The 144,179-nt window shown below is 44.8% G+C and overlaps 1 protein-coding gene across 5 annotated transcripts; it reads left to right on the plus strand.

Moving 5' to 3' along the window:
* Positions 1 to 698: 698 nt before the first annotated feature.
* Positions 699 to 67,559, plus strand: RFC2 (replication factor C subunit 2). Of its 5 annotated transcripts, none has more exons than XM_073574856.1 (11): positions 699 to 855; positions 5,335 to 5,404; positions 21,128 to 21,169; positions 21,254 to 21,360; positions 28,306 to 28,407; positions 47,851 to 47,951; positions 48,056 to 48,213; positions 63,647 to 63,712; positions 64,866 to 64,946; positions 65,118 to 65,231; positions 66,318 to 67,559. In XM_073574856.1, exons 1-11 carry the CDS (start codon positions 770 to 772, stop codon positions 66,426 to 66,428), a joined length of 1,038 nt encoding a protein of 345 aa, XP_073430957.1. In that variant the 5' UTR covers positions 699 to 769; the 3' UTR covers positions 66,429 to 67,559. The 5 variants fall into 4 exon arrangements, 3 of the variants coding, with proteins under 3 accessions (XP_073430957.1, XP_073430959.1, XP_073430964.1); XM_073574858.1 differs by lacking the exons at positions 699 to 855; positions 5,335 to 5,404 and adding exons at positions 13,154 to 13,171; positions 13,274 to 13,333; XM_073574863.1 differs by lacking the exons at positions 699 to 855; positions 5,335 to 5,404; positions 21,128 to 21,169; positions 21,254 to 21,360 and adding an exon at positions 27,918 to 27,942.
* Positions 67,560 to 144,179: the final 76,620 nt, after the last annotated feature.

Below are 144,179 nucleotides of genomic sequence, written 5' to 3' on the forward strand. Positions count from 1 at the left end.
GAGGCCCCGGATCATGTGACTCCTTCCCTCCTGTAACCTCATCACAGGTCCTGTGCGCACAGTACAGCCATTTATGAGCAACCCAAGCAGATGCAGGAGAGGAGAATCTGCTGCCCCCTCTCTTCAGGGATGCACCGCTGCCTGAACGAGGCAAAGCGCTAAACTTGCCTCATGGTAGGTGCACCCGTTTCTAGTACACGACATGGCAAAATCAATGGTGTCATTCAAAAGTACAACTCGTCCCGCAAAACACAAGCCCTCACATGGCCATACTGATCGAAAAATAAAAAAGTTATGGCTCTGGGAAGAAGGGGAGCGAAAAACGAAAACACAAAACCGAAAAAAGAGCTCCGGGGGTTAACGTGTTAAAGCATGACACACCAACAAAATACAAAAATACGCAGGGTCAAAAATGCAATAAAAACGCACACAAAACGCAATAAAAAAATGCATGTGACTTAATTTACATAAGAGGTGCAGAAATTCTGTAACATTAAAAATGCAAGAAAAGCTCCTGGTGGGAATGTAGCCTGAATGTGTAACGTTTTGTCTGGGAGGGGGTTTCCTAACCCTGATAGGGCCTTGTGCACGCCAGAGGAGCCTGCAATGTGTGAGGTAAACTGTGAGGGGCTCGCATCACGTCATGTGGAAGAACGGCGGCTAGAGGGCGCGCTAGAGCTACAGCATAATACCGAGTGTCATATACATCGCTGCACACGGAGACACACACCGCAGTGCGCAGGCGCTATACAGCCGGCGGGAAATAAACATGGAGGTGGCAATGGAGGAGAAAGAGCCGCTAAACACTGCACCTGGGAGCAAGGGGCCGCCGCCTGCAGCGTACGAGCTGCCCTGGTGAGTGCTGGCAGCAGCCCTGCAAATGGCGGCTCCGTGCACACTGCGGGAGCTAGTAGAAGTAGATTCCCCGTCAGACTGCGCTCCCCCGCCTGCAGCGCTAATGTCCTGCTCATGCCAGAGAGGTAGTGGCTCCTAGCTGTGCTCTGGGGGCCAGCGATACAGCACATGTATTAGAAGAGTGGTCTCTATAGTAGTTAGAGGGTCTCCTAGAGGCCGCCACTTCCCTCTTCTAATCTGCTGATGACTATGATTTGGGCATAAAGCCTGCTGAGTAGAGATGAGCCAATATGTTATTCGGCACGCTATAGCGCTTACAGAATAAGCTGCAGCGGGAACCTGGATTGCGCCGGCTGATCGGTGTCGTAGCTGTGTCCTAGCACATGTATGGAGACCACCACAAACCGGATCTCCATGCATGTACTGTGACACACCCGCAACACATGCAGCTGCGGCACCGGCGCGATCCAGGTTCCCGCTGCAGCTTATTCTGTAAGCGCTATAGCGTGCCGAATAAGGACATATTCGCTCATCTCTATTGCGGAGCACATGTAGGCACGCTGGAGCATCTGTCCTGGTGGGAGGACGGCAAGAAACCTACAATGAGCCTTGTAACCTGGCTGGGTTCCTGGATTCAAATCCCACCAAGGACATCATCTGCAAGGAGTTTGTTCTCCCCGTGTTTGCGTGGGTTTCCTCTGGGTTCTCCGGTTTCCTCCCACACTCCAAAGACATACTGATAGGGAATTTAGCTTGTAATCCCCAATGGGGACAGCGGTGATAATGTCTGTAAAGCGCTGTGGAGTATGGTGCTACAGAAGTAGACTAAATAAAATAAAAAGGTGATGAACATGGGCTTTGAAATGATAAAAATATACTTGTTTTACTTTTAACTAACTCGCACGACTGCATAGCAGACAGCCGCAGGTCCCAACCTGACTGATTACTTGACCCAGATTATTAGCCTTCCCTATGTTTGTGGCTCATGGACTTGCAAACACCTCTGGCCTTCAGTTAATAATATAGATGCAAAAATTGGATCATAGAATCATAGAATCGTAGAGTTGGAAGGGACCTCCTGGGCCATCTGGTCCAACCCCCTGCTCAAAGCAGGATTCGCTAAATCATCCCAGTCAGATGTCTGTCCAGCCTCTGTTTGAAGACTTCCATTGAAGGAGAACTCACCACTTCTCGTGGCAGCCTGTTCCACTCATTGATCACTCTAACTGTCAAAAAGTTTTTTCTAATATCTAATCTGTGTCTCTTCCCATTCAGTTTCATCCCATTGCTTCTAGTCTTTCCTTGTGCAAATGAGAATAAAGTTGATCCTTCTACAATGTGACAGCCCTTTAGATATTTGTAGACAGCTATTAAGTCTCCTCTCAGTCTTCTCTTTTGCAAACTAAACATTCCCAAATCCTGCAACCTTTCCTCATAAGACAGGGTTTGCAGACCGGTCACCATTCTGGTCGCTCTTTTCTGAACTTGCTCCAGTTTGTTGATGTCTTTTTTAAAATGTGGTGCCCAAAACTGGACACAATATTCCAGATGAGGTCTGACCAAAGAGGAGTAGAGGGAAATAATGACTTCACGTGATCTAGACTGTATGCTTCTGTTAATACATCCTAGAATTGCATTTGCCTTTTTTGCTGCTGCATCACACTGTTGACTCATATTCAGTCTGTGATCTATTAGTATACCCAAGTCTTTTTCACATGTGCTGTCTCTTAGCCCTATTCCTCCCATTCTATATATGCTTTTTTCATTTTTATTGCCCAGATGTAGTACTTTGCATTTCTCCCTGTTAAAAACCATTCTGTTAGTTGCTGCCCACTTCTCCAGTTTATTTAAATCTTTTTGAATCCTCTCTCTCTCTTCTCTAGTATTAGCTATCCCTCCTAGCTTTGTGTCATCAGCAAATTTAATCAGTTTACCCTCAATTCCTTCATCTAAATCATTGATAAAGATGTTGAACAATACAGGGCCCAGGACAGAGCCCTGTGGTACCCCACTTGAGACATTCTTCCAACTGGATGTGCAGCCATTTACGACCACTCTTTGGGTCCGATCACTAAGCCAGTTATGAATCCACCTAACAGTTGCCTTGTCCATTCCATACTTAGTCATTTTTTCAATAAGGATTGTATGAGAGACTTTGTCAAATGCTTTGCTGAAGTCAAGATATACTATATCTACAGCATTTCCTTGATCCACCCAATCAGTGATACCGTCATAGAAGGAAATTAAGTTAGTCTGACATGATTTATTAGTTAGAAACCCATGCTGACTCTGTTTAATCACTTCATTCTTATCCAGGTATTGACATACATGTTGTTTAATAATTTGTTCAAAGATCTTTCCTGGTATAGAAGTCAGACTCACCTGCCTATAGTTGCCTGGGTCCACCTTCTTCCCCTTTTTGAAGATAGGAACAACATTTGCTCTTCTCCAGTCTTCTGGCACTTCTCCTGTTCTCCAAGAATTTTCAAAGATTATGGAGAGGGGTTCAAAAATTTCTTCTGCTATCTCCTTCAGTACTCTGGGGTGTAATTCATCTGGACCTGGAGACTTGAATTCATTTAGGTTAGCTAAGTGTTTCCTCACTATCTTTCTGTTTATAGATATCCTGGATTCTTCTATTCCCTTAATAGGACAGTGAATAACAGTTGATGTTGCATTTCCTTTCTGAGAGAAAACAGATGCAAAATAGGAATTTAAAAGTTCAGCCTTCTCAACATCCTGTCTTACCCATTTCATCATTTTCATCCTGTAAAAATCCTATAGCATCTTTGACTTTTCTTTTACTTTTGACATATCCCCAAAATCCTTTATTATTGCTTTTGACATCTCTTGCAAGCCTCAGTTCATTTTCAGCTTTAGATAATCTGATTTGTGCCCTGCAGGTTCTGCAGACAGCATTATATTCTTCTTTAGATATGCCTCCCTCTTTCCATTTTATAAACATTTTTTTCTTCCTTTTTAGCATGTGCTTAAGTTCTGTGTTCGTCCATCCTGGTTTCCTTAAATGCTTCCTATTCTTCCCTCTTTTCGGAATTGTTAACAACTGTGCTTTGAGAATTTCATTTTTCAAGATTTCCCATCCTTCCTGGACATTTTTGTCTTTAAGGATATCCAGCCATTGGATCCCTCCAATTCTCTTTCTGAATCCCTTAAAATTTGCCTTTCTGAAATCTAACCTTGACGTCTGAGTCTTCACAGGTCTTCCGCCTCTAGTTATCCAAAATTCTAAAATAGCATGGTCGCTACCTCCTAGGGTCCCAGCCACTTTTACCTCCTCAACCATTTCCTCCCTGTTTATAAGGATTAGATCCAAGGTAGCAGTTCCCCTTGTTTTCTCCCTTACCTTTTGGAAGATAAAGTTGTCAGCAAGAGAGGATAAGAATTTCCTTGACCTGTTAGTTTTGCCTGAGAGAGATTCCCAACAAATGTCTGGATAGTTGAAATCTCCCATGACAACTATGTCATATTTTTTGGAGAACTTGGCCATCTGATGCATAAAGAGTTCATCTATATCTTCGGCTTGCACAGGCGGCCTGTAGTAAATACCTACAATGGTGTCCTTTCCATTGTTCTGTCCTTGTATTCTTACCCAAACAGTTTCCACAGAACTCCCAGTCTCTGAAGCTTCAATCTCTGTGCAGATATACGCGTTTCGAACATACAATGCGACACCCCCTCCTCGTTTATCAAGTCTGTTTCTTGCAGATCATGTGAATTAGTCCTAATACGTGATTGGATTTGGGTCACGTGGGCAATTTCTGACGTCCAGCACTTTGAAAAGGCACAAAGTTGTGCATCGTGTAGATGTGTGAAAGGTTTGAGACTTTCGGCCAGTCAGTGCTGCCACCAAAGTGGGAGGAGCGTGGCGGTGCTCAGCTGCTGAGTTCGCGAAAAGTTGCGCCATTACTTGCTCCAGCAATGTTATTTCGGTCCCTTTCTGGAGTAGCATTTCTGATGAAGCATTGACAAGAGGCGGCGCACCCCTTCATAAAGACTGGCGTGTACAACACTTCATGAATCATTCACGTAGTCATTGGGTCACTTCCCATACTACTTAATACTTGGCCGGTATCACTGAACATATTTGGCAGAAAGATCGTTCACTGGATGAGGGACCATTCAACAGTTCATTAAGGATCAAGCTACTTGCTTGTCATGTGTATAATAATCTTAATTTGACCCCTTAGGGAATACTTTAGTGTCTCAATTCCAGCTCCTATTACATGTCTCAAGCGGGAATGCGGAGAAGTGCCTATGTAATAGAATAGGCCCCCCTTTAGATTGGGGTGCACCTCTTTAGATTGGCGTGCACGTCTTGGACATGTTTAGGATATGCGCTCCTGTGCTCTCGCCACTGCTGTATTGCTAATAATACCATGAGCAGGTTGGACAGATTTATATAGTGAATATATGAGAATTGCTCCAAAGTAACATTTAATGTTTGCTTCCTTTAATTAGGGTGGAGAAGTACAGACCCTTAAAACTGAATGAAATAGTTGGCAATGAAGAGACTGTTAGCCGGCTGGAGGTAAATAATTTATTTTAGATTAGAACCTAAGGGCAGAGACACTGGCGTATTTCTCCTGCGATAATTGCATTGCATTGCATGGACTGGCCGGCACCTCTCCTGACCTGAGCATGACAGCATGATGGATTACTGTGCAGTTGTCAAGCTCAGGAGAACAGGCAGCCAGTGCGAGTTTTACAATGCGATTATCGGACGAAAAATACGGCAGTGTGTCTCTGCCCTAATGCAGATACTGGTTTAGGGACTGCCATTAAACTGTGTTCCAAATTATTATGCAAAAAGAGTTTAGGAGTGATAAGGTTAGAATTTTTTTGTTTGTCATTTAAACTCATTGATGGTGATGTGTGTCAGGGCTCTTTATATCACTGAAAGCAATTGCAGATACCTGTGAAAATTAGTTTGGCAGGTGTGTCCAAATAAAGGCAAGACTACTTAAGGTACTGTCACACTTAGCAATGCACCAGCGATATGACGCGGTCAGGATCGCTGGTGCATCGCTAAGTGGTCGCTAGTGAGCTGCCACACAGGCAGATCTCACTAGCGACATCGCTGGGGACGGGGGTCACTACTTACCTGTCACACTAGGCGATCCTGCGTCCTCCCACCCGGCTCCACGCTCGTCTCTCCACAGGAAGCTGACGACGAGAAACAGTCCAGCCTGTTCTCGCGCGATCAGCGATGAGGAGCGGGTTGTAGGTAAGTATCACACACAGCGATATCGCTAGCAATATCGCTATAACGTCACAAGTTATAGCAATATTGCTAGCGATATCGCTTAGTGTGACAAGCCCTTTAAGAAGGCTGTTCCACATTATTAAGCAGCCTACATTTTTTGCCAAAATAGGAAAGAAAAAGGATGTGTCGGCTGCTGATAAGCAACAAATTGTGGAGTATTTAGGTCAAGGCATGACTACAATCAACATTGCCAAGACACTTCATCGTGATCATCGCACAATCAAGAAGTATGTAGCTGATTCCCAGCACACACATGTGCGTGCTTATAAGGAAAAATTGAGGACTCTTTCCAACAGGCAATTGCGTCAGGTTAAAAGAGCAGCTGCAAAAATGCCTTGTCATAGCAGCAGACAAGTTTTTGAAGCTGCTGGTGCCTCCAGCGTCCCCCGAACAACAAGATGCAGGGTCCTTCAGAGGTTTGCAGCTGTGCGTAAGCCATCCTGTCGACCATCTCTATCCACTGCACACAAGCAGAAACGGCTCCAGTGGGCCAAACGATACTGACTTCCAAACTGTTTTGTTCACCGATGAGTGCTGTGCAACGCTCGATGGTCCGGATGGAGTGGAGGATGGCTGGTTGATGGACACCCCATGAAAACACGGCTAAGGCGCCAACAAGGAGGAGGTGGAGTAATGTTTTGGGCTGGAATCATGGGGAGAGAGATTGTCGGCCCCTTTAGGATCCCTGAATGGGTAAAGATGAACTCCATAATCTATGTGGAGTTTCTAAAATAGCACTTCCTGCCATGGTTCAAGAGGAATAACCGTGCTTTCCGCAGCAAGATCATTTTCATGCATGATAATGCACCGTCTCATGCTGCAAATAACACATCTGCATCTCTGGCTGCTATGGGCATAAAAGAGGACAAACTTATGGTGTGGCCACCATCTTCCCCTGACCTCAACCCCATTGAGAACCTCTGGAGCATCATCAAAAGGAGTGTCTATGATGGCGGGAGGCAGTTCACATCTAAGCAACAGCTCTGGGAGGGTATTCTGTCCACATGCAAAACAATTGAAGCACAAACCATCCAAAAACTGACAAATTCAATGGACGAGAGAGTTCAGAAGCTTCTTTCGAACAAGGGGTCCTATGTGCAAATGTAACATCACCTAGAATAAAGTTTTGACTTGAAAACTGTATGATTTCATTTTGTAATAAGTTGATAATGCTTATAATTTCACAATTGACCATTTTTTTGTTCAAAATAAAAATAAAAAGGTTGAAAACTCTGCTATGCATAATAATTTGCATTTTGAGTGTTTCTTTTTAAAAATATACTGTCTTCATAGGCAGTTTGTTCAAAAACATTGCAGTTATACTAGAATATTAGATGACTGGAAAATAACAATGACTGCAATTCATATAGGTAATTTAGAGAAAATATGAGGAAATATTTTTTGCATAATAATTTGGAGCACAGTGTATGTGTGGTGTGCAGGTATTGATACATTCCCATTGTGGATATTCCCACTTTGAATATTTAATGTATCACTGGTGTTTTATTTGTTTATCTTTTTAAAGCCCAGTCCTTTACTGATGAGTAGTATGTGCATGTATTTATATAACTACCCATCACTGTCACTGCTTTCTTCTGTTTCCATCGCTGTCCTGGGTGACTTCTGCATCATCTGACTGCATCTAAGATTTGACGGCTCACACAATGTGCAGTTTGTTGCTTTCATAATATAAGGCTACATTCACACATCTTTTGTTCACGTCTGTGTGCTTTTTATTTTACTCTTATTTGACTCGTAAAGATTCATTTATCCATACACACATCCATTTTAAAACAGGTCTGTTGGGCTTGGAACGTGTCTGATCCTCTTTTGCAGATGAGACTTGGCCACTGATGTATATGGAGATCTATTAACCCCTTTACAACCTTGGATGTATAAGTACGCCCAAGGTTGTCTCCCTGCATCTATCCTTGCACATGAAAGCTGATCTGATCTGTGATCCACAAAGCCTGCTAACATATTAAATACCGCTGTCAGCTCTGACAGCGCATTTAACTTTTGCGATCCGGAAGCACGGTGCCAATGATCGCGGGTGCCAATGGGTTGTCATGACACCCAGGGGTCTGCAGAAGACCCCCCGTACTGTGACCCGCCTTGCTGTGTCTCAGCTTCAAGTTTTCTAAGGGAAAAGTTGAAGCAATTCAAAAAAACTTAAAAAACCATAAGTTCAAATCACCACCTTTTCCCCCAATCAAAATATAGAACATCTAACAAAGTCTGTTTTTTTTTTTTTTTTTTCCATTTCGTCCCTCTGGACAGCACCATGGAGGAAGTCCTCCCTTGACCTATAGCGGGACAGGATCACAGAGAGGTTAAAAGGTTCCTGTCCCAAAGGGGACGGTCGTAGGAGAGGTTGCTCCAGGAGGAGTGAAGATAGATGGTGAACGTTTGACGGGGCCCAAGGGGATCGGGCGGCTGGGCCAAACCTTCCCCCTGTCAAGCAGCCCGGGGCTGAAACCCTCCTAGGGGGGTCCCTCAGCCACAGAGACCAGGGTGCGGACGAGGCTCCTGGGGAGCCGCTTCCTCCCACAGTGGAGGCTCTCGGCTCTGACGCCGGCCTGCAAGCTACTGCAACTTACGGAAATCGGGTGGAGAAGAAGGTGTCGCTCCTCCGGTGATGCCAGAGCAGGTCGGCGTGCATTCCACTGTATAACGCGGTTGTGCAGAACGAGACAGGCGAGTTTCCTGGATCTCGTGGGGCACAGGAGAGGAAATCATTGGCAGTAATGCAGCATGCCTGACGGGACGCCGCTTCCCTCCATGGTGGGCTCTCGGCGTTACCAGCTCCCCCTGTTTTCTAGCAGGTATGGAGCCAGCACAGGTAAGTGCACGGTGGAATGTTGTTGATGGCCTAGGCCTCTGGACGGATGCTAGTCTCATGCCTTTGTGCCGAAAGCTGCTCAGGTGATGAGGTATTTGTTCACATATATGCAGCTAAGCCTTGGACCTCTAGGCTATAATAAGGCCATATGTCCAGGTTACATCTCATGGTTCAACTTAACTACTCCATCCGTAGGGAGGACACGGGGTTAATGCAGCACAGTGTCTCCATGAAGGCCCTCCAGCTGCAGCTCAGTAATTAGCTCCTTTGGGTGGGGTCAGTCTGACAAATGAGATGTTCCGTTCAGAGTGGCAGCTCATGGCCCTAGCCGTAGAGACGCAGAGGGAAAAGAAAGAAAATCACACCACTCAACAGGATTGAGAGCAACGGCTGGGTCTACGGATTATATTGAGCCCCTATGCTTCAGATTGCATTATAGCGCTTCTATGCTTTATATTGTGGGCCTCTGTGCATCATATTGCATCAGACTGCCTTTATGCATTACATTGAGTGTTTCTCTGCACTATATGGCTTCTATGCAATATATTGGGTGCCTCTATGATTCATATCGCATTAGTGCTTCTATGTTTTATATTGAGGGCCTCTGTGCGGCATATTGCATCATAGTGCCTCTATGCATGGCACTGAGTATCTCTATGCATCATGTTGCTTCTATGCATTGAGTGCCTCTATGCTTCATATTGCATTATAGTGCTTTTATGCTTTATATGGAGTGCCTCTGTGCATAATAGCATCATATTGGTATCTCTATGCATCATATTGCCTCTATGTGCTATATTGAGTGCCTCTATGCTCCATATTGCATTATAGTGCATCTATGCTTTATTTTGAGTGCCTCTGGACATCATATTGCATCATACTGCCTCTATGCATTACATTGAGTGTCTCTGTGCACCATATTGCTTCTATGCATTATATTGGGTGCTTCTATGTTTTATATTGAGGGCCTCTGTGCATCATATTGCATCAGGTTGCCTCTATGCATGGCACTGAGTATCTCTATGCATCAGGTTGCTTCTATGCATTGACTACCTCTATGCTTCATATTGCATTATAGTGCTTTTATGCTTTATATGGAAGTGTCTCTGTGCATATCATTTCATCATAGCATCACATTGAGTATGTCTATGCATCATATTGCCTCTATGCGCTATATTGAGTGCCTCTACGCTTCATATTGCATTATAATGCTTCTATGCTTTATATTGAGTGCCTCTATGGATCATATTGCTTCCGGATGCCTCTGCATCGTATTACATCATAGTGCATCATATTGCATCCATAGTGCCCGGGGCATCAGATGGCATCATAATGCCTCTGTGCATAATATTACATCATAGTGCCTCTATGCATTATATGGAGTGCATCACATTGCACCAGATTGCATCATAGTACCTCTGTCATAGTGCCTTTGTGCATCATAATACCTATGCACGTCATATTGCATCATAGTGCCTCTAGGCATTATATTGAGTACATCAGGTTGCACCATATGGCATAGTGCTTCATAGTGCCTCTGCATATTGAACCATAGTACTTCTCAGTAACTCGACATCTTATTGCATCAGAGTGTTTCACAGCAACGCTGCATCATATCGCATTATAGTGCATCATATTGCCTTTAGGCATCATATTGCTTCATAGTGCTTCATTGGCCTCTGTGCATATTGCATCACACTGCTTCACAGTGCCCCTCATCATATTGCTTCATATTGCAACATATTACCTTTATGCATCATATTGCATCAGTGTTTCAGAGTGCCTTTGTGCATCATATTGCATCATAGCGCTTCATAAGTGCCTTTTTGCTTCATATGGCATCATAGTGCTTCATAGCGTCTCTATACATCATGTTGCGTCATAATGCTTTGGTGCATCATAGTGCTTTGGTGCCCCTGTGCCTCAGGGTGTATCACTAGTGTTTCATAGTGCTTCATGGTACATCATGGTGCCTCATAGTACTTTGGGTGTTGTGGCTTTGTGCCGCTGGCTGTGGGCCTCTGGCTTAGACCATCTGACTTGGGCCTTGTTGTGTGGCCGCACCCTGTATTGTTGGCATACCACTTCACGTTTTGTCTCAGGCCCAGAGTCCTTCAGTTTGGACCCAGATCCAACTTTTGTTGCTTCATTCTTGGCATCCGAGCTTAGCCCAAAAAAAAAAAAACCACCTTGAATTGGTCTAGTAAAATAGCATTTCTTCCATTTGGAACAGAACTCTCAAGGAGCTACTGCCTTGAGTGCTAAGGGCAAGTCTTTCATAATTAGCTTTAAAGGGAGATATACATCTTTGGGTTCATCCTACAAAGGACATACTACTGTCCTGGGGGCAGTAAATCCCATGAGGTGGAAGGAAAGAATCTTTCCCAGCTCCACATACGGCAATCAGACTATTTGCCTTGATCAACATCCAGTAGACAGATTTTTGTCACATAAGTCTGTTGTATTATGTTTACCAGGGACTGCATCATTGCCTTTGTAAAAACAAAAGAGAACATTCAGCTCACCCCCGAGATATAATTCCAAGCACAAGAAGGAGCACGGCTTCCTCACTGCTGCACAGCGTCCAAGGCAATAGGGAAAATAGAAGTGGATCCAGCTCACTCACAAGGCTTATTTAAAAATTAAAAAAATTTTATTGGATGATCCTTAAAAAATTCAAAATGACAAAACAGACATCTCAGATGGCACAGCAATGACAGGGGGGTGGTGTGTAATGAGACCATATGCATTTCGAGCAACACGGCTCTTGAACACTGTTTTTTTTTTTTTCCATTACCTTGTGGCAAAACAGCAGCACTGCATCAGGTGGCAGAGGATACAACACACTCCTTACAGCAGTCAGGGCTCCTGAGATAAAGAATTTGTAACCTGGACAGAGTTGAGAAGACATAGTCCCATTGCCTCACAGTAGGTAATCCCCCTCTGTGATGGGGAGAAAACTACTGTCTCTAGCTATAGGGTATGGTTACTCCCACCATGGCAGTCTGGGTGTATAAATATCACTGAGAAAATTGCCTTTTAGGCTACGCGTATATATATATATGTGTGTATATATAGCTAGATAGATAAGTTGACTTATATATAATGTCCGGACTAATGACTCGTATAGAGGCAGTTCAAAATAATCTCTCGTATCACAGGTTTTTTACCAGCAACCCCCTCACCAACACCACTTTCATCGATTCCAGACTCCCTGTATCTAACATACTGTAGGTAAAACAGGCGTGATCCACGTTTCCCTTTCAGTGCTTCTAATAAGAAGCCCTATGTTGGTAATGGCAGGAGATATTACCTGCCAGATAGCATATTTCCTTAGCTTCAATAATAACCCTTACTTGGGGGTTTTGACATCAAAGGGTTTGGAATAGGCGTGATCTTCTGGATGAGTAGTGTATGTGCATCCCAATGCTCTGCCCATTTTCCATGTACTAACTGTTATTGGTTTGATCTTCCCGCAGTCCAGGGTCTGTGTCTTGCAGGTTTCCTTGTACTTTGGTAAGCTGATCTCTAACCAGGGTTTAACCTGAGCCCAGGAGGACCAACGAAGGAACAGCCTTTTGTCGTTAACCACATGCAGCGGATTACTGGTCTGTACAGTCCTCATGGTGTTGTGGCTGCGGCTATCACCATACTTTGCTGGGCAATAAGGTTTTTAAACCTATTCTGTGGCTGCGGTGTTTTATAAGTATCACAACAACTATAATTCACGGCTGTTCGTTATTGGTATTGGGGGTACGGCGGGTGTGTTTCACTTTGTTTCTGCTGCATTCCTTGTTTGCCACATTCATACTGAAATTGGCCATTATAGACATAGATCAGACACTCACTATGGTGTTTATCTTTGCGCTTTTCTTTAGACATCTATATTTCTTTGATCTTGCAGATCATTTCTATATCTGGCCTGGTTGTTGCCTGGGACTTTGGTCCATGGGTTTCTGTACCCACCCTGGGATCTTTCCTTTTGGTATTCTCCATGGTGCTGTCCGGAGGGACGAAATGGAAAAAGGGAATTAGACCTATCGGTAATTCTGTTTCCAGTAGTCCCTCAGGACAGCACCCTTAATTCCCTCCCTTATATTTGTCTTTAGGCTTACACGGGATCAATCTTCCGGCAGATCGTTCGTCCGTCAGGTCGCCATGGCTCCAGACTAAGATGAAGCTGTTAAATGGTCTCTTATAGATGCGTTTCCATCCATCCTCGGTGGTACTTTGAAAAAACACTGGAGGGGGGAGGGACCTTTTAACCTCTCTGTGATCCTGTCCCGCTATAGGTCAAGGGAGGACTTCCTCCATGGTGCTGTCCTGAGGGACTACTGGAAACAGAATTACCGGTAGGTCTAATTCCCTTTTTCTCACCACTTAAATAAAAAAGCTATACATGTTTGGTATCTGTTAACTCATAATGACCTGGAGAATCATAATTGTAGGTCAGTTTTAGCATTTAGTGAACATGGTAAATAAAAAATCCCCAAAACTATTGGGTAATTGCATTTTTTTTTTTTTTTTGCAATTTCACTGCATTTGAATTTTTTTCTCCCGGTTTTTGTTACACTGTATGGTAAAATCAATGGTGTCATTAAAAAGTACAAGTTGTCCATCAAAAAACTAGCCCTCATACGGCCATATTGATGGAAAAATAAAGTAATGGCTTTGGGAAGAAGGGGAGCAAAAAATGGAAAATCGCAAGGTAGTGAAGGGGTTAAAAATGAATAAAAACCCAGGCGTCTAACGTCAGTATATCAGCAGTGTTTCTCTTTCCCCCATGACGGCACCACGGAGAGAGTGATCCGCCCCACGGGGACAGGAAACCTACCGATAAAAAGGCGGTACCTCTCTCCCGCATCAGTTGGTTTCCTGTCCCCATAGGGAACCTACAGACTTACTAGATGCCGGGGCCAACCAGTCTGGATGATGGCAGCGGGAGCCCCCTGTCCCAGCTGGGGCGGTTGCCCGTGGCGCCACCGCTGGGGTCAGCGGGCCTCCAGGGTGTGCGGAGGGAGAGGCGGCAGCATGAAGATCCGTCCTCCCTCAGAATGGCGGCCAGAGCAGCCCTGAGTCGGAGCAGGTATCGGGGTGGGAGAAGCGCCAGCGGGCGCAGGTATCCCTCACGCGCGCCGGCAGCCGGGGGAGATGCTGCCGCCCGCGCAATGCACCACTGGGAGCCGGCGGTGGTGCGCGGGGCGGAGCGCGACGTCACACGCGCCAGCAGGCCGGGGGAGACGCCGCCGCCCGCGCAATGCACCACTCGGTGCGGCGGTGGTGCGCATGAGCGGGGCGGAGCGCGCGACATCACACGTCGCAAAGTAGCTGGGGGCCGGTGCGCACAGAAGAAAGGAAAAAAACAAACTTTGTTCTGAAACTGGCCCCTCACTTGGTAAAAGCGCACAGGGGGCATAGCGCAGCCGGTCACCTGGCACCGTGACCGAGCCAGAAGAGCAGCAGCTGTTGGACGCGTCCTCAGACAAAGGACACCAGCAGCAGCCACGAAAGTCACCGCAGCCGCACCGTAAGAAGGAGACCAAGGAGCAATCACAGCGACACGTCCCGACGCAGCAATGAGTTCGGGGGGGCAGGGGTCCCAAAGGACAAGCCGCGTGCAGATCCGGGGCCCACGTCTGATTCGGTATCCTTCTTCGGTTTGGCGGGTAAGTGGACTATGTGAACGTATATGCTGTAATTAGGGCCTGTCCTCCTTCTCTTATAGGGGAAGAAGTGCACACAGAAGGCCAACCACAACATTTGCCCACTTTGTAAGGAGGAGCTCCCCACGGCATGGGAAAAAAGGCTCTGCCAGCCCTGCATTGAACATACAATATGCAAGGAATCCCCAGGGTTTGCTTCTGACCTTAGAACCCTAATTGCTCACCAGGTGGAGCACACCTTCAAAACCCTTCAGGGAAAAAGCAAAAAGCATAAGAAACCCAAAAGAAAGGAACCAGAGTCAGATCCTAGTGCTAGGGAGAGCGAATCGTCATCATCGGACACAGCCCGTCATCCGGCTCCTTGTCCTCTGTGGATGAAGGTCGCAGCTGCTTCCCTATAGAAGAGACGGATAGCTTAATAAAGGCTATCAGAACCAGTATGGGGCTAGTAGACACCAGGCCTAAAAGAACCATTCAGGATGCCATGTTTAGTGGGTTGGAGCAGAAGAAGAGGAGGTCTTTTCCCATGAACGATAAAATCCAGGCGCTCATACAGAGGGAGTGGAAAAGGCCAGAGAAAAAGGGCCTCCTAGCACCAAAAAGGAAATGCCCCTTTGAGGAGCCAAGCTGCTCATTTTGGGACAAAGCACCGAAAGTGGATGCCGCCATAGCAAAAGCCTCGAAAAAATTTTCTCTGCCGTTCGAGGACATAGGGACACTGAAAGACCCTATGGACAAAAAAGTGGATACATTCCTAAAAGGAGCCTGGGAAGCAGCCGGAGGAGGACTAAAACCCGTTATAGCTGCCACTTGCACAGCCAGAGCCCTGATGGTGTGGCTGGACCAGCTGGACGACCAACTAAGGAAGAAAACGCCAAGGGGAGCAATCCTGGACTCCGTCCAGTTAATGAAAGGAGCAGCGGCATTTCTAGAGGACGCATCTGCGGATTCAGCCAGGTTGACAGCCAGGGCAGCCTCCTTCTCGAATGCAGCTAGAAGGGCTCTATGGCTCAAGTGCTGGACGGGAGACCTGCAAACAAAAACAAAGTTGTGCTCCATCCCCTGTGAAGGCGAATTCCTTTTCGGGCCTACACTGGACGATATACTTGAGAAAGCAGGGGATAAAAAGAAGTCTTTCCCTAACCCATCCAATTTCCCCTTCAAACGTTTTCGGAGCAGGAAATTTATCTAAAGGAAGCCACCTAAAAACTCTCAGGATAAGTGGGAAGATAGAAGAGGCAAAGGGAAGGGGTTCATGTTGGGGAAACCGGCAGACAAGAAGCAACCCCAATGAAGGTGTCTCCCAGGTAGGGGGAAGATTGAGCCTCTTCTTCCCGACCTGGGAAAAGATATCAAGCAGTTCCTGGATCCTAAGCATTGTAGAAACAGGTCTCAAATTAAAATTCCACAGCTCACCCAAACCCTCTTTCGTAGTGACCCCACAGAGGCAGTCGATAGAAGAGCAAGTTGCAGTACAACAGGAGATTCAGACCCTAGTGGAGAAATCGGTGTTGCAGGGAGGTTCCCCACCAAGAAAAAGGAGAAGGCTTCTATTCCCCGATCTTCTTGCGGAAGAAACCAGATGGGACGTTCAGGACGATAATGAACTAAAAAAGGTTAAACAAATGCCTAGTGATTCCTCCATTCAAGATGGAAACAATAAAATCTGCAGTAAAGATGTTGTTTCCAGCTTGCTACATGATGGTACTCGACTTGAAAGACGCGTACTATCACGTCCCCATACACACGGACTACCGCCGGTTTCTCAGAATAGCAGTCACGATAGGGGGGGAAATAAAGCATTACCAATTCAAAGCCCTCCCATTCTGGCTGGCCATCGCCCCGAGAATATTCACGAAAATCATGGCAGAGGTCATGGCACACTTGAGAGAACAGGACGTCCTAATAGTCCCATACTTGGACGACTTCCTAGTAGTAGGCAACTCCCTTGGTCATTGCAGAGACCAGTTGAACCAGACTATGGAATCTTTGTCCAACCTAGGTTGGCTGCTGAACCTACCAAAATCTCGGTTAATTCCGAGCCAAGTGCAAGAATATTTGGGCATAACCATAGATTCCATCAGCAAGGAGTGCCGGCTCCACGAAGGTAAAAGGCTACACATAGAGCAGCTAGCAACAGGAGCAATAACACGGACACTAATGACACTCAGGAAGGCCATGTCCTTGCTCGGCTCAATGACAGCCTGCCTACCAGCTGTCCAGTGGGCCCAAGCTCATACAAGAGATCTCCAGTGGGAGATACTAGAGGCAGAGATTTCTCTTCACGGGAATTTAGAAGGGCAGTTAAACATCTCACCCGTAACAGCTCGCTCTCTACAGTGGTGGACGAAACCATCCAACCTATCCAGGGGGGTTCCTTGGGTGATACCGGTCTCTCAGATCTTTACTACAGATGCAAGCCCCAGGGGGTGGGGGGCTCACTGGGACAACCAGGTAGCACAAGGAGCCTGGACAGGGAACGAAAAGACAGCCTCCTCGAATAAGAAGGCGCTATTAGCGGCGAAGCGCGCCCGCCTATATTTTCTAAACTCCCTCAGAGGCCGCCACGTAAGAGTGTTCTCGGACAACAGCACTGTAGTGGCTTAAATCATCAGGGGGCACGAGATCCCGTACTCTTATGGAGGTGACAAAGTCAATTTTCCACTTTGCAGAGGGGAACCTAGGCTCACTGGCGGCATTACACATAAAAGGGTCAGACAATGTGATGGCAGACTTTCTAAGTCGCACACAGCTAAGACCGGGCGAATGGGAGTTGAACCAGGAAGTTTTCAATCAGATCACAAAGCTATTGCGAAAACCCAACGTAGACCTATTCGCCAACAAGACGAATCGGAAAGTGAAAACATTCTGTTCCATAGATCCATCCGGGAGCCCGATAGCCCTGGACTCCCTTATGATCCCCTGGCACTTTCCCCTTGCATATGCGTTCCCACCAATAGCCTTAATTCACATCAGTTCTGAGGAAGATTCAGGAGGACAAAGCAAGGGTAATATTAATAGCCCTCTTCTGGCCGAGAAGGACGTGGTTCTCTTGGTTGAGGAGAATGTCCATCTCCGATCCTTGGGTCCTCCTGGATATCCTGAACTTACTCTCCCAGGGCCCAGTACTGCACCCCCAGGTGGAGAACCTGGATATGACGGCCTGGAATTTGAAAGGGCTCTATTAACCAACAGAGGCTTCTCCCAAAATTTAGTATCCACTCTACTACGAAGCAGGAAGCCGATAACCACTAAACAGTACAGGAGGGTCTGGAGGAAGTTCCTTTCAGTATCAAGGGCTAGTCCAAAGGGGAAGGTACCCATATCAAAGATTTTAGAGTTCCTACAAAGGGGCTTAGAGCAAGGCCTAGCTACCAGCACATTAAAGGTTCAAGTGGCAGCCCTGGGGGTCCTATACAACTGTGACTTGGCAGGGAATCGGTGGGTGTCCAGGTTCATTAAGGCAGTCAGTAGATCCAGGCCCGTATCTTCCCTAAACGCCTCTCCCTGGGATCTAAACTTGGTACTCTCAGCCCTGACCAAGCTGCCCTTTGAGCCTATGCAGGAAGCACTGCTAAAATTAATATCTCTCAAGACCTCCCTTTTGGTAGCCCTCACATCAGGCCGTAGAATTAGCGACATCCAGGCTCTGTCAGCCTTCCCTCCATTTACATAGATTCTGGAGGACAGGGTGGTACTTGGGACAGACCCAGCCTATCTGCTGAAGGTAGCGTCCCGATTCCACAGACCTCAGGAAATCTCCCTCCCCTCCTTTTGCCCCAATCCCAAAAACAAGGGAGAAGAGACCTTGCACACATTAGATGTCAGGAGATGCCTAATGGAATACTTTGCGGCAACCAGGGAGTGTAGGAAGGATAGGTCTCTTTTTGTCTGCTTCCAGGGGCCAAAGGAAGGGCGAAAGGCATCAAAGAGCACGCTTGCGAGGTGGATAAGGGACGTCATCACCTTGTCATACTCGTCAGAAGGCGCGGACATCCCAGGCAGAATAACGGCCCATTCCACAAGAGTGGTGTCAACTTCCTGGGCAGAAAGAGCAGGCGTCTCCATTGAGCAGATATATAGAGCCGCTACTTAGTCCTCTCCTTCAACTTTCTTCAACCACTATCAGCTGGACCTAGCCACCTCCTCAGATTTAACCTTTGGTAGAAGGGTGCTGGAGGCATTGGTCCCCCCCAATAGATGGTCTCTGCAATTCTCTCGATGGTGCCGTCATGGGGGAAAGAGAAAATCGTAGTTACTTACCGTTAACGGTATTTCTCCGATCCCGTGACGGCACCTGTATATTCCCTCCCTACACGCGTGGGGTGCGCACTTAATGTAAATACAGTTTAGTCAAAAAGTCACGTGGTGTCTCCTCTACGCAGTTTAATGATTATAGAAATTCCTTTTTCTTAGAGTGTTGTGTTAGTATTAGGCTGAAGTTCCGTTAATGCTCTGTAAAACAACAGATGCGGGAGAGAGGTACCGCCTTTTTATCAGTAGGTTTCCTGTCCCCGTGGGCCGGATCCCCTCTCTCCGTGGTGCCGTCATGGGATCAGAGAAATGCCATTAACGGTAAGTAACTACGATTTTTCACTCATTTTTAATTGATGCCTTGTTAAATTAGTGTGAGTGCAGTAATATACTCGTCTACCGCTGCTCTCTCTGGTGTCCCGAGCCAGTTCTTCTTTTTCTCAGTGACCTCACCGCAATTATCACTATCCGGCTCACTATGCATGAGTCGGAAGTCTTTTACAATAAAATCCTATGCATTCTCTTTCTCGTGCTCCATAGGGTTTCATTGTAAAAGCCACTTCCGGGTCAAGGTAGAGCGCAGCGTGATCTTCACAGTATGCAGAAGGGCAACGTCACTGAGACATGGAGCTGAACGGCTCTGGTTCCTGGAGAGAGCAGCGGTAGGTTAGTATATTGAAATGACATATGATGTACATTTGTCACATGTCTTGTCCCTGATCTTGATGCGGGCTCAGCGTTGGAGCCTGCATCTTGCCCCACACATGACAGCTGATTTAATGTGCCTTTAACAGCTACGTTTGGATCGGTGCGCTGCTTGTGGCTGTTAACCTGTTAAATTCCGCTATCTGACGTTACGATGGGGCGCCATTGAGTTGTCATGACAGCTAAGGGTCTGCTGAAGAAACCATTGCCTGTCATTATGATACTCCTGTGAATGGTGGCTCATGGCCGGCATTTATAGATCGTCATTTCTGCTGTACATAACTGTGCTGAAGCACTGCTATGTGTTACACATTCTATCAGATGATCGTAAGTTCTTTACCTTCATCTGTTGTTTTTTAAACTGTTAGAACGTCTGAATAGTTCAAATCATCCTCCTTTTGCCCTTTTGAAAATAAATCCTGCAAAAAACAAGCCCTCATATGGCTATATTAACAGAAGTATAAAAAAGTTTCTGGCTCTTGGAAGAAGGAGAGGAAAAAACAAAAACTGAAAAATGGCCCGAGGGTGAAGGGGGTTATTAGTTGATGGATAAATAAAAGTTCAGTTGTTCTTTTTGTATTTTTAAAAAACGGATGAGGGTAAAGAACTGACTCTCACCCGTGTGAGAAGAATAGTCTGTTCACAGATGTAAAAATATGCTACTTTCACATATCTAAGCATAATGCTGGGGTCACACGAGCGTCTCAAAAAAAAAAAATCGGTCCCTTTCTTATCCAGAAGAGAGGGACAATTGTTTTTTCTCTCACTTGTCATCCGTGCACAGTCCATATACAAGCTGTTTTTTGTCTCAGCAGCTGTTAATCTTTTATAGGACCAATTACCGTTTCCCATCTTACAGAATTGCATTGTATTCATAAAAATCAGATGCTGTGCTGATGGTCCGTTTGGTATCTGTTACTTTTTTCTAGCACTCAGCCTAATACAGAGTGAAATCTCAGTAGTTTTTTTTCACAGGCAGATTCTGTCAGTGAAAAAAATTGGCCATCTGCTCGGCTTCATTGAATAACATGGGTCAGTGTGCTATTCGATTAAAAATCGTATGTCACTCCTGAGTTATATGCTCGTGTGAGCAAGCCGTTGGTCTATGAGATCCTTGATGTGAGTCTTATAGGATATAATTGACAAAGTGTCTTCTGGTCCACATAAGACCGGCTAGTAAGGATGGCGGTCACATGATGCAGAAGAGAACCATAGCAGCACTGGAAACAGGAGAAGGCAGCAATGGGTATGTATTTTAATGCATGCACTGTAGTGTACACATATTATTCGTTAGTAACGAATGAGATCATTAAAAAAAAGTCTGTTTTCTTCCAGAAACAATATTGCACCTTGTCTGTAAGTTGTTATGAATGGCGCTGATATGGAGTATCCCTGACTGCACACTTATTATATTGTCTTTTTGGATCTGACCTTCCATCATTTTTCATTACTGTTTCTACTTTGTCTATGACCTAGATTTAGAGAAATATTGCAGAACCACTCACTTGATGTCTTGCTTTGTAGGTATTTGCAAGAGAGGGAAACGTTCCGAATATCATCATCGCTGTAAGTAGATGCATTTTCATTCCTGGTTTAGAGTTTTAGAAATGTCTTTTCTGGTGACGTAATAGTCTTCTGTTCCATGTTCAGGGTCCTCCAGGAACTGGTAAAACAACAAGTATTTTATGTTTAGCTCGAGCACTTTTGGGTCCTGCACTTAAAGACGCTGTTCTGGAACTCAATGCCTCAAACGATCGGTGAGTGAAATATCTAAGTCTCTCCATAGACATAGGAGTATGAACATAATTCAGATAAGTGATTAAAGATTGTTGTTTGGTCTAACAGTACAAGCCTACCATCTTAATGTCTTGTTATAATGCAACATGTCTAGTCACATTGAAGTGACATTAACCCCTTGCCTCCACAGACAGTTTTAGTTTTTGCACTTTAAGGTTACCGCTGTTTAATTCAAGGGTCATAACCTTATAAACTTATTTTTTTTTGCATACCCATATCAAGGCTTGCTTTTTGTGAGAGCTTATAGTTTTGAATGAAACACACCATTTTACTATATGATGTACTGAAAAACAGGGGAAGAATTCCAAATGGGATGTAAAAAAATGGAACCCTGCCATTGCTTTTTGATCTTGTTTTTAAGGCATTCATTGTGTGGTGTAAATTACCTAGCAGTATGCTTCTCCAGGTCCATACAATTATAGCGATAACAAACTTTCATAAATCTTTCTTTTTTCATCTAAATGAGCAAAGTTTTGTTGAAGAAAAAAAAAAAAAATTTGTCGCCATTTTTCCTGGTCCTAACATTTTGAGCTGCGTGAAGAGTTTTTGCGTGGCAAGTTGCTGGTTTTATTGACACTAATTAGGGGTACATATTACGGTTTGTTTGCTTAGTATTGCATTTTCTTTTAGGGATATCTGGTGACCAAAAAACCCCTATTTCTGGCATTTTTGTTTTATCGCTTCATTGGGGGACACAGGTAACCATGGGTGTATGCTGCTGTCGCTAGGAGGCTGACACTATGCAAAAAAAGGTAATGGCTCCTTCTCAGCAGTATACACCCACTGACAGGCACGAAGCACCTCTGTTTAAGCTTGGTCCCAGATCCGCAGTTTTTCCTTTTCAGGTCACCTGTTGTGTTTTTATTAATCTTTTTCCTTTGTTTTGCAGATTCTTCATCTTCAGGGTAACGGGGTGTAATTTATCACCCTGTTTTCGCACACTTTGCGACTCAGATGGCAGTGTGGTGTGACCCACATCGCTTACTCTCAGACCCGCAGGTAGGATCTAAACCCATGTCACATTTAGGTGTGTTTCAGGATGATCCCCGGTGGCCGGTCCTTTTACTTTTTCCCTCCTCACCCCTCTCCTTGGAGAGAGCTGAGAGGAAGACTGTGGTCATGAGCGGTGGCCTCCCCCTTATTGTAAGGGATTGATGCCGTCTGGAGACGGTGCGGGAAGGAGGATCCCTGTTCCCAGCTACCCTCATTCACCCAAGGGCTCCTGATGCAATCCTCGTCGGTGAAGAGGACCGTGGACACCTTGCAGGTATGTATGGTCCCCTTCAGCCCCCCTCCCTCGCCGCCGCCCGCTCCCAACCCCGCCGCAGCGGTGCATGGAGACACGTCCCACGGGTTTCCCTGCCACTCACCACCATGCGTTTAAATCTCTTGCCCTTTTCGGGTCGCGCGCGTCTTTTCTTTTTTTCCTTCTTTTCCTTTTAATTCCTTTTTTCCTCTAGTGGAGCTCCCCCCCCCCCACTGGTACATGCCTCCCTGGCGATTCACCAATCTGAGGGGCACCCCTTTCCCTTCTTGATAGCTGGCTTTTCCTCCTGGCTGGACACGCCCCCTGACATGTCAGCCAGTCAGATTCTTGCTTTCCTTTTCACCAGCCGGCGTTCTTAGCTATGCACCCCGCTCTGCGCGTGTCTTTTCGGCGCCCTCCCTTCCTCCTATCGGAGCCCTCTCTCCCGACCGGGACACGCCTCCCGGCGATTAACCTATCAGGGGAACTTTCTGTTTGCGGCCGGCAATTAGATCCTCCTGGCTGCCCACGCCAATCACAGACAGACTTTTTGTTTTACCGGCCGGCAGCTTAGCCATGCCACAGACTTTTTGTTTTACCGGCCGGCAGCTTAGCCATGCCCACCGATCCACATCATGCCTGATGATTTCAGCGTTGCCATATGCCATCTTGGACCTTTTGCTTCTGCAGCTCCTGCGCCCGGTCTGAGACACTGCCTTTGCCTTCAGACTTCGCCTCATCTACCTGCGGGCATCTGACAAGGGGGACACAACTAACCTAACAGTCTTCGGCTGTCCATCACTGGCATCGGGTAGGCTCCGCCCTCTCCCCTTCCTGGCCCCTTTCCCCCTATATAGCCACTTTTCAGCGGTATCTCCAAGGCTCGACTTTGCCCAACTCTGCAGGGGCTTCTTGTCCTCCCTCTAAGCCCACTGTGATTCATTACCCTTGCACCTGCTGCAAAGGAAAGTGGACTTCAGGTTAGCCATCCCCTTTCTGCCCGTCCTGCAGTCCTTCCACCTTGTCTGCCCCGTAGGAGCACTCTAATGCCCGGGATGAGAGCACACCCATCCCTCCGGAGTGGGCTGTTGCCATGTCTCAGTCAGTCTCTGACCTGACTAAAGTATCGCAGTCCCTGGTCCAGGTCCTGGAACGTCTTCCACTTCTATCTGCGGCCACCAGTGCTCCGAACGCCCCTCAGGGTGATTCGCACGCACCTGACCTCGACTTTCTCAGGGACAGATTGGGTACAAGACCTAGGAAGTGGGCTCTCTCTAGCTCTTCATCCAGTTCCCCGGGTCAATGTGCATCATCTAGGATGCCTTCCTCTCCCCATGCCCCCTCCTCTGAGGCGGCTTTTGGGTCAGATGTGGAGTCCCAGTCTGATTCTGACCAGACCTCAAAAATGCAGGACATGGTAGATAGCCTTATTTTGGCCATTATCCAAACTATTAAACTAAAAGAGGAGGAGGTTCCCGTTCAGCAGCACTCCGTTTCCATCAAACGGGTAAAACGTCCTTCCTGGACCTTTCCCAATCACAGAGTTTGAAGCGACTATGGCCAAACATTGGGAACATCCTGAAAAGTGCTTCCCGGGAGGGAAGCAGCTAGACATCCTTTACCCCTTTAGCCCAGACCTTGTCGGTAAATGGGCAGAGTCCCCTAAGGTGGACCCGCCGGTTTCTCGCCTGTCTTCCAAGACAGTTCTGTCTCTCCCGGATGGTGCGTCTCTTAAGGACGCTACAGACTGGCAGATCAAGTCTTTGGCTAAATCGGCCTTTGAAGCGGCTGGTGCATCTCTCTGCCCCAGCTTCACTTCCACCTGGGTGGAAAAGTCCATCTCTGCCTGGGCCAAAATTCTCCGCCAGGGCATCCTGGTGGCAGCTCCTCCTGATGAGATGGCAGATTTGGCAGACCTGATTGCCCACGCTGGCAAATATCTTCTTGCTGCCTCTTTGGATGCAACCGGTTGTTCCGCCAGAGCAAACAGCAACATCATTGCTATATGCCGCATCCTCTGGTTGAAGGCGTGGAACGCAGACCCACCCTCAAAAAAGTCTCTCACTAGCCTGGCCTTTCAGGGTGCTAGGCTTTTCGGGTCCATACTGGATCAGATAATTTCAGACGCTACCAGGGGGGAAAAGTACCTCTCTTCCTCAGTCCAGGCCTAAACGTCCTTTTAATAGGAAAGGGCCTCTGCCTTTTTCGTTCCTTTCGACTCTTCTCTTCTTCAGGGACTTCCCAGCAGGACCGTTCTTGCGCCCCAAGGGAAAGGAAGAAGCCATCCTTCAAGCCTGCACCTCACTGGAGGTCAAAGAGTCGCTCCTTCAAGCCTTCCAGGTCCCAATCTCACAGGTTCTCTTCTAAGTGATGGGTCACCCCCACCAGGGAATCAGATCACGGCCCTTTCCTTCGGCCTGGCTTCTGCCCCGAGGATATTCACGAAGGTTATGGCAGCCGTCATGGCCATCCTTCGCTCCAAGGGGATTTTTATAATCCCTTACTTGGATGATCTTCTGATCAAGGGGTTGTCCTACCGAGACTGCGACCAGAGTCTTCAGATCACTCTGGACACTCTTGTCCATCTCGGCTGGATAATCAACAGAGAGACGTCCTCCCTGACCCCAGCTCAGCACCTGATGTTTGAGTATGAGGTTCGACACGGCCCGAACCCGTGTCTTCCTTCCTAAAGAGAAGTTTTCATCTCTATGCCAGATAATCCGCTCTCTTATGTCCTCTCCTCTTGCAGTCTTGCATGAGAGTTCTGGGGAAGATGCTTGCCTCTATGGAAGACGTGCCTTTTGCCCAGTTCCACATCCGTACCCTCTCAAGGAGAGGCAGTCCCTTACCTGGTGGACTCTATCCGCCTCAGTCCTGCGCGTGAGGTCCTTCCTCCCTCTCCAGTGGCAGGTCATCGCCACCGACGCCAGTCTCCCTGGTTGGGGAGTGGTCATCCTTTATCACACAGCGCAGGGCTGCTGGAACAATCAGGATGCCTCTCTCCCCAACAATCTTCTGGAGATCAGGCCTATCCTTCTCGCCCTTTTTCAATGGCAGTCCCTCCATGGAGGCAAGCCGGTCCGCATTCAATTGGACAGTGCCACGGCCGTGGCTTGCATAACTCGCCAAGGTGGACTCGCAGCAAGAAGGTTATGAAAGAGGTGACAAGGAACCTGCGTTGGGCGGCACGTCACGTCCCTGCCATATCAGCCGTTCACATTGGGGGGGGGTGGAAAACTGGGCCGCCGATTTTCTGAACAGTTGGGGTCTCGCATCGGGCGAGTGGTCTCTCAGTCCTGCCGTCTTCAACCAGATTTGCCAGCGATGGGGCTCCCCGGACGCTGATCTGATGGCGTCTCGCATGAATCACAAGGTCCCTCAGTTCGTAGCCAGGTCTCGGGATGCTCTGGTAATTCCATGGTCTCAATTCAGACTGCCTTATCTTTTTCCGCCTTTCCCCTTGATTCCGAGGGTCGTGAAAAAGATAAAGTCAGAAGGAATTCCCGTAATCCTGATAATTCTGGACTGGCCAAGACTGGCCTGGTACGTGGAGCTGGTGAACATTGTAATGGGCTAATGGACGCCCCCCTGGAGGCTTCCAGACAATCCAGATCTTCTCTCGCAAGGTGCCTCCTCTTCCATCAGAGTTCTCAGCCTGAGTTTAACAGCATGGCCATTGAGGCTGCAGTTCTGGGGGAGGCTGTTTTTTCTCACCAGGTCATCCAAACTATGATCAGGGCGAGAGAACCAGCATCCTCACGCATCTGCCACAGATATTGGAAGGCCTTCTTCCGGAGGTGTGAGGAGGAAAATTTGTTTCTGATGTCCTTTTTCCCTTCCTCCCATCCTTGGGGTTCTTCAAGCGGGTCTTGACTCGGGTCTATCGCTCAGTACTCGTAAAGGACAGGTTTCCGCTGTCATTTCTCTTGCAGAGAGATCTGGCTTCCTGCTCCCAGGTAAAGACCTTTCTTCAAGGTGTTGCCCACCTGGCACCACCTTATCGTCCTCCGATAGACCCATGGGAGCTTAACCTCGTTCTTGGCGCCCTCCAGCGCTCTCCCTTTGAGCCCATTCAAGATATTTTGTTTTCTCTCCTGTCATGAAAGGTTGTCTTCTTGGTCGCCATTACATCCATCAGGAGGGTTTCCAAATTAGGCCATGTGCACACATTGAGTATTTGGTGAGTTTCTTTACCTCAGTATTTATAAGCCAAAACCAGGAGTGGAAGAATCAGAGGAAAAGCATAATAGAAATATTTGCACCACTTCTGCATTTTTCACCCACTCCTGGTTTTGGCTTACAAATGCTGGGGTAAAAAAAACTCACCAAATACTGGATTTGTGCATGTTGCCTTAGGGGCATTATCCTGTCGTCCTCCGTTCCTAATCCTGCATCAAGACAAGGTAGTTCTCAGACCTGTTCCTTCCTTCCCAAAGTGGTTTCTTCTTTTCACATCAATGAAGACATTGTCCTTCCTTCTCTATGTCCCTCTCCTGTTCATCCCCTGGTGAAGTCCCTCCACAAGCTGGATTTGGTCAGAGGTATTTGAGTCTACCTCTCAAAGACTGCTTCCTTTTGTCAATCTGATGCCCTATTTGTCATCTCTGAAGGTCATCGTAAGGGGTTGCCAGCTTCTAAGTCCACTATTGCCTGTTGGATTCGTATTATTGGAGGCATACCCCGTTCAGGACAAACAGCCTCCTCCAGGGGTGAGGGCTCACTCAACCCAGGCTGTTGGCGTCTCCTGGGCTGTTCGTCACCAGACTTTGCAAGGCCACAACCTGATCGTCCTTACATACCTTTGTGAGGTTTTACAGGGTTCATACCCATGCTTCGTCTGATGCAGGCCTGGGTAGGAAGGTGCTGCAGGCAGCAATTAAGCACCGACCGACCCAAGTCCATTTTCTTTAAATGTTTTTGTTTTTTTCTATTTCCCACCCTTAGGACTGCTTTTGGATGTTGTCCCATGGTTACCGGTGTCCCCCAATGAAGTGATAAATAGGGATTTGTAGTACGCGCCGTAAAATCTTTCTTGGAGCCTTTATTGGGGGACACAGCACACTCCCTAACTGTTTGGGCATACGTGCCTTTGTTGCGTTGGTGCATAATTTGAATTTTGGTTGCTTCTCCTACTGCTTTAACACGGAGGTGCTTCGTGCCTGTCAGTGGGTATATACTGCTGAAGAGGAGCTATTTTCCTTTTTTTTGCATAGTGTCAGCCTCCTAGTGACAGCAGCGCATAACACCCATTGTTACCTGTGTCCCCCAATGAAGGCTTCAAGAAAGAGATTTTACGGTGAGTACCAAAAATCTTTTTTTTAAACTGTTACACAGTGTACCCTAAGTGTGAATTAATTTAGATAAAAGTATTAATTTGGATACAATGGACATTTCCGGACGCAGCAATACCAAATGCTATTTTTATTTTTTTTAATGGGGCAAAGATGAGGAATGATTTTTTTTCTAGTCCCTTTAGAGTACTTGAACCTATAATTGATCGCTTATGCTATGTACTGAAAAACACGGTTTTGCGTTATATTGTGAAAATCACGGTTTCCTTTTATGCATTTGGAGTTCTGATTCCACTTTTAATAGCTAACAACTTTTAATGCTGTTAGACTGTTTAGAAAATGCCTTAATTTGTTTTTTTTTTCTTTAGAGGCATTGATGTGGTGAGAAACAAAATTAAAATGTTTGCACAGCAAAAGGTTACGCTTCCAAAAGGTCGGCATAAAATTATCATACTGGATGAGGCTGACAGGTGCTTTTCTTACATTTTTTCCAATAAATCTGTATTTAGTTTGCAAAGCATGTTTGGTCGCTTGGGTCTCATGGACACACAAGGCTCACAGTCTGTATATAATGCTGCATAGGCTTCATCAAACTCTTCAAGTATGGATATATTAATATTCTTTTGGAGAATACCTTTCTGCAAACCTTTGCATACCAGTATCCGATGGGGTATTGTAGAGGTATAATGGCTCTCTATTGTAGTACTATTCAGTTAGGTTCTAACAATGAGTTTCTGATGAGTGTTTGTTGTTTATTTTAACCCCTTAATCCCCGGAACGTTTGTTTTTTTTTTTTGTTTTTTGCTCCCCTCCTTCCCTGAGCCATAAATTTATTTTTTATTTTTCCGTCAATATGGCCATGTGGGGGCTTATTTTTTGCGGGACGAGTTGTACTTTTGAACGAGACCATTGGTTTTACCATGTCATGTACTAGAAAACGTGAAAAAAAATTCCAAGTGCGGTGAAGTTGAAAAAAAAGTGCAATCACACACTTGTTTTTTGTTTGGCTTTTTGGCTAATTTCACTAAATGCTTAAACTGACCTGCCATTATGGTTCTCCAGGTCATTACGATTTCTAGGTTCTTTTTTTTTATCTAAGTGGTGAAATTTTTTTACAAACTTTGCGAAAAAAAAAAAAAATTGTGCCATTTTCCAAGATCCGTAGACTCGATTTATCCTTGATCGTGATCTCTGGTTGTGTGAGGGCTTATTTTTTGCATGCCGTGCTGTCATTTTAACACCATTTTGATGCAGATTGGATTTTTTTGATCACCTGTTATTGCATTTTAATGCAATGTGGCGACGGCCAAAAAAATGTAACTCTGGCATTTTGACGTTGTCACCATGCCATTTATTTTTATTTTTTTAACTTTTGGCGTGCTTCAGTAGTCTCCATGGGAGACTAGAAGCTGCCAAAACTTGATCGACTCTGCTACAGAGTCGATGGTCAGATTGTCTCTATGTAGTAGAATTGCTGACTTGCTATGAGCGCCGACCACTGGGTGGTGCTCACAGCAGTCCGACATTGACAACCATAGAGGTCTCCAGGAGACCTTGGGATGTTATGCCGACACACGAGTGACCCGGTGTGCATATTTCCAGCGCGATTGCCAGAAGCGCAATTTAAATGCCACTGTCAGCGTTTAGCAGTGGCATTTAACTAGTTAAGAGCCGTGGGTGGATCGCGATTCCACCCGCGGTAATTGCAGGCACATGTCAGCTGTTCAAAACAGCTGACATGTCCCGGGAAAGATGTGTGGCTCACCGCCGGAGCCCACATCAAAGGGAAGGGAGTCTGACGTAGTCGTAAATATTCGCCCAATATCGGAAAGGGGTTAACTCCCCAGAAAATACAAAAAGGGTGGGGGAACAAGAGGCGCAATAGTGCCCTATCACTAGTGACACTACGATGTGAGTGGTGTAATGCAGTTCCACTCACCTATTCCAGTTGTGTAACCCACAACTGGCTTGAAGACATAACACAGTATCAGCTGCTGCAGGACCTCCACCGACCACTCCAACGTGGAAAAACTGCCAGAAAATATGGGAAGCAAGGTGTGCCACAGTCCGCGCTGCTGAGTCCACAAAATCACCTGGGATGCAAGATGTTGTAACAAAGTACTTCTTTATTCCTTCCTACGCGTTTCGGCGCCCTTCCTGGCACCGAAACGCGTAGGGAGGAATAAAGAAGTACTTTGTTACAACATCTTGCATCCCAGGTGATTTTGTGGACTCAGCAGCGCGGACTGTGGCACACCTTGCTTCCCATATTTTCTGGCAACTCCCCAGAAAAGGCAGTGTCTAACAGTTCTAGGAAAGTGAATGGGATTTATGTAAATCTCATGTTCATTTATTTTTTTTTTTTTTGTAGCCTGACCTGCTGTGCGTTCTTGAAAACTGCATCTCTCTTGTGGGTGTGCTGAGTTTTATGTAAGGATTGCATTAGATGTGGAAAATCTGCAGGTTAAAAAAAGGAATATAATCCACATATGACTGTATCAATAAAGTTTTGTTCTTGCCAAATACTATGATGTATTAAAAAAGCCGTTTTATTTAAAACATGAAATGCTAAAAAAAGAACCTGCAGCGTCAAAAATGCGATAAAAATTCAAGTAAAAAGATTCAATGAAAATACAAAAAGTAATCTAATTTAGCTAATGGGTGCAGAAAATCTGCAAAATCAAAAACGCACCAAATACTCATCTTGAACTTAGTTTTATGGTTCTATACAAAATGTAAACCGAAGGCTATGTGCAGTAAAGCCTTATTTAAATGAGGTTTTCCACTTTCACAACACGTGGCGCACAGTCTGATTGCAGATATGGAAAACAAACACCAATAGTACTTGCCCTTTCTGGGTCAAGTGACGACTTAGGCCGGGGTCACACTGCGTTTAGGAAGTCCATTAAACGGACTGCATTACACCTCAGTATAACGCGGTGTAACGCAGTTCATTAACGCTGCCATTCAGCCCCATTGTCGGTCGCATCGCGACGCGTGCCGTAAAGCGGCACGCGTTCGCAATGTGCCGTCATTCAGTGACGGAGCCTCGGACGCGGGCTGCAGCGTCTGAGGCTCCGTCACTGCTAGCGCAGATAAATCATCTGTGCTAGCACAGATGATTCATCTGCGCTAGCGAGTATAGCATAATGCGATCGCGTTATGCTATACCGTTAACGCAGCCTGTCAATGCTATGCATTGAACGGGCTGCTTAACGTAATGTGAACCTAGCCTTACAGCTGCTGCTCTTTTCTTTGTATTGGTTGCAGAAGTGACTTCACCTCACCGCTGCAACTACTCACTGAGCTCAGCAACTTGTCCAGTCATTACAGAGCTGGGAGAGGAGGGCTTTAGTAGGTCCAGAATATTTTATGTGACAAATGCTGCTTCAATGATGATGTCCACTACTCGCACACCGCAGTACTCCTCTGCTGACGCTGTAATGGAAGTGAGGAGTTGTCATTGTGTTAACCCCTTTCCTACAATGGACGTAATATTCCGTCCATGTGACCTGGGACCTAAGTCCCATGGACGGAATATTACGTCATAGCGATCAGCGGCGCCCACATGGTGAGCGCCGCTGATCGCGGCCGGGTGTCAGCTGATTATCACAGCTGACACCCGGCACAATGTGTCAGGGGTGGTCATGGACCGCCCCCGACATGTTAATCCCTTCCACACCGCAATCAAACACGATTGCGGTGTACCATGGGTTAAAGGGAAGCATCGGCAGGGTGGGGGCTCTCTCCGTGCTTCCCTGAGCCCCCCACAGCAGCGCAATGTGCAGCGCTGCTGCGGGGGGCTCCATCCCTGCAGGTCCCCGAATCCAAGATGGCGACGGGGACCTTCGGGGGCCTGCAGGGAGCTGACTTCCTCAGTGCCTGCAGAGCGCAGGCATGAGGAAGTCTGCGTCTATGCCTGTGACAGATCGCTGGCTAAATGATCATGTTGGTGGAAAAAATACGATTTTTTTATTTTCACGCTCGGGCATTATAAACTTCTGTGAAGCACTGGGGGGTTCAAAGTGCTCACCACACATCTAGATAAGTTCCTTGGGGGGTCTAGTTTCCAAAATGGTGTCGTTTGTGGGGGGTTTCCGCTGTTTTGGTACATCAGGGGCTTTCCAAACTCAACATGGTGTCCAATCTCAATTCCAGCCAAAAACGTCAAATGGCGCTGCTTCCCTTACGAGCTCTGCCATGCGCCCAAATAGTCATTTACACCCACATATGGGGTAACAGCGTACTCAGGACAAATTGCACAATAGCTTTTAGGGTCCTGTTACCCTTGGAAAAATAAGAATTGATTGTGAAAAGATCATTTTACTCTTCGCCACGACAGCACCCACTGGAGGTATCGGATCCGCCCATTTGGAACAGGAAACCCTACAGGAAAGATAAAAGGGGCGGTCCGCCTTTCCTCCTCAGTTTTGGTTTCCTGTTCCAAATGGAGCAGGATCCTGCAGGATCTTACCTGGGCCATGCATCCGCCTGTGCGGTCTCCTCGGGAACGGCAGGGGCTGCGGTCCGGAGGCAGCGTCGGGGGAGACTCCGTTTGACGGCTCCCCCCTCGTCTGGTGGCATACTGGTAATGGCCGGGTCCGGGGAGGGCCGCCCGGTCTTACCAGGGAGCGCGCCGGTCTGGCATCCGGGAGATTTTCCCCCCCCCCCATTCCCATCGGTGGGGGTATAGCGTGGATGGTGAGGCCATGTGCGCGCGAGCCGCATGTGTGGTCAGCGGTGGCGCGGGAGCAGGCCGGCGCCCGACGCTCCCATACCCCGGAAGTAATGGTTGAACTTCCGGGGTAAGATGGCGATGACGCGGCGCATGCGCCCTGTGACAGGGCGACTTCCGGGGCAACGATACAGGTAAAACAGCGCTGCAGCGCTGCAACATTGGAATATGTCGTCCCCCGCAGAGTCGCAAACCCCAGCAGGGGATTCAGCTGGGGGCAACTCCACCAGGGACCGCAGCGCCAGGACGGAGACTGCCCGCAGGAGCGAGGCAGCAGAGACCCGATCCAAACCGTCTCAGCCATCTGAACCGGTATTAAGCTTCACTGGGTGAGTGTGCAAAGCATATGCTCTACCTATTAAGCTAACCTCCTCTCCTCCCCCCCCCCCCTCCCCCCTCTCTTTACCTTTGACCTCCCGTTTTAGTCAAAGAAAAAAGGAAAAACAAAACATAAAGAATGTGCATTATGTTCAGAGCCTCTCCCTGACTCCTACCCCAAAAAACTCTGCAAACAATGCATGAAAGAGACCAGGCAGGAGCCGACGATATCTTCTCAGGATATCCGAGCAATAATTAGGGAGGAAATACAAGCCATCAACCGCGCCAGCACTCCCGCAGAGTCCAGGCATAGAAAACAGGTTATTGTCAGTTCAGAGTCAGAGGAAGAACAGGAGTTAAACTCAGGCTCCGCATCCACGTCCTCATCATCATCCTCGGAGGCGGAAGGACGCGCATGTTTTCCTCTGGACAGCGTAGATAACCTGGTAAAAGCGGTTAGGAATACTATGGGGTGTGTAGAGGAAAGGGGAGCCCAGACCGCGCAGGACATTATGTTTGCGGGATTGGCGGAAAAAAAGAGGAGATCATTTCCAGTAATACCGGCAATTAAAGATCTCATCAAAAGGGAATGGGAAAAACACGACCAGAGGGGTTTTCTCCCATCCGCTTCAAAACGGAAGTACCCGTTCACTGATGAAGATCTATTAAAATGGTCTAAAGTACCAAAGGTGGACGCTGTCATATCCTCCACTTCCAAACAAACCTCGATCCCGGTTGAGGACGCAGGTTTGTTAGCAGACCCGTTGGACCGAAAGGCTGAATCCTCGCTCAAAAGGTCCTGGGAGTCCACCACCGGGGTATTCAAACCCGCAATAGCCAGCACATGTACTGCTAGGTCAATGCTGGTATGGCTAGATCAATTAGACCAGCAGATTGAGCAAAGAGTGTCAAGGGAGAAACTGCGTGCAGCCATCCCGTTGATAAGAGGTGCAGCTGCCTTTATGGCAGACGCTTCAGCGGACACCCTAAGACTTGCAGCAAGGTCGGCAGCCCTGGTGAATAACGCCAGACGCGCGCTTTGGATAAAAAGCTGGAAAGGGGATGCACAATCAAAATCCAAAATTAGTGCAACCCCATGCGAGGGTGAGTTCCTCTTCGGAAAAGCCTTAGACGAAATTCTCGCCAAGGCAAAAGAAAGGAAAAAGGCCTTCAGTGATTCTCCCATTCCGTTTTATAGGAAAACCTTTAAGAGACGGCCATTCGGGAGAAGAAGGCAATCGGACAGAACGAGATGGGCCACGAAAGACGAAAAGCAGAAGGGTACCATCTTCAGAGGGCCAACATATAGGAGAGAAAAAAATTAAAAGTTTAGACCCACCGGTTGGGGGTAGATTAAAATTTTTTTTTACCAAATGGGAACGAATTACGTTAAACCCATGGATTTTGAATATAATCAAGGAAGGAATAAAGATTGAATTCCTCCGAATCCCCTATGAGTTCTTTGTTATAACTCGCCTTAATTCCTCACTTCAGCAAAAGGCTCTCGAAGACGAGATTCGAGTCCTGCTAGCTAAAAAAGTTTTAGTTGACGTCCCTGAGGAACAACAGGGTAGAGGTTTTTACTCTCCCCTGTTTTTGGTGTCTAAACCAGACGGTACATTTAGAACCATTATTAATTTAAAGAAACTAAATTCATTTATAAAAAATTATAAGTTCAAAATGGAATCGATTAGATCCACTATAAAGCTTCTTTTCCCAAATTGCGTAATGGCAGGGATTGATTTAAAAGATGCTTATTATCATCTCCCTATACACAACAGATTCCAGAAATACCTAAGAGTCGCAGTGGAAGTCGAGGGCAGGATTCGTCATTTCCAATACGCGGCCATGCCCTTCGGGCTTTCCACGGCACCAAGAATATTTACCAAGGTGATGGCAGATGTGATGGCCTACCTTCGCCAAAAAGACACACTAATTGTACCATATCTAGACGACTTCCTAGTAATTGGGAATTCAGTCAAACAATGTACTGAACGCGTGACTGACGCAGTCTCCTCTTTTCAGAGCCTTGGCTGGATCATCAATATCCAAAAGTCCAGACTCGATCCGCAATCTCTCCAGACATTTCTAGGATTTCAACTAGATTCCTTGACCCAGAGATGTCTACTACCCCAGGTAAAAATCATCCTCACAAAACAAAAAATACAAGCAGCTATAGATAAACCACGTGTATCCTTGAGACAAGCAATGTCACTATTAGGATCACTAAATTCTTGCACCCCAGCAGTCCGGTGGGCCCAGTACCATGTCCGTATACTACAACACCAGATCCTCCAGGAGGATAAGCGGCATAGTGGTCGTTTACAGAGCAAAATAACCCTGTCACAAGAAGTTTTGACTTCCCTAGAGTGGTGGTTAGACGATGACCATTTAGGTTCAGGAGTTCCATGGGTTATAGTTCCATCCTGTATTGTAACCACCGATGCCAGTCCCCAGGGCTGGGGAGCCCACATGGAGAATGGGTTTTATCAGGGAAAGTGGAGTAAAGAGGAATGTGATTACTCATCTAATCTAAAAGAACTGACTGCAGTGTTCTATGCTCTATACAACTTCCTTCCGCAGCTCCAACAGAAGCATGTAAGGATCCTGTCGGACAATACTACCACAGTGGCATATATAAACAGACAAGGAGGAACTCGATCAGAGACTCTGATGTCTTCAGCGGCAAAAATTTTAAACTTAGCAGAAAACTATTTGTTGTCCCTCTCGGCCCTTCATATAAGAGGCGAGATCAATCAAAAGGCAGACTTCCTAAGCCGTCACACTCTACGACAAGGAGAGTGGTGCCTCAATCGGAAGGTCTTCAGGGACATAGTAGCCGCATGGGGACAACCCGAGGTGGATCTTTTTGCCACAAGGGAGAACAGGCAGATAAAAACCTTTGCCTCCCTATCTCCGTCAGATCACCCAAACATACTGGACGCCTTTCTAGTTCCATGGAATTTCAGCCTAGCGTATGCGTTCCCTCCATTGAACCTCCTACCTCAAGTAATTCGGAAGATCAGAGACGACAAAGCAAGAATAATCTTAATAGCACCGTTCTGGCCAAAAAGACCGTGGTTTTCGTGGCTGCAGATTATGTCGATAACAGATCCTTGGGTCCTTCCGACTGCCAATCTACTCTCCCAAGGCCCCTTTTTCCACCCTCAAGTGCTCAGCTTGCACTTGACGGCGTGGAATTTGAGAGGCAGTTATTGAGGACAAGAGGATTCTCGGAGTCCTTAATTGCTACACTACTACAAAGTAGAAAACAGTCCACGACCCAGATTTACATTAGAATATGGAAAAAATTTCTTCAATTCCATACAGTACCTCATACAACAGAAGTTCCGATAATCCCAATCTTGGAATTTCTGCAGAAGGGGAAAGACTTAGGCTTAGCAGTAAATACACTGAAAGTACAAATATCGGCATTAGGAGCACTATATGGCCATAATATAGCAGGCAACAAATGGATAACTCGTTTTATTACAGCATGTGAACGAATAACTCCAATCCACATACCCTCCGTCCCTACATGGGATTTAAATCTGGTCTTAGACGCCCTAACGGTAGACCCCTTTGAGCCGATCGACACAATACCCTTCAAATACTTAGCACTTAAAATGGCCCTCTTAGTATCACTAACCTCAGCTAGAAGAGTGGGTGATATTCAGGCCTTGTCAATAGATCCACCCTTTTTTCAAGAATACCAAGACAGATTGGTATTAAAACCAGACCCTGCCTACCTGCCAAAAGTGGCAACAAAATACCATAGGTCTCAGGAGATACTCCTCCCAACCTTCTATAAAAATCCCTCTACTCCGGAAGAGCAGAGGTTCCATACTCTGGACGTCAAAAGAACTGTCCTAAAATATATTGAGAGGTCCAACAGTTGGAGGCAGAGTAGGGCCCTATTTGTTTCATTTCAGGGCTGTAAGAAGGGGTATGGAGTCACGAAGAGCACCATCTCCCGGTGGATCAGAGAGGCCATTCGTTTAGCCTACTCCGCAAAAAACGAAGCTCCTCCAGGGAACATCAGGGCGCATTCCACCAGGGCAATGGCAACCTCTTGGGCGGAAAAGGGAGATGTTCCGATTGAAACCATATGTAAGGCGGCAGTTTGGTCATCCCCTTCTACCTTCTATAACCACTACAGACTTGATCTCTCATCAACCTCTGACTTAAGCTTTGGCAGGACTATCCTTGGCACGGTGGTCCCACCCAGGTGATGGTCTCTGGAATCTCTCCAGTGGGTGCTGTCGTGGCGAAGAGTAAAAAGCCGGATTACTTACCGGTAATGCTCTTTTAATGAGTCCACGACAGCACCCGTTCACTTCCCCCCCCTAAAGATATCAATAGTTAAAGTATTACCAAATAATGGATAAGAAAAATGTTAAAATAAGAGAACATTGCCTAATCCTTGGCGGTCCTTCTGGTACTCTGAAACGTAAAACTGAGGAGGAAAGGCGGACCGCCCCTTTTATCTTTCCTGTAGGGTTTCCTGTTCCAAATGGGCGGATCCGATACCTCCAGTGGGTGCTGTCGTGGACTCATTAAAAGAGCATTACCGGTAAGTAATCCGGCTTTTTTGTGGAAAAAACATGATTTTTTAATTGTACGGCTGTACGTTATAAACTTCTGTGAAGCCCTTGGGGGTTCAAAGTTCTCACCACACATCTAGATAAGTTCCTTAGAGGGGGTCTAGTTTCCAAAATGGGGTCACTTGGGGGGGGGGGGGGGGGCGGGGGTTTCCACTGTTTAGGTACATCAGGGGCTCTCCAAACGTGACATGGCGTCCGATCTGAATTCCAGCCAGTTTTGCATTGAAAAAGTCAAACGGCGCTCCTTCCCTTCTGAGCTCTGCCATGCGCCGAAACAGTGGTCCCCCCCCACATATCAGGTATCGGCGTACTCAGGACAAATTGCACAATAACTTTTATGGTCCAATTTCTCCTGTTACCCTTGGTAAAATAAAAAAAATCAGCTACTCCGGTGTAGCGCTGCTCCCGGACGCGGGTCGCTTCCTCCTGACGGGGGCTCTCGACCCTGGACGCCACCACCGCCTGACCACCTCTGGGGATTCCACGGGGCTCACAAGCGGTCCACCAACAGAAGATTACTGCCCGGAGGAGCTGCTATGCCCGGCAACAGCAGGCGTGCGTCATAGACCAGGGCCGGCCTCCCCACCAGAGATGATCGCGCAGGACGCGCGTCACTTCCGGCGGGAGCCGGGCGCGTGTCACGGGGCGCGTCGCTTCCAGTCGGAGGCGTTACTTCCGGCCGCGTTGCCACTAAGGCACCTCTGGCGGCGACCGCCCGGTACCACAGACCGCAGCGGTATAGGCCCACCAGGGAAGAGGGCAGGCGTCCTGAAGCCGGATCGGTAGCGCAACAGAGACGGTATGCAGACTCTGCTCCGGAGGGGCCAGGCAGGAGGGGCCCGTCACCGCTTACGGGTCTGTGTCTCTGCAGTGGTCAGCAGACAGCGGCGGTTTTCATCGCTACCAGGAAGATGGAGGACCAGGCTAAGATGGAGGCAGGAGCAGAGAACCAGGGTCACGTGAGTATCCTCTGAAGAGGTCACTGCAGAGCCCTGTAAAGATAGACCCCACAGAACCCATATTTTATATGTTCTAGGGGGAGCCTCTACCTCTGAGAAAAAGGAGCCTAAACGGAAAGATAAGAAGTGTCCGGTTTGTTCTAAGAAGCTAAAAGGACACGTGTCAAAAGACCCTCTGTGACGCATGTGCAAAGCGTATAGTGGGAGAGGAGCAGGCTACTTTCATGTCTTAACATGAGAGCGATAATCAGGGCCTCGGTATCCGGCCTAGCCACTTCCCAGGCCCCGCAGGCGAACCCCCTGTTGTCCAGGAAAAGACAGAGGGAGTCAGATACGTCATCTGAAGACATTCTGTCCGAGTCAGACGCAGAGGAGGAGGAGATCGGAGAGCACCCAAAAGGGGAAGAAAATACCTGTTTTCGTCTGGGGATACAGACGATCTATTAGGGGTGGTACGGCAGACTATGCAGATCGAGGAACCCCCTCCTTCCCTCTCAATACAGGACGAAATGTTCGGAGGATTACGCTCCCAGACTTCGATGGTCTTCCCAGTAAACACCCACATACGGGCAATGATACTGGAGGAGTGGGATGAGGCAGAGAAAAGGTTAATTATTCCCAGAGACTTTGGGTCGCATCTGCCGTTTGACCCTGAGGAGATCAAGGTCTGGGAAGAGATCCTCAAAATATACATCCCCATAGCAAAGGTATCAAAGAAGACGGCAATTCCGTTCGAGGATTCCTCAAGCTTGAAGGAACCCTTAGATCGGAAAGCAGACGGCCTCATAAAAAGGGCCTGGAAAAGCTCAGCAGCGGTTATAAAAACAAATATAGCCACGACATCGGTAGCAAGCTCCATGCATCTATGGATAGATGACCTTTAGGAGCATCTGTTAGAACCCTGAGGGAAACCATCCTGAAGTCCCTCCCCTTACACAAGTTGGCTTCTGGGTTTTTGGCCGACGCCTCGGCAGAATCGGTTAGATTCACGGTCAGAAGCCAGCCCTTGTCCAACACAGCCAGAAGGGCTATCTGGCTTAAGAGTTGGACAGGTGACATGCAGTCAAAAAATAAACTTTGCTCAATTCCCTTCTCTGGGGGCAGGGTCTTCAGGCCTGTGCTCGACGACATTTTGGAGAAAGCATCAGATAAAAAAAAAGGGGTTCCCTGAAGAGAAACGTAAAAAATACCAGCCCTTTCGTAGACCCCGTTACAACCAGAGAATGGACTATAGGGGGAAAGGGAAATCGGGTCGATGGAGCTACCCCAAAGGACGTGAGGGTAGAAGTAGGAACAGACATAACATCTTTTCCGGCCCAGGGTCCAGCTCCCGAAAGAAATTACGCCACCAGAGTAGGGGGCGATTGCTCAAATTCTCGGGAGAATGGCAGAAAGTCATCTCCAGCTACTGAGTATTACAGGTCATCTCAAAAGTGGCCTTTCTCCGTCACCAAGGAGGACCAAGACATCCAACACTTCAGGCCTTAGCAGATCAGATTTTCAGATGGGCAGAGAAGGAGGTCCTCTCAATCTTGGCCGTGCATCTGGAGGGCTCCTGGAACCAGGTCGCGGACTTCCTCAGCAGAAGGAGGATAACTGCAACGGACTGGGGGCTCAACGACAAAGTGTTCAGCAGCCTGTGCGACCGTTGGGGGCAGCCAACAGTAGACCTGTTTGCGGACAAAGGGAACGCAAAACTCAGGACCTTCTACTCCCTGAACCCCCTGGGAAATCCGGCAGGAATAGATGCTCTATCACAATCCTGGAGCAGGGGCCTGTTGTACGCCTTCCCGCCCCTAGCCCTCATTCCACGAGTCCTCAGGAAAATCTGCGAGGACAGAGCCAGCGTCATATTGGTAATCCCCAACTGGCCAAGAAGTTGGTTTCCCCTTCTCGGGAAGCTAGCGGACGAGGAACCCATTTTGCCAAGAAGGAAAGACCGCCTCCATCAGGTTCCGGTCCTACATCAAAAACCGGAGGCTTTCCAGTTGTCAGCCTGGATCCTGAGCGGCAGGTCCTAGCAAGGGGTCTATCGGAAGAAGTCATTTCTACCCTACAAGCAAGTAGGAAACCCGTGACTGCAGCAATATATAACAACATCTGGAAAAAGTTCTGCAGCTTTTGTGGAGAGGTGACAGTCGAAACTGACCAGCCCAACATCCCGAAAATACTTGACTTCTTGCAGGAAGGGTTCAGAAAGGGCCTTAGACCCAGTACTCTGAGAGTGCAGATAGCAGCCTTGAGCGTGTTCTATGACATAGCCCTATCATCACACCCTCAGCCAAGAGGTTAGGAGAACTGCAGGCCTTATCGACCCAGGATCCCTACTTACAGGTGTTTAGTGACCGCTTAGTCTTAAGACTCGACCCGGCCTTCCTACCCAAAGTTATCTCAAACTCCAACATGAATCAGGAAGTAGTACTCCCTTCTTTTTTACAGTCTCACAAGAATAGCAGGGAAAAAGCCTACCATAACTTGGACGTAAGGGAAACTGTACTCAGCTACCTGGACGCAACCAGACCCTGGAGGCAGGACAGCAATCTTTGTCCAATATAGAGGCCCTAATAAGGGGAAGAAGGCGTCAAAATCAACAATAGCAAGGTGGAATAGATCCACTATTAGCCTAGCCTATAAAGCACAGGGTCAGATTCCCCCGGGGAACCTTAGAGCCCACTCAACCAGGGCCATGGCCGCATCATGGGCAGAAAGGGGGGGAGCCTCGGCAGAGCAGATCTGCAGGGCGGCATCTTGGATCAGTCTTAGTACTTTCTCCAAACACTATAAACTAGACATAGCATCCAAACAGCTTGCATTTGGGAGAAAGGTGCTCCACGCAGTAGTCCCGCCCTAAGACCAATATACTTTGGTACTACTCCAGTGTGCTGTCAGGTGGTGACCTGGAAAACGGTAATTAGACCTACCGGTAATTGTGTTTCCAGGAATCCATCCTGACAGCACTGTTAGATCCCTCCCGATAATACTTTCCATACAACTGTGATGTAACATGTGTATGAAGAATGTTGGTTTAAATAAACTCTGTTTGTTTGCATCCATCCAGAGGTGTTACTTTGTGAAATCACTGAGGGATGGGAAGGGGAGGATCCTTTTAAACTCTCATGGTTTCCTGTCCCACTACGGATGACAAGGACGTCCTCCAGTGTGCTGTCAGGATGGATTCCTGGAAACACAATTACCGGTAGGTCTAATTACCGTTTTCTCCACCTCTCCCCAGTCTCATGATATTCCTGATTATTTGGCTGATTTTTCTGATGTATTTAGTGAGAGTAAGTCTGCGTCTTTGCCTCCTCATAGGAGTTATGACTGCAATTGAGTTAATGCCCGGGTGTAAATTTCCCAAGGGTCCGGTTTTCAACTTATCGGTACCCGAACATGATGCTATGCGATCTTATATCAAGGAGTCGTGGGAGAAGGGTCATAATAGACCATCCTCTTCACCTTTTAGGTGCTGTTTTTTTTTTTTTTGTTTTTTTTGTTTTTTTTTTGTGGCCAAGAAAGATGATTCATTAAGGCCATGTATTGACTATCGTTCCCTTAATAAAATCACTGTTAAATATCAGTACCCGTTACCCCTGATTTCTGATTTATTTCCCAGAATTAAAAGTGCCTGTTGGTTTACCAAGCTTGACCTCAGGGGGGCGTATAATCTTATTCGCATCAAGCACGGGGATGAATGGAAGACGGCGTTTAATACTACAGAGGGATATTTTGAGTACCTGGTGATGCCTTTTGGGCTCACTAATTCGCCTTTTGGGCTCACTAATTCCCCTTCTGTCTTCCAATCTTTTATGAACGATATTTTCCGGGACTTTGTGGATAAGTATTTGATCATATATCTGGATGATATTTTGATCTTTTCCAGTGATTGGGATTCTCAAGTGGAACATGTCCGGACTGTATTCCGGATTTTGAGGGAAAATTCTCTGTATGTTAAGGGATCGAAGTGCCTCTTTGGTGTACAGAGGATTTCATTTTTGGGATTCATTTTGTCCCCGTCGGCTATTGAAATGGACCCGGCCAATGTACAGGCCATTTATGATTGGGTTCAGCCCACTTCTTTGAAGGCTCTCCAGAAGTTTTTGGGTTTTGCTAATTTCTACCGTAAATTTAGAAGTAATTTTTCTGGTAATGTCAAACCACTGACTAATCTGACCAAAAAGGGCACTGATGTGGTGAATTGGTCTCCAGAGGCAGTCTCGGCATTTCAGGAGCTTAAGCGGAGATTCACTTCTGCTCCGGTTCTACGGCAACCTGATGTCTCACTCCCATTTCGGGTGGAGGTAGATGCTTCTGAGATTGGTGCAGGAGCCATTTTGTCCCAAAAAGATCCGGTGACTTCTAAAATGAATGAATCCCTGTGCCTTCTTTTCTCGAAAATTCTCCCCATCTGAACGTAACTATGACGTGGGGAATCGGGAATTGTTGGCCATGAAATGGGCATTTGAAGAGTGGAGACATTGGTTGGATGGAGCTAGACATCAAGTTGTGGTCCTCACCGACCACAAGAATTTGATTTATCTTGAATCAGCCAAACGCTTGAATCCTAGACAGGCTAGGTGGATCTTGTTTTTCACGCGTTTTAATTTTGTGGTCTCTTCTTCTGGGCACTAAGAATGTTAAGGCGGATGCCCTTTCTAGGAGTTTCTTTGCGGATTCTCTTATTGTGACCGAGCCTACTACCATTCTAAATGAGGGTGTAGTTCTTTCCGCCATCTCGCCCGATTTGAGACGTGCCTTGGAGGAATTTCGGGAGGACAAACCTGAACGTTGCCCTATGGAAAAATTGTATGTCCCTGACCAGTGGAAGAAGGGAGTAATGTCTGAAATTCATTGCGCCGTGTTGGTTGGTCATCCAGGTATTTTTGGTACCAGAGATTTGGTGAGCCGGTCTTTTTGGTGGTCTGCCTTATCTCGTGATGTCAGGAATTTTGTGCAGTCCTGTGGGACTGGTTCTTGGTCCAAACCCTGTTCTTGTTCTAGTGGGTTGTTGATGCCCCGCCGGTGCCCAGGAGGCCATGGACCCATATCTCAATGGATTTTATTTCTGCTCTTCCTGTCTCTCAGAGAATGACTGTTATTTGGGTGATTTGTGATAGATTTTCTAAGATGATCCATCTTGTACTCCCAAAGTTGCCATCTTCTTTAGAGTTGGTGCCCTTATTTTTACAACAGGTGGTTCGGTTGCATGGGATTACTGAGAACATTATGTCAGCCAGAGGAGTCCACTTTGTTTCCAGATTTTGGAGAGCTTTTTGTTCCAAACTGGGAATTCTGTTATCTTTCTCCTCTGCATTTCATCCTCAGACCAATGGGCAGACTGACAGAACAAACCAGACTTTGGAGTCCTATTTGAGATGTTTTATACCTGCTGATCAGGATGACTGGGTCTCATTTTTGCCCTTGGCTGAATTCACGCTAAACAATAGAGCTAGTTCTGCCACTTTGATGTCGCCCTTTTTCTGTAACTTTGGGTTTCGTCCTCGATTTTCTTCAGGGCAGGTGGAATCTTCTACCTGCCCAGGTGTGGACACTGTGGTAGAGAGAATGCAGCAGATTTGGGACCAAGTGGTGGATAAGTTGTCCCTCTCTCAGGAAAAAGCCCAACTGTTTTCCAACCGGCATAGGACCATTGGTCCCCGGTTTAAAGTGGGTGATGTGGTTTGGTTGTCGTCAAAGAGTATTCCTATGAAGGTTGCGTCTCCAAAGTTCAAGCCAAGATTCATTGGACCTTATAAGATTTTGGAGATCCTTAATCATGTTTCTTTTCGATTGGCTCTTCCAGTTTCGTTTAAGATCCATAACGTGTTTCATAAATCTCTGTTGAAGAGGTTTGTGGAGCCAGTAGTTCCTATGGCGGCGCCTCCTGACCCTGTATTGATTAAAGGCAATGTGGAATATGAGGTAGAGAAAATATTGGATTCTTGTTTGGCTAGACGGAGACTCCAGTACTTCGTCAAATGGAAGGGTTATGGCCAGGAGGATAATTCTTAGGTCTCTGCTTCTGACATTAATGCCGATAGATTGGTTCGTGCTTTTCACCAGGCCCATCCTGATCGGCCTGGTGGCGTGGATGAGGGTTCGGTGACCCCTCCTCAAGGGGGGGTACTGTTGTGAATTCGCTTTCTGGCCTACCTCTGGTTACTACTGAAGGTAGTGGAGCTGGTCAAATTGACAGAGGGGTTGCAAGTTCTCTTTCTGGGCTCCCTCTGGTGGTTACTGGAGGTAATGGAGCTGATCTGATTAACAGAGGTTTGCCACTTGATGATGAGGACGACGATTGGAGATCTGGGGTTTCAGACTGGGATTTAAGACAGCCAACTCCCTCTATCCCTGTTGGTGATTTTTCTTCCTGCCTCCTGACGTCTTAGTTTCCAGCTCAGTCCCTGCATGTTCAGCTAAGTGTTCATTTGCTATTCTGTTTACATTTGATCTGGTTTTGTCTATTTCAGTTTTGTGTGGGTCAGCCAGCTCCGGCTGGGGCTGTACTGAATCACCATCCATATGTTACTGCTTATGCCAGTTTGTTTTTGTCCCTTATTAGATTGGCCTCTTTTTGCTCTGCTTTCAGAATATAACAGAGTGCTGATATAGTGGGCAAAGTCGTACGACTACAGTATTTTTTGCATCAGACGTGTTGGACTTTTTTGCAGGGTTTTTTCCGTGATTGCAGACAGTGTCTTTCCTTTCCTGTCTAGTCAGTGTGGACCCCATCGTTTGCTCAGTCTATTTTCCTACCTGCGTTGGTGTTTTCATCTTGTCTCACCAACAATATATGTTTGGGGGCTATCTATTCCTTTGGGGTCTGCTCTGGGGCAGTTTAGATTTCCCCTTTCTTGCTTTAGGCTTAGTTATCTCTCTGGCTGTGCCGTGGTGTCTAGGATCATCGTAGGCACGCTCCACGGCTACTGCTAGTTGTGTGGATAGGATCAGGGGTCTGCAATACGCTTAGTTACCAGCCTCTCTGGTTTTCTGTGGCTTAGCTTGGGCTTGCTCTCCTCCTTGGTGACCCAATGATAACAGGCCCCATAAGATGATCCATACAAAATACACCCCATATAATGCTGCACAAAGGTTAATAATGCCCCCATAAGATGCTCCATAGAATAATATGCCCCAAATGCTTCCGCATAAAGGTTATGGACCCATAAAATGCTCCATAGATTATGCCCCATATGCTGCCCCATAAAATGCTCCATAGATTATGCTGCTCCATAGATTATGCCCCCATATGCTGCTCCATAGATTATGCCCCCATATGCTGCTACATAGTTTATGCCCCCATATGCTGCTTCATAAGATGCTCCATAGATTATACCCCCATATGCTGCTGCTGCCACTGCAAATAAAAAAAAAAAAGGCATACTCCCCTCACGTCGCTGGAGACCCGGTGCTGGTGTCCTGAGCAACCAGGGACAGGTGCCGGAGTCACCGCTGGCTCAGGACCCCGGCACTGGCGATATTTACCGATCCCCGCTCCATGGCTGCGCGTCGCTCTGTCTGCCGGATTCCTCTCTGTGAAGTTCAGACAGAGGGCGTGGCGCGCACTAACTACGTCACCGCGCCCTCTGACCTGAACATCACAGACAGAGGACGCGGAGGAGAGGACAGGCGAATATAGATTATGCTTATCCCCTCCTGGCGCGGTCTCTGCAGCCCCCCTGCTTCTCCCGGTCTCGGGCTCCTTCCTTCAGCGGTCACGTGGTACCGCTGATTAAAGTCATAAATATGCGCATATTCATGACTTTAATGAGTGTTACCATGTGACCACTGAAGGAAGAGGAGATTGAGACTGGGAGAAGCAGGGGGGCTGCAGAGACCGCACTAGAGGGGGTAAGTATGACCTGCCATCCCCTGCTCCCCCTCCCCCGCTGACCCCCTGGTATATGACTCTCGTATAAGCCCAGAGGGGGACTTTCAGCCCCAAAAAATGAGCTGAAAATCTCGGCGTATATGCGAGTGTATACGGTGTGTGTGTGTGTGTGTGTGTGTGTGTGTGTGTGTGTATATGTGTATATATATATATATATATATATATATATATATATATATATATATTCTTTAAGAATATTTCCTTGGAATAATATATGTAAATTACAGTACATAGGGAATTGTTCCAAGTAAAAGCTCATGTTAAAATCGGATAGCATTTGCATGGAAATCGAATGTTAGGTGTTAAAAATCATATTGTACTCGCATGACACCCATCCCAGTTTTCTGGACTAAAGTCAGACCGTTTTTTTTACTGTGATGGGTATGAGCCCAAAAGACAATCTTGGTAAGGTCAAGTCCCTGCACCCATCCCCAACTTTTCCCCTGCCCTTGCAAACCACATTCATGTGCTTCTTACAAAATTAGAATATCAAAAAGTTAATTTATTTCAGTTATTCAATACAAAAAGTGAAACTCGTATATAGTCATTATCAATAGTGATCAATTTCAAGTGTTTATTTCTGTTGATGATTATGTCTTACAGCCAAAGAAAACTCAAGTCATTATCTCAGTAAATTAGAATACATTATAACACCAGCTTGAAAAATGATTATAAAATCCGAAGTATTGGTCTACTGAAATGTATGTTCAGAAAATGCACTCAATACTTGGTCGGGGCTCCTTTTGCATCAATTGCTGCATCAATGCGGCATGGCATGGAGGCGATCAGCCTGTGGCACTGCTGAGGTGTTATGGAAGCCCAGGTTGCTTTGATGGCAGCATTCAGCTCATCTGCATTGTTGGGTCTTGTGTCTCTCATCTTCCTCTTGACAATACCCCATGGGGTTAAGGTCAGGAGAGTTTGCTGGCCAATCAAGCACAAAACCAGGTATTGTTACTTTTGGCAGTGTGGACAGGTACCAAATCTTGCTAGAAAATTAAAATTTCCATCTCCAAAAAGCTTGTCGGCAGAGGGACGCATGAAGTGCTCTAAAATTACCTGGTAGACTGCTGTGCTGACTTTGGTGTTGATAAAACGCAGTGGTCCTATAGTAGTAGATCTGATTTTGTGAGAACAGAATTTAAAAAAAAAAAAAAATGCAATGTATGTACAGTGCACAGAAAGGCTTCTAGGGCCAGCAGGGCTGCTTTCCAGCATGCAATTTAACATCTTCACCCAAAAGGCAGGGTGTTAAACATAATTTATGCTGGAAACAAAAGTGTTATGGAAAATCCTTCTCTATCTCTCTCTACATTTTTTTTTCAGATGACTGTAATTGCTGTTGTAGTCTCTACTAATAATCAAATATTTCTCTTTGCTGAAATGTTTTTTTTTTCTTGATTATATAGCATGACAGATGGAGCCCAGCAAGCTTTAAGGAGAACGATGGAAATTTACTCGAAAACAACACGTTTTGCCTTGGCCTGCAATGCGTCTGATAAAATTATAGGTAGTTTCAAAATAGATTTGCATACTTTGGGGAGTGCATCTAGTTTCCTGTTAAATTTTGTTACTTGAGCTGTTCTTCTGCTTGTTTTTTTCTTATCTCGTCAGAGCCTATCCAGTCTCGCTGTGCTGTTCTCCGATACACAAAATTAACTGATGCACAGGTTCTTGCCAGGTTGATGACCGTGGTGGAAAAAGAGAATGTTGAGTGTACAGATGATGGTCTTGAGGCCATTGTATTTACTGCACAAGGGGACATGAGACAGGTACTATATTGGGGTGTGAGTAAGTGTGGTCCCTCTCAGTAATAGATGCTCAATGTGCCGTCTGAGTCAAGGATGTTGCTGCTTTTACTAACTTGCATGTATCAGCTCAGCTTTATTCCTGTACTGATTTATCCCACAGTTTGAGGAATGATCTCGCCATTGTGCTGAAAGATGTTTTGTTTTTTTTAATGTAATTTTTATTGAAATAGTTTTCAATTTTTACAGGAAAATAATGTTTTTTTCTCACTATCCTTTTTATGTTGTCAACCAATCTTATTCTATAATCATATTTTAGAGTTCGGTTAAACTTTTTCAAGTATAGGAGTATATAAAGAGTGAAAGCTCACAAACACACACACACACACAGACAAAAAAGAATAGGGGGATTTGACAGAATGCTATGATTATGACCTAATAATATCCATCTCATATAGGTCATATATTTAACATGGCCCAGAGAAATCCCAGGGAGAATAAATAAGGTTAAATCTGTCTACAGTATTGTCATTAAGGGCTACCTGGTACTCAAAATTCCTGAGTTCCTTGATGTAAGAATATAGGTCTAGTTGTGAAGGTGGAGAGGTTTGCTTCCAGCCGTAAGCAATCAGTGTGCTGCTAGCAACATATGTAACAGCAATCAATGGATCTTTTAGATATGGAGTCAGGGAAAATATTTAATAGACCTGAGGATCTATAGGGATATCTACTCCGAAAACTTGCTTAATGAGGAGTTAGACGTTCACCCGAAACGGTTTAATCAGAGGGCAGTTCCAAAAAATGTGAAAAGATAGAACTTCTAGATAGGGTGCAGCACCAGCAAAGAGAAGGAATAGATGGACTGATCTATATGTAAAAATTCAGGTGTGTGGTACCACAGAGATAAAGGATTTTGTATTGATTTTCTTTGTATGAAGTACAAGATGCCATCTTAGCTGTTCTGGTACAAACATTTCTCCACTCTACCACGGTTTGGTGTTTTAGTGTCTAGTTAGGGAATCTGTGTCTGGAGTCTGGAAAGACAATGTTTAATACCTGGCATGACTTGACTTCAGGTTTGTTGTGTGCATGCTTCTGCAATCTAGCCTGACATCTTAGATGCTCTCCCAGTTGCCACTTCTTCGGATTCTCTCTTATGTCAGTTTTTCACATACATATGCTGTCCAGTGTTTTTCTTGTGTACTGACTGATTCGTTCACATAAGGACATGTTGTATGCTGGTCCGACTTGTGGATCCTACGCTTCCATCCATGTGAATTGGTTGGTTAGAAAAAACGGACAGTACAAGGATACCACCAAGATATATCAGTGTGCTGTGTGATTTTTCACTTACTGATTTGGTTAGTGAAGCTTAAAAACCTTCAGAAGTTGCAGTCTACAGCAGCCTAAAACAGTGTGCTTGCTGGCTCTGTATCAAAAACTGCAGCATAGTTGTAGAGGAGTTGCACAAGCTCGACAAAATAAAGTTTAATTGATATTTTTATATTGATAAAAAGGCTTTTTCTCTCTCACCCATGACAGCACCACAGAGAGAGGGGGTCCGCCCATCAAGGACAGGAACCTACAGATAAAAAGGCAGCACCTCTCCTCTGCCCCCAGTTGGGTTCCTGTCCTTGACGGGTGACCCGTGAAACCAGCAGCAGCGGCAGCAACTTACCATTGAAGAGGAGTCCAGGGCCGTCCCGTCCGTAGTACTGGCAGCGGGGAGGCCCCTGCCGCGGTGGGGTCGGTTCCTGAAGCCGCCACCGCTGTTGCCGATGGGCTTCACAGGGTGAGCGGGGGTGAGAGGACAGAGCCGCCGCTCCGGAAAGGAGGCCGGGGCTGGAGGACGCCTGTACACGCGGGGGCAGCGCCGCGGTACAGATGTGTACCAATATGGCGCTGCCCCGGAAATGGAGAGAACGACTTCCGGGTCCCTGCGGTCGGCGCACTCCGCGCTCTGCGGGTACACAGTGGGGCAGGCTGGGAGAGGAGATGACGTCACGGCCGGGAAATTCAAAAGGAGAACACTGGAGCTACTCCTTGCTGGAAGCGTCCTGTAAGTATGGAGGACAGTGACCAGCACGAGGAGCAGCCAATACTGCAGCCTAAGCAGCAGCAGCACAGGCAACACCACCACCACCACCACCGGCAAAAAGAGAAGGACAGGCGCGAGGGCCGGTCCAGTAGCCACTCCACGCAGCGGAGCAAGTCGACTGCGAGGAGCAAGTCACCTTCCGTGGATCTACCCGTGAGGGATCTGCAACCGCGCATAATGGGGTAAGTGATCTACGTGAATGTTACCCATTGTAATAGAATTCTTTCCCTTATTAGGGAAAGAAGAAAGAGAAAACAAAGAACAAGGAATTACCCACCTGTAGCAGACTACTACCAGCTTCTTGGGATAAAAAGCTCTGCGACTCCTGCATACAGGAAGTTCTTTGTGATGAAACCCTGGATTACGTCTCGGATCTAAGAGCATTAATCCGTTCGGAGTTTAAGTGCCTTTTTATCCCTAAAACACAAGGGCAAGCCAAAAAAAAGGGATGTAGTAGTAGGCTCCCAGTCAGAAGTCTCGACGTCAGGGGAAGTTACCTCACAGACTTCGGACACCGACTCATCATCCTCAGATGAAGAAACAGGGGGCCGTCACTGTTTTCCCCTAGATGAGGTAGACCTGTTATTAAGGGCAGTAAGGTCTACCATGGGGGTTGCAGACCCTCGGCCTGATAGATCAGTCCAGGACATAATGTTCGGGGGACTAGGCCAAAAGAAACGTAGAGTGTTTCCGCTAAACGAGAATGTACAGGGCCTGATAAAAAAAGAATGGGAAAGACCGGATAGGAAGAACTCCACGGTCCCTTCCCTTAAGAGAAAATATCCATTTGACGAGGAGGCATCCACATCTTGGGACAAAGCCCCGAAACTAGACGTGGTCGCCAAGGCCTCAAAAAAATTTGCACTCCCCTTTGAGGATATGGGTACTCTAAAAGACCCCTTAGATAAAAAAGCCGATACTCTCCTCAAGGGCACTTGGAAATCAGCTGGGGTAAATCTTAGGCCAGCGATAGCGGCAACATGTACCTCCAGAGCCCTCATGGTGTGGGTGGATCAACTAGAGAAGCAGTTAAGGGAAGGTACACCCAGGGAGAAGATCCTGGAATCCATTCCAGTAATAGGGAGCGGCGGCCTTCTTAGCTGACTCATCAGCTGATTCAGTAAGGTTGTCATTTAAAGCAGCAGCCCTGTCAAACGCAGCCCGGAGAACGCTGTGGCTCAAATGTTGGCCAGGGGACTTACAGACTAAGATGAAGCTATGCTTCATCCCCTGTGAAGGAAAATTCCTATTCGGAGAGACACTGGATAACATCCTCCAAAAGGCAGGGGATAAAAAGAAGGGATTCCCAAACCTGGGTCCTGCAGGCTGTAAAAGGTCCTTTCGGAATAAAAAGTTTTTCCAAAGGAGACCCCCCGAGAGAACAGAAATGGGACGACAGAAGGAGGGACAGGGGGTTCTTCTTCGGTAACTCGTCCCGAGACAAAAAAACCTCCAAGTGACTGTTTGCCCAGGGTGGGAGGGAGGCTAAGCTTTTTTTCTCCCAGCCTGGAGGAAAATATCAAACAACCCCTGGTTATTAAATCTGATAGAATCAGGGCTAAGGATAGACTTTCTCTCCTTCCTCAAAAATATGTGGTGACTCCACTAAGATCGTCAATAAAAGAACAAAAAGCTCTTGAAAAAGAGGTCCTAAGCTTGTTAAGCAAAAGAGTCCTCCAGGAAGTTCCCCTGCAGGAGAGAGGCAGAGGGTTCTACTCCCCTCTTTTTCTAGTGACCAAACCGGACGGTACCTTCCTGACAATTATAAATCTAAAGAGGCTTAACGATTATGTCAAAAACCAAAAATTCAAAATGGAGTCAATCAAGTCAACCACCAAAATTCTCTTCCCACATTGCTTCATGACAGTATTAGACCTCAGCAATGCGTACTATCACGTCCCCATCCACAAAGACTCCCGAAAATACCTCAGACTGGTGGTCTCCATAGGAGGCGAAATAAGGGAGTTTCAGTACAGGGCCCTACCATTTGGGATTTCTGTAGCCCCACGAATTTTCACGAAACTAGTAGCAGAAATGATGGCTCACCTAAGAGAACAAGATATTCTAATAATCCCATATTTGGACGACTTTTTAATAGCGAGTAACTCGGCCCAAAGATGCAAGGAACGGAGGAACAAGAGTGATGGACACTTTACAAAACCTCGGCTGGCTCTAAACCTAAAAAAATCAAGGTTGGAGCCCAGCAAAGTTCAGGAGTTCCTAGGCCTAACACTGGACTCAAACACCCAGGAGTGTTACCTTCCAGACCACAAAAAAGAGAGTATTGCTCAGATAGTAGCAAGAGCGATTCAGAACCCTTTCATGACGCTAAGAAAAGCGATGTCACTACTGGAGTCACTCTCCGCCTGCCTGCCAGCGGTCCAGTGGGTGCAGCTACATACGAGAGATCTACAATGGGATGTATTAGCCAACCAGTTAGCATTAGGGGGTCACTTGGAAGGTCACGTTACACTAGATTCCAAAACTATTCATTCCTAGCTTGGTGGAGAAGCAGAGACAACCTATCCAAAGGGATTCCCTGGGTAGTAAAAATCACACACATAATTACCACGGATGGGGAGCACATATGAGCATCAGGGTGGCTGAGGAGGAATGGTGAGGTCACAACTAAAGCCTCCTCAAACCAAAAGGAATTACTGGCAGTGGACTATGCCCTAACACACTTCCTACCGGCACTACGAGGTCATCATGTCCGCATATTTTCAGACAATCGGGTGACTGTGGCCTACATAAATCATCAGGGGGAACCAGGTCCCGAACACTAATGAACACATCCTCCGAAATATTCACCCTAGCTGGGAAAAACCTACTATCCCTCTCTGCATTACACATACGGGGAACAGAAAACCAGAGAGCGGACTTTGAGTCGCACCCAGTTAAACCAGGGGGAAAGGGTCCTAAAACAGTCCATTTTTCGGCAGATTGTAAAAATGTGGGGAATCCCGGACATGGATCTGTTTGCCGACCACAAAAACCAAACAGTGGAAGCATTCTGTTCCCTAAACCCCAGGGGAAATCCCCGGACCCTAGATGCGTTTATGCTTCTGTGGACACAGGGCCTAATGTATGCCTTTCCGCCGCCCATTCTCATCCCGGCAGTCATAAGGAAAGTCGGAGAAGACAGGGCAAGAATGACACTAATATCCCCCTTTTGGCCAAAAAGAACCTGGTTCTCCTGGTTGAGAACACTGTCAATAACCGACCCTTGGGTTCTACCAGATCTCCCGGGCCTTCTGTCCCAAGGTCCCGTGTTACACCCTCGGGCAGTGAACCTCCATTTAACAGCATGGAATTTGAAAGGGCACTGCTGAGGGGGAAGGAGTTCTCAGAAAACCTGGTTTCCACGCTACAAAAGAGTAGGAAACCGATCACAACCACAGCCTATGGGAGAACTTGGAGGAAATTTCTGTCTAGCTCAGGGACAAGAGTGCAGCATGGAGTCCAGATTGACAAAATTCTCGAATTCCTGCAAAAGGGGTTAGAACGGGCTGGCGACTAATACATTGAAGGTACAGATAGCGGCCCTAGGTGCCCTGTATAACCAGGATGTGGCAGGCAACCCCTGGATAGCATGGTTTATTAGGACCGCAGCCAGGTCTAGACCAATAATCACCCAGATATTACCGTCATGGGATCTAAACCTAGTATTGTCTGCACTAACAGGGCCCCCATTTGAGCCCATCCAGTCAGCACCCTTAAAAACCCTATTATTAAAGACTGTACTTCTAGTGGCCCTTACATCCGCTCGCAGAGTGAGCGATATTCAAGCTCTCTCAGCGATACCACCGTTCACTAAAATCCTAGACGATAGTCATATTGAAACCTGACCCGGCATATCTACCTAAGGTAGCGTCACACTTCCATAGGTCCCAAGAAGTAGTCCTTCCTTCCTTCTGCCCAAATCCTAGGAATAGGGGAGAGGAGAGATTTCACACCCTAGATGTGAAGAGGTGCCTACTTCAGTACTTAGAGGCCACCAAGCGATGTAGGAAGGAAGATCCTCTCTTTGTGTGTTTCCAGGGACCTCGGAAGGGACTCAAGGCATCCAAGAGTACCCTAGCAAGGTGGATAAGGGATGCGATTGCCCTGACGTATTCATCTAGTGGGAATACCATCCCGGAGGGTTTAAAAGCTCACTCTACAAGGGCAGTGGCGACCTCATGAGCAGAAAGATCAGAGGTATCGATAGAACAGATCTGTAAGGCGGCCACCTGGTTAACACCTCCCATCTTTTTCAAACACTATCGTTTAGATCTAGCCTCTACGTCTGACCTGACCTTCGGAAGAAGGGTCCTTCAGGCGGTGGTCCCTCCCTAAGCTACCAATCTCTGAAATTCTTTCCGTGGTGCTGTCATCGGTGAGAAAGAATAGCTTAGTTACTCACCGATAACGGTGTTTCTCGGAACCCATGACAGCACCCGCTTATCCCCCCCCCCCCTACACGTGTGCGGTGAGCACGGTTTAATGTGTGTAGAGTGTTTTCGTTAGACACGGTGCTTCTCCATAATATGCAATATTATAATGTTATGTATATACTTTTGTTGTTAACTAACTGGGAGACCCTCTAATGCTCTGTAACCAACTGGGGGCGGAGGAGAGGTGCCGCCTTTTTATCTGTAGGTTCCTGTCCTTGATGGGCAGAACCCCTCTCTCCGTGGTGCTGTCATGGGTTCCGAGAAACACCGTTATCGGTGAGTAACTAAGCTACTATTTTACATTTAGATAGAAAATGAACAAAAAAGTGTCAAAGCGTCTATAGCTAAATAGAAACTGAATTCTAAAAAAAAATATTCTCTAAATATATTTTCTGAAGCTAGACACAAAGCTCATTGTGAAAATACCATTCAGAGTTGGCACTTGCATGCAATTTTACATAGAAGATTTTTTGTTAAAATGCAATGTCTTAAAAGTGGAGCCAAGCAGAGCCTGAGAAGAACAAAACCTGCTAAAGGAAGTTCAGGATGTACATAGTAAGAGGGATATCCTGAAGGATAGTCTTTTTTTTTTTTTTTAACCACCTGATGGGCATTGGGAAGGTCTACAGTGGGATATGTTACAATAATAGCCTGTAATCTACCTGACCTACGTTTTCTTTGCTGGTCATCTCTTAGGCCAGTGATGGCGAACCTATGGCACGTGTGCCAGAGAGGGCACACAGAGCCGTCTCAGCTGGCACACGGCCTCGCCTCACTGCTCCGGAGCTGCAGCTTCTTTCCTCTCACTTATTGAGCAGCGCGGCTGCGGAGCTGAATGATGTCATCCAGCCACGGTCGCGCCGCTTAGTGTGTGAGGGGAAGGCCGGTGTCACACTTGCGAGTGTGATGCGAGAAACTTGCGCGAGTCTCTCGCATCAACACCCGGCACTGATGCTGGCACTCGGGACTGGAGTGTGCAGCTGTATAGAAATACATGCAGTCTCACGCTCCTGTCTTAGTGCCGTAGCAGTTCCAGGTACTGAGGCGAGAGGCTCGCATGAGTTTCTCGCATCACACTCGCAAGTGTGACCCCGACCGAAGGAAGCTGCCGGCGCGCGGAGAGATGAGTGTGGCCGCTGGTGTGTGTGTGATGGGGAAATGGCCAATGGTGGGAGTGATGGAGAGAGGAATGATGGGGAGAGGGGAGAGGGCTAATGATAGGAGTGATGGGGAGAGGGGAATGATGGGAGTGATGGGGAGAGGGGAATGATGGGAGTGATGGGGAAAGGGCCAGTGATGGGGAAAGGGCCAGTGATGGGGAAAGGGCCAGTGATGGGGAAAGGGCCAGTGATGGGGAAAGGGCCAGTGATGGGGAAAGGGCCAGTGATGGGGAAAGGGCCAGTGATGGGGAAAGGGCCAGTGATGGGGAAAGGGCCAGTGATGGGGAAAGGGCCAGTGATGGGGAAAGGGCCAGTGATGGGGAAAGGGCCAGTGATGGGGAAAGGGCCAGTGATGGGGAGAAGGGAATGATGGAGGTGATGGAATGGGCAATTTCTACATGAAGGGGATCATGATGGGGCATATTTCTGCATGAAGGGGATCATGATGGGACATATTTCTACATGAAGGGGATCATGATGGGACATATTTCTGCATGAAGAGGATCATTATGGGGGCATATTTCTGCATGAAGGGGATCTTGATGGGGCATTTCTACATGAAGGGGATCATGACGGGGCATATTTCTGCATGAAGGGGATCTTGATGGGGCATATTTCTGCATGAAGGGGATAATGATGTGGCATATTACTACAAGGGGATCATGATGGGGCATTTGGCACATGTTGGCACTTCGTCATAAATAATTGGGTTTTAGGTTGCAGTTTGGGCACTTGGTCTCAAAGGTTCGCCATCACTGTCTTAGGCTGTGTTCACACGTTGCTTTTTACTGCATTTTTTTTGTGTGCAAATTTTAAGCTACGTTTTACAATACCAGCAAAGTCTGAGATTTCAGAAAACTCATGCACACACATTGGTTTTATTTTCCTGACTGATTTGGGAAAGCTAATGTGTTTTTGTAAACTGCATCAAGTCACTACTTTCAGTGATTTTTTTTTTCCAGCAAATTTGCAGCATTTTTTCACCCATAGGAAGTCCAAGGGTAAGTGCAAAGACACAGGTATCAGTTTTTACCGCGTTTTCGGTACAAAAACCTAAGGAAGTTAAGTCAGCTTTTTTTTTATTGGGCCACTAAACTTTATTAACATGCATAAGTGACACAAAAAGCTGGTTTTGCTGCTGATTTTTTTTGCTAAGTCGCTTCTCTCCTGCCAAGGGAGCAGGTTTTGCTTGGGAACATAAACACAACATGAGAACATAGCCTTAAAAGAGCCTGTCAGCACAGAATTGCTGTTCAAACGAAGTATTGCTACTCGGTGCACAAGGGTGTGTGGTGTGGCCAATCACCTTTTCTCTATCGCCTTATTGGGGGACACAGAAACCATGGGTGTATGCTGCTGCCACTAGGAGGCTGACACTATGCAGAAAAAAAGTTAGCTCCTCCTCCGCAGTGTACACCCCTCCGACAGGAAGTAGGATGTTCAGTTTAGCTTAGTGTCAGTAGGAGGTGGACACGGGTCTTTCATTAGACCCCTATCTACCTCAATGTGCGTCGTTCCTTTTCAGGTACAGAAGGGATACAGAGTGAATAGTCACATCTGTACTCCCACAAGAGACTAGGAGTACGGCGTGTACTGCCACCCCGTATCCTCTTACGTCTAGCCGGCAGGACCCAGACCCCTAGCACAGAAGCGTGCTTAGGTGAGGCAGACCCGGTCCTGGCCCTTCGTCTCCCACCTACTCGCCCACCAGAGCCTGTTTGTTGGATGAGACGTGACGTCCTGAAACCTTTTTCCGGACGTCGGACACCACAGGGAGAAAAGGTACCATTTTTTCCTAGGAAAGAACTTCACATAAGAAGATGGGATAAAGAAGAGGAAACCCCTTTTAGTCTTGGCCGGCTTAATCGGGCCTAGTCCTCCCCTCATCTGGCCGCTCTCCTGCCGCACATGTGAAGAGCTCATCTCCTGCCGGCAGATCACTTCAGGCTTCCCCCAGCTCGTACCCTATTCAGCAGAATAGGTGATGGTGGGCAGCAGCCAGCTCCCCTCAGCGCGGGGCTCATGCCCCGCCGCTTCCCCCCGCACCTGACCTTTCCGGTAGGATTCAGGGGATAGCTCCAGGTTTTTCGGGCCCCCGCGCCCCCCCCCCCTTCGTCGGCGGTCTCCTGTGTCTAATCTAGGCCCCGGCTTCAGTTGCGGCCTAGTCTTTGGTAGCTCCGCCCCCCCGTTCTCGTATCCGGCGGGCTTTTTTCCCGCCCGTCTCTCTTCAGCTCCCGGCGCAAACTCCGCCCTATGTCCGGCTACCTTGCGGCGCACAGAGAAGACACATCGCCGCCATCTTCCTGCTGTAATGATTCCTGCCTGCGCCCTGAGTCCACGGTTAGATCCGCCCCCGCTCGGGCTGTGCAGAGTGGAGGTCTGGACAGCGCCCCTCTTCTAATGTGGGTAGCTGGGGGCCCTGTGCGGCCATATGGGGGTGAGCGCACCGATAATGATTTCTGCCTGCGGGCAGCGCGGGCCTTGTCACCGCAAGTCCCTTACAGTAAAATTTAAGCAGCCCCACGCTATCGGCAGGTCCAGAGATGTGGCAGATTATCCTACTTTGGTATTGGCTCCTCTGCTATGCGTTATAGTGATACAGTCTCTCGGGTATTAGATCCTGTAGAGCACAACAGTAATTGGCGTAATAAGTTCTCCTGGGCCGTACAATCAATAGTGGCTCTAGCGTTACAGTGCCCAGTTACTCACGTAATGATATTCCGGAGCCTTACAGTCCCTGATGTAATAGTACTCTGCAGTTGTAATACTACTCTGCAGCCATACAGTCACATAATGGTACTTTGCAGCCGCAGTTACTGACGTATTGATACTCAGAAGCGTTACAGGCACAGACGTAATAGTATTCTGCAGCCATTCAGTCACGTAATGGTTCTCTGCAGCCGAACAGTTACTGATGTAATGATACTTGGGAGCGTTACAGTCTCTGACGTAATAGTGCTCTGCAGCCATACAGTCTCGTATTGGTACTTTGCAGCCGCAGAGTTACTGACGTATTGGTACTCAGGAGCGTTACATGCACAGACGTAATAGTACTCTGCAGCCATTCAGTCACGTAATGGTTCTCTGCAGCCGAACAGTTACTGATGTAATGATACTCGGGAGCGTTACAGTCACTGACGTAATAGTACTCTGCAGCCATACAGTCTCGCAATGGTACTCTGCAGTCGCACAGTTTGACGGAAATGGTACTCTGAGCCGTATAGTCACAGGCTTAAGAGTACCCTGGAGCCGCACAGTCACTGACGTAATAGTACCCTGGTGCCGTACAGTCACTGACGTAATAGTACCCTGGTGCCGTACAGTCACTGACGTAATAGTACCCTGGTGCCGTACAGTCACAGACGTAAGGGTAATATGAAACCGTACAGTGCTCTGAAGCCGTTCAGTCACTGTCTTATTAGTTACCTATAACCGGTAATAATCTACAGCAGTGCAATCCTGGTTCAATAATAATCCAGAGCCGTACATTCACTGGAATGATAGGCAGACACACACAGGGATGCTGGTGCCCCGGCATAACAACTGCGTCCATATCCCCTGCACCCAGGCATTAGTCCTTCATTTTCCTGCCCTCCGGACGTTGACTTTGCTCTGCTCTAAGCAGTATAAAGGCCTGCCTCTACCCCTTCACGTCTGCTGTGTTTGGGCCGGACTTTCAGCTTCATACAAGTCTGTGTTACCCTGCAATTGTCTGCTGTGCGTCAGTGTAGTAAGATGCTGACCACAACCAGCAGATCCAGAGGTTGCGACCAAGGCGCACAACAGAGAGTAGAGTTTAGTCTGATTCTAGGCCTACTGTTCTACAGTCAAAAGAACGGACTGGTCAAGTTATACCTCAGGACAGTCTTCGTGGTGCGGCACACTACACGTATTACTGTTATTCTGCCTAATGTCGTCAGGTATTCAGGCCTAGACCGCATCCCAGAGGCTGTGATTCTGCCTAATGTCGTCAGGTATTCAGACCATCACGCAACAAAAATTGGCTCTTTCCTATACCCTTGTTCGGGTTCTCTCTCAAGATAATAGGGGCAGATTGCAGCTGGGTGCTATCCGCTACCAAGGCTTCAGACGCACCATCTACCAGGTACAGTGGTTGAAAGTGCTGTGCTTCAGGGGAGACGTGGCTTCGCTGACCGCTGCAGTGGTACTGGTGTTCTGTACCATATTCAGGTAAGTCAGACGCTCCAGCCTTCAGGTTCTTCGCGTCCCATTGCAGCAGTGTTTGGTTCCTATCGAGCACATGCATACACCTCTTCCAGACGTGTTTGTTCGATACTTGCCGTCTTTCCGGTAACTCAACCATACCCGAGGTTGATCGGCTACACCGGTCCGGCTCTTCTGTCCTATTGTCAGGTGAGTCAAAGGCGCCTTCTCTCGCACCCCTCAGGGTCTTTTACAACTTCTGCCTAAGCTCCCGTCTAATCACCACTCTGGAAGGTGACGGTATGTATTACTTCTGGTGGACTGCAGCTGCGGTACAGACCGCTTTCAGGTGAGTCAAGGACACCTGTCATCTACATATTCCATAGCCTATAACATCTGTGGGTTGTTATCAGTTAAAATTTAGGCCCTACCGTGTACAGGCGGAGCGGATCTCGGCAGCAGCATAAGTAGATACTCCACCTTCAGGTAGGTTAGACACTCTTGTGTCCGGTACGGATCGTCGCAGTTTACTGCGGCATGCTTTGGACTCTAAGTGTGAATTGCTCCGCAGGAGTTTTGTCCACACGTTCTGATTATTCTTTTCCTAACTACTCAATTGGTCAGTTTACAGTACTATCCGCAGGCCATCTTTACTGCCTGGTGTGTTATACTTATTAATGATTGGCCAATAGTACCTTTTAGGGTCTGGTATATACTGAGGGCCTTGAGCTACCACAATACTTGAGCCCCTTATTGTCGATACTTACCTATCCTTTTTTACAGACACCCGGATAAAACCTACCGCAGCTCAGAGATGGGACTTCCAACCGTGACGGGAACAAGTATCCCACCTCAGACAGGAAGGGGATCTGACTCTGCGCAAGCATCGGACAGGGTAGAAACCTGATCCAGTCCGGGATCTAATAGAGAATCTAGTGATAACGAGTTTCTCCCTTCCGCTGGAACCGTATCCTTTCACTGTTATTCTCTGGTGCGTGTTATCCTAGACTCCGCAAACGGGTCTACGCACTGCAATTCCTTCCCGGTTCCAGAGGACCAAGCATGGATTTGGTCATTTACATCGTCAGACGGATTCATCTTCCTTTCATCAGCCTAGTTGTCTTCTAGTGTATAAGTGATCTACCTAGAGCAAGCTTTCTTTGCAGTTGACATACTCCATATTTTTTTCAGGGACTTTCCTTGCTACACTGTTCATATTTTTTCTTTTGATCTCAGTCTGCAGAACTGACTTCAGCTGTTTCTAAACAAAGGGACTCCTCAATACATCTTTTCATTCCGGAGAGTTTCGCAGAGTTCACTACGTCTGCGACTACAAGCCCTCCGGTTCCAGTTACCTCCACTACGGGTCTTCCTCCCCTAGACGGGCATCCCTCAGGGATACCAACGGCAAGCTCACACAGCAGTTGCCAAGCTCAACCTTGGAAGCACCCGCCGCTATATCTTAGCCCCGTCTCCACCGGGTTGCAAAGTTCTATATTCGAGTGGCCGAGTTTGCTCATCAGAGCATTCTCTCTGGAGACCGGTTGGAAGAATTGACCGTTCTCTCTGTCCAAAAACCTTTTTTCTTGCATTGAGGACATGGTTTTACACCTTCCCGAGTCCATCAGACTCGTTCCCATCTAAGGATCCTTTTTTGGCTTACGGTTTCACAAACGAAATTATCCCCAAAGATGTCCCTCGCCAACTTAACGTTCCTTCGGTTTGGCTCCTCCAGACCAAATGTTTAAGTAGGCCTCCAGAAGGGTGAGCTGACCCCTTTCCTCGTGCTAACCTCGTTCTGCAGTGCATTTCCTCAACATGGCTCGCTGAGGATCTAGGATTGAGTCCATCCTTGTTTTTTGGTCAGGAAAATACTTCTGCGTTCAGCATTCGCCTTCTGAGAAACGCAAGATTTTTACTTTGCTCCATGAAACCTTTATCCAGGCCCTGATTTATTCAGAACTTCGGAAATTTCGGTTTCGTTTGTTTTTCAAAACAGACAGGTTCATTATCTTCTTGTTCATTTGGTAGCCTTCCCTTTCAGACTTTCAACTACTCCTGAGGTCTCAGAGTTTGTAGCAGCTGTGGTGTGCTTCCGGTGGATCAATGATTCAGTGTCCTCGGACTTACCCTTCATGATGCTCTCTCATCAGGCTATCTAGCCAGAGCAACGGTTCTTATCAGGTTTGGACTTGAAGCGTAGAGGTCTTCCGACCTCCTGGTCAGCGGCTGATCGCTGAATCCGGTTGGCATGGTGAGATCACCTGGTCAGGAAAGACTGCGTTCCTCCGAATACGACACACCCTGCCCGGGCAGTGTTTGTCCTCCTGGCGGTGCTCTTTCGGTCTTCGCCCGACACCTCTACAGAGGATATGTCCTCCATAGGCCCACGAGGCTTTTCAGAGCCCATGCCGAGCTTAAAAAGATCTTGCAGGTGGACCTGGCAAGGGACGATGGCGAGTCCCTCGTCCTGATGGGAGTTGTCCGCTGTTCCCTCCCCTTGGGGACTGCTTTGGGACGTCCCATGGTTTCTGTGTCCCCCAATAAGGCGATAGAGAAAACAGGATTTTTAGTTGCTTACCGTAAAATCTGTTTCTCTGAGCCTTCATTGGGGGACACAGCTCCCTCCCAAGTTGAACAGCCTTTTACTGTATTATAGTGTTACAGTTTGAGTTTGTGTTTTCTGTGGTTTCTGTCTCATTCACAGATTGCTTCTCCTACTGCTTTCTTACTAACTGAACATCCTACTTCCTGTCGGAGGGGTGTACACTGCGGAGAAGGAGCTAACTTTTTTTCTGCATAGTGTCAGCCTCCTAGTGGCAGCAGCATACACCCATGGTTTCTGTGTCCCCCAATGAAGGCTCAGAGAAACAGATTATACGGTAAGCAACTAAAAATCATGTTTTTCTCCCTTCCCCTTTTGATTGACAGCTCTGGCTACCTAGAGTGAGAGATGTATGGATAAGAAGCAGGTGTGAAGGTGTATATAAATGATTGGTCCTGCCCTGAAGCACCAAGCGCCTGTGCTTGATTTGAACGATCATTCTGTGCTGACAGAAATGTGCTTTTTAGAACTTACTAATTTACTTGTATGATCCGGTGACTGTTTTGCTATGTAATATAACAGCACCATGAAGTACAGAAAGGGGCCCCCTTTTCCAGTGATAGATCACTTAGTATACAGGGTGCAGCAGTCATTATAGTCAGTTTTATCTGCAGTAGATTAGCAGAGCTCAGTTGCTTAGCTGTGATATAACCTTGCCCACACTATTATTATTTAATATTCTAGCGCCATTTATTCCATGGCGCTTTACATGAGAGGAGGGGTATACATAATAAAAACAAGTACAATAATCTTAATCAATACAAGTCACAACTGGTACCGGAGGAGAGAGGACGCTGCCTGCGAGGGCTCACAATCTACAACTACAGCTTATACTATAATACATTTTCTAATTGCAGGTATTTGCTATTTTTTATCATTACACCCATATTGTACATACTGGGAATAGGATCTGGAGATTAGAATACCCCTTTAAAGCTTGATTGTTTGTATGTATGTTTATTGGGCCCATTTTTTTTTTTTCTTCCTTTTCTAGGCCTTGAATAACTTGCAGTCCACACACGCAGGATTTGAAGTTGTAAACAGTACAAATGTTTTTAAGGCAGGTATTTTCTAGTTATTGCAAAGCTAAAAAAAAAAGTTCTTTAGTGCCATTGCATATTTTGCTTTCTCTTTCTAAAAGATAAAAATGAATTTAAAGTGAACCTGTCAGCAGGATTGTGCACAGTAACCTACAGACAGTGTCAGGTTGGCGCCATTATACTGATTAAAGTCATACCTGGGTTGATGAAATCCAGCTTGTGGTTGTTGGTTAATCATTATTTGCAGTTTTCATAATGAGATTCTCATGCTTCGGGGAAGCGTGTGTGGGGGAGTCTTCACGTGGTGCTCTGCTTAGATATTCATCTGTATGGCTTATGACAGGTCGGCCATCCTTCAGTGACCTGCCCCCCATTTTACTTTCTGCATATACTATTGTGGGGTTCCAAAAAATGCATCTTCATCAAAATGGCGCTGACGCATCTATCGCTTTACGACAGATGCTACTGGTCCGGCAGCGCCATTTTGGTGGAGCCAATTTTTTTTTTTTCCAGCAAAATGACGATGGCGCTTACACAGTAGCATCTATTGGAATGTGATAGATGCTACTGTGTAGGCACCAGCGCCATTTTGATGAAGATGCCTTTTTTTTTTTTTTTTTTAACCCCATAATAGTATATGCATAAATACATATAGGCATGCATCATGCTACAGCGCAGCCACCGCCATTTTGATGAAGTTGAATTTTTTTTTTTTCTAGAACCCCACAATACTAAGTAAAATAGGGGGCAGGTGACTGAGGGATCAGTTACCTGTCATAAGTCATACTGATGAATATGTAAGCAGAGCACCACAGGAAGACCCCTCCACACACACCAGGCCTCCCCGGAGCATGAGAATCTCATTAACTGAAAACTAAGATTAAACAAACACAAGATGGATTTGATCAACCAAGGTATCATTTTATTCTGTATAACAGCACCAACCTGACACTGTGTAGCTTACTGTGCACAATCCTGCTGACGGGTTCACTTTAATCATAACTTAATTCTCTGTGTTACTGCTGTACTTGAAGAATTTTAAAATGGTAATAAGTTGTTGAGAAGATTGCTGAACCTCATAATATTTTAGTGAATCTGCTACATTGTGACTTGTCCCATTTATATTAATAAGACATTGAACTTTAACTGATCAAGTTATTTCCTATCATTCAGGTTTGTGACGAGCCACATCCGTTATTGGTGAAAGAAATGTTGCAGCATTGTGTGAATGCAAACATAGATGAAGCATACAAGGTTGGTTTTGTGGTGGTCTATATTTTTTTAAAATATATATATACATTCCTGACTCTTTCCATTGTAACTTTTATTTTTGTTAGCAAATATGGTTACTACGGAAGTTGAAACCTCAACCCATGTTGTACATATGGTAAATTAACAAAAAATTGTATATTTCTCATTTTACAGATTATAGCTCATCTTTGGAAACTTGGGTACTCTCCAGAAGATATTATAGGCAACATCTTCAGGGTTTGTAAGACTTTCCAGATGCCAGAGTATCTCAAGCTAGAGTTTATTAAGGTATCCCACCTTCTTCAAGTACTCATTAAAGGCAACAAAAAAAAATAAAGGGACATGTCAACTCGAGAATGCTATTCACCTGCAGATATGAATATGCAGTAAAAAGCATTCAAATGCAAAGAGAATCACCTTATCGCAGCTGCTGGGTATACATGAAATGGCGCAATTTATGCTCTAAATATTCTCGTTTTTTTCCTGTTTTCTAGAGCAGTGATGGAATTCAAATTTCATGTATTTCATGTTTGCATGCTATATTGCCACAGAGTGCATCTTTATTTGTTCTATAGAAAGCCAACTGTACACAATACAGTGAGCGGTGACTGAGCCATTCCATGTACGCCCCTATGAGCAGCTTAATTTTCTCCCAGTTGCCACACTTTCAGTAAAGCGACCAGGAGCATTGGATCACTACTGCCTGCAGATTTGCCCTATATCTGCACATAAATAACATTTTTTAAGTGATATTGTTTCTTTTTTAACTTGTATTATACCAGTGCAGCCCCTTACCTTGTATGACAGATTAAAGACCTGATCAGACATAGGCTGTTATTCTAGAAGACTACTATGACATTTCTTGTATAAAAGCAGCACCCTAACTTCTGAACGTTTGACAGGCATTGATTGACACTTGAGACCACAGTTGCTTTAATGACTGAATATGTTGCAGTGTTAAAGATATCTCTCATCAGTTACCCTAGCATAAAGTAGAATGCCTTGATGTACTTTGTAAGGACCAGAGTACGACAGTTAAGAGACTGTTTTTCAATAAATGTGGCGCTATATTTATACTGCAGAAAATGTATTAACATTTGAGTTTGTGATGAATGATGTTTTGGACAATGTCAGACTAAGCCTCGACTGTACAGTAGTATTTTTACGTTACTACGACTAGCTGGTGGAGAGTTGAGAATAAAAACTACATTTTAAAGCATATTTTCAGGTTCTTTGTTTTACCTTATATACCGTAATGTGCACATGAAAATTTTGCAGCTATAGAATTTCTGACATTTTGAGTTTGCATCAATATGATTTTAAGTTTGTTGCGTTGCTTGTAAATTTACTGACCCATATCTGTTTGTGTTTCAGGAAATTGGTTACACGCACATGAAAGTTGCAGAGGGTGTGAATTCTTTACTACAGATGGCTGGACTCCTAGCAAGACTGTGTCAGAAGACTGTGGTGCCTACAAGCTCATAAATATGTATATTTCACTTCTGTTCATTGATACAAATATTACGTTGCATTTTTATATCTTTTTCAGCTGTATAATGTACATCTCTATAAATAGTTTCACGTGTTTAGTTGAAATGATTTTTTTAAGAAAATAGGTTTGGAAAATGTGTTATTATCTTGCCATTAACAGTGACAAGTCACGTGGGGGGGATAACATTTTCACTCTTAAATACCATTGATTTAGTGTTTTTTGTTTTTTTTAATCTTCACAACTATTTTATGTAGCTCATAAATTTTGTTTGATAACTTTTTCCTTGGTTCAATGCAGTAAGGAAAAGTTTATTGCATACCTTGTAATTCAACATGTATTCTAATCACTGAAACCCATGAAACTATTAAGTAGAATGGCAATCTGCCATATTAATATTCACATTTTGGTTCTTTGGGATATACCTGGTTTTAAGAAATTCACTAGAAGAAGACTTATTGACACACTGTAAATGAATAACTTTTTTTTGTGTTCCTATTTTTCTTTATATACTATGCAGTCATATTCAATTGAGATCCAAAAATCTAAATTAATTAAATAGTACCTATTATTTTTGGTACTGCAGTTAAAGGTGTAGCACTCTAGTCTAATATGTGACTAGCTCAAGTCTACACCTTGGCAATACCTCTGTGCTTTAGGTTATTTAAGTTCAATGGCGCAAAAAATGTGCCAAAAATTCTTGCATACATAAATTTACTCAGAGGTGAGACTGAAGTACATTTGCTAAAAGTTATACAAATTTTTCACCTTTTTGTGTTTTTTTTGCGGTGTATTTATGGGTGTGTGGGGATTGTCTACAGCGCAAGTTCAATTTAGTAAGTTTTAGTCACCAAAAAAACTTAAAAAATGACATTGCATTTTTTGTAGCGTGTATTCACTCATTGCTTTTTATATGTGAAAAAAAGCTTCAAATGTTGAAAGAACTGACATGCTGCAGATTTCAGAAACGCTGCCATAGCTTTTGCTGATACTGTAAAAAGTAGCTTTTACGTTGCATAAAAAAAGCTGGAAAAAGCTGCATATAAACAAACATATCCACAAGGTGTAAGTGTTTTGAACTGAATCTTTTATTTCCTACAATAAAATCGATTTACTAAAATTAAGAATACTATAAAAATTCTTGTTTTACATATAATTTTAATACATCGGTTCACCAATACAGTGGTAACAATCATGTGACAACACAATGCTACTTGAGCCAAAGGAAAATATAACAGCAATCCTATCATGCAGGATTTAATTTTCCTCTTTACTGCATTGTGTGATTTTTATTTTTCTATTTTTTTTTCTCCAGTTTTGGGACTAATACATTTTCATTTAAATTAAGGTAGTGTATCTTAGAGTTGTGTTTGTTCTTTGTTCAAATCCATCTTTGTTTATTCTTGCTGTGGTCTTGAAAATAGAAATTGGGAACTGATTCACCTATTCACTCAACATCCTCTAAAGGCATACAGTATACCCAACTATTGACAGTTATAATGTCTTACTAGACAGAAGATGTTAGGGTTCCTTTGTTTTCAAGACTTCTTATTTTTCTAGCCCTATACAAACGAACACAAAAATGCATTGTTAAAGTGGATTTTTGTTTTCATAAAAATGTCTTTTAAAAAATAATTCCATTTTCCCATACTGCGGAGTGTCAACATACCCTACATTTAACAAACTAATTTTCTTTTTCTTTTCCATGCAGTCCCATTCAATCTGCAGCTTCCTCTTATTTAGATCCTTTTCCAACAACCACGAGAAATGTATGTATAGAAAGGGGTCCGAGTTAGAGTAAACCACCAAGCACAAAAGAACCCTTAAATAACTTATTAGATATGCCTAAAAAAGGATACCCAGGAGGTGATTCCGTACCAAGGGGTCCCTTTTCAGAGAGCTGGTTTGGGGGATAAAACAGGCAAGGCTTCGACTGGAAATTCTGCAGAGACCTAAGGATGAAGGGGGCTTGGCTCTTCCGAACCCTTGGATTTAATATTTAGCTGCGCAGGGTCAACATATAAGGGGCTGGAGAGAAAGTGATAATATGGGGTCAACACAAAGGGTTTTGGTGCATGTTTTAGATAGGTCCACTGATCCAGGGCCTGGAAGCAGGATGCTTTAGGAAGGTTGGTCTGGTCTACCCTACTTGTTTACTGATTTAGAAGATACGGGAGGAAAGTAAGAAGATTAGGGGCGTGGAATATCTAACTGACTTCTCTCCAATATGGCAAAATTATAATTTACCGGAGTTTGTTAAAATGGGGGACTTTAAAATTTGGAAGGGTTTGGGAATATGTTATATCGGCCAGGTACAGGATGGGCAGGAGTTGTTACCCTTTGAGAGACTACAAGAGGTTTATGGGTTGCCGGAGGTCTGTAGGTTTCAGTATAGGCAGCTCCACCACGCTTACAGGATTCAGAGTAAAACAGTTAATATGAAGGTTCAGGTGGATATTCTGGTAATTTATGTTTGTGCAAAAGGGGGGACGAGAGGGGTTTCAGAGATATACAGGGACCTACTGTTTACCTTCCTACAAAGATATCCAATTAAAGCAAAAGAGAAATAGGAGAAAGAGGTGTGAGATATAGAAAGATAAATGGGAAATAATATTGGAATATATACCTAAGTTGTCACTGAGCGAACCGGCCAGACTGTCTGTTATATGTGCTCCATACAGTGTATAGGACTCCAGATAGGTAATTTAAGGCCAGGTTGAGACAGACCTCTGAATGCCAGAGATGTCGGACCAAAGGGGCTGGGATTATACACATGCTATGGCAATGTCCAAAATTAAACACGTTTTGGGTGGAGGTGACGACTGCAATTGGAAGGGTTTTTAATTGTAGAATTGAAAGGGAGCCTCTGGTGTGTATCTTGGGGTATGTAGAGGATATCGGGGTATCAAATTATCATAAACTAGCAATAGCTAGATTATATGTTGCGAGGAAACTGATTGCCAGATGTTGGATAAGTGAAGAACCACCGATAATGCGGGAGTTCTATAGACAGTCTTGACTATATCATGGGTATAGAAAAGAGTATATACGCTAAAAAGGTTGGGACCTTTGAAATAATATGCAATCCCTGGGCGGAGAAGTGCTGACCTCAGAAGATCAAAGCTGCATTATTGTGTACTTTTATTTAAATAGTTGTATAAGTGCTTTACAGAGGGAAATGGGGTGGGGGAAAGGAATGGGAAGTATGTTTTGAAAAAATTTATAACTTGTATACTTTTGACAGATTGAATATGCTGGTTGTTTTATAGTTTATGCAATAAAAATGTATCTGATTTAAAAAAAAAAAAAAAAATATGCCTAAAAAAAACCAAGGAAAGATACTCATATTCTACTGTCAGAGGTGCTTAGTAGCAGGAACAAAAGAAGACAATAGTTATAGGGCAGATAAAGGGAACTAATTGTCCCTATAAATCCCTTTGTTGTCCCTACCTAGTCGCAGAGGTTATTCACAAAATGGCACCCCCGCTCAATATTGAATGACCCTATATGCCTTTAGAAACACCCTCTCTGCAACACGCAAATAGATGCACACTGTCCTAGGAATAGGGTAAAATTAAAGGAAAATCCAATAGTCAAAAGATAGAGAATGTTCCTTTTACGCATCCAAATGACACCGTAAGCCAAGTGAACAAACCCAAACACCGATCCCAGGAAAAAGATTAAAAAATTGATTTGTAAATGCCATACTTGGCATGATGAATAGGGATGAGTGGACCTGTGGATGTTCGCATTTGTTGGGTTCAGCCAGACTGGGTTCGGGGTCTAGATACTGCACCAAACTTTGAACTAAAGACAAAGGGGACCTGAACTTTGGTGCTTTAAAATGGTCATAGTAAGAGCTATGGGCAGAAAAATAAAGGAAAATGAGGGTAAGAGCAGGACTTGACTTAAAATAAAGTAAAAAATAATAATCTTGAACATAGAGGTGCAGAGAATCCAAGTGGAGGAGATGGATGTGAAGGTGTAGGTGGAACAGGTAGGGGAGGAGGAATCCAACACTTTTTTTTTTTTTTAGTTTCTCTTTTTTGTGTATTTTCATTTGGGGAGGCCCAAAAATTAAACGAATGGCAAACAGAGTATAACAATGGCCGGGTGGGACTGATATAGTTGTCTAGTCAGCCAAATGTAAGGAACAAGTACTGTGGAATCCACACTTGGTTCAGTTTAATGAAAGCTTCCACACGTTGGCTGAGGGCAGGCAGATGTGCCTATCTGTGATCATACCATCTACCGTGCTAAACACATGTTCTGATAGCACACTTGCTGCAGGGCAGACCAGCACCTCCAAAGCATAAAGGGCAAGTAGCGATGAGCGAACATTCTCCCATAAAGTGTTATCCGAGTATGTTGGGCGTGCTCAGATAATATGTTCTGAGTTCTTGCGGTTGCATGTTTTGTGGCTATTAAGCGGTAGGTGCACCTTGGATTTGCGGCGGATACCGCGTCCACACTCTGCATACTACCACGTGGGACGGCTACATGTGCCTCCTCATAGGACTGATCCATTTCACAGAGCCCAGTCACTAAGAATCTCACAGTGCAATATATCGTACATTGATGAAGGTCCTAGACCGAAACGTCTGTGTATATATGTACTGTTATCTATTAAAAATCACCTTTCTGCATCAGAGCTGTTGGTGTGTGCCAAGTTCTTACATATATCAAAACATGCAGCAGCAAGAAATCGAACTTGTATTATCCGAGCACGCTAAGATGCTCAGATAACACCCGAGCATGCTTGGATAACATGTTATCTGCGCACGTTCACTCATCACTAAGGGCAAGCTCAGTCTGTGTGTCCAATTTAGAGACACAGACGTTACATGGGCAGACCCATCAATTAGTGTGTGGACACAAAGTCTTCCACCATGTTGAAACGCTGCCTACTGCTAATAGGGACTGTATCAGCTTGTGTTCCCGGATATTGTGGTGGGCTGTGAAAGTTTTGCCACATTTTTGGCCATGCTAACCCTGCCTTCTAAGGTGGTGGTGGTGGTGCCCCAGCTGCATTGCCAACTTCCTCCTGTGCCTTGTTCTTACACTGAGCCCCCCCCCCATTGTCAGGTGAGAATGCCGGCAGTAGTGCCTTTACTAGCGTGAAATTGTATTCACTCATTTTGCGATGCTACTCCGGTGACGTAAGTAATAATAAGTTGTCCTTGTAGCAGGGATACAGCAGGGTGGCCACCAGTAATCAGCAGTGGTAACAGTCTGGGCAACTCTGTGGTCATTGCACAGGCACATATTGGCTCATGCGAGCCAGGCTGCCCAGAAGCAACGACAAGCTGTCCTCGATATCCTCCCAGCCCCGTTCCAGTCATGCCCATGAGCTGCTTTACGTGCCACCCTGCTGTGAATATGGTTTATCCTCTTCCAAAACTGTCCCCTGACTGGACAGTTGTGTACCTCGCCGCTGTTGGTACATGAACCCACCCTTCAAGCCATGATTGGAAGACAGGCCTGATAAGTGTGAATGGTCCCTATTCCTCCTGCTCCTCTTACTCCTTTGCCACCACCTCATGCATCATCACCTGAAGTGTTTTTTCCAGCAGGCATAGATGTGGTATGGTAATGCTCGTGATGACATCATCAGCGATGGCCATGTTGGTGGAGTATTCAAAGCACCGCAACACTGCACACACCTCCTGCTTGAAGGCCCACTCATTGTTGGTGAAGTGATGTCCAGGCAGAGTGACTCACCTGTGTGTGCTGCAACTGACACTCCACTATTGCCTGCTGCTTGCACAGACTATCCAGCATATGCAAGGTGGAGTTCCACCTTTTTGGTATGTCGCATATGAGGCAGTGAGCGGGAAGGCAAAAGTGACGCTGACAGAGTGTGCAAAGCAGTAATCAAAGCAAAAGGTGGCTACTTTGAAGAACCTAGAATATAAGACATATTTTCAGTTGTTTCACACTTTGTTAATTATGTAATTCCACGTGTTAATTCATAGTTTTGATGCCTTCAGAGTGAATCTACAATTTTCATAGTCATGAAAATAAAGAAAACTCTTTGAATGAGAAGGTGTGTCCAAACTTTTGGTCTGTACTGTATGTCCAGAGCAATGCCATCAGCAGAATCATGCCCGCTTGACACAAATGCATTCCACCAAGTGCGCACCGTAGTGTATAGAATAAGCAGTACAACAGGTGCACTATCTGTCGAGGAGCAATTCCTCAACAATCTGAGAAACTCCCTTAGGGGTCCCTCTTTTTAAGATAAGTGGGCGCTTCTGTTTGAAGGTTTAGGTCCATTAAAAAGGATTGCTAAAAATGACAGAGTGGGAACATGTAGCGTGGATATACAGTGTACTCACGTGTCATGAACCGGGGGTGTCTGGTTGCCTCCAGTTTGTCAGGGATTTATTATATCCCACCTTCCAGTTACGATTTGGAACTTGCAGCTCTCTTGCACCCCCTTACCCTCAGGTCAGTCAGGGAACTACACCTAGGATAAGTAGTCGCCAGAAGGGCTGCCTGGTCGTGTACTGACTATTGGGCACTCTGCAGGGAGTGCGGTATATGTCCCCTGTCTCAGGCGGGTAATACACATATAAAGCCTCTGTTCCGTCACCAGCGGAGTCTCCCCAAATCCCCAGAACACTCGCCACCAGCTCCTAGTTTTATATTAATATCAATATTGGGTCAGGAGCCAACCCACTAGGTAGCGTGAATTTAGGACGGAGAAGTGGCAATAAGTTTATAGAGCAAGGAAAACTAGTACATTTTTATACATTTTAATCCAAAAAAGAATAGGCAGTGTTTACAAAAATACAAAGATGTTACAAAGAGAGACAGATACAATATATACAAGCAATTACAAATAAAAAAGGGATTAAAAGGTAAACTTACAGTTCTCAGTCAATGGCACACCATGTGGGATTGGGAGAGGGGAGTTCCCAAGGACCAGGATTCAGTCCACAGCAGGGATGGTATATGCTGTCTCCCCAGGTCTGAACACCCTGCAAAATGGCTGTTCCCCCTTTGGAAAGTTATGAAAAACCTTCTATTGGTCATAACTCTTGGGGGAGAAGCTTGTAGAGGGACGACGGAAGTATTATATGTCTGCTTACAAAGTCATCTTCCATTTGAGACTAAACATCATATCTATGTATTACGGGGAAGCATATACCCGTTTCTCAGTTCCTAGCAAGCGAGGAGATCCAAAAACGCTGTGGTGAATAGCTTTAATGATGTAGAGCTAAAAAAAATATAGGTTTCCTGCATATATGAATAATCTGTGTTAATATATTCGATTTGAGATATACAAAGGAACATGTGCCATGTGCTTCTAAACAATGGCTGGTTTTAGCTGGTCAGCAGCTCACATTACACCAGCATGTGTAGCTGGAGGGATGGGGGCTGGAATCACATACAGGCAGAGAAGACTGCAGCTATGTGCCTGGGCAACACAAATGTAATGGGGGAAGGGGCCAGCATGTCAAACCCAGTAGATGCAGCGGAAAGTACTGGAGGTGTACTCAACCCCCTGGGAAATGGTTCATATTTTCATGACACCACGCTACATGTTCCAATTTTTTACGACACGTCATTTTTAGCAACTCTTTTTAATGGGCATGTACATTTTTTTTTCACTTGTAAACTCTGAATAAACCAAACCTTTTGGAATAGCAAAGTGTTCCCACCAGTATGGTTTTTCAGTCAGAGACCAGATTGGACCACACTCTGGGATTAAACCTTCAAATGGAAGTGCCTATGGAATTTTTATCCATATACTACTACTTGGACCTGTGGCCACACCAGGACCAGCACAGCTTCACGCATAACGGATCGGCAGCATACCGCAGTGGAAGATCCCATTCAAGTGCAAATGCAATCTAGTGTTCTGCCTACTGCGCTACTCTTCCAGGTGAACAAATATATATCACCCACATATCTATTTTTATGCATCTTTTATTGTGCTTAGGTAGCGCTCCTATATTTTCTCACCAACAGTTTCCTGCAAAAAGAAATCCATACTAAGAAGTGGGATGATGGCTCTCCCACCTAAGCAGGCTGTTTGTCGCTGTGGATTTAAGGAAGATCGAGGTCCTTAAAGAGCCATTTATATCCTTGGAGATGGTTACGTAGAGAAAGGAATTTTTATCTCCACCAATTTCATAAGCGAAAGACCAAAATAGCTCAAGTTCAAATGTTGAACTATAGACTCAAATGATGTTTTGTCCCCGGACAACCTAACGAGTATGTCGTTAATATATCATCACCAGTAGAGAATAAGAGGGCACCAGATGAAATCCTCATCCCGAAAGACTACGGTATATGTCCATCAGCCCAGGAGTAGGTTAGCATATGTGGGGACACAGGAGCTTCTTATAACCGTACCCCTAAGCTGGTGATAGTGTTTGCCATTAAAAAGTAAGACATTATGGGTATTACAAGTTCAAGCAGTTCTAATAAGAATCTGTTGTGTGGTGCAGACGTGTACTGGTGATGAGGTAGTATTTCACTAAAAGACAGTAAAATACATTACAATGCAATGATAAAGTTGTTTTTCTATTTTCATAAAAATGACTTTAAAATAAAGATAAATAATACTCAGCTGCAAGAGCTGCAACCTGCATTTGGCTCAGTTGCAAGAGATGGAACCTGCACTTGGCTAGGCTGCAAGAGACGCCACCCGCACTCGGCTCAGCTGCAAAAAATGCAATCAGCACTTGGCTCGGCATCAAGAAAAGCAACCCGCACTCTGCTCGGCTGCAAGATATGCAAGCTGCATTCTACTCAGCTCAGCTGCAAGAGATGCAGCCCGCATTTGGCTCACCTTGGATTGTAGAATAACTTTTTGGCTGTAGGTGGATTGACTATGAAATTAAAAGTCGAGATAAGGAGGTACTGACTGAAGTATTGAGACATCCTCCTATCTCCTTTTTTGCATATCAGTCTGCTTGCATAGAAGAAGCAACTACTGATTGGTCTGTGTATGCGATGTAGACATAAAGCAGTATGCTCACCCTAAAACTGATGAAGACCTGTCAATGGAGTGAACCTGTAAGCTTAAGCAAGCCATAGACCCATATAATTGGTTAATTGGTTGCAGCCAGATAAAAACCAAGGCGTTCAGGTTACATAGCACTCCAGAAGATTGAAAAGGAAACACAAATGTTAATTCATTTCATAGATGAAGTTTGCAATAGAGGGAAGAGAGAAGTCTGAAAGCGGATAACACCTTGATTTTTCCTGTTTTTTCAGGAAGCCATTTGAATTACTGTCAGCTACACAATTGATTATCATTTCTGATACTGATTTTGAGTACATGAGCATTGTGGCTAAACCAACCACATTAATGAACAATACAAGCATTATGCCATGTTCCTATGTGTAGAAATGCTATATTTTTTCCAAAGAAGTCAGTACCAAAATATGAATTAGCAATCTTCCCTGATGTGTTTTTGTTGCTTGTACTTATGCTTTTTTTTCCCTTTGATGTGTATTTGGTGCAAATTTGACAACATTTTTTAATAGTTTTTTAGTGCAGAAACTCTGCAGTCCGGAGCTTGAAAATAAAATTAAGATTTTGTATCTATTTTTCAAGCTCCTCATAAACCGGATTTTTGCACACACAAAAAAAAAGCTAAAATGCAGTGTTTAAGCTAAGTGTCGTTAAAGGGGTTAGAAAAATATTCAGAATTGAGAGTCCTCAGTGGTTGATACCATCTTTTCAGTTAGCCATTAAAAGGTAACACATTGCAAGCTTTCGAGACTACTCAGGTCTCGTCATCAGGCATAGACTAATACAAAATCTGAAGGGTCACATATTTATACACTACACAGCACAGAAATAATGCAATAGATAAGACAAGTGACATGAAGCAGAACTATCATTATCCCATAGAAGTGCACTTCAATAGTCTCCATAGGATGATCAGATCGCCTCTATATAGCAGATTTACTCACTTGCTATGAGCGCCGACCACTGGGTGGTGCTCACAGCAAGCTGGCATTGACAACCATAAAGGTCTCCATGAGACCTCCGGTTGTCATGCCGACACACCGGTGACCCGCGATCACGTGACGGTGGTCACCAGTGTGCGTATTTCCAGCGTGATTGCTAGAAGTACTTGTTAAATGCCGCTTTCAGAGTTTGACAGTGGCATTTAGTAGCTGCGGGTGGATCGCGATTCCACCTGCGGGTATTGCGGGCAAATGTCAGCTGTTCAAAACAGCTGACATGTCCTGGGAAAGATGTGCGCACACTGCCGGAGCTGATATCAAAGGGAGGGAATCTGATATCGGCGTACTATTACGCCCAATGTCGGAAAGGGGTTAATATATCAGGAAGTTTTTAATTGCTAACAAAATCATAATACCAAAGAGGACAGACCCATGTGAAGAGTGCAAACATACGGAAAATTAGATTTGCGTGTTTGGAAACTCATATTTTCCTTGAATTGCTTTAGGCTAAAATTATGTTTTGCTGTTATAAATATGTTGTCGTTTCCTACACTTTTGTGCCGTCAGAGGCCAGGCGTGCAGTAGCCTGAGAAAAAGTAAATGGAGGGTGTAGCAATGGTTGATAAAACGGGGTTCACCAGGAAAAAATACGGTAAGTAAAAGAAGTATTACAAATAAATTACTAAATACATATTATTAGGAAATCACAATCTTTTTTTCTAAGGAAATAATCAATATACAGTAGTCTCCTGTATTGTAACACTGACAAAAACCTGTCCTATATTATTGATAGAAAAGATGCCTGCATGTACAGTAGAATGCTCTGCTGTTGTGACTTAAAGATGAGCTTGACATTATATGGTATAGGTATCTACAGGGCTCAGCTGCTTCTCATCATTTCAAAAAACATGATAGCAGTGTAAGCAGACTAGTGTCTCCAGTATTAGATTTGAAAGACAAGGTACAGTCATGGCCAAAAGTATTGACACCCCTGCAATTCTGTCAGATAATATTCAGTTTCTTCCTGAAAATGATTGCAAACACAAATTCTTTGGTATTATTATCTTCGTTTAATTTGTCTTAAATGAAAAAACACAAAAGAGAATGAAGCAAAAAGCAAAACATTGATCATTTCACACAAAACTTCAAAAATGGGCCGGATAAAAGTATTGGCACCCTCAGCCTAATACTTGGTTGCACAAGCTTTAGCCAAAATAACTGCGACCAACTGCTTCCGGTAACCATCAATGAGTTTCTTACAATGCTCTGCTGGAATTTTAGACCATTCTTCTTTGGCAAACTACTCCAGGTCCCTGATATTTGAAGGGTGCCTTCTCCAAACTGCCATTTTTAGATCTCTCCACAGGTGTTCTATGGGATTCAGGTCTGGACTCATTGCTGGCCACCTTAGAAGTCTCCAGTGCTTTCTCTCAAACCATTTTCTAGTGCTTTTTGAAGTGTGTTTTGGGTTATTGTCCTGCTGGAAGACCCATGACCTCTGAGTTAGACCCAGCTTTCTCACACTGGGCCCTATATTATGCTGCAAAATTTGTTGGTAGTCTTCTGACTTCATAATGCCAAGCACACGGTCAAGCAGTCCAGTGCCAGAGGCAGCAAAGCAACCCCAAAACATCAGGGAACCTCCGCCATGTTTGACTGTAGGGACCGTGTACTTTTCTTTGAATGCCTCTTTTTTCTCCTGTAAACTCTATGTTGATGCTTTTGCCCTAAAAGCTCTACTTTTGTCTCATCTGACCAGAGAACATTCTTCCAAAATGTTTTAGGCTTTTTCAGGTAAGTTTTGGCAAACTCCAGCCTGGCTTTTTTATGTCTCGGGGTAAGAAGTGGAGTCTTCCTGGGTCTCCTACCATACACTCCCTTTTCATTCAGATGCCGACGGATAGTACGGGTTGACACCGTTGTACCCTTGGACTGCAGGGCAGCTTGAACTTGTTTGGATGTTAGTGGAGGTTCTTTATCCAACATCCGCACAATCTTGCATTGAAATCTCTTGTCAATTTTTCTTTTCCGGCCACATCTAGAGAGGTTAGCCACAGTGCCATGGGCTTTAAACTTCTTGATGACTGCGCACGGTAGACACAGGAACATTCAGGTCTTTGGAGATGGACTTGTAGCCTTGATATTGCTCATGCTTCCTCACAATTTGGTTTCTCAAGTCCTCAGACAGTTCTTTGGTCTTCTTTCTTTTCTCTATGCTCAATGTGGTACACCCAAGGACACAGGACAGAGGTTGAGTCAACTTTAATCCATGTCAACTGGCTGCAAGTGTGATTTAGTTATTGCCAACACCTGTTAGGTGCCACAGGTAAGTTATAGGTGCTGTTAATTACACAAATTAGAGAAGCATCACATGATTTTTCGAACAGTGCCAATACTTTTGTCCACCCTCTTTGTTATGTTTGGTGTGGAATTATATCCAATTTGGCTTTAGGACAATTCTTTTTGTGTTTTTTCATTTAAGACAAATTAAATGAAGATAATAATACCAAAGAATTTGTGTTTGCAATCATTTTCAGGAAGAAACTGAGTATTATCTGACAGAATTGCAGGGGTGTCAATACTTTTGGCCATGACTGTAGATAGCAGTGTGAGTAGCATCTACTTTGCACAGCACCCCTGATAGCTGGTGTACATTAGTGATAAGGGCCTCTTCTTATCTCAGCACTCTTGGCATCCCCAGTATAAGGGTACTGTTACACTAAGCGATGCACCAGTGATCCCGACAACGATATGGATCGCTGGTGCATCGCTAAGTGGTCGCTAGTGAGCTGCCACACAGGCAGATCTCAACAGCGACATAGCAGCGGTCGGGGGTAGCTACTTACCTGTCAGACGCGGCGATCCTGACGTCCTCCCGCCCGCGTCCATGTGTCGCTCGTCGGCACCACAGGAAGCCCAGCAGGAAACGCCCGACGAAGACCTGCTAATATTAGGTCAGAAAGACAGGATGGACAGTAGTGATTGTGGTCTCTTCTTACCTCAGCACTCCACGTATCTCAGGTATATTGATTAGAAAGGATGGACAGCAGTGTGAAAGGCCTATTTTTGTTTCATCACTTCTGATATGTCCAGTTTCAGATCAGAAAAGCAGGGTGGTCATCAGTGTGAATAGCCTTTTCTTACGTGAACACTCTTGGTATCTCCATTATTAGATTAGAAAGTGGACAGCATTGTGAACAGCCTCTTATGTCAGCTCCCCTGCAATCTTCAGTATTAGATCAGAAAGACAGGGTTGGCAGTAGTGCGGGCAGCCTCAAGTTACTACATTTTTTGGAAACCGGAGAGAGGGAACGCAGCTCTTTGAATATGAGCTGTTGAAAGGTCTCTAGATGAGCACCTTTGTGATGGACAGGATAAAATTTACTGGAATTTGTTTTCCGTCTTCATTGCGCAGTCCCCATTGGCGATGGGTAAAATTGCTATGTACCGTCGTTTCATTGACGACCTTTTCATCATCTGGACTGGGACTGAATGGGAAGCACTTAATTTTGCTCAATCCCTGAATTCTAACTCGTGGGGACTCAAATTCACAGCTAATATATCCAATACAATGATTCAATTTTTGGATCTAATGGTGCACGTTGATTCGTCTGGTTGTTTTTCAACCTCCACCCACTTCAATAAGGTGGATGTAAACAGTTATCTCAGATTCAGCAGTGGCCACCTCCCTAAGTGGATCATAAACCTCCCTCATGGGCAATATTGGAGGATTAGAAAACTGTACGGAAGACACCAATTTTCTTTAAAGAGGCCGAGATTTTAAAAAATCATTTTAGGAGCAAAAGCTACCCATCAGTTGGTTTGTGATGCCTTCACTAGGGCTAGAGCATTCACACAAAAGAAAGGCATTGAGAAAATAAAATATAAGGAGAACATGCCTGATAAATCCTCTGATCTAGTGAACTGGAGTTTTATCACTACTTTTAATCAATCTCATGTCACCATACGTAACCCTGTTAAAAAATACTGGTTTATCCTGAAAGGGGACCCTATACTATCAGCACACACACCTGCACAACCCAGAACGATTTTTCGGAAAAATCAAACTCTTAGGAATCTCGTTGCCCCTAGCAACACAACTCTCAAGTCCTCATCTTCATCTACAACCCAGACAAATTCCAATCCGGGTTGTTTTGCATGTAGGACCTCTAAGTGTTTGTGCTGCGTTTCTATTTTGAATAGGGTACAAGAATTTAAATCTCGTACCACAGGCACCAGTTTTAAAATCAGCTGTCATGTAAATTGCCAATCTTGCTACGTTATTTATTTAATTGAGTTTGGTTGTTGTTTGCAATACATTGGTCGGACGATCCAGACGATGCATGCAAGACTCAACAAGCACCATCAAAATATCTGAAATTGGTTCATGCTACATAGTCTTTCTAAACATTTACTCTGTCGCCTCATTGGGGGACACAGAACCATGGGTGTTATGCTGCTGACCACTAGGAGGCGACACTATGCATAATCTGAAAAGATTAACTTTGGCTCCTCCTCTGCAGTATACACCCCTGGACGGCATCAGCATTCTCCAGTTTTTGCTTCATGTCGCAAGGAGGCACACCTAAAGAATTTTTCCTTTTTCTGTTTTTTCTTCCTGACGACAGATGAAGAAAAGTGGGTATCCTAAATGAGACTCCCGGCATGGCTCCTTCCTCGGCCCCCTATTATGGAGTGCCCAGTTGAAGTTGAGATGGTTCCCCATGTCGCTCCTTCCCCAGTCCTGCGGGTGCTGGTTCGAAGTTGAGACCCCCCTCCTTCCCCAATTCCTTTTGGTCTTGGGTTGAGGTCGAGGCGAGGAAGAAGCCCCCTGACGGTGACAGCAGCACCCTCCCTAATCCCCCTCTGGGGGTATTAGGTTGAGATGCCGCAGGTAGGGTCTGTTCCATGGCAACCTGCACAGCATCCAGGGACCCCAGCCAGCTGCGGGCTCCTGTCGGGGCCAGGGGAGTGCGGGCAGGCATAGCACATGCAGACACAGGTCTCTCTGCGCCCCTGTATCTGCGGAAGCATCTGTCTACAGCGCCATAAGGGGACCCCTCAGGTTGTGGTCCCACCGATAGCCTTCCTTTCGATCCGGGGGGGTCCGGTTAAAATCCGACCCCCCCGGACTACCGCGCTGGCCTGGAGCCCTTCCTGGGCATAGAGGTCTAGTTTAGGCCGCGGCTTCAGCCTAGCTGAGGTCGCTGCCTCCTCTCCGCCCCCCGGATGACAAATATGACACTCCGCAGTGTCATAGAAGGGGCAGATCGAGGCAGAAAGGGCGCGCTTTTACATAGCCCTGCGCGTTCTTTTCAGCTCTCCGCCCCCTTCTTCCTCCTCATCTCCTCGGCGGCCATATTCGCTGCAGCAGACGCCGTCTGATACAGCAGCAGCAACGCCAGCAGTCCCCGGGGGCACAGGACTGTGAAGTGTCGGCGCTGGACCTAGGGGCACACTGGTGGGGTAAGATCACAGCCGGGTTCTCTTTACTCGGCTGTGAATCCATATTACCTAGAAGGCTTTCCTATAGTTTCCCCTGTGTAGACACCCCTGTACGGTCCTCTGCTAGCCAGCCTCTGTGCACTATGCCGGGCTCAAGGAAAAGAACCAGGCAGGACTGGTTTTATGGTTTTATGCTTTCTGCACAGCCTGCAAAGCCACTCTCCCCAGTGGCAGCACGTACCGGCACTGCAAAGATTGTATCCAAAATACTGGATCAGAGCCCCAGGAAGCCCCTATCATTGCTTCAGCGGCCGCTACCATGCCGGAATGGGCTACCCAGATGTCGCAGTCTATGACAGTCCATAGATAACCTGACCTCCACATTACTCCAGGCTCTGCAGGGTCATGTCTCGGCTATGAGCGTTACCCAGCAAAGGGACAGCTCCACCCAGGGACAGGCCGGTTCTGGCTCTCCCAGACGTAAGCGGACCCACACGTCGAATTCCTCTGCGTCATCCCATAGCACACGGTCATCCCCCTCCAGGGAGAGACACCGTAGTTCCAGATCACCTAGACTGTCCCCTACCAGGCACAGACAACGCAGATCCCCACAGCGATCTCCGACCACAGCAGATCGCCACTCCACTTTGCCCATCAGGGATCGCCTTAGTGACACGCAGGATTCGGAAGGCATCTGTGACTCTGACTCAGACAACAAAATGGAGAGGTCTGCGGTACCTTGTCCCCCTAGCACTACAGCGCTAGTTGAGGACATAGTCTCTTCCATCCATCGGGTGCTGGAAATTTCTGATCCAACCCCGGAAGCCCCAGAAGACAAAATTTGCTTTGAAAGTGTCCTGAAACCACCTAAGGTCTTCCCTAATCACCTGGAGTTTCAGACGATACTTACTAAGCAGTTCTCGCAGCCTGAGAAGAAATTTGCCAATCGCAAATATTTGGAAGCAAGGTACCCCTTCCCACAGAAGGACACCAAGGGGTGGACAGACCCACCAGAAGTGGACCCCCCAGTCTATAGGCTAGCAGCACAGACCCTACTCTCACTGCCAGATAGCTCAATCCTCAGGGACACAGCAGACCGGCAGGTAGAAATCATGGCTCGTTCAGTTTTCGAAGCGGCAGGGGCCTCCCTGGCCCCCGCATTCGCTTCAGTTTGGGCGGCCAAGGCCATTCTGGCTTGGGCCAAAGCATTGCAAGATGGTCTTCAAGCTTCAAATCCTGGGCTTTTGGACCAAGAGGTTCAAATAGCAGTTGTAGCAGATTACATGCTTCATGCAGCCCTGGACTCTGCAAGAGGTGTAGCGGGGATAGCAGCAAACGCCATCACGATCCAGCATATCCTCTGGCTGCGGGAATGGAAAGCGGATGCAGCCTCAAAGAAGTCCCTCACGCATCTCCCGTAGCTTAGTGGACGGCTTTTTGGTGAAAAGCTGGACACAATGATATCCAACGCCACTGGGGGTAAGAGTACCTCTCTCCCTCAGCTGAAACCTAAACACACGTTCAAACAGCGTAACCAAACACGATTCCGATCCTTTTGGAATTCTTCGGGCTGGTCCGTCTCGCAACCAGCACAAAATCGTAACTGCTCTCCACGCAGGGACAACCCACGGGCGGTGCAGAGGCCGGACAGGACCTGGCAGTCGAAAGCAGGCCAAGCGAAACCTAAGGGAGGAAAACCTCAGAACTTCGCTTCATCATGACTCACGAACTCCGGAAGACACACCACCAGTAGGAGGGCGACTTCTACTCTTTCAGTAAGTCTGGCTGCCTATTACAGAAGACAGGTGGGTCAGGGAAATAGTGTCCTGCGGATACAAGATAGAGTTCACTTCCAGTCCATCAAACCGGTTCTTCCTCTCTGTTCCACCAAAACCGCCAGACAAGGCTCGTGCCTTCCACTAAGCAGTCTCCTCTCTCCTTCAAGCAGGAGTCGTAGTACCGGTTCCCGTGAACGAACGCTTCCGAGGGTTCTACTCCAATCTATTCGTAGTCCCCAAGAAAGGAGGCAGCGTCCGGCCCATACTAGACCTGAAACAGCTCAACAAATATGTACGGGTCCATCATTTTCGCATGGAGTCCCTTCGGTCCATCATTGCGTCCATGGAGCAGGGAGAATATCTCGCCTCCATAGATATACAAGACGCATACCTGCACATACCAATTGCTTCCGCCCATCAACGGTTTCTCAGGTTCGTGATCAACCAGGACCACTACCAGTTCGTGGCTCTCCCGTTCGGGCTTGCCACGGCTCCAAGAACCTTCACCAAGGTCATGGCAGTTGCCATGGACGTTCTACACTCCAGAGGCATTGTAGTCGTTCCATACCTGGACGACCTTCTCATCAAGGCTTCCACCTTCAAGGACTGCGAGGACAGTGTCTCAATCACAATCGACACTCTGAGTCGCCTGGGCTGGTTAGTCAACCTACAAAAGTCATCGACTACCCCGAGTCAGGCCCTGACCTTCCTGGGGATGCTATTCAACACTTCCAGGGGTCTGGTGCTCCTACCCAGGGACAAGACACTGGCTCTCCATCTGGGAGTTCGCATACTCGTCCGCAATCCTCCTCGATCCCTCCGGTTTGCCATGAGAGTCCACGGCAGGATGGCAGCAGCAATGGAGGCGGTACCATTTGCCCAGTTTCAGCTCAGGCCTCTTCAACTTGCCATCCTCAAGTCTTGGGACAGGAATCCCTTCTCCCTCGACAGGGAATTCCGGTTGACATTGTCATCTAGGAGGTCCCTACACTGGTGGCTCAAGCCAACTTCGCTTGCAAGAGGAAAATCTTTTCTCTCAGGTCACTGGAAGGTCCTGACCACCGATGTAAGCCTGACAGGTTGGGGTACGGTGCACCTACATCACAGGGCACAAGGCAAGTGGTCACCAGTGGAAATGACTTTGCCCATCAATATTCTGGAAATTCGGGCCATCTTCCTGGCACTGAGAGCCTTTCATCTCTTCCTGGCAGCCTCTCACATAAGGATACAGTCGGACAATGCCACGGCGGTAGCATATGTGAATCACCAAGGCGGGACCCGCAGTGCCCAGGCGATGAGAGAAGTGGCACATATCCTCCACTGGGCGGAAGAGACGAGGTCGGTACTCTCAGCGGTTCACATTCCGGGTGTGAACAACTGGGAAGCCGACTTCCTCAGCAGACAAGAAATGGACTTGGGGGAGTGGTCTCTCCATCCTGAAATTTTTCACCAGATCTGCCATCGCTGGGGGACCCCGGACGTGGACCTAATGGCATCCCATTTCAATGCCAAGGTCTCCAATTTCATGGCCAGGACATGCGACCCGCAGTCGCTCGGAGCGGATGCCCTGGTGCAGGACTGGACCCAGTTCCAGCTTCTGTACATTTTTCCACCCATCCCCCTGATCTCCAAAGTCATGAGGAAGATCAAACAAGAGGGAGTTCCAACCATCCTGATCGCGCCGGACTGGCCCAGACGTACATAGTACGCCGACGTCGTGCAACTTACAGGAGACGCCCCTTGGCGTCTCCCCAACCGTCACAACCTTCTGTCACAAGGTCCGTTCTACCATCTGAACTCAGGGGCTCTCAATTTGACGGCGTGGCCCTTGAAACCTGGGTTCTAACCCAAGCAGGGCTCTCACCAGACGTCATCACAACCATGATCAGAGCAAGAAAGCCAGCCTCCGCCAAGATTTATTATCATACCTGGAGAGCTTTCTTTACCTGATGCGAATCCCGTGGAAAGGTCCCACTCCCTTATTCCCTCACGAAAGTGCTGGGTTTTCTTCAATTGGGCCTGGACGCCGAGCTATCCCTAGGCTCGCTTAAGAGCCAGTTGTCAGCGCTTTCAGTGCTATTCCAAAGGCGTATTGCTAACAAGGCGCAAGTAAGGACTTCTCCAGGGAGTTTCCCGATTGGTTCCCCCCTACAGACGCCCACTGGAAATGTGGGATCTCAACCTGGTCCTGACAGCATTACAGGCACCACCTTTCGAACCCCTTAAGGAAGTCCCACTCCGCATCCTGTCACAGAAAGTGGTTTTTCTGGTGGCAATCACCTCGCTGCGCAGGGTGTCTGAATTGTCAGCACTCTCCTGCAGACGGCCTTTCCTAGCTTTTCACCAGGACAAGGTGGTTCTCCGTACAGTACCATCCTTTCCGAAGGCTGTGTCCACCTTCCACCTCAATGAAGAAATCTCACTGCCATCCCTTTACCTGGCTCTGCATACGCTTGACCTCGTCAGGGCATTGCGTATATACGTGTCTAGGACTGCTCCCTTCTGGAAGTCTGATTCCCTTTTCCTTCTTACGGAGGGCGTTCGCAAGGGTCTGCCGGCTTCCAAAGCTACCCTTGCCAGGTGGATCAAGTTCACCATACAAGAGGCTTACTGACTTAACAATTCCCCTCTTCCGGCTGGAATCACGGCGCACACTACGCGGGCAGTAGGGGCATCCTGGACCATTCGGCACCAGGCTTCGGCACAACAAGTGTGTAAGGCGGCCACTTGGACTAGCCTACACACGTTTACGAAACACTACAGTGTTCATACCCAGTCCTCAGCGGATGAGAGCCTGGGTAGACGGGTTCTGCAGGCAGCAGTGCCCCAAGTTTAGGGACCTGCTAGCACAATATTCGTTCATTGCTTCCCACCCAGGGACTGCTTTGGGACGTCCCATGGTTCCGTGTCCCCCAATGAAGCGACAGAGTAAAGGAGATTTTTGTGTGCTCACCGTAAAATCTCTTTCTCTTAGCCTCTAATTGGGGGACACAGCTCCCACCCTGTTGCCCTTACGGGCCATTGTTTACAGTTGAGTTCTCATATTGTTCTTTGAGCTCGTACATAGTAGCCTTCTTACAGGCATGGTTATGTTATTTCTGTTACGTTCCTCCTAATGCTTTTGCACAAAACTGGAGAAGGCTGACGCCGTCCAGGGGTGTATACTGCAGAGGAGGAGCCAAAGTTAATCTTTTTCAGATTATGCATAGTGTCGCCTCCTAGTGGACAGCAGCATAACACCCATGGTTTTGTGTCCCCCAATTAGAGACTAAGAGAAAGAGATTTTACGGTGAGTACACAAAAATCTCCTTTTTCTTTAGTTCACCAAAAGAATTTGAATTCATTAAAACTTATTGTCATTGAGCAGATTCCAGATGATTTGCCTGATCGGTACATTAATTTAATAAGGGAGAGTTTCTGGATCTTTAAACTTGGCACACTAGTTAATGGTTAAACATTGTGATAATTTTTTATATACACTGTTTTTATGTTTTTTATTCGCTTTTAGGTTGGTTTTAATTTACATGTGTTCTATATTGCATTCGTTTTATTTTTTAGTGCAGTCATAATTTGCATTTTTAATTATGTGGGCGTTCTGATTAATTGCTTCTTAATTTTCATTTGCTGCTCCACCTTTCTATACCTTCCCCATTCCACCCTATGTATAATTGCCACCTGAGGAAGACAGGTGGCAATTATACGCATTGTGGAAACTAATAAAAGAAGACTTTTAATACCAGCTGAATTGTGTCGCTTGCGCTCCTGATGACCGGTCTCTTATTTCTACCCTGTCTGATCCTCTCATGAGGTACCCGGCTGGAGCTGCAGCTGACCACCCTCCTTGTATCTACTTTCTTCGCCAGCCTGGCACTCCCTGAGAAGCCATCTATCTGACTCTTTCTTCTTACCAAATGACTTCTGGTATCTCCAGTATTAGTTAGATCAGTTATGGTGGGCAGCAGTGTAAACAGCCTCTTCTTACCAAATGACTTCTGGTATCTTCAGTATTACTGTAGTTAGAACAGTTATGGTGAACAGCAGTGTAAACAGCCTCTTCTTACCAAATGACTTGTGGTATCTCCAGTATTACTGTAGTTAGATCAGTTATGGCGAACAGCAGTGTAAACAGCCTCTTCTTACCAAATGACTTCTGGTATTTTCAGTATTACTGTAATTAGATCAGTTATTGCGAACAGCAGTGTAAACAGCCTCTTCTTACCAAATCACTTCTGGTATCTCCAGTATTACTGTAGTTAGATCAGTTATGGCGAACAGCAGTGTAAACAGCCTCTTCTTACCAAATCACTTCTGGTATCTCTAGTATTAATTAGATCAGGTAGACAGCATGGACAGCAGTGCAAGAAAAAAAATGGCGTCTTAGCTCAACACTCCTGGTCTATTACTAGATTACAACATCCACTGGGAACACATTTTCCTACACATGAACGTAGCAAAGCTTTCTACTGCACATGCTCGCAGGCACCTGTATTAATATTCTAGGATAGGGATCCCATCAGTGGTCATAAATTACTGACATGGCTAATAAACTGGGTCCTGCAAATCGATCCGCACCAATTTTAGGAGTTATAAAGCAGTAAATCTGAGGAGAAAATGATTGTACACTCCTAACAGTTTAATCTAACTATATGCAATATTGTAAAGCATAATTCAGTTTAAAACAATTTATTTCAGTTGAAATTAGCAAGTATGGTGACTTAACAAAATATACACTCATTAGGCGGCTTTGATAGATGCAGAAAAAATCTGTAAATTTGTCATGCATTACAGATTTCATACATATACTGTATAGTAGCAGCAAAATACTTACCAGACCTTTTCTTTCCTTTACTTCCAAGACCATGGATATTTTGATAATCAATCATTTCATATTCTTTAGGGGACAAATGATACAGACAAGAATTAATATGAGTACAAATACTGACTCCAATGACTTACCTATATAATGTATAATCTGGCATAAATGAGTATCTGTAGTTCATTGCACAAGAACTAGTGAAATAGCTGTCAAATGTGCCGAGGTAGCAGTTATAAGTGAGTCCTAAAGGCCCCTATACATTTAGCGATGCACCAGCGATCCCGACAACGATACGACCCGGTCAGGATCGCTGGTGCATCGCTAAATGGTCGCTAGTGAGCTGCCAAACAGGCAGATCTCACAGCGATGCAGCAGCGATACAGCGGTTGTTACTTACCTTTCAGATGCGGCGATCCTGACGTCCTCCCGTCCACGTCCACGCGTTGCTCGTTGGCGCCAGCAGGAAGCGCCCGACGAGAAATGGAGCTGCACGATCAACGACAGACAGCGGGGGAGCCGGTCGGAGGTAAGTATCACACATAGTGATATCGCTGCTGTGTCACCAAATCGGTGATGCTTTAGCGATATTGCTAGCGATATCGCTATGTGTAAAACCCCCTTTACTCCGATACCTCCAACATAAGGTCACAAGTGGAATAGAAAGTATAATGATGTATTTGCCCTATAAACGTTGCCACCCTTGCCACAAATCAGATTGTAAAATGTTGTATCTGCCTTAGTCTGTATATGCTATTTTAGTAAAGTAGATGCATCTACTGTAGGAGTAACAATAATTCAGCCCTGTGCCAAAGCCCCTGACATGTCTATCCCCGCTGCATCACTTAGTACAACCACAACCTGCCCATAGGAGTGACAATAGCATAAGTACTGTACAGATAACTTCAAATAAGTTTCCATGGCTGCACACAAAAAGAGTCACAGAACTCCACTGCTATAGCAAAGAAATTGCACACATTCTATGGTGGCGTTACTTGTTATCACGTGACAAAGGTCGCCATGTAGCGGTATCCAAAATCCAACTGTACCTGATTGAGAACATTGTTTGTCAGGGTTGAAGATGTTTCCATACAATGAACATTTGCAGTAATCTATAAAATAAATCATGTACAATTGAAAAAGGGTACACATTTTATTTACATTTTTTATGTGCAAAAATGCTATTTGCCTGCAGATAAAGGGCTGCTGGAAAAAAAGGAATTTATATCATTCTGGGAAATTATATCGTCCATCGACAAGTAAATTGTATAAGTTGTATAACTTCCAGCCTGTTTCATGAATACAGAAGATAGAGGCAGTACTTGAAGAAACAATACATTATTTTATTATTTTAGTGAAACACATACGTGTTCTATGTGTGATTTTCACAGATTGCACAAGTATCCATTATAGTCTATGGAGCTGTTTACATATCTGTGCTTTTTGTTGTTGACTGTGTGTCTTTGTAAAAATCACGAAGGCATGTCTGATATTATCAGCATCACAGGTGAAAAGTGCCAATGCTCTTCTATGGGTATGTGAAAATCATGGATGGCATCAGTGTGAAATCTGTGTGCTGTCCATGATTAACATTGCAATGGATAGAAGCTTTATAAACAACCATTTTGTTGAGTATGTGAACAAACACAGACATTTGGATGAGGCCTTAGTCAAATCAATCACATTTATAGTCATCATTTGTGTGCAGTCAAGGTGTAAAAACACTATACTCTAGTACACAGATTTTATCCAATCTTGAATTTAACAATGTTCAGTGTTTCATATACAAATAATAAAAACAAGATACACTGTGTGCCCTATTATTCAGCAAGTTGTATTTTTGATGATTAATTTTATTATTGAACAACTTCAGTCAGTCCGTCAATACAAAAGGTTAGGAAACTATTATTGTGTAGAATTATTATGCAACTGAATGAAAATTGTAAAATGTTCCCATCTCAACTGTTAGGCCCCTTTCACACATCCATGTTTGCAGTTACATGTTTTGTCCTTTTTCACACGTGTTGCAAACACTGACACACGCACACCCATTTAAATCCATGGTGCTGTGCACGTCAGTGATTTCACACGAACCATGTGTCTGTGTGCAAAACCCGTAGACGTGATGAATGGTGACGTCAGTAACGTTACCGCAGTTTACAGCCGACAGGTCTTACATTGCGCAGTGCGAGAGCCAGAATGTTGAGCGGTAAAGTTACCGCTCATCACTTCAGCTCTCTCACTGCCCTCAGTGTGACCCGGCAGATGTGAATTGCAGTAACCGTACTGACGTTGTAAGGGACACAAAGGAGTGTCCGTAAGTGTATAGATACATACGTGTATATATATATATATATATATATTTATATTTAATGTCGGATGTTATGTAACCTTTCCCTTTAATGTTATTTGTATTTGTTGTACATGCCATGTAAATGTCTTGTATCTGTTGTATGTATTTAACATTGGACACTGTTATATAGATAGGGAAAGTATAGTACCCTAGTTTGCCCACTAGATGGGGATAGAGATGCTCGGCTTGTAAATAGTTAAAGTAGGAGGGGCTAACAGCTGTTAAGCCAGGGAGCATCTGGAATTTGAATCAGTTGGGTGGGAGCGCCCTGACAGGGCTGTTGGCTCCGTAACGTTAAAGTCAAGAGCCCAGTCATACAGAATTCGGGCCAGTATGTCATTGGGGAGTAACACCAGGAGAAGTGCTGACAGTCCAGAATTAGTGGGTCTGCAGTTACCAGAAGAAGACCAAGCAGTACGGGTAGGTCACTCAGACTGTGGCGGCTTATTTCATCTGTGGATATTCTTGAGACCGGGGCTAAATGGTTAAGAGGGTCCCCTACTGGAGTAAGACTGAGTAGAGTTGATGCTGAAAGACTGGAGAGCACGGTCCATCCCGGAAGCGAGCTTAGTGGGAGAGAGGGAAAGACAGGGACAGAGGAGAAAATATCTATTGTCAACCCTGATGCTGATGCTGGAGTGAATATGTATGCGCTGTGTAAAGGAAACAGTAAAGTTGATTGTTCAAGTATTAAACAGGACTGTGACTCTGTTTGTTCCACATCATCTGAGGAGAATGTACAGGGCATAACAGAAAGCCCTGAGGGGGAGCTGGAGAAAGCGACAGATATGCTGACAGAAAACTGTCATGTCTATGTGAGGGGAGGCCGGGACTCCATTGCCCCGAAGTTCTCGGCCACGACTACGGTCCTGGCTGACCCTTACAACGTCACCACTCATCACAGCAGCTGCGATATTGGTTGGTCATTGGCTGTTGATCCTGTCTCTGGAGCTTCGTTCTCTGAACGGGGCTCCATATGCTGGACGAAAAAGACGGGGATCGTCGTGAGACCTCTGTGGATTATGGCTGACCAGTATGGATTTTGCTTTTTAATAAATGGGTGAAAGAGGGAAATTGTCAGGGAGTGATTTTTACAAATAAAGGACTTTTGTATTTGTGTTTTTATTTTTTAACCATGGAGTTAGTAATGGGGGTGTGTGACGGACATCTCTCCATTACAAATGCAGGTCCTTTGTGTCAGCCATCTTCTAATATTAACCCCACAATCCCTATACCCCAATTACCATGGCACCAGGGCAATCAGGAAGAGTTAAGGCTAAGCGCCAGAATTGACACATCTAATGGATGCACCATTTATGGGATGGATGAGGGCTGGTCTTAGGCTGGGAAGTAGACAATATCCACTGTCCTTCCGAGCATATTAATATCTGCCTGCAGCTGTCTGCTTTCACTTAGCTGGTTGAAAAAACTCTTTGTTGGCAATGATTGCCTGAAGTCTTGAACTCATGGACATCACCAGATTGTTACATGCCCCGTCCTGTGTGACACCGCCAGCAGGCCGGTAACTAATACAACAGGACACGGCACATGTAATTGTCCAGTGTGATGCGGCCCACAGGCCGGTAACTAATACAACAAGACACAGGGGATAGGGAAACATTTACAACGGTGGGCCCTGCGATAGGGAATGGGGGGACGTGGAGACCTCCTGCACTCCCCTGAGTCAGTGTCCCTAACACTCCTGATGTTCCCTATTAGGCTCCTCACCTGTCGCCGATCAGGATACCTGTCACCCTAGCACACCCTACACCTATTCCTTACTAGGGATCTGGGTGGTGCAGGCACTGGCCCCACCACTGTACTAACAACAACATGAGGAAAAGTGACAAACAGGGAAACACTTAGCTTTGCTCTGATGCACTTGCTCCAGGCAACAGAGTCCAACACCTGAGTCCATCTTCCTCCTACCGTGTCCAACACCTGGGTGCAGCTGTCCAGCAACGGAGTCCAGCACCTGAGTGCAGCTGTCCAGCAACGGAGTCCAGCACCTGAGTGCAGCTTCCAGCAAAAGAGTCCTGCAACTGAGTGCAGCTCTACACCATAGCTGCCACTCCACCACGCTTTGCAAGAATTCTTCACTGACACCATAGCTGTCACTCCACCATGCTTTACACGAACTCCTTGCTCACACCATAGCTGCCACTCCACCAAGCTTTGCAAGAATTCTTCACTGACACCATAGCTGCCACTCCACCATGCTTTACACGAACTCCTAGCTGACACCATAGCTGCCACTCAAGGACTCTGACAGCTGTCCTGGACTCTCCTCAGCTCCTTCCTTCACCCTGCATGGTTGGAAAAGACCAACAATATCACCAACATCAGTGAGCACAACTGACACACCTTTATTGAGTAAACACACCTGTTAGTGATTCCCGTGCAATTACACTAACCACCACCGGGGGAAAACTATCACTAAAAACACCGGGGCAAAACTATCTCTAAGCATACCAGTGCAATGACCATACTGACCACCGTGGGAAAACTATATCTAAGCACAAAGCTTAGAGAGAGGAAAAAAAAAGGTTACCAGAGCTCTTATCCGACATGATCCCGCATGGATCATAACACAGATGCTGTGTTTCCTCCTTTTTGATGCTCTGCCAGGCCTTCACTGTGGTGGTTTTCAGTTGCTGTTTGTTTGTGGGCCTTTCTGTCTGAAGTTTAGTCTTTAACAAGTGAAATGCATGATCAATTGGGTTAAGATCAGATGACTGACTTGGCCATTCAAGAATATTCCACTTCTTTGCTTAAATAAACTCCTGGGTTGCTTTGGCTTTATGTTTTGGGTCATTGTCCATCTGTAGTATGAAACGACGACCAATCAGTTTGGCTGCATTTGGCTTGATCTGAGCACACAGTATGGCTCTGAATACCTCAGAATTCATTCGGCTGCTTCTGTCCTGTGTCACATCATCAATAAACACTAGTGACCCAGTGCCACTGGCAGCCATGCATGCCCAAGCCATGACACTGCCTCCGCCGTGTTTTACAGATGATGTGGTATGCTTTGGATCATGAGCAGTACCATGCCTTTGCTATGCTTTTCTCTTTCCATCTTTTTGGTAGAGGTTGATCTTGGTTTCATCTGTCTAAAGAATGTTCTTCCAGAACTGTGCTGGCTTTTTTAGATGTTTTTAGCAAAGTCCAGTCTAGCCTTTTTATTCTTGATGCTTATGAGTGGCTTGCACCATGCAGTGAACCCTCTGTATTTACTTTCATGCAGACTTCTCTTTATGGTAGATTTGGATATTGATACGCCTACCTCCTGGAGAGTGTTGTTCACTTGGTTGGCTGTTGTGAAGGGGTTTCTCTTCACCATGGAGACTATTCTGCGATCATCCACCACTGTTGTCTTCCGTGGGCGCCCAGGTCTTTTTGCATTGATGAGTTCACTAGTGCTTTCTTTCTTTCTCAGGATGTACCAAACTGTAGATTTTGCCACTCCTAATGTTGTAGCAATTTCTCGGATGGGTTTTTTCTGTTTTTGCAGCTTAAGGATGGCTTGTTTCACCTGCATGGAGAGCTCCTTCGACCGCATGTTTCCTTCACAGCAAAACCTTCCAAATGCAAGCACCACACCTCAAATCAACGCCAGGCCTTTTATCTGCTTAATTGAGAATGACATAATGAAGGGATTGCCCACACCTGTCCATGAAATAGCCTTGGAGTCAATTGTCCAATTACTTTTGGTCCCTTTAAAAACAGGGTGGCACATGTTAAGGAGATGAAACTCCTAAACCCTTCATCCAATTTTAATGTGGATACCCTCAAATGAAATCTGAAAGTCGGAACTTCAACTGCATCTGAATTGTTTTGTTTAAAATTCATTGTGGTAATGTCTAGAACCAAAATTAGAAAAATGTTGTCTCAGTCCAAATATATATGAACCTAACTGTACATAAATCCCCGCAGTTCGTGGAATATTGTTAGCAGTGGTGGTACATCCAAAATAACCCCCCTGCGATAAATTGTTAGGGCAAGACTAGCTTGCTGTTTTTATCACATGGCGCCAGCGGTGGGATAACTAAGATAAGCCCCCCTGTGCCTGTGATAGACGAGTGTCGGCAGTGCGTCGCATCCCTCCCTCCCTCCGTGACATATCAGTGTCAGCGGGTGGGATCGTGACACCGCCACAGAGAAAAAACGTTACTTTGTCCGTCCACTCCGCATGGTGGATACTGAAATACCAACGGATCCGTCAAATAACGGATACAACAGATGACCATCCGTCACAATCCGCCACTAATGCAAGTCTATGAGAAATAAAACGGATTCCACAAAAAATACTGATTCGTGTTTTTTCAAAAAGGGGAATTTCGACTGACGTCAAAAAGCTGAAGTGTGAAAGAGGCCTTACACATTCTCAAGGTGTGCAATCTGACATACAACATAAACCTTCTTTGTCTTCCAAATAAAGCAGACTGTTCTCTGTAGTCTAACTTGTTTATTGGTCAACAGATGGATGTATAGAATCAGAGTGTATGAATGTTGTAAAACTACAATAATACAAATAACAGGTATAAGTATTGAGATTAGAATGACATTTACAATTAACAGTGAAAGCATATAGTAAGATGGAGCTGTTATGCCGTGCTCACCAGGAGGCGGGGCTTCGGTCCCAACGTCACTCCCTCTGGTACGGCGGTCCCTCGGGGGTCCCCGTCGGTAGCGCACGCGCAGCTCTCGTCCCCGGGTCTCCTCCTCCATGTCACGTTTGCGCTTGCGCGCTCCTGTCAGTGCTGTATAGGGCTCGGTCCTCTCTATGGTAAAGGAGGACCTGACCCGGAACCTGTAGTGGTCATGTGCTTTCTGGTTAGGTCCTGACCCGGAACCAGTAGTAGTCATGTGCTATATCAGACGATTGATGTGATTCCTGGCTGGGTCAGCTGTGTCCCAGCCTGGCTGTGTGCTGTTCTCAGGTCCTCTGCTCTGCCTGCTATTCTGTGGTGCTCCTAGCACTTGCTCTGAATCCTTGTTGCTTCATGCTCAGTTGTGCCTCCTGGCACATCCTCTCGTATCCTGTGTTCTCTTACTCCTCCTGGCACGACTGCTGCCTCATTCTGTACCCTGTCGTGCTCCTTGCACGCGTCCTGCTTTGTCTACCTCCGGATGTGTTACTCGCTACACGCCTTATGTGCCCACGTGTACCCGTCTTGCACTATCCTGTATTCAGCGCACTCCCGTGTATTCTCCTGTGTTCCCTAGTATCTTGCACCCTCCAGTCACACAGTCTCATATCTAATGTGAGCCGGCCGCCTGGTGCCAGCAGTCGTGGTATCGTATCCCCTGGGGCTTGCTCCTGACACTTTCTGTATAGGGGGTGGTCCTCACTAGGCTAGATCGCCCTGGGGGGGTTGGTGCCGCGACCCAGAGGGTCCACTCCAGGAGTCGCTAACACTCTAACCCTCTAACAGGAGCTTGTACAAGTGAACAAATTACCTAGTAACAATCACTGTCTGAGTTAACCCCTTAGTGATGGAGCCAATTTGCAGCTTAATGACCAGGCCAATTTTTACAATTCTGACTACTGTCACTTTATGAGATGATAACTCTGGAACGCTTTAACGGATCCTGCTGATTCTGACAATGTTTTTCGTGACATATTGTACTTCATGTTAGTGGTAAAATTTCTTCGATATGACTTGCGTTTATTTATGAAAAAAGCGGAAATATGGCAAAAAATTTTAACATTTTGAAATTTTCAAACTTTTAATTTTTATGCCCTTAAATCAGAGAGAGATGTCACACAAGATAATAAATTCCATTTCACACATGTCTACTTTACATCAGCACAATTTTGGAAACAAAATTTTTTTGTTAGGAACTTATAAGGGTTAAAAGTTGACCAGCTATTTCTCATTTTTACAACTAAATTTACAAAAGCATTTTTTTTAGGGACCATATCATATTTGAAGTCAGTTTGAGAGGCCAATGTGACAGAAAATACCCAAAAGTGACACCATTCTAAAAACTGCACCCCTCAAGGTGTACAAAACCACATTCAAGAAGTTTATTAACCCTTTAAGTGCGTCACAGGAACAGAAGCAATGTGGAAGGAAAAAATTAACATTTAACTTTTTTTTTACAAACATTTTACTTCAGAACCAATTTTTTTTATTTTCACAAGAGTAAAAAGAGAAAATGAACTAGAAAATCTGTTGTGCAATTTCTCCTGAATACGCCAATACCCCATATGTGGGGGTAAACCACTGTTTTGGCGCATGGCGGGTCTTGGAACGGAAGGAGCACCGTTTGACTTTTTCAATGCAGAATTGTCTGGAATTGAGATCGGACGCCATGTTGCATTTGGAGAGCCCCTGATGTGCCTATACAGTTGAAGCCCCCAACAAGTGACACCATTTTGGAAACTAGACCCCTTAAGGAACTTATCTAGATGTGTGGTGGGCACTTTGAACCTCAAAGTGCTTCACAGAAGTTTATAACGTAGAGCCGTGAAAATAAAAAATCTTATTTTTTCCACAAAGATGATCTTTTCACCCCCAAATTTTTATTTTCATAAGGGTAACAAGAGAAATTAGACCTCCAAAGTTGTTGTGCAATTTGTCCTGAGTATGCTGATACTCCATATGTGGGGGTATACCATTGTTTGGGCGCACAGCAGCGCTCAGTAGGGAAGGAGCGCTGTTTGACTTTTTCAATGCAGAATTGGCTGGAATTGAGATTGGACGCCATGTCACGAATGGAGAGCCCCTGATGTGCCTAAACAGTGAAAAAAAACCACAAGTGACACCATTTTGGAAACTAGACCCCTTAAGGAACTTATCTAGATGTGTGGTGAACACGTTGAACCCCCAAGTGCTTCACAGAAGTTTATAATGCAGAGCCGTGAAGATAAAAAATCTTTTTTTTCCTCAAAAATGATTTTTTAGCCCGCTATTTTTTTCACAAGGGTAACAGGAGAAATTGGACCACAAAAGTTGTTTTGCAGTTAGTCCTGAGTACGTTGATACCCCATATGTGGGGGAGAACCACTGTTTGGGCGCATGGCAGAGCTCGGAAGGGAAGGAGCACCGTTTTGGAATGCAGACTTTGATGGATTGATCTGCAGATTTCATATTGCCTTTGCAGAGCCCCTGATGTGCCTAAACAGTAGAAACCCTCCACAAGTGACCCTATTTTGGAAACTAGACCCCCTAAGGAGCTTATCTAGATGTGTAGTGAGCACTTTGAACCCCTAAGTGCTTCACAGAAGTTTATAACGCAGAGCCGTGAAAAGAAAAAATCATTTTTTTCCACAAAAATGATTTTTTAGCCCCCAATTTTTTATTTTCCCAACGGTAACAGGAGAAATTAGACCCCCAAAGTTGGTGTGCAATTTGTACTGAGTACGCTAGTGCCTGATATGTTGAGGTAAACCACTGTTTGGGCACACGTCGGGGCTTGGAATGGAGGGAGCACCGTTTGACTTTTTGAACGCAAAATTGGCTGTAATCAATGGTGGCGCAATGTCACGTTTGGAGACCCCCTGATGTGCCTAAATAGTGGAAACCCCTCAATTCTAACTCAGCCCTAACCCCAACACACCCATAACCCTAACTCTAACCACAAACCTAACCCCAACACACCCCTAACCCTAATCCCAACCCTAACCATAACCTTAACCACAACTCTAAACCCAACACACACCTAAGCCTAATCTCAACCCTGACCACAACCCTATCCCTAACCACAACCCTAACCCTAATCCCAACCCTAACCTCAAACAACCCCTACACACCCCTATGCCTAATTGCAACCCTCACCCTAATTCCATCCCTAACCCTAATTCCCACCCTAACCCTAATTCTAACCCCAATTCCAACCCTAACCCTAATGGAAAAATGAAAATAAATATATTTTCTTTATTTCATTATTTTTCACTAACTAAGGGGGTGATAAAGGGGAGTTTATTTACTATTTTTTTATTTTGATCACTGCCATTAAAAGGCGTATCGGTGGTCGTTAAGGGGTTAACAACAGTTCTGAATACACAATACCACAGAACAGAGTTCCCTTACCAGATGTACTTTATCCAGGATAAAGGACATTTAGTAACATAATGGAGGAGAATGTTTTACACAACTGTTCTCCTAGTCTGCTTCTTACAAAATTACTACTTCACCAGGACCTTCTTACCCAAAATGCATTGTTTTTTTCCCGCAATGAAATTGACAACTTTACAGAAAAACAGCTTGTAATTAAATTAAACGTCACCAGATGGTGTTATTATTACTACAGTGTAATAAACAATTTCATGCCCAACACCCTGCCCCTGCACAGCATCCGAACATCTTATAGCATGGGTCTACTCTCCTGGACAGGAGCCGGAATGTGTACAAAGAGTCGTCCCATCAGAACTTGCATCAACCATATATTTTATTGTCTTCCTGTGCTTCTTCTTTTAGATACTACCAGTTTGTCTTGTGTATACTGAATAGAAAGCTCAACCAACAGATGTCTGCCGCAAATAAGTTCTAATTGTGGGTGAATGGACTTAAAAAGCACATAAAGATTACTATGTGAAAATGAGAAGGCATATATGTAAATAGTATATAGTTAAAAAAGTAGATGCAGAGTAAATTGAGAGAAGAAATTAAAAGGGTAATAAGTGGGTGGGTAAGGACGGTAGCGTGAGGGAGAAAGAGGTAAAGCCTGATAGACCACGCTATGATGCATTGTGAATGGAACATATGCTAAGACAGAATGATATCTATTTTAATGTTAACGACTAAATAAAGTATAGCAAAGATCCAGTTAATATATAATCATTAATTTCTAAGTTTATTCAAAATTAATTAAAAAATGACTTACCGAAATTGTAGTAAGTTGAAGAAATAGGATCACTTACAGAAAAGAGAAACACATATAGTGATACTATTCATAAACAGCTATAAACTGCTATATGAAATCGAAGGGAATCTGTCAGTAGGATCAACACTCCTAAGCAGTCTTTATGGGCATGTAGATCATATAACGTTGAATAAAATGGTACTTTGATATTTGCAAACTAATGTCTTATGCCAGAGAAATCAACATTTTTCTTAATATGTAAATGAGATTTTAAGATCTATGGGCCGCACATACTTCTCCCTGAGAATCTGTTTCCAGAGATTATTGTTAGAGATGAGCGAACCCGTGGATGTTTGGGTTCGCCGGGTTCAACGAATATGCAGTAAAAAGTTCGGTTCAGGTCCAAATTTGAACTCGGTGCTTTAAAATGGTCGTAAAATGGTCATAGTCAAGGCTAGGGGGCTGCAAAAGGAAGCTAAATTGGGGTAAGAGCATTACAATTGCCCTGTTAACAAATGTGAATAGTAACATGACTTAAAGGGGTTCTTTCACATAGCAATCATGGTAAAAAAGGAAGCAAATGAATAACATATACTGTACATTTTAACAGTGACTTCACAAAGACTGAGGCTTGCTACTTGTGCAGTTAAAAATTTCACCCACAGAGCATGCAGCAGAGTACCCCATCAGAAGCAACTTACAAATTTCTTCAACAGAGCATGAGGCACAGTACCCCTACATTAGCAGCTTACAAATTTCACTCACAGAGCATAGGGCACAGTACCCCCACATTAGCAGCTTACAAATTTCACTCAGAGAGCATAGGGCACAGTACCCCTACATTAGCAGCTTACAAATTTCACCCACAGAGCTTTTATCTTCAGTAGCCTACAGTAGAGCAGCAACAGATAAAAAGCTTGTAGTTTGATTCTGTATACAGATAGTAGTTCTTCGTGAGGTTTGCAACCGTGAGACCCAGCCACTTTACCTTGGAACGCCTCTCCAAAGCTGTTTCCATAGGGTCCCGGTGGCACGAAGTGTTTCCTTTGAAAACATTATTGTTCAAAGCAGGCAACCACACATGAATACTAGGGATAATGGAATGGTACTCCATTTCTATTTTATTTTGTTTGTTCAAACTGGGGCCATGATTAAGAGGGGACCCGGTGGCACACAAAGTGAAGAAACTGGAGTCGCTCTCAGCCATCCAATCTCAAACCACCCACAGGCGGGATTTCAGAGTACACAGGTGTAATGGAGAATCAGGTTTCTATTCCGGGGAGGCAACCTGATAAACGTGTACAGCATCCAAGGAAGTCAGCCGTCAAGCAAATTAACCACTTGTCAGCTGAGTCAGTAGCTGATATTGTGAGACAGAATAGCCATCCATGCCAATTTAGAGGCTCTGAAATTGGAATGAGTAGTTAAATCGGTTTATGAGCTTTAGGCCCGGCCTCAAAGGTAGAGAAAAATATTTTTTTTAGACACACTACTCGTACAGACACAGCTGTAGAGTACACAGAGGCTTTTGGGTCAAGTACCCCAGCAGAAGCTAATATCAAATTTCACACACAGAGCATGTTTCTAAATTTATTCCACAGAAGCTGATAACAAATTTCACCCACAGAGCATGTTTCTACATTTATCCCACAGAAGCTGATGACAAATTTCACATCTAGACAAGGGCCCATAGTTCCCCGACAAGCAGGGTTGCAGAGTACACACAGAGTACACACAGTGGCTTAAATGCACATTACTCACACAGATATGGGTTAAAGAATACACAGCTGCTTTTGGCAAAGTACTCCCACATACAGTATATGGGTTAAAGAATACACACAGCGGCTTTTGGCACAGTAAAATCACCTACATGGCTGCATAAGAATAGAAAAATGTTTACACACACATCACCTCCACCGACACAGTTGAAGATTATGAAAACATTTGGTTACGCAGTATTTTTGTAAAAATGTGCACATGCAAAACCTAACAATGTCCCTCACTACAACAGCATACTGTCCCTAAAAAATAAGAATCTTGAACCAGGAAGAACAGGTCCAAGTGGAGGAGGACATGGCGTTATAGGTGGAAGAGGCAGGGCAGCATGGTGGTTTAGTAGTTAGCACTGCAGCTTTGAAGCACTGGGGTTCTGGGTTTAAATCCAACCAAGGACAACATCTGTAAGGATTTTGTATATTCTCCCCATGTTTCATCCGGTTTCCTCCCACACTCAAAAGTAATACTGATAGGAAAATTAGATTGTGAACCCCAATGGGGACAGTGCTGATAATGTTTGCAAAGTGCTGTGTAAATAAGGTTGCTATATAACTAAGAAAATAAAATAAATAAAGAGTCAAGGGAGGAGTGATCCAGCACTGTTTTTTGTATTTTTTTTCATTTTTTAATTTTTTTTTGTATTTATTTTTTAACACAATTAAAACAGCCTACATTTTTTCAAAACTAAAGGTAGTTAGCTATAACCACGAGGCGTAAGTCCAAGTGGAGGAAGATGTGGACGTGTCGGTATGGATTATAGAGACAAGGGAGGACTAATCCAACATGGGTCATTTGTATTCTTTTTTTCATGTGTTTTTTTCTGTAACTCACTTAAAACAATCTACAATTTACAAAACTAAAACTAGCTATCTATGCTCGGTCACACTGGTGGTGGTGGTGATGCAGTCATATCCTCTCTTTGTGGGGAGGCAGGTGGTTCTGTTGATCGTGAGCAGGAGGAAGAGCCAGAGAATGCAGCAGAAGAGGGATCAGGAGGAAGCTCAGATCTGTCATGCTTTTTAAGGTGTGTACTCCACTGCACCTCATGCTTTGAATTCAGATTCCCCGTCATATAGGTGGTGCTTAGGTTCAGAACATTTATGCCTCACTTCAGGGTCTGAAGGCACAGAGTGCAAACCACCTGGCACATGTTGGCAGCACATTTTCTGAAGAAGTGCCATGCCAGGGAGCTCTTTGAGCTGTCTTTGGTGCGCTTATTTCAACTCCACGGTGGGCAGTAGCAGCCAACTTACTGGTTAGGGGCTGCCCAATGTGCTTTTGCACCCCGTTTCCTCTTTTGCTGTGCTGCTATGACAGCGTGGCCACCTCCTCTTTCTCTGAACTGCGCAGGTCACTAGGAAGGTCTCTGCAAAAAGACGCTGCAGTTGGTAACTGAGTTTTGTCATCATCTGACATGTACTGCAGTGGTTGACTGACCCTGTGGACTAGCCTTCCCACGTACTCATCCTCCAACCTAACAAGGGGTTGGGCATCAGTGCACTCAGTTTCTTCCTCCACCTCTGGGGCAGGAGCAGTTTGATGGGCCACGGAACCCCAGCCAGGGAAGTCATCAAAAAGTAAAAGAGACTGCTGCATCACTTGGAGCTCAGACTGATTTGCAAGGGGGTGAGGTGGAAGCCGGATGACCTCAGGTGCCAACTGTACACTTTTGGTATTGGACCAGGTGGAAGATAATGTGAAGAAACTGGAGCCACTCTCATCCATCCAATCTAACACCTTTTCAACATCTTGTGGCCTTACCATTCGTGCAGCAGTATTTGGGCCTACGAAAGGACGCATAATATCCTGTTGCCTCTGTGCACCAGAGGAGGGCGTTGTATTTGGGCATGTAGCAGGTACAGAATGACCATGTCTTCTCACTGCATCAGCTACACTACCACCACCATCAGCAGCTACAACAGCACCACCGTGGTCATGTCCAACTCCCTTATTTGATGGTCTCCTCATTTTTGGAAGTTGATTTTCTAAACACTACTCGCAAATATATGGTGGAAGAGTAGATTTATTCATTAACATTGCAACAGTACTAGAAAAAACAAAGTGGTCCTGAAAAATTATTGAGACAGCTGATGCCAATTATTTATTTCTCAGACTATTAGCAAAACAACACACCAGTCCAGAAAAATTATTTTTGGGTCCTAGAAATGGCAACGAGATGGCTGATGCGATAATATTTATTTGCAAAATTACTAGTAAACACACACTAGGCTGGAGAAATTAATTTTTGGGCCTAGAAATGGCAATTAGATGGCTTACGCCAATTATTTATTTCCCAGACTAATAAAAAACACACACCAGTCCAGAAATATTATTTTTGAGGCCTAAAAATGGCAACGAGATGGCTGATGCGATATATTTATTTGCAAAACTACTAGAAAACAAATGACGGTCCTGAAAAATTATTTCTTTGGCCTACAAATGGCAATGAGACGGCTGATGACAATTATGTATTTCTAACGCTATTAGATAACACACACCAGTCCAGAGAAATTATTTTTTGGGCCTAGAAATGGCATCTAGACGATTAATGCCAATTATTTAAGTCCCAAACTAATTAAAAACTTATACTAGTCCAGAAAAATTATTTTTGCGGCCTTGAAATGACAATGAGATGAATGATATGATGTATAGATTTACAAAACTATTAGAAAACATAGAGAGGACCTGAAAAAAAAAATATTTGGCCTATTAATAGCAATGAGACAGCTGACGACAATTATTTATTTCTCAGACAACTAGAAAACACACAGCGGCTTAAAGTAACAGTACTCCGACAGGCAGGGGGTGCTGAGTACACACAGTGGCTTAAAGGACAATACTCCCACAGGTGGGGAGGAGTGCAGATTACACCCAGTGGATTAAAGGACAGTACTCCTACAGGCAGGGGGGTGCAGAGGTGTAGCTAGGTTTTCTAGCACTCGGGGCAAGAACTCAGTTTGGCCCCCCCCCAGCACACATGCAATTTGCTTTCCCTAATGCTCTCAATGATCAATGAAAAACTGAGAGATGCAGGAAGAAAAGCTTGTTGTCACAGGACCACAAGTATGAAAATTGCATATGAGTGAAGTGTACATGTGATGATGACTACTGGAACCTGCAGAGCTGAATCCTGACATTGCAGGCTTCTGAATTCTCACAAAGAATGCACTACACACTTTTAGGATTCTACCTTGCCGATGGACAGTCATGTCAGCACAAGTATGTGATTTATATACTTCTGGCCACATTCCAACTAGACGTGCCTGGCTTCGCTCAGTTCATTTTCATTGATTGAGGCCACACATGTCTAGTCAGCACGTGACTGCATGTATGTAAATTGCTAACACCAGAGAATCCTGACAGCGTGCAGTGAAGACTGTGAGAATTCAGAAGTCTGCAGTCACATAGAATGACTGCAGACTCATCACAAACCTGGACAACCCCTTTAATGCTCCTAACATAAATAAAAACATGAGAATTAGTCAATATCACAAATAACATTTACATCCAGGTATCTTATAGATGTCATATTCTCTGGAGTCGTTCTGCTTCTTTTCTTCATCTTGTCCAGACCGCATGATGAGTTTTCTCATCCACAGCTCATCTCTGCAGACTTCCATCTTCTCCACTCTTTTTCAGAAAATCTCCACATGATGCCCTTAAATATAGAAGTGTCATTATAATGCTCCTGAATAAAAAATTGCCCCTCACTATATTGTCTGCACAAAATATGACCCCCACACTATCCCTCTTATGGTACATGCTCTTTACACTGACCTTTCCTTTCCATACTGACCACCTCTACACACTGTCCTCTCACACTGTGTCCTTCCTATAGGGCCCAGTCTCTATACTGTACTCTGTCATCACACTCCCCCTCCTTGGTATACTGTCCCCTCCTGGCTGTACCCTTACACTGTCCCCCTTATGCTACACCCCCACTACTCAGTTTCTATTCTGTGCTCACTCACTCCCCCCCATACTTCCTCCTCACACTATTCCCCTCCCTCCTTATACTGTCTCTTCTCGCATCCCCCTGTTAACCAGACTGTCTCCTCATATACTTACCCCCTCATTTTCTATACTCCCTGCTCACATATACCCCCACTGTGTCTGCACACATCCGATCACCCTCACTCCCCATACTGTGTCCACATACATTTTTCCCATCGCTACTCATACTGTGTCCACATACATTTACCCATTCACTCCCCATACTGTCTGCACCCATCCCCACTCACCATACTGTGTCTGCACCCATTCCCCCATACCGTTTCCTCATACATGCCCCCATTCCCCCATATGGTTTCCTCATACATACCCCCCATTCTCCTGTATTGTTTTCTCATACATGCCCCCATTCCCCCATACTGTTTCCTCATACATGTCCCCCCATTCTCCTGTACTGTTTCCTCATACATGCCCCCATTCCCCTGTACTGTTTCCTCATCCATGCCCTGCATCTCCCCCTTTGCTCCTCATTTTGTGTCCTCAAATCTCCCCCACACATTAAATCCCCATCCCACTCCAAATATCCCTACACACATTAAATCCCCCATCCCCACTCCAAATCTCCCCACACACATTAAATTCCCCATCCCCACTCCAAATCTCCCCCACATTAAACACCCCCATCACCCTCCAAATCTCCCCCACACATTAAATCCCCCATCCCCACTCCAAATCTCCCCCACACATTAAACACCCCCATCCCCCTCCAAATCTCCCCACACACATTAAATCCCCCAATCCCCACTCCAAATCTCCCCCCACACATTAAACATTCCCATCCCCACTCCAAGTTTCTCCCACACATTTAACACCCCTAACCCCACTCCAAATCTCCCCACACATATTAAATCCCCCATCCCCCTCCAAATCCCCCCACACACATTAAATCCCCCCATCCTCACTCCAAATCTCCCCCCACACATTAAATCCACAATCCCCTCCAGTTAATCTTCGGTGTCTTCAGCTTCACTGGAGCACTTACCACCAATCTGCGTTTCTGCAGCGCCGGCGAGTGACGTCAGCAGCGTGATCACATGAAAGGATCACACTGCTGGCATCGCTCTGACCCGGCGGTCATAGCTTCAATTGTACTCGTCTCTGTAAGATGCGAGTATAATTGATCACTGGGAGCTGACATGCTGCAGCTTCTCTGTGCCGGCTGTCAGTTTGACAGCCGGCACAGAGAACGGCCGACTCCCAGTCCAGGGAGTGGTAGAATGTCACCACCGGGGGAGACAATGCAGACCGCCGCATTAGGTGGCCTGACTTAGCCCCCTGCAGGCTGTGCCCAGGACACATGCCCCGGCTGCCCCCCCTAGAAACACCCCTGGCTGGGCAGGCCCCTAAGCACTCTGGGCCCAGTCGCAGCTGCGACCCATGAAACCTCGTTAGTTACGCCCCTGTCATTCTACAAACTACACCTCTCAATTCATTCATCTAAGGGTGCATTGATGATATTGACACCATGAGAGTGTCACAGAATTTGATACCATTGGCCAGTGAAGACATTTTCACACAGGGAAATGGATAAAAATGACACCAATATTTGTCACACAATTTCAATTTCTGCTGAACATGGCAATACCTCATATGTGGCTTTACAGTACTGCTTAGCTAAATGGCAAGACTTGGGAGGGATGGAGCGCTATTTTCAGACTTTATATGGGTGTTTTCCAGAAACAAATAGAAGTGGATGTTGCCGAGTGAAAATTGCTAATCTGCCAGTGTTGTTCCCAGTACATTGTAGTGCCCCTACATTATGCCCAGCTCATGCTTCTGGAAACATGCACCTGCAAATTAAGCGGGATCTCATCGCTACAGAAATTCCAAATATTTGGACCTTAAATGTGCTTTAGGCACATTGTATGGCTTAGAAGGATGGGGAAGCATTTCAATTTGGCAGTGTGGAATTCACCAGATTTTGTTTGGGGGGCTAGGAGCCATAACAATACAAGCCCTCAATATGTGCATTGACAGATGATGGCCCTGAGTGGGGACTTCATTTATTTGTGGATTGAGTTGAACCTTTTATTGGCAACATTTTACATAACATTTTGGATCATATTTAGTCTGCACTCTATGCTGAGCAATTACATCGGGGTTTAGGTCTAAATCTCTGAACTTTGTGATTCAGATGCAACCTCCAATGGGTCCATTCACTTTAATGAGGCAGCAGAGTTATCATGGACTCCGTCTGTCCTCAGTTCAGCAGAGTCCTTTCTTTCAGAGGTACAGAAAACTGTGACTGACAGCGCTTCTATGCAAAATTAAAAAGATGGACACTGCCAGATCATAGGTCAGATGTCCACAGTGTCTCCATCTGCCTCATTATAGGGAATCTTCCACCAGGGGTTCCATCAAAATCACGTATATCAAAGAATTCCACAAAAACCCTGGTGTAAGCTCAGCGTAGAGTGCAGGGTAAAAGTGAGCCGAGTCTTACTGCGATCTTTGGGAGGCAGAATGAACAAATCAACAGCAAGTCAAGAATTGTTTTTATTTATTTTTTTATGCCATTCCTCGTGCATTATAAGTAATTAGATGACTTTATTCTTTGGGTTAGTGCGATAACAGAGTTATATAGTTTATGTTTGACTGGTGTCACACATTACAAAAAAGCGCTCTTTTGAAAAATAAAGTTTTTGCATCACCATATTTTGAGAGCTATAATTTTTACAGAGTCATGTGAGGGCTTGTTTTTTGCAGGACAAGTTGACGCTTTTATTGGTACCTTATTCGGGTGCATAACTTTTTTATAGCTTTCTATTCTGATTTTTGGGAGGCAGAAGGAACAAAAACCAACAATTTAAGAATTGTTTTTGTGTGCCATTCACTCTGGGATAAAAGTAAGACAGCTTTATTTTTTGGATCAGTATGATTACAGCGATGCCACATTTATATAATTTTATGTTTTGCTGCTTTTACAAATAAAAAAAAATTAAAATAATTGTTTTTGCATCTCTCTGTTCTGAGAGCTATAACTTTTTTTTATTTCTTCACTTATGGAGCTGTATGGCAGGTTTTTTTTTGCCGGACAAGATGACATTTCCAGCGATACCATTTTTATTTACATTTGACTTTTTTATTGCATTTTATTCCACTTTCTTTTTGGTAGGGTGATGAAGAAGCATAGTTTTTTTGCCACGTTTTAATTTTTTTTTATGGGGCTAAATAGTGTGACACTTTTACAGGTCGGGTTGTTACAGACATGGCAATACCAAATATGTGTATTTTTTACATAAATATACCTATTAATTGGTTTAATATATATATTTTTTTCATTTTCTTTGTTTATTTTAAGATTTAAAAAAATATTTTTACTTTTTTGTTAATTTTTTTGCTTAGTCCCTCTATGGGACTTTATCTTTTATTACTCTGAACGCTGGTATTATGCAATGCAATGCACCAACACTGCAATGCATTATACCTGTCAGTGCTACACTGATAGGTCACATCGATCCACTTCCCTCTCCCAGCCATATAAATGCAATTGATTACGGCATTTGACAGTCGGAGCTCGGCTGTGCTCCCGGTGGCGATCTTTTGGGCACAGCTCCTGTGCTTTCATGATCTCGCTGATTTAAATTTACGCCATTTCGCGGGAACCCCTTCCCAACCATGACTTAACCTTACATGAAATGTCATGAAAGGGTTAAAATAAACTTTGGAAGCAGATTCTCAGGGAGATCTATTTCTGGCCCATAGATCTTAACAGCTCATTTACATATAAGAAAAATGTGTATTTCTCCGCAATAAAACATCAGATCACAGATATCAAGGTATCACTTCATTCAGGTTCCTACGACCTCCATATATATAGCTTACGAGGGTTGATACTACTGACAAAATTCCTTTAAAAATACATGAAATAAAGTATGAGAGAAAAAATGGATACTTTTCATGTAATAACAAACTGCTATATGAAATTAAACTTACACTAAAACATAATTCAGAATAAATTCTGTAAAATAAATATGCAAAATATAATTATAAGCTAAGCAGATTAACACATTTGCAAATATTGTAATAAAACAATAATTTCTGCCTATATTAACCCCTTGAGAGCCCAGCTTTTATAGACTTTAAAACCATGGAATATTTTTATGTTTTCATCAGCCATAAATAAATAGCAGTTTCATTTTTTTACTGTGTTCAGTGTCGTATTAATGATAATTTATCTTCCTTCCCTTGATTACAATTTTCCAATACTTCCAATATATGATTTGAAAAACCTACAAGCAAAGGAAGCTGATGCCACTTTAAATTTAAACAAATCCTTTATTCACATATAGACAAACACAACAAAAAGTTAAAACAAGGGGGAAATGATTAAGAGTGCTACGGTGGAAATGATGAAGAGTGCTACACAACACCCTTTCCAACACATTTGCCCGGAAACGGGTTTAACATGAATGTGATCCAAAAGTATATTCCAACATGTTATTTGAATTTAAGTTTGAGGAAAAAAGAGACACAAAGGATTTGATGATCTATATAATATGAGTCCCCAAATGAGTACATATACATATGAAAGTCCTGCATCCTTGCTTGAAGCTAATAAAAAGTTCCTAGTGCATACAGTGCAATAATTATATCAGAATATCAGGAATAATAAAATAGCCAGAAGGAATGTACAACCTGAGAGTGCAGTGTAGAGCCCCGACGCGCATTTCACGTATAGCTTCTTCCTGGGGGGTTTACTGTACTTTATCCCAAATAGTATTTTAATGTATATGCCACTTATACTGTATGTCTGTTCTGGTTTATTCCATAGCAACTGAATATTGTCAATTTTTTAAGCATTTGGCTCTGTAATTATTATTGATATTTAATTATTACTACTGTATTGTATGCACTAGGCACTTTATATTAGTTCTACGTAAGGATACAGGACCTTCATATATACGTTTCCTATAAGACTGTTTTGGCTTACAGCTTAGCAGGTGAACAGAGTTCATTTGTCATGCACTTTGGCAATGTTATTATTTCTGATAGTCCGATATAATTATTGCACTGTATGCACTAGGCACTTTTTACTAGCTTCAAGCAAGGAGATAGGACCTTCATATGGATATGTACTCATTTGAGGACTCATATTACCCTGATCATCTAGTCCTTTCTGTCTCTTTCTACCTCGAACTTGAATTCAAATAACATGTGGCAATAGACTATAGGATTACTTTAATATTAAACCCGTATCCTGGCAAATTTGTTGTAAAGGATGTTGTGTATATCCTAAGAGTGTAGCCCTCTTAATCATTTCCCCCTATTTTAACTTTTTGTTATGTGTTTTTCTATATGTGAATAAAGGATTTGTTTAAATTTAAAGTGGCATCAGCTTCCTTGGCTTGGAGGATTTTTTTTACCTTGGCAGTGCCAATAATATTGAGGCCATTAATAGGTTTACTTAAATTATTTATTTTATTATTTTTACAAAATAAAAACACTTTTTTTTAAATGTTTGTTTATGCAATGCCATATTGGTTTTCTGTTACAATTTTTATAACACGAGCTGTAGTATTCAGTGGTACCATTTTTGATTACGTTGGGTGGAATTTATCAAGTCTGGCACGTAATACGGAAGCCTTGGTCTGAAAGCTCGCTGGAGTAAAGTGCCAAATTTGTGCTTGTGTCAGTTAATAAACTTTGTGCATCTTTGGTCTTTCTGTGCACCATAAATTTAAATTTATGGCCGTTATAATCTGGCATAGATTTCAATGTACATCAAGTTTTGTCCCACAGTAAAATAAATTTAGTTGGTTGAGTTCGCCCTACTACTAAGCTGCACACCTGTTTCAGAATAATGCCGGGTTTGGTGCAAAAGGGCAAAAAGTAGTAATAAGTTTGAGCATACATCAAAATTTTGCAACTTTTTATGCTAGAAAACTGGCATACAGGGAATAATACATTTCATTGTATTCTTTTTATTTTTTTGGGGGGAAGGGATGCATGAGCTAAAATAGATTCTCAAAATGTTATGAAAATAAGTTAGCTAGCTTGACGTCTGTAACAATGTGGGGGAAAATGAAAGTGATGTAGGGCTGCTGCGCTTCATTGTTTTTCCCTGGACAGTGGCACTCTGACTATCCACTGTGCAGGGAAAAGGTATTATACAAATTAAGAGGTTATGCTGAACAAATGCTGTGCCCCTCTTCATACTGAGGGCTGTATGGTACTGTAGTTTAGTACAGCCATATAGAAGAGACTTTGATCTCTATGGAAAATGAACACCATTGTGCGCAAATACACACCCGCTGCTGACAACAAATGTATTTACTAGTTTACTACATTGACTTTGTGAGTGCCAGTAGTCTCCTTTTAGGAAATGTTTGCCATCTAGAGATCACCTTTCTGTACAGAATGGGTTAAATATTGGATAGAGAGTGCTCATATAGAGTTTTTGAAATTACTACTAGTAACAAATACACTGAAAAAATGACAGGAAGTATATAAATTTACTACAACTTACATATATTCTGCATCATTATCTGTCACTGTAAGTGAAAAGAGTGCACTGTCAGTGTCACCATATGTACTAAGTTCTGTTCACATTTTCACTGGAGCCTTTGTGGCAGTTGTCACCAATGGTCCATTGGGGTATCACAGGTGTCCAGCTTGTCAGAGATCTGGATTTCTAGTAAACTTAGTTGTTCTGCAACTATCACACAGCAGAATAATGTAAATAATAATGCTAATGTGAACAAAGCCTAAAATTTGTCAACTTACTTATCTCATTTGCATATTTCGGCTCCATATTATCTAAAATAAAAGCACAAAACTGTTAACATGCAGTGTATTTGGGTAATAAATTTAGGATATACATTTAAAAACAATGCAATCTATAAAATAGGGAAGCCATCTTGCCATTTTTAGAAGATGTGTTTATCTGAATTCAGCAGGGACTGTGTAATGCTTACTGTTCCCATTTTGGGTGCAGTAGGGAATTATTCATTTACAGCCATAATTTTTAACCTCTTTAGTTTCAACAGCATGTTATCACAAAGTTCGCTACTCATAACAAAATGAAGAACCTTATAGGACGTGGAGGAATGAGGAAAATTGATGAGGAAACCCTATGAAAGTTGGTTCAAAATATGGCAAAAAAAGTTTGGGCAATCTCCAAACAACTTGAGTCTGAACTGAAGACATCAGTGACGATGGTTCAACTTGTACCTCAAGTCGCACACTGAACAAAACAGAGATCTATGGGTGAACACAAAAGAGGACCCCACTGCTTAAAGAAAAACATACAAAAGATTGACTGAACTTTGCCAAAAGTTTAAAAGCCAAATCACAGTCCTCCTTGGAAAATGTTCTTCAAACAGATGAAACTAAACTAGATCTCTCTGGCAATATAGACCAGCATGGTTATAGGCCAAATGAAACTTATAAAGAAATGTTATTGCAGTGAAACAGGTGGAGGATCCATAATGTTGTGGGCTTCTTTGCTGCCTCTGTGACAGGAGGCCCTGATTGTGTTAAAAGAAAAATGAAATCAAAGAATGATCAGAACACTGTACAGGGAAATGTGTTCCCAAAATATAAGAAAACTAGGTTTAAGAAAACTGGGTCCTCCAGCACAATGTGCTCGCCAAACAGTACCAGATACTACATGACTACATCCACTGTGTGTCCAAATCTTATCCCACCAGGGACTGAATGCATCCTATTACCATATAGAATGTCCTGGATTTGCCAGACACAGCCTCCCACTTTCTGTACATTCTTGGAGTACTTTGCCTCTTTTTTCTCTTATTTCATGGTCTCTACCCATGGATAAGTTAATAAGCCTAAATAAACTTTTGAAAAGACTAAATAGTCATGTTCGTGTAGCAACTATGTTTCCATGGGTAATCATACACTATATGGACAAAGATATTGGAACACACTTCTTAACCATAGAATTCTGTTTGTTGATTGAGCACCATTGCCACAGGTGTATAAATCCAGCCTCTAGCCAGGCATTCTACCCTTATACACATTTGTGAAAGAATTCTCGTTCGAAAGAGCTCACTAAGTACATGTTTGGTATTGTTAATACAATACTACAATTGCAACAAGTCAGTTTCTGAAATTTCTTCCCTCCAAAATATTCCACCATCAATTGTGATTGGTATTATTAAAATGGAAGCATTTAGGAACCTCAGCCACTAAGCCACGAAGTGACAGAACGTTGCAGAGCAGGGTTGCAGAGTGCTGAGGTACATAATGCATAAAAGTGGGCAACGCTCTGCTGCAGAGCTCCAAACCTCCTCTGGCTTTAATATCAGCCCAGAAATTGCGTACTATGACCTTCAAGGCATTGATAGCTACATGCTAGCTTTTACATGACCAAGTACAATGCCAAGTGTTGGTTGGATGGAGTAAAACACGCCATCCTTGGACCCTGGATCAGTAGAACGTGTTCTGTGGAGTGACGAATCACGCTTCTCGATCTGGCAGTGTGATGGATGTATCTATATTTGGCGAATGTCAGGAGAAGACTACCTGTCTGACTGTGTAGTTCTTACTGTATAGTTTGGTGGAAGTAAGATACTATTTTTTCCAGGGGTTGGCCTAGGCCATTTGGTTCCAGTGAAGGTAAATACTAAAGATTCAACACGTCAAGACATTTTGGATAATTTAATTTACGCCTTTTTGGCAACAGTTTGGGGAATTCTCTTTTCTGTTCCAGCATAAATGTGTCCCAGTGAACAAATCAATGTCCATAAAGGCATGGTTGGGTGACTTTTACTGTATGTGCTAGAACTTGACTTGTCTTCATAGAGCCCTGATCACAACCCTATTATACACATTTGGGATGAGCTAGAGAAGAGATTACTAGCCAGGTCTAACGTCAGTGTCTGATCTTATTTGCTGTTAAAAAATAATACTCACGGTTCACTTTTAATGGCTCCCGATTATTCCTGGATTGAGAAATATAGCATCAGATTAGCTGAATACCATGCATAGAACTATGTAATGAATTTGTAACAAGATGGGCATGTTAACACCCTATGGCTCACAAGATAATTTGGACTATTCTTGCCCACACAAAGCGATCTTTCAGTTATGAGAGGACGGCCACCAATAGATAAAATATATATTTTATGGATGATAAAATGTTTATAGAATAAAATGTAGAAAATGTTGTATTCTACACTAGACCACTGAGATGTAAATACAGCTGGGGATCCCCTCTATTTGATAAAGCAGAGATCCACAACAAAGTGCAGCTCTCATTGTGTAGAAATGGTCACAACCATGTATTACACATTTGTTGAGTGTCATCAATGGATGAAATTTAATGTTAGATTTCAACTGTTGTGTGAAGGCAGGAAAAATGTTTGTGTGTGATCAACTTAGCCCAGAGAAAACAGTTGGTTGCTTTCTGTACCATCAGCCGAACTCTCAGTCTAAAAGAATTATGTGTGGTTAAAGGGGTTGTCCTTCACTCGGACACCCTCTTCTCAATCCTCATGTTTCCTCTGTGTAAAATAATAACACTTATACTCACCTCTACTGGGGATCGCATAATATTGTTATGTCATGCAATCCCTGAGGTCAATTAGTGCTGGGGTCACTCTCCCCACCGTCAGACAGACGTATCACATATATCCAGAATAAGAGAGCTGCAGCTCTCACTCCCTCCGGAAGTTCAGTATGTGATTTGTTCAAAGGCGGGGAGAGTGAAGCCATCACTGATTGGTGACAGGGATCACCTGACATAACAATCTTATGCGATCTTCAGGAGAAGTGCTATTATTTTACAAGGGGGGGAAACTTAAAGATTGAGAAGGGGGTGTCCGAATAGTAAACAACCCCTTTAATCATAAGCAGACAGCCCTCCTAAGCTTTAAAGGTAACTTCTCAACAAAATAAATGGTATTTACCAGTAGCCATGGTGATAATCTGCAGGGAAATACCATTTGTCAGTCAGAGAACAGGGGAAGTGATTACTGTGCAGGAATGCTGACTGTTTTCTGCCTTGGCACCTCCCCAATGACTTGGTGAAAATGTCTTCAGTTAGAATATGTGGAAAAAATGGTTAGCACTCGACTTTTTGTGAAACGGTGCCAGTGAAAGGAACCCGAGGTTCCATAAGCATAAGTTCAGAGAAAATCACTGCACACGTACAAGAAAAATAATGCTTCAGGTGAGTTTATTGCTGATAGGTGAAGCGACAATTTAAACGACATTTCGGCCAATCATTGGCCTTTAGCATATAGTCGCTGGAAAAAAAAGGAAATACAACAATAAGAAAAACCATAGAGAAATATATACAATATTTACAGATTATTTACAATAAACATCTCCAAAATGTAGGTTGATTTAAAAGCATTGATTGATGCGACAGGGAAATATATCCAGAGAGAGGTATCCACAAAACATGGAAAAAGGGTTAAAGAATGGTGGACATGTTCAAGGTACAGAGGTGTTGCTACAACAAGAAATGAAAAAAAGGCATACCCTTTTCAAAAAAGCAGCATGGGAAAACCAGGTAAGTAGTGTCACCGCAATGCAATATGTCAGAGCCTATTGGGTCCTGTAGATGATAAAGAAGGAAGCATTAACCGTAATAATGTTGACTCTAAACTGGTATTTATAGCCATTGTTTAGGCAACTACTACCTCCATCCTCCACGTCTTGGCTTTGTAGATCTCATCTGACAGTATGATTCTCCCATTTACTACATGCTGCACACTAATGTTCTATTTTTTTTTATTACTCCACTGTTGTACATATAAGCACCTTCAGATATATAAGCCTTTTCAGCCAACATTATTATGGTTAATGCTTCCTTCTTTATCATCTGACCAATAAGATTGAAGATCTGGAGTTGGTAATGTAAGAGGAACCATACGACATAGTAGGAATAACTGAGACATGGTTAGACGACTGCTATGACTGGGCGGCTAACTTGCAAGGATATGATTTGTTTAGGAGGGATCGTAAAAAAAAGGAAAGGGGGTGGAGTCTGTCTATATATAAAGTCCACTTTAAAGCCCACAGTAAGAGAAGATATACAAGAGGGAAATGAAGAGGTGGAGTCTCTATGGGTGGAGATACAAGGAGGGAAAAGTAATAAAATCCTCATAGGGGTTTGTTTTAAGCCACCTAATATAACAGAAACAACTGAAAATGTATTATTGAAACAAATAGACAAAGAAGCAAATCACAATGAGGTGATTATTATGGGGGACTTCAACTACCCCGACATAGACTGGGAAACTGAAACCTGCGTATCTCAGAAAGGAAACCAATTTCTGTCAGTGACCAAGGATAATTATCTGTCACAACTTGTGCAGGGCCCAACTAGAGGGACAGCCCTTCTGGACTTAATTTTAAGCAACAGGCCAGATAGAATAACAGAAGTACGAGTCGATGGGCACCTAGGGAACAGTGACCACAATATAATACAATTCCACTTGTCCTTCAGTAAGGTGCCCTGGAAGGGGGTTACGAAAACGCTGAATTTCAGGAAAGCAAAGTTTGATCAGCTTAGAGAGGACCTTCACCGAATTGATTGGGACAATGTCCTCAAAAATAGGAGCACAGAAAATAAATGGGAAATATTTAAATCAGTTTTACACACCCACTGCGAGCTAGCCATACCGTACATAAATAAAAGGGCTAGGAACAGGAGAACACCAATGTGGCTAAATAAGGATGTAAAAAGGGCAATAAATAACAAGAACAAGGCATTTAGGAAGCTAAAACAAGAAGGCAATGAAGAAGCAGTAAAAAGTTAGAGAAAAAAATAAAATGTGTAAAAAACAAATACATTTAGCAAAAGTGGAAACTGAGAGACTCATTGCTAAGGAAAGTTAAACAAACCCCAAACTATTCTTTAATTATATAAACAGTAAAATGATTAAAATTGATGGTGTCGGCCCTTTAAAGAACAATGAGGGTGAAATCATAGAGAGCGATGTGGGAAAAGCAAATGTTTTAAATACTTTTTTCTCAACAGTGTTCACACAGGAAAAGGATTTGCCAGGGGAAATACAGAGTGATAATGTAAACTCCCCATTAAGTATTACCTGCCTAACCAAGGAAGAAGTGCAGAACCGCCTTAGTAAGATTAAAATTGACAAATCACCAGGCCCTGATGTCATTCACCCTCGGGTATTAAGAGAGTTAAGTAATGTGATAGACAGGCCTCTATTCCTTATATTTAAAGACTCTATAGAAACAGGGTCTGTTCCTTTTGATTGGCGGCAAGCAAATGTGGTACCAATATTCAAAAAGGGGCGTAATAGGGAACCTGGAAACTATAGGCCGGTAAGCTTAACATCTGTTGTTGGTGAAATTTTTGAAGTGTTTCTAAGGGTTACCATTATGGTATATCCCAGTGTTAATAAATGTTTAACTCCATATCAACATGGATTTATGAAGGATCACTCCTGTCAAACTAACCTGATCAGCTTCTATGAGGATGTAAGCTCTCAAATGGACCAAGGAGAATCATTGGATGTCATTTATCTTGACTTCTCTAAAGCATTTGACACTGTCCCACATAAAAGATTGGTAAGTAAGATGAGAAAGCTTGGGCTAGGGGAAAATGTGTGTAGATGGGTAGGTAGCTGGCTTAGTGATAGAAAACAAAGAGTGGTTATTAATGGTGCATACTCAGATTGGGCCAGGGTTACTAGTGGGGTACCACAGGGTTCTGTATTGGGCCCCCTACTATTTAATATATTTATTAATGATCTAGTGGATGGCTTACACTGTAAAATATCAGTATTTGCAGATGATACAAAACTATGTAAGGTAGTTAACACAAAGGAGGACAGTTTGCAACTACAGACAGATTTGAGTAAATTGGAGAATTGGACTGAAAAATGGCAAATGAGGTTTAACACAGATAAGTGTAAGGTTATGCACATGGGAAGGAGAAACAGATGCTATAATTTCTTACTAAATGGGAAACTGCTGGGGAAATCAGACATGGAAAAATACTTAGGCATATTAGTCAATAAGAAGCTAAATTGGAGTCCCCAGTGTCAGGCAGCTGCCACCAAAGCAAATAGGGTCATGGGATGCATTAGAAGAGGTCTGGGGACACAAGATGAAAACATAATTCTCCCTCTGTACAAATTACTCGTCAGACCACACTTGGAGTATTGTGTGCAATTTTGGACGCCGGTGCTAAAGAAAGACATTACTGAACTTGAAAGGGTTCAAAGGCGGGCTACTAAAATGATAAATGGAGTTGGTTCACTACAATACCCAGAAAGGTTATCAAAATTAGGTCTATTTACTCTAGAAAAGAGAAGACTTAGGGGAGACTTAATATATATGTACAAGTATATCAGAGGGCAATACAGAGATCTCTCCAATGAACTGTTTGTACCAAGGACTGTGACAAGAACAAGGGGGCATTTTCTTTGTTTGGAGGAAAGACAATTTCTGCACCAGCATAGAAGAGGGTTCTTCACGTTAAGAGCAGTGAGGCTCTGGAATTCTCTTCCTGAGGAAGTGGTGATGGCCAACACACTGAATGAATTTAAGAAAGGAATGGATGCCTTTCTTGTGAGTAACAGTATAGAAGGTTACGAATAACAGAATATTATAGGTAGATGATTGACCCAGCTTAGGGGAAGGAATTTTTTTCCCTATGGAGAAAATTGGCTTCTACTCTGTGGGTTTTTTGCCTTCCCCACGATCAACAATACAGAACAGCTGCACTAAAAATAGGCTGAACTAGATGGACATAAGGTCTTCCTTCAGCCTTCAAAACTATGTTACTATGTTATCTACAGGACCCAATAGGCTCTGACATATCATATTGCATTGCGGTGACACTACTTACCTGGTTTTCCCATGCTGCTTTTTTGAAAAGGGTATGCTTTTTTTCATTTCTTGTTGTAGCAACACCTCTGTACCTTGAACATGTCCGCCATTCTTTAACCCTTTCTCCATGTTTTGTGGATACCTCTCTCTGGATATATTTCCCTGTCGCGTCAATACAGTTACTTTTAAATCAACCTACATTTTGGAGATGTTTATTGTAAATAATCTGTAAATATTGTATATATTTCTCTATGGTTTTTCTTATTGTTGTATTTCCTTTTTTTTCCAGCGACTATATGATAAAGGCCAATGATTGGCCGAAACGTCGTTTAAATTGTCGCTTCACCTATCAGCAATAAACTCACCTGAAGCATTATTTTTCTTGTACGTGTGCCGTGATTTTCTCTGAACTTTCAGTTAGAATATAACTTCATCATCTCTTCTATAGCTGAACTTCTCATTAGATTTCCACATATGTTTAAAATGGTATTTACCTGCAGTTTACCAATTCAGTGGCAGGTAAATACTGATTTTTATATTTTAGCTGACAGGTTACCATGTTTGAAAGTTGTCATATAACTAGAGGATAGATAATAACTTGCAGACTGATAGGTTTTGCAGCTCAAGTACCCCCATCAGTCCTGAAAATGGGGTTTTGTAGAGTTCCAGCATGTGCACTACTGCTCCATTCTTTGTTAACGAGACTGCTGAAGATATATATTCACTCCATTCAGACAGGACTCTGCTCAGCGCCATTCTTGTGTCTTTGAGGGGTCTAGCAGTGGTGGTACAAAACCATGATCTACAACATTATTCTGAAGATTTTTTAACGTTCTGTTAGTAAACAGATTTTTTTTTATAATACATAATACTGAAGGAGCAAAGAAGAAAATACTTACATTTTAGTAATGAAGTGTGAGTGTAGTTACACACGTGGTCTAAATTGTTGGCACCCCTCGTTTAATGACAGAAAAACCCACAATGCTCACAGAAATAACTTGAATCTGACAAAAGTAATAATAAATCAAAAATCTATGAAAATGAAGAAATGAAAGTCAGACATTGCTTTTCAACCATGCTTCCACAGAATTTAAAAAAATAAATAAAACTCATGAAATAGGCCTGGACAGTACTGATGGTACCCCTGAAAATAATATGACAAAAGGGACATGTTAAAGCAAGGTGTGCCCACTAAATAGCATCACAGATGTCTACAATCTTGGAATCAGTGAGTGGGCCTGGATAGAGGGCTACAGATACTTATTTTATTTTTATCTATTTTTTTTAAATTCTGTGGAAGTATGGTTGAAAAGCAATGTCTGACTTTCATTTGTTCATTTTCATATATTTTTGATTTATTATTACTTTTGTGAAATTCAAGTTATTTCTGTGACTATTGTGGGTTTTTCTGTCATTAAACGAGGGGTTCCCACAATTTTGGCCACGTGTGTATATACTCACCTACCGCTGCTCTCTCCGGTGTCCAGTTCCATCTTCTCCTCTTCTGAGTGACATTACCACTCTGCAGACAGGCCGGGACACACTACACTCTTCGTAACCCAAAAGTGTCTCTTATAATGTAAGCCTAAAGAGCGTCAGAATGAGGCTCTATAAGCTGTCATTGTTAAAGAGACTCCCAGCTCCTGAAAGTATAGAGAGTAAAGAGTGATCCGGTTAGTATCAATTGCGGTGACGTCACTTTGATGAGGAGACACCGACAGAGCAGTGGTAGATGAGTATATTAATACACTCACACTACATTACATACATATATACACACACATTTAATGAATAAAAAACTTATTGGAAGTGCTTCTTTAACTAAAGAATAAAATACAGTATGTATTTGTAATTATTTCTGTAGACAATTTGCAATGAAAATTATGGTGTCAATAAACACAGATTTGCTAAAAAGTATGTAACGTAATATAGAAAATCTTACATTGTTTGATCTTCATTTTTTATTTCTGTCCTGGCTGAAAATAATTAAATTAATGAAACAAAATACCAAATAAATTCTTTCCACATTGCTACATTTTCATTTCTTTATTACAAGTATTGTTAGTATGGCACATTCTTTGTTGCACAATGCAATATATTTTGAAAGTTGAGTGATGCATGGCAGAAACCTGGAAAAATATTTCTTCATTATGTTCTTTTTAATGCCCTAACCCTGTGGCAAATGTTAGCCCATTTACAAAAGGGGGAAATTGATATTGAAGGTTTAATGTTTTTCTTCTCTGTTCTACATTTTGTTTAGTATTAATGCATAGAAATACATGCAGCCGCACACTCCGGTCCTGAGTGCCGGCGGCCGTGCCGGGTATTGATGCAAGAGACTCGCGAGTTTCTCCCATCATACTCGCAAGTGTGAACCCAGCCTAACAGTGTGATTAATCAAGCCATCCTTTAATATTTTCTCCCTTCTAATGTACAATTGCCGCATTGAAAATTACCAATGGGAATCGCATCCTGCAACCATGTAGTTTTTTTCTCCTTTAACCTATTTTTTACCAACTAATCTTTGTTCTTTTGAAGGAAAGTAAAGTTCTTTTTTTGCTACCTTTGACAACATATTAGCTGACTCAACCATATCCCAGTTTTTTTCATGATAGATTTATTTTTTTTCTGCCATGGGGCTGTACTCAAATGAAAATACAAATCTCCTATCCTTATCACCAGCATAAAATCTGTTTTTCCATTTTTATTGTTGTTTTTAAGTGGATAGATCTCTCTCTAGATCTACCAAGTTACAATGCTTCATCAACTGTGTTATTTGGGGGTAGCCCAGGTTACATAATCTAGTTCTAAGGCCAAGAGCCTGTTTATCAAAACTTTCTAGTGAGGTATGAATCTTATGGAGAAAAAGATTGGTTCTATGAAAAGGATCTTTTTACATGGCTTGGATGGTAGCTATCAAAGTGTAAGCGGATATTACCACTAGTTTGCTTCCTATGTACACTGGTAGAGAGTTTACCTTTGAGTTTTTCTATAGTGACTCAAGAAATTTGATTTTTTTTTCATACAAAGTACAACAAAGTACATTTGATAGATATTCATAATTTCTATAACCAACAAAAACAAAAAAAATTTGAATGTTTCTCATCTCATACTATAACCATGTCATCTAATTATCTACGTTACATCTTTAAATGTGATAGAAGAAAAGTTTTTTTTTCCTTGTATTCGTAATTAAAAAATTGAGAAACACGTTTGCTGGTATTGCACACATTATGAAGGGGGAGTCTGGATTAGGCAGACACACTATTTTTGCAAAGAGAGGCAAATTGCATTTCATGTACTGATGCACTCAGCGCTTTAGGCAGGTACGGACTGGGGCTGAAATTCAGTCCTGGCATTTGAAATCACACAGGCCCATGAACCATTTGGGATATATTACTAATATTACCCTGGATGGAGGAAAGCAAGATTTACTACAAGACCAATATTTGTAATGATTCCTGTGACCTTCTGGGGGTGTCTTGAGAACACTGATTCTGTTAACAACGTAGCAGACAAGACAGCCCATGACAAGACATTTGCCAGGATTGCCATATGGCCCTGCACTATGAAAGAGCGCAATTACTTGAGGGTGTTTTTATAACCATAGTGTACATATTCCTACACTATACTAAAGATTATACTTTTTATGCTCCCTGGATATATGAGTTATATTGGGGGGCATAATTTTGAAAAAACTTTGCAAGCCATACACAGCAAGTTTGGTTTTGTACTATTGATTTGTTTTTAAATGGAGGGGTGTCGTGTGCCCCTATGAGTGAATACACAGGTGTATCACCTGGGGCGGTACTAGGGATCAGGAAACAGCTGTTGAAAGTAAATCCACTAACACTCTTATATTAAAGGTACTTTCTGGTGCAGCACATTAGCATTTTAATACATATTCAAATGAGACATTAAGTGCTCTGTGTGGGACAGAGAACTTTAGGTACTACTGCCTCCAGAGCTTGTTTCCACGCCCAGCACCAGCCTCCTTAGCTTATTATCTCAAGGTCTGATTTCATTGTCTGGACCCTAAGATCACACAGATAATGATCTGTCAATCAAGTGAAAGAGGCTGGTGTTTGGCCTGGGAAACAAGCTTTGGAGGCAGTAGTACCTTAAGTGCCTTTTCTCACCCAAAGCACTTAATGCTTCATTTGGATTTGTATTAAAATGCTAATTGCTCAGGAGAGCAGCAACACATAGAAGCCATGCATGCCCATTGATGTGGTGTGAAGGAGATGGGGAATTGATCTTACTAACAGATTCCCTTTAACATCTGTCATCTGTGTTTATTTGGTTTACAAACCACCTAACAATTATATAATTCACTTTAAGCCAGCATTACCAGCATATCTATTTAGTACTGAATAGAATCCTACATCTATTTTCAAACCTAGTTTCTTGATTTTCAGCAGTTTCATATTAATAATTTCAACATGATGCTGAAAATGAACATTCAACAACATGAAACATTGCAGATCTAGTCTGCCCTGCTCAGTCATCCCCTCCCCAGGTAGCTAGGATACTGCAGTTCCCTGCAGCGCCAAATGGTCCGGAACACCGTTAAGAAAAACAGAGAATTTGCTATCATTGAATGGCTGTAGTGATTACATACTGTATGAGCTAGTATGACGAACCTATGCAGTGGTACCAGAAGAACACTGGGGGATCGGTAAGTATTTAATAATGATATATTATAAACAATTTCACCTCCGTAGTGGGCCAATTTTTACCATAAAAGAAAAGTTTCGACAACTCCTTTCAAATAAACATATGTAATTCTGGATGATCACAGTGTAAATTCTACAAATGAATAATTTCTAACATAGTTTTAACCAGGGACAGAACAAGGGTTAGACAGGGTAGGCACCCATCTAGGGTGCTACCTCTTCCCTCCCCAAGGGAGGGAGCACTTTGAAAAACAAATGACATTGCTGAATGCCTGCGACCACCTGGCACCTTTCTCCGGCAGCAGGCATTCAGCACACTGACGGCCAGGGCTCAGGCACACAAGTGAGCAGTGTTAGTGAGTCACTGACACCACTCTCCTTCCTCTCTGCCTGCACTTCGCACTAAATTGTATTCGCATCTATCAGATGCGATGGAGATGACAAGAAGGAGGCCCGTATCAAAGATCATGTCACATATAAGGCACCTGGATTTAAATGTTTATTTGTGATACTGCCTGCTTCTCATCAGTACTGTGGTTCCTGTATGGACTGCAGTCTGATGATGGCTGTCAATAACAACTCCCAGTATCTCCTTACCATTGTTTAGGACATACTGGGAGATGTAAGTTCATGCAATGCAAATGTATATGGGTTTGACTTTACATAAAAATTGATTGCTGTACTAAGTTGTGTGGTGATGGTGGTTCTGGTGAAGTATTCATGTACTGATGGAGGTTCTAGTGACCTATTTATTTACTGATGAGGGTTTGATACTGTATTTATGTAGTATTAATGGCTCTATTGTTTGATTTATGTACTGATAATTATTTTGGCTTTATATTCATGTACAGATTATTATTATTTATTTTAAGAGCAGTACTGATTCCATAGCTCTGTACATGAGAAGGGATTACATACAAGATATAAATATAAAATATGGTCAACAAACTAACAATGACAGACTGATACAGGAAGGAGAGGGCCTGCCCTTGTGGGCTTACAGTCTACAGGATAATTGGGAAGGAAACAGTACGGTAGGGGTGTGGTATTTGCAGGTACGCAGGATGCAGTGACGAGTCACGAGACAATTTGGTGCTTTCTAAAATAACGTTTATAAGACTAGAGGGAACTTTCCTCAGTCACGGCCTGATCACCAACAGGGGTAACACGGGTTGCCCTCGCAGGGGCTCTAGACAAGCAAACACAAATAGGTAGAACACGACTACTTCCGGCAATAGCCGGTCACTATAGGGCCACGGTATGGTCGACTACAGGTCCTTAATTGTAAAGTCAACCTAGCTGTCCAGATGTCCCCCGCCATTCGGGTTGGTGGTCTTTCGGCGTAGTAGTTGCTGGGCCCAGTTGCTGAGGCGTTGACGGAGTCTTCGTGCCCTCCGGCGCGCTGGTGACACTGGAGCCCCACAGGCCCCGGCGGAGTCCTTGGACGGGTGGGCCGCAGGCCCTGGGCTGGCGCAAGCGGTAGCGATGGGTGGTGGCGAATGATAGGCCATCTGCGCAGCTAGCGGCTGCGGACCGGAGCAGGACAGTGGTGGCCGCCGACGGCACGGTACTTGCCGCGGCCACTGGCGAGAGTGGGGCGGCTGTGGGTGGCTGAGCAGGGACTCGCCCACATTGTAGGGATACCGGGGTCAGGTACAGCCAGAAAGTACCAATACACAGGACCTGTGGACGCTGAAGTTTAGCAAGCAGACACAGGACCTAAGGTCATGTGACTGCAAGGGGGCGGGGCTTAGCGTCCTGCTTAGTGAGATGGCAAGACACTATACAGAATTACTCAGAGTCAGGCAAAACGGGGTTCATACACAGAGATAGCAGTAACGTACCAGGGATGAGACAGAACGGATAGTCAGGGCCAAGCAGAAGTCAAAACCAAACAGACATAGAAGGAACCAAGCTGAATCCAAAGCAATATCCAGAGAACAGACCGAGTCGTACACAGATTATCAAACAACCAGAACACAGCACAAACACACTCAGGGGTCACCACACTATGCCAAGGGCAAGAGTATAACTGACGTGGGATGGGAGCTTCCTGCAGCTATAAGAAGCCTTCCCATAATCAATGAGAGGCCACCATAATAGGTCCAAGGTGAGCAGGTAAGAGTCTGCACTGAGATCAAAACATTAACTCCAGAAGTGCCGGTCCACCAGCACTGGTATCATGACATATGGGAGCGTGGTGACCCAGAGGTCCGGACCGCTGCTCACTTTCTAACAGCTATTAAGCAGGTCTTCCTCGTTCCATGGGTCACACATGATACCTCTCTTCAGCTTCTTGCTTTGACTCAGGATGCTCTCTCGGTTAGTCAGTATGCCATCCGTTTTCGGACACTGGCTTCCGAGTTGGAGTGGTCCGAAAAAGCCCTCATCCCTGTGTTTTGGAGAGGTTTGGCGGAGCACGTTAAAGATGCTCCCTCCACTAGAGAGGTTCCTGCCAGTTTGGAAGAGCTGATTGCCATTTCAACCCGCACTGACCTCGGTTTTTCGGAGCGTGGTATGGAGCGTGCTCAATCCAAACGGAAGGTTACTCCGGCTCCCAATTTTTTTGAGCCTCTGGAACTACCCGAGCCAGAGGTTCCACCCCCAGAGCCCATGGAGGTGTCTCGCGCCGTTCTCCAGGCGTGTCCAGCACAAGACTCCAGTCGCGATCTTATTTGTCAACACGCGGTGTCTCAGAACAACAGTGCCCCGCAACGGCCAAATTCTGTACCGCCGGGTAAGACCCTTGTTCCTCCCCACCTTCAGCCGAAGGTTCTTGCCTGGGCACACACATCCAGGAGGGGTGGTCACTATGGCTATATGCAGACCACAAAACTCCTGGCAGGGAGGACTTCCGGTTCCGGCGCCCGCATGTGAGGAGCAGGGCTTCCAGCGCTCCCCAACCCCCTGCTAAAAGGCAGCATTTATACCGCACATCAGACCTCTGGAGTACCGGGAACGGGAGGAGAGGAAGGTCCGGCCCTGCTGCACCGCTGCATGGACAGATACGTCCTCAGGAACAGCGGTAGGGGAGCAGCTCAAAGCCGAGGGAGGGAGACACGCGCGCCTTCCAAGATGGCGCCGGCGCCGACCTCAGCAGCGGCAGTAGCTGCTGCAAAGCAAACGGAGAGGAAGGGAGAGCAGGGAGGAAGGAGAGACGGCAGGGCTACAACACACAAGTCTGGGGAAACCGCGACCGGGAAGCCCAAGGAGACCCAGGGTACCCCTAAGGTATGCACTCTCCCTGACGCGCTATATGCCCCTGCATCCCCTACTGCCACGGAGGAATGCGGCGACTATGAGGAGCGCGACCCCCCTAGGCTGCAGATACCGGAGATGGACTATAAAAAGCTGGCAGGGGAGGTGGCAGGACATTTGCTGCCTGAAATTACGTCTAAGCTGAGGGACTACATAGGATCAGCTTTGCATGACATGCAGACGCACCTGGATGAAACTGCTGAGAAGGTATCCGCAGTGGAGACACGTGTATCTACACTGGAGGATACTGTTTATGATGACCAGACAACAATATCTAGACTATCTAAAGAAAATCTGATTTTGAGAGATAAAATTGATGATCTGGAAAACAGATCCAGACGGAGCAATATCCGGATCATAGGAATCTCTGAAAAATTCCCTATAAAGGACTTAAGAAATCTGTGCGAAAATATGATCCCCGAGGCATTGGGGATCGAGGCAGGGAAGATAATAGAGCGAGTACACCGCATTGGTCCCCAAAAGAACCCGTCCGAAGTGGGTAACCAGATAAGACCTAGGCAAATCATTACCAAATACCTGAACTTTTCAGACAAAAATGATGTCATTCAGTCCTATAAAAGACTTAGACGACCCCTTGAAATTAGGGGGGAAAAGGTGCTCTTATTCGAAGACTTTTCTGCAGAAGTGACCAGGCAACGCAGAGCTTTCAGTGTGATATGCACAGAATTACATAAAAACAATGTGCGATTCCAATTGAGATACCCGGCAACCCTCTACATCAGACATCAAGATGGCTCTTCACATTCATTTTACAATCCCAAAGAGGCAGAGAAATATCTCAAGACCCTGGGAGTCGACCACACAGAGGATGCAAGATCGCAGGGAAGCGCAAACAGTCCTAGAGATCATCTAAAGAGCTGGCCGACATACACTGAGGATAGAAGCCCGAATCCAGCATCGGATCTACCGAAGGCCCAGAGAACGTCCAAACAGTCCGGGAAGGTTTGAAGAGCGGTGTACGGGTTGCTACTGAGGACAGAATGGGGTCCTGATGTTTAGCTGTTTTTTCTTTTTTTTTTTTTTTTTTCTCTCTCTTTCTGGGGTCTGATCACCTCTCGGACTGCCTGAGGTATCTGTTTTTTTATATGTCTGACTGTAACTGATCGCGCAATAATGGGAGAGAGGAAAGGGGGGAGGGGAGCAAGGGAAGGAAAATGTGCGGGGAAGAAGTGAAGTCAAGAATGGTATGCCATTCTGGACAAGGGTCCTGGAGACGTTCTTCAGGTCCCTTAGGGGATAAGGGGGCAGGGAAAATGTTAATTTTGGTTCAATTGGTTTGCTGGGGGTATAACTGTAATTTTGATTTTTTTGATTTTCTTGTTAAGATACTTGCAAATGGTGCTCGTAGGCTATTAAGGCGACAGAAAACTGGCTCATATGGACAAAGCAGGATAGGCAGCTCCCATGTTCGTGCCCCTGTATTAGATGTCATTAGGACACCTATAGTTGGCCCACCTAAAAAAAACAAATATTTATGAGGATAGTTACTTGGAATGTAAAGGGCCTGAGGTCCCCACAGAAGAGGCTAATGATTCTTAGACATCTTAAACGTATTAAGCCAGATATAGTCCTATTACAAGAGACACATTTGGAGTTGTCGGACTTCATGAGGATGGAAAAATTGTGGGTGGGCAAAACATATGGGTCTCCAGCTATTAATAACAAGGCAGGAGTACTAATTTTAATAGATAAAAATTTCCAACACCAGATGGTGAACACTACAACGGATCATGAGGGGAGGCTACACTCGATCACCATAACGGCATCTGGTAACACATTCAAAATAATGAACGTTTATGCCCCCAACGAAAACAACAAAAAATATTATCATTATCTAGAACAAGAAATATTGAAAGATCCCACACAGAATCTGATAATCGGGGGGGATTTTAACTCGGTGGTGAATATCTTAGAGGATAGAAAAAACGAATCACGGGGGACACCGGGACTGAGAGGCCAAGATAAAGTAATTCCCCCATTGCTAAAAAACACGGGCCTGACTGTGACACTTGGAGATATCTGCACCCACAGGATAGGGAGTTCACTTTCTATTCACCCGCCAGGGATGCGTGGTCGAGGATAGATCATTTCTTTGTCTCCCCGCCTATCCTTAACAAATTGCTGTCGGCTACAATACACGATCTGGTGATATCGGATCATGCGCCCGTGATAATAGAACTGGCAGATATGTTCCCTAGAGGAACAGATTATCTATGGAGATTTCCTAGTTACTTATACGACAACGAGGATTTCGAATTAAAACTGAGGGAGTGGTGGGGAGAGATAAGAGAAGATAATAGGGCACACGAGACTAACTCACCCCTACTATGGGAAACAATTAAAGTAGTCATGAGGGGAAAAATAATTTCATACACGTCAGCTTTAAAAAAAAAACACAGGAAAAGTACACAGCACTCACGAACAGGCTCAGACAGACTTATACCCTATTTCAAAGCCACCCCAACAAACTAAATAAAGATAACTGGTTAATGGAACAAAGAGAATTTAATACTTGGATGGCAAAGAGGGAACAATTATTTAAATCATCTAGCGAGGCCAAATTCCATAGATATGGAAATAAAGCAGGAAAACTGATGGCCTCTATGGTCAGGAATAGATTCTTTGCGCAAGGCCCTTTTCATCTAAAAGATCAAAATGGCAACATACAGAATAAACCAAAAGAAATAGCCAGTATTCTGGGAAAATACTATAAGAACCTTTATATGGATAAGGCGGATCGGGGAATACCGACGACTACATTACTCGACCGACCAGATATCCCGAAGTTATCAGATGAACAAAAACAATTCCTAAATACATCCATCACACAAGAAGAAATTAAACAGACAATTAGGAACTTGGGGAATGGGAAAGCCCCGGGCCCTATGGCTATTCGGGAGAATTTTTTAAGATTTTACAGGACGAAGCATCCCCTGTTTTAGAAAAATTATTTAACGGGATACTAGAAGGGAAACCTATGACGAGGCCCAGCAAATTAGCATATATCAAAGTTCTACCAAAACCAGGAAAGGATCCCCTGTCGCCGGGATCATATCGTCCCATTTCCTTAATAAATGTAGATAACAAAATAATGTCTAAAATACTGGCCGATAGATTGGCAGACATATTACCACACCTAATTTCAGAATCACAGGCGGGCTTTGTTAAGGGTAGGTCGGCAACGAGCAACATGCGAAAAGTCATGTTGGTTTTGGACAGGGTAAACCTCAATCCCACTCCAAGTGAAAAGCCAGCACTACTAACAATCGATGCCGAAAAAGCATTTGATAATGTCAGGTGGGAATGGCTTTTCAAGGTATTGGCAAGAATGGGCTTTGGCGGCTCCTTCCTGACCTACATCACAGAGATATATTCAAAGCCGGAGGCCCAGATCTACATTCCGGGTTTCCTCTCGGACAGATTTCCACTGTCCAAGGGAACAAGGCAGGGGTGTCCTTTGTCGCCTCTGCTATTCAATATAGCTCTGGAACCTTTGGTGAGAGAGCTGTCTGACCCGCAGCGGTTTCCTGGCATTCAGATCGGTGGGGAGGCAGTGCGCGCTACTTTCTTTGCCGATGATATTTTGCTTTTCCTAAGGGATCCCTTTGTGCAGGTGGAATCGGCTATAGAAACGATCAATACATATGGGGACTATGCGGATTTTAAAATTAACAAGATTAAATCCGAACTGCTTCCCCTGGGAAGGTGGGACGCGGCGAATAGACAGAAATTAAACAGAGCTCAATTGGGGGTGGGCATGGCGAAATCTTATATTAAATATCTAGGCATTAAAATAGGGGGGGAGCCATCATCTATATACAAATTAAACTACCCTCCATTAATAGCAAATATAGTAAATGATCTAGTAAAGTGGAAGGACCTGCCATTAAATTTGACAGGGAGAATACAGCTTATTAAAATGATGAGTACTTCGAAACTAATGTACCACCTTCAAACGATCCCACTCCTGCTGAAACACAATGATGTAAAATCCTTGAATTCTGCGTTCTCCAAATTTATTTGGAGAAACAAAAAACCACGCATAAGTCTCGGGAAGTTGATGACTCCAAAGATGGAAGGGGGCTTAAACTTATCGAGTGTTAGAAACTATAATATAGCGTGCCTGACAAGGTATTTTTTAAACTGGTTGCATGGAGAGAGTAAATATTCGGCCTATGCCATAGAGAGGGATTATGCCCAACCTTGGGATCTCAGGTCCTTGTTGCACGCAAGACTAAAGATGCTTCCAGCCAAAATCAAAAATTCTTTGATATTCCGGGATACTATTGCCACCTGGAAGACGGTGAGAAAAAAATACAAACTTCCGTTCCGAATTTCTAAATACCTCCCATTGTGGAATAACATAGAGTTTTTACCGGGAGTAGAGAATAAATTGTTTAAGGAATGGAGAGACAGGGGTATACAGGAGATAGCTCATCTGACTCATCCTACGGAGAATAGATGGCTAAAACAAAACGAAATAATAGAAAAATTTGATCTCCAAAAATTTCAAACGGTACAATTTGAACAGATTAGGTATCATATCATGTCCCACTTAATTGACACGCAGGCGGAGTTCACATGCAACGAGTTCGATAGAATGGTGGATGCAGCAAAAAACTTCTTGTCTATTTCAATGCTGTACAGCACGATGAGAGGGGTGCTTTTAGATAGTCATACAGATACCTTCTATAAAAAATGGGAATCGCAACTGGAGGACAGGGCTATTGGAGACAAAATAAGGAAGGGGTGGACTAAAGCTCGCCAGTCCCTTATTAATGAAAGCTGGAGAGAAACTCAATTCAAAATAATACATAGGGCAATATACGCCTTCCAATTTCCAAGGAGCACTGATAAGCCAGAAAGACTCACGAAATGTCCCAAATGTAATACCCCATATACTGACTTACTTCATGGCCTGCTGATTTGCAAGCAGGTGGCGGACATGTGGGGTGCAGTTAGAAAATATATAAAGAACATTTGGGATTGGGGCAATGAAATCCCGAGAGATTTGGTTTTATTTCACCACTGGGAAAGGTCCCCCCGATGCTCATGTAGGGGGGGGGGCCCCCGCAGGTCGTCCACATAATCATAATGCTCATGAAAAAACTATTATTAAAATACTGGCTACAGAAGGACATGCCCACCATAAAAGAACTCTCGGGACGCCTGAAGCATGTAATGCTAATGGAGAGGTTAGAGGCAGAGAAGAGGAAGTCTTGCGAAACATCTAGATTTTTTACAAAATGGAGGCATTATATTGTGGAGCACTGTAATAAGGAGGAAATACAACGCATAGTTGGTCCTTTCAGAGACACAACGTGGTACCACAGGGAATCCTTGGGGGGAACACTGGGAATATTAAGCCTGAATTGAAGCGAATGATTTCTGTGAGCCAAAGAAAGTCAAAGACGGAAGGTCTTAGGGTCTGTGAGCGAGTAGGTTTTTTTTTTTTTTTTTTCTATAAAGCAAGGGAGGAAAAGGTCTTAGGGTTTTTGGGGGGCGGGAGAGATTGTTGGGAAGGGATAGGGGTAATAAGGTCAAGGTTGATCTTCTAATATGTAATCATAGGGAGGAAGTGAGACTTTAATGATTATTAGACAGACTGCTACGAGGGGTACATGTTTACAATTATAGCTGCGAGGATGTGTTTCTCCAAATTATGCAATTATGTACCTTGACTTGTATCTGTGGTTTCTTTTTCTTTTTTGTTTGGTAACAAAAATTTGTAATAAAAATAGAGTTTAAAAAAAAAAAAACTCCTGGCAGGGTCTTACTGGTGGCCGCACAGGGCTCGGGATTTTAAAAAATATATTCGGGCCTGCGTCTTTTGTGCTCGGAATAGTCTCCTTAAGAGAAGAGCGGAGACGCCTGCTGACACACGGTGGCGTTCCACTTTAACTTCCGCTCCCGCTGTCTCCCACGGGTCCCTTCTCAGACCTGGCGATCTTGCCACCCCTGAGGCCTTCCACGTGTCCCGGGTCTCTCTGTCATCTACCGGGACATCAGACTTGCCTGCGGATGAGTCTGAGGCCTATACCTCTTACGGGCACAAGTTGGTGGATCGTAAGGCCCAGGGAGGGGTTGCCCTAGTAGGGGGGTAATGTTAGGAGTCGGATTTCTGCGTTTACTCAGCAGGGATCCAGATCCTCACATTCTGCACTCTCCTATTTTTCCACTGCAGAGGAGATTGCAGAGGAGATTGCCTTGCAGCAAATCTCTCCTGAGGCTAAGTCCTTCTGTCCTCTACTGGGCATGCTCATGGGACGATCTCCCATTGGAGATCGGGAGTCATGTGCTCAGGTCCCGCTCCAGTTCTCATTGGTCCATCTCAGAGATCAGAAAGCGTGCAGATGGTCCCGGCTACTATAAAAGGTGCGCATGGCTGTTCCGCCATGCGCTAGTATAGACTATACTTGCTATGTGTGAATGGTGACGGATGTATGACTCTGGTGACTGACTCATTTGAAACCCCTTCCCTCTGATATTACGCATGGTGATAGGGAATTAGTTTAGTAGTCAGCACCAGTCAGTGGCAAGCCTAAAGCCACTGTGCTCACCGCACCACTACGCTAGCGTCCGACATCGCTCTTGCTATCTGGCTTTGTCGTTGAGCGGCAGTGTCCTACGCTGCGCTGCAGTTGCAGCCCTTCTTGGCGTTCGCAGCAGCGATGTCGCACACACACAGTAGGTCTAGAGGGATGCAGCTTCCCTGTCTTGGGTTCTGCTCCTGTGACCAGATACCGTGTGTGCATTTACCTGAAGCCTGAGTCTCTAACAGATTCAGCGTTTTGTATGCTACCTGAAGCCTGTGTCATTAACAGGTTCAGTGCTTTGTATGTTTTTGTTGCAGCACCTCTGTGTGTGAACAGAGCCCGCTCTGCACACTCCGAGTGAAGTTGAACCCGTGTGCATCATACCGCCATATTGCTCCTCTGTCATCACTTAGCAGCGGTTGTTACACCTACTGCACGGTGGACCCCGAGCGGCGAACGCACTTTATTATTTATTTTTAGTGCTTTCCACCGTTCCTAACAGACCTGCCCCTGGGCCATGCGAGAACCCCACTGACTTAGGGTCTCCTGTGTGGAATCGTTGAGGAGTAGATTGCCGAACTCCCGCAGTACATTCATGCCCAAGATGATCGGATGACGGTTGTTAGTCTCTCCTTGAGTCAGGACCACTCCCCGGTGACCGAGGGATTTACCACACAAAGTCATCTGAAGCCACACCATCCCAGCGACAGGTACCAGCAGTTGGTTTGCAGCCACTAGTCGTACCATGGGTCCCCACTGGGGCATTTCTGCTTCCGGGAAATGCTACAGGAAGTACGTAGCCGGCATGGTCGTCACCTGCGACCCCGTATCCACTAGGCACCGCACAGCACGACCCTCAACTTCGGCCCATACTATTGGGCACTTAGCGACCAGTTCTTCGGGACTTCCACCACCCCTCATTGTGGCTTCTGGCTCCGAGCGGCGTCCCCATACCCAGAGCCCTCTAGTTTAATGCCCGCCGGGGTGGGTATCTCTCACGCCACGGACACTCCCGTGCGAAGTGGCCCAGTTCTCCACACTCATAGCACCGGGGCGGTGAGGCTCGGCCACCCCGGGTATTGCGAGGCCCCCAGGGCCCGGAATTGTAGCCAGGTCGGCTGGGCGCGGGCTCCGTTCTTGTCTCATTTCCTCAATCCATTGAGGTTATTCAACAACGCTTACGCAGGACTCCATGCTCCGGGCCTTTCCCACAGGAGCTGTCATCCCCTGCTCTTGCTCTCGCACCCAGACCTGACTCCCCACTTCGGAAAAGGCTAAACGTGGGTTCACTAGGACCTGTTCCCACAATGCCTGCTTGATTAGCAGGTCCCGGAGTCCAGTCACTAGCAGGTCACGTAGTGTAATGTCAATGGGCCCTACCCCTATTCCGTCCTTCCTTTCTATGGCGGTGTGTAGCTCCTGGAGGGCATTCATATATTGGGTGATGGTCTCCCCCTCCCCCTGCATCCGACTGAACAACCAGGTTCTCAAATCTCCCACGTCTGTTGGATCCCCGTGGGTCTCTTCAAGGATCTGTAGGACCCTGGCGAAGGTGTTACGACGCCCCGGGGGTCTCAACATTACCGACTTCAGGGCCTCCCCATTTAGCACCATAAGGGCCACCTCAGCCTCTAAATCGGGGGTCATGGGGTGCATGCGGAAAAGGCCCCACATACGTTCTGTCCAGCTCCACAACAGCGTATCCGAGCCAGAAAACCGGGGCAGGTTACTCAGCATAGCCCCCAGGGAGATGCTGAAGCGGGGACCCCCGTCATCCACCCTGCTTGAAGACCCTATCTGATCAGGCGCACCACCGTCTGTGCTCGGAGACTGCATCCTGCCGACTACGCCAAATGTGGTATTTGCAGGTACGCAGGATGCAATGACGAGTCGTGAGACAATTTGGTCCTTTCTAAAATAACGTTTATAAAACTAGAGGGAACTTTCCTCAGTCACCGCCTGATCACCAACAGGGGTAACACGGGTTGCCCTCGCAGGGGCTCTAGACAAGCAAACACAAATAGGTAGAACATGACTACTTCCGGCAATAGCTGGTCACTATAGGGCCGCGGTATGGCCAACTACGGGTCCTTAATTGTAAAGTCAACTTAGCTGTCCAGACGTTCCTCGCCGTTCGGGTTGATGGTCTTTCGGCGTAGTAGTTGCTGGGCCCAGTTGCTGAGGTGTTGACGGAGTCTTCGCGCCCTCCGGCGCGCTGGTGACACTGGAGCCCCACAGGCCCCGGCGGAGTCCTAGGACGGGTGGGCCGCAGGCCCCGGACTGGGACAAGCGGTAGCGATGGGTGGTGGCGAATGACAGACCACCTGCGCAGCTAGCGGCTGCGACGGGGAGTCCGTGGTCAGCAGAGGCCCGGCCCCTGCTGCGGACCAGAGCGGGACAGTGGTGGCCGCTGACAGCACGGTACTTGCCGTGGCCACGGACAAGAGTGGGGCGGCTGCGGGTGGCGGGGAACAGTCCGCAGCCGCAGGCTGAGGGGAGGCGGCAGCGGCCGCAGGTTGAACTGAGGCCGCAGTGGCTGCAGGCTGGAGCGGGGCAGCAAGTCTCCGCCAGTCGCCTTGGCACCGTCCCTCTGGAGTCCTCGGTGAGCGTCCTCTCTGGCAGTGGTGGGTCGCTCTAGCTTCCCGTCGCTCCCACGCTCTCCTGCAGTCTCTGTCCCGGTCTGCTGACTCATCGTCCGGGGAATTCCCCGCCTCCTTTATACTGGTCTCTCCCCCAGCCCATCTGTCTGTCAGAATGGTCCGTCCCCGAATTCTGTCCCCCTGGGGCAGTTTTCCCCGGAACCCAGATGACGGCTCCTTTGATTCCGGCCTGGACACTCGACAGGGGCCGTTCCTCCCACAGGGGGTTGCAGAAGCTCCTATAGTGGTGAGATGGTCCCGGGTCATTGCTGGCTGTAAGCTTTCTTGAAGAGGTGGGTTTTCTAGTTCCATCTGAAAGTTCAGGGTGTGGTAGAATCGAATGTGTTATGGGACAGAATTTAAGAGGAGTATTCCAGGCGAATCGGTGAGGAACGTATGAGTGTGTAGGAGAGAAGGAGGTCTTGTGAGGGTCAGAGGTTGCATGTTGGAAGATATTGGGAAATTAATTCAGAGATATACAAAGGAGACAGATTATGCACGGCTTTGTAGGTCAGTATTAGTAGTTTGAACTGGATACGCTGGGGAATTGGGAGTCAATGAACGTATTTGCAAACAGGAGAAGAAGAGGAGTAGTGAGAAGAAAGGTGGATTAGTTGGGCAGCACAGTTACTGACGGATTGGAGAAGTGCCAGAGTGTTAGCAGGGAAGCCACTGAGGAGTGGTGAGGTGGGAGATGATGAGGGCATGCACTATCATTTTAGTAGATTCAGGGTTGAGAAAAGGAAAGATTAAGAAAAAATGTTTTTGAGTGGGAGGCGGCAGAAGGTGGCAAAAGCTTGGATGTGCAGTTTGAAGGACAGGGCAGAGTCGAAGGTTGCTCTGAGGCAGTGGACTTCCGGTACTGCGGAAAGTGTGGTGTCTTTAACCCCTTAACCCTCAAGGGTGGTTTGCACGTTAATGTCAGGGCCAATTTTTACAATTCAGACCACTGTCCCTTTATGAGGTAATAACTCTGGAACGCTTCCATGGATCCTGTTGATTCAGACATTGTTTTCTCATGACATATTGTACTTCATGATAGTAGTAAAATTTGTTTGATATGACTTGCCTTTATTTGTGAAAAAAAATGGGAATTTGGCAAAAATTTTGAAAATTTCGCAATTTGCCAACTTAGAATTTTCATGCCCTTAAATCAGAGATATGGCACACAAAACACTTAATAAGTAACATTTCCCACATGTTTACTTTATATCAGCACAATTTTGGAACCAAATTTTCTTTTGTTAGGAAGTTATAAGGGTTAAAAGTTGACCAGCGATTTCTCATTTTTACAACACCATTTCTATTTTAGGGACCACATCATATTTGAAGTCACTTTGAGGGGTCTATATGATAAAAAATATCCAAAAGTGACACATTGTAAAAACTGCACCCCTCAAGGTGCTCAAAACCACATTCAAGAAGTTTATTAACCCTTCAGGTGCTTCACAGGAATTTTTTGAATGTTTAAAAAAAAATGTAACTTTTTTCACAAAAAATTATATCAGGTCCAATTTTTTTTTATTTTCCCAAGGGTAACAGGAGAAATTAGACCCCAAAAGTTATTGTGCAATTTTTCCTGAGTACGTTGATAATCAATAAGTGGGGGTAAACCACTGTTTGGGTGCATGGCAGAGCTCAGAAGGGAAAGAGCGCTGTTGAATTTTTCAATGCAAAATTTGATGGAATTGAGATCGGACGCCATGTCGCGTTTGGAGAGCCCCTGATGTGCCTGAATAGTGGAAACCCCCCACAAGTGACCCCATTTTGGAAACTAGACCCCTTAAGGAACTTATCTAGATGTGTGGTGAGAACTTTGAACCCTCAGGTGTTTCATTAAAGTTTATAACGCCCAAGCGTGAAAATAAAAAAATCATATATTTTCCACAAACATGATCTTTTAGTCCCCATTTTTTTCTTTTTCCAAGGGTAACAGGAGAAATTGGACCCCAAAAGTTGCTGTACAATTTGCCCTGAGTACGCTGATACCCTATATGTGGGATAAAACTACTGTATGAATAATAATTCAAAAGATAGGGCGCACAAGCTGTGTAAATAGATCAATATGCAGTTGGAAGGTACAGGTGCCGCAACAGTGGGAAACACAATCAACAAAAAAGGGGGAAAAGACACCACTGCAATGAGCGCACACTGAACCAAATCGAATTTAATTTTATTGATGCAAAAGGTAATACATTAAAAACATGATAAAACATGGTAAACAACCCACAATATATATAGAGTCAAAGATGGCATATACAACATATCAGACCTGACACAATAATCCATATATAATCCGTATGTAATGCAACCCCACTATAATAACCGTAACCAATACCCTATAGTTAGGCTCATGGAGACCAGGGGCAATTGTTGCACAATAAAGACATGTAATAATTAATGCAACAAACCCTGTATACTACCTAATAGTAAATGTATGCCACAAGCGGCCACAAAACAAGGTGGCCCAATTAATAACCAACACTCAATTGTGCCCCATCAACAGTCAAGGTACCGCTAAGGGAAAATGAGGCTGCAACAAAAAATATATAGAGAGCGGGTGCTAACCCAGGACCATACCCCACGCGTATCGCCACAACCCATGTGGCTTCGTCAGGGGAAGTCCCACTTGTTGTATATGCCATGTTTGACTCTATATATATTGTGGGTTGTTTACCATGTTTTATCATGTTTTTAATGTATTACCTTTTGCATCAATAAAATTAAATTCGATTTGGTTCAGTGTGCGCTCATTGCAGTGGTGTCTTTTCCCTTTTTTTGAAAACTACTGTATGGGCACACGTCAGGGTTCGGAAGGGAATTAGTGACGTTTTGGATTGCAAACTTTTGATGGAATGGTCTGTGGGTGTCATGTCGCATTTGGAAAGCCCCTGATGTGCCTAAACAGTGGAAACCACCCAATTCTAACTCCCACCCTAACCCCAACACACCCCTAACCCTAATCCCAACCCTAACCATAACCCTAACCACAAACCTAACCCTAACACACCCTTAACCCTAATCCCAACCCTTACCCTAATCCTAACTTTAGCCCCAACCCTAACCCTAACTTTAGCCCCAACCCTAACTTTAGCCCCAACCCTAATTTTAGCCCCAACCCTAACCTTACTTTAGCCCTAACCCTAACCCTAAGGGCTCATACTCACTTGCGAGAGACTAGCACGATTTTCATGTGAGTCTCTCGCATGAAAACCTGGCACTGCTGCCGCACTGGGACCGGAACGTGCGGCTGGTGGGCGGAGGAGGGTGTTAAAAGTGTTGATTAACTGTATGGATTTGTGGGGTAAAGAAAATATGAGGGTTGTGAAGTAGAGATGTTTAGCAGATTTGAGAGTGGGCTTGAATGTGAAAGTTGCTTTTTTGAATGCGGTTAAGTCTTTTTGTGAGTGCATTTTCTTCCAGCACTGCTCTGCTGGTTGTTGCTCTGATGTTGAATACAGCACAGCAAAAAAGGGCAGCAGTATTTACCTGCCCAGGTCTCAGAACTAGTGCACTATCAGAATGCAGCAAACCCATATAGCAAAGATGGAGGTAACACAGGTGCAAAATTCTGACGAGACAACCACTAACAACTTTTATTCTTCTTTTTGTGGGTTTGATTTTAATTTTAGTGTTAGCACTCACAAGTGTGAGGACTCTTGACGTGGGTTGTGAACTTGCATAACTTGGCCAAAATATCGACCAGTACCTCATATATTATGTACATTTTTTTGCATGTCGTTTTCCAGGTTGGAGCCAAGGCCAACATTTTTATCCGTGTAATTTAGCGCGTCTGTTCTCATGGAGTGCACTTAAATAGTGCTGGGCAGCTCGTCTAATCTAATAGTATGGGTATCACTAATAGGCTATAAGCTATAGCACTAATAGGCTATAAAACACTGTGCATTACCTGTGTGTGACCAGAGCCCTATATAAGCGACTTTTGTACAATTTAACACTAAGCAATCACCCCCTCCATTAATTAGCAGGTTGTGAGCAGTGATGGACAAACCCCTGGATGTTAGGGTCCAGCTGGTTCTGCTGAACATTTAAAAAAAGTTCAGTTTGAGTACCATAATAGTACCCGAACCCGAATTCAGGCCCCATTCAGTTGAATGATGGGCCCAAACATCTGTAGTTTTCCACACTGTCATCTGCATGACAGCGCAGCAAACACTGCCTCTGATCGGTGGTAAGATTATTACCAGTGGTGAGAGCTGCGGTTCCATGCTGTCAGTTTACAGCATGAGCCAGCAGCTGTGACCTGTGGTAAAAAGTTTACCTCAAGTCACAGAGGCGACAGATGATGAGAAAGCACTACTCCCATCAGCCTACTCTTGCTGGAGCTAATAACAGCAAGAGTAGGCGCCACAATGGGAGTATTCATCATCCAGCACTTCTCTATAAATAAATGAATAAATTAAAAAAATACTTGGGGGTCTCTTCTATTTTTGTTAACCATCATGGCAAAGCTGACAGCTGTGGGCTGCAACCCTCAGCTGTCGGCTTTATCATAGCTGGTTATCAAGAATAGAGGAATCTATTTACCGTATATACTCGTGTATAAGCCAACCCCCCTAATTTTGCCACAAAAACTGGGAAAATGTATTGACTCGTGTATAAGCCTAGGGTGGAAAATGCAGCAGCTACTGGTAAATTTGAAAAATAAAAATAGATACCAATGTAAGTAAAATTAATTGAGACATCAGTAGGTTAAATGTTTTTGAATATCCATATTGAATCAGGAGCCCCATATAATGCTCCATACAGTTCATGATGGCCCCATAAGATGCTCTATACAAAATACACCCTATATAATGCAGCATAAAGGTTAATAATGGCCCCATAACATGCTCCATAGAATAATATGCCCCATATGCTGCTCCATAAAGGTTATGGCCCCATAAAATGCTCCATAGATTATGCCCCCATAAGATGCCCATAGATTATGCCCCCATAAGATGCTCTATAGATTATGCCCCATAAGATGCTCCATAGATTATGCCCCATAAGATGCTCCATAGATTATGCCCCATAAGATGCTCCATAGATTATGCCCCCATATGATACTCCATAGATTATGCCCCATAAGATGCTCCATAGATTATGCCCCCATAAGATGCTCCATAGATTATGCCCCAATAAATGCTCCATAGATTATGCCCCCTTAAGATGCTCCATAGATTATGCCCCCCATAAATGCTCCATAGATTATGCCCCCATATGCCACTGCTGCAAATGAAAAAAAAATGACATACTCACCTCTCGTCGCTGGGAGCCAGGTGCCGGTGTCCTGAGCAGGCGGCTCAGGGCCCTGGCACCTGCGATATTCACCTGTCCCCGGTCCATCGTTGTGCCCGCTCTGTCTTCCAGGTCCTCTGTCAGTGACATTCAGACAGCAGAGGGCGCGGCGCTCACTAACTACGTCATCGCGCCCTCTGCTGCCTGAACTTCACTGACAGAGGACGCAGAGGACAGAGCGGGTGCAGAGGTGGACCGGGGACAGGTGAATATCGCGTATACTTACCCCCTCTTGGCGCGGTCTCTGCAGCCCCTGCATTTCCGGCAGCTCTTCCTTCAGCGGTCATGTGGTACCACTCATTAAAGTCGTGAATATGCGCATATTCATGACTTTAATGAGCGGTACCACGTGACCGCTGAAGGAAGGCGTGGGAGAAGCAGGGGGACAGCAGAGATGTGTCGGGGGTAAGTATGATCTCTGACACCCCCGCTCCCCCTCCCCCGCCGACCCCGGCAAATGACTCGCATATAAGCCGAAAGGGGGACTTTCAGCCCAAAAAAATGGGCTGAAAATCTCGGCTTATATGCGAGTGTATACGGTAAATAATTTTAAAAACTGGCGTGGGGATCCCTCTATACATGATAACCAACTATGATAAAGCTGACAATCTAGTTTTGCCATTCTGGTTATCAAAAATAGAACAGACCCCACGTCATTTTTAAAAAACTTTTTTATTAATAGCGCAGGCGCTGGCTGATGAATACTCTGTCAGATGTACCTGCTCTTGCAGTTATTAATGGCAGCAGGCGTAGGCTGACAGGAGTAGTACTCACACTGACGCTTCTGTGATCGGAGGTAAACTTTTACTGTGGGTCACATCTGCTGGCGTTTTGACCAGCGGTAATAATCTTAGCAAAAACCAGAGCTGCTGGTATTTCTCGCGCTGTCATGCAGATGACAGCATGGGAAACACCTGATGTTTGGGGTGCCGAACAAGAACAGTAACACGACTTTCTGGAGAAGTCCTTGTTCGAGGTCCGTGTCCAAACAGTAGCTGTTTGGTACAGACCCTGACCGTTTGGATTCGCCCATCACTAGTTGAGAACGGTTGTCTCATTGGTATTTTCACCTGTGTTGCAGCCATCTTTACGATATGGGTTTCCTGCATCCTGATTAGTTCTGAGACCTGGGCAGTTAAATACTGCTGCCCTTTTTTGCTGTGTTAATTGTTGAATTTTTGGAGGATTTTTTTTGTCCTGTTTTTGTGTCTTTGCTTTTAATTTTGGATGAATTCAGCACCAGTAGTATCATCACTGCATGAATACATCACAAGAGGCATCATTAATACATAAATACAGCACTAGAACAACCATCGCTACATGAATATGCCACCAGAACAACTATTTGAAAAGGAATACATCACCAGAATAACTATCCATATAGGAATACATCACCAGAATCACCATTTAATATTGTTGCAAACTGTATTTATTACATGGCAGAGGAAAAAACCGTCATATGTGTCCATTTATCTATAATGGGTCTGTTTAGTTTCAGTTTGGGTGTCCGCCAAAAACCGGTCACCTTCATTGAAGCCAAACGGCCATCATTATAACTAAGCTATATTATTTTCCATGACTATCCTTGGGTCTGACATTTAAAATATAGGATGTCAGGTGATAAATATCGCTACTTGTCCCTGATATTGTGCAAATAGTCCATAAACAATGAATGATTCTATATCTAACTGTGAAATTGCACTTCCTGTTGAGCCTCACCCCTTAAGTACACCACTTTTTTTTTAAATTTTGCTGGTATTTTTCAATGAAAAAAATAACACTTCTAGTGGAAGTGGCTTTTAGGCTATGTGCACACGTTGCGGAACTCCCGCGGAAGTTACCACGGGAATTCCGGAATTCCATTCCGCGGGAAAACCGCATTTTAAATTCCCGCGATTTTCCCGCGGAAAAACTAGCGATTTGCAAGCGTAATTAGCTTGCAGAATGCTAGCATTTTCCAAGCGATCTGTAGCATCGCTTGGAGAACTGATTGACAGCTTGTCACACTTGTCAAACGTAGTTTGACTAGTGTGACCAACTTTTTACTATTGAGGCTGCCTATGCAGCATCAGTAGTAAAAAGATCTAATGTTAAAAATAATAATAAAAAAAAAAAATCGTGTTTTTCTCACCTTCCGACGTCCCGCGCAGCATTCCCGATCATCGCGATGCTCCCGTTCCCAGTAATGCCTTGCGAGACCTTTGATGACGTAGCGGTCTCGCGTTACTATAGTGGTCTCGCGACATCGCTACGTCATCACAGGTCCTTGCCGCAAGGCATTACTGGTAACAGGAGTTGGCGGGAGCATCGGTAAGGCTGCGCGGGGCGCCGGAAGGTGAATATAACCCGATTTTTTATTTTAATTCTATTTTTTACAGGGATATGGTACTCACAGCCTGGAGGAGATTCTCCTCTCCTCCACTCCCTGGGTACCATCCCCAAATGTTCTGCTTACTTTTCGCATGGTGAGCACAGCCACATGCGGAAAGTAAGCAGAACAAAGCATTCCTATGTGGGCTGAATCGCCGCGATTCCGCAAAATTAATGAGCATGCTGCGTATTTTTCTGCGATGCGATTCTGCCGCGGGAAAATCCGCAGCATTAGCACAGCATTGCG

Source organism: Dendrobates tinctorius, unplaced genomic scaffold, assembly GCF_039654945.1.
Source record: "Dendrobates tinctorius isolate UK_male_01 unplaced genomic scaffold, ASM3965494v1 ptg000007l, whole genome shotgun sequence".
Taxonomy (NCBI): Eukaryota; Metazoa; Chordata; class Amphibia; order Anura; family Dendrobatidae; genus Dendrobates; species Dendrobates tinctorius.

Excerpts from the sequence above, each read along its gene's own strand:
- RFC2 (XM_073574856.1), top strand. The coding sequence starts at position 770 with ATGGAGGTGGCAATGGAGGAGAAAGAGCCGCTAAACACTGCACCTGGG. Across the intron at positions 856-5,334 it reads GCAGCGTACGAGCTGCCCTG|GGTGGAGAAGTACAGACCCT; the intron begins GTGAGTGCTGGC and ends TCCTTTAATTAG. Across the intron at positions 63,713-64,865 it reads ACAGTACAAATGTTTTTAAG|GTTTGTGACGAGCCACATCC; the intron begins GCAGGTATTTTC and ends CCTATCATTCAG.